This window comes from Planococcus citri, chromosome 2 (genome assembly GCF_950023065.1).
Source record: "Planococcus citri chromosome 2, ihPlaCitr1.1, whole genome shotgun sequence".
NCBI classification, from domain to species: Eukaryota; Metazoa; Arthropoda; class Insecta; order Hemiptera; family Pseudococcidae; genus Planococcus; species Planococcus citri.
In genome coordinates this window covers 14,263,384-14,385,279 of record NC_088678.1, presented here as the reverse complement: position 1 = coordinate 14,385,279, position 121,896 = coordinate 14,263,384, and the positions used below count along the sequence as shown (strand labels likewise).

Sequence of the window (121,896 nt, the reverse complement as noted above, 5' to 3'; positions counted from 1 at the left end):
TCGAAACAATTTCGTTACAGTTGAATTTAGGAATGATAATTTCTTATTTCGATGAAAAGATGACGTATAATAAGTATTTTATAGCATAGAAAATATTGCACTTTTTTTTAGAGAGAGTTGAAGACTAATTAATTAGATCTCATGTTGAATGCGATAAGAATACCTTGATTATAATATAATAAGAAATCAGCAAAATAATTTTTTTTTAGAAAAAAATATAATTTTTACGTTAAGAAAAAGATTTTGGGTTCGCTAAATTTGTAAGATGGGAAGGATGAGATATTTTATGTATTTCAAAAAAATAAAGAGCAAAAATGCACCTATGATGAATATTTTGTTATGAAAACATTCAATGTTCTCAATTTTTGCCAAATGAATTTCTCATTTAAACGAGTACCTACTCTACATAGAAGTAAATTTTTGTCGAAAGAGAGCAAAAAATTGAGTTTTATCTGACCTTACTTTCGAATGAAATACAGAGACAGAAATATGTACTTACACGAAAACGATTTTTTTTTTTTTTTTTTTGATTCTCTGACTTCAATTTTATTGTCGACTCGACTCTTTTTTAAGAAAAAAATTTTTCCCCACATTAGAATATTTTTTCCCTACAATCCACGATTCGCTTACCGAAAATTCTCATTTCATCATTTATGTAGTACCTAAATCTTCACATTAATTTCAAGATATCGCAATTTGAAAAATTTAGAAACCTAATTCACCCGAACCTACGAGCACTAGGGTGTCCCTTAAAAAAAAGTTTTGAATTTTTTGCGGGACCCCCCCTAGTTTGGTTCGTATACATGAGAAAATGATGCCCAAAAATTTTTAGCCCAATTGGATTATATTAACCTGCCCCGCATCGCCCCTCTTTGTTGAAAAAAGGAGCGCGCCGGAGCTCCGCATTACTCCACCATGGCGCGTGGCACACGAAACGTAACGTACGGAGGTTTATACGCGCCAACATCTTTCCACTTCCTATTGTATTTTTTGGTGCTTTTAGGCCTCCGAACTTTTGTTCATAATTCCACAGTGTCTCCCCATCACCTGTGCTTGTTCATTATGCACATTCTTGCATTTAATGCACTTTTTTGGAACTGATACTACTACATAATTATAATAAGTTGTGCCTTCATGTGATTTTGAAGAACGTGATGCATTTTGAAGAGTAATTTACGAAATTATTGAAGCCTTTTAGTGCCCATACGAGTAGATAGTTTGAATTTTTCCGCTTTCCTGCCCGCCGCCGCCCCCCCCCCCACTCCGCCCATCAGGAAAACAAAAATTGGAAGTCGCAATTTCAAGGAACTTTTTTTATACAATCAAGATTTTGTTATTCTCAATAATAATGATTACATTATGTACTTGGATAAAGAAGAAAGACCAAAATATTTCAACACAAAAAAATGGGTTTTGAAAAATTGTTCAATCGCAATTATTTTTCATGAAAATAAAAATAAAAGTTTTTAAAAATTGTTTTTTTTAATTTTTACATTTTCTTTTTGAAAAAAATTAGCAACTGGAAAAAGTATTTCTAAAAAAAAACGCAATAAAAGAAAAAAACGCGAAAAATAGTTTCCCTGAAATTATCTTGCCCAAAAATGTATTTCAGAATTATACATCAAAATAAAAGTGGTTTGTTCAGAACTGATTTTGGCCGTTTCCAATCTACTTATTTTCTTCTTTTTTGATGATACAAATATGAATTTTTTGATAAATTCAAAAATGTTTTGCTTCCCTCTTTAATTAAATCGTATTCATTTCATTTCTGTATGAAACTCTAATAATTACAGTCATGTTTAGGTTTCCAATTCATTTTTTATCAAAAAGTGCAAAATTTATTCATAAAACAGAAATCACGGGCGCTCCCTGTAGAAAATAAGTCATAGTTTTTACTGTAGAATGGTACATTGTTCATCAGAGACATGGAGGAGTTATCAACAAAAGTTCCAAAGCGTACAAGCACCAACAAAAACAATAAGAAGTAGAAAGATGTTGGTGCCTATCAACCCCCGTACGTTACGTTTCGTGTGCCACGCGCCGTGGCCGAGCAATGCGGAGCTCGGGCGCGCTCCTTTTTTCAACAAAGAGTGGCGATGCGGGGCAGGTTAATATAATCCAATTCTCTTTTTAACTTTATATTTTTTTTAGAGTTAATATTATAAAAATTAGTTTTTATTTAATTTTAATTTTAATTATAATTTGAGCTGAAAATTTTTGGGCATTATTTTCTCATGTATACGAACCAACTCAGGGGGGGTCCCGCAAAAAATTCGAATTTTTTTTTTTCACCAAGTATAAATAAGGGACACCCTAACGAGCACAAAATAACTCTCAAAAATTACGTACAAAACCAGTCACATAAAAACAACAAAACTTTATTTAAAAAAATTTCGAAGATGCCTTCATCGCATATCATTGAACTACTTCATAAAAATATACACAAAATCCTAACATAACGAAGAATTATCCGCCAAAATGCGCACTAATAGAAAATAATCTCAAAAAGCGTATTATAATACAAGAGCAAACACAACGCAACGCGTTCGCGTTGAAAATAATAATTTTAAATTATCAAAAACACAGAAAGAAAATTACGTTTTGGAATAGAGTAATTAATATACATCGAATGGAACTTGTTGTAGGCCAGGTAGTTTGAAACCGAGTAACTTATTCTTGTTTTGACTTTTCTCGTTTCTGTTTAGCAATTCCTTCGTATTTCGTTTTACTGGACCAGAATAAGATGAAAGGAATGACGATCGATGGCATAGTCATGATAGCGAATGCAGTCCAATCCAACTACGAGAAAAACCACAAATGATTAGTAGTGATCAATTCGTCGGAATATTGAAAGGTAAGTGAAACGTTTTGAGTGAAAAAAAAAAAAAAAAAAAAAAAAAAATAGGGATATCTTACCACATGAGGAGAGAATTTCTTATCGTAGTCTCTGAAGTTGATAATACGACCTTCGCCGGGCTCACTGGATACTGCATATTGAGGCTGTGTATACGTGTAATAATAAAATTAGGTCGATATTTTCGGCGATGAAATACGAAATCAGTTCTCAAATCGAGAGAAAAACTTACCTCGGTAGCGCTATCGGAAGGCTTGTACTGTACATTAGCCGAAGAAAAGTTAAAAGCTCCGAATTTCGTTGGTCTGACGACTACAATATGAGAAACGTTGGTTTGAGGTGGTATTCTGTCAATTCTCACGTTCAATTTACCTCCGGCGACGTTGAACGAATCTTCGGGGAAACTTTCATCGTTGATGACTACTTCTTGAGCTGGACCATTACCGACATTATAAATAGTGTACTGAAACCAATATTTAGAAGTGTTAGAGACCAATTTATCAGGGGAAATTGGGGAACCGTAGAGTGACTGATACGAAGCATCTTTTACTTTGATAACGATATCCATATCTTGAACTAAGTATTTATTTAGAATATGCTTAGAGATCAGTAGTCTGGCGGTGGTATCTTCTTCTTCGAGACTCGAACATGATACGAGGAACGTTGCGAAAGCGAAAATGACTAACTTTAAGGAATACATCTTAACAGTGATCTGGAACAGTTGGAAATTTGTGTTAGTGATACTGGTGTTTTACGAGTAATAATACAAAGTAGGATGATCTAGATGATGTAGAAAAGATTGTAGTACTTACTCGAATCGATATCTGGATTTATTTTATAACTATTTTACATACTTTGACGAGATTTAGAGGAAAATTACGACTTGTTCTGATTACATCAAACACATAACGTAGATTTTTTCTTCCAACAGTTTTTGACCAGATTCGGCGTTAGCTACACGTGTTTACTTTTTGACGTGGAAAAAAATCGAAAAACTGGCCGAAAAATAAGTAGGTAGAAAACCACTTTCGATTCGATTTTTTTCTTCGAATAAGAATTTTTGGGAATTTTTATTGTAAATTATACTTTTACAATGATAAAATAAGGGTTTAAAAAGCGTTAATTTAATTCTAAATTGAAAATTCGGTTCGAAAATTCGTTTTAATTAAATTTTTTCCAATCGACCTTCCGAGTGTTTGTTTTTTGACTTTGTGCTCGTGTTTGTTTTGATTCTGTGTTTTGTTTGTACAGTTTTGCCAACATACCCGGAGGCGAATAAAATTAGTTCTTTGTTTTTTATTATTTCTTAATTATTATTTTTAATTACGATCTAATCGAGTAATTAGTCGAATAAAATATTGGAAATCGATAATAAAATTCAAAACTTACCATTTTATAGCTGAAAAAGTTCCCATTCGCGTTAATTTCTTGCAACAGTGTTACCGTCGAAAGGTGCGTAAATCAGGCAACATCGCTCGGCAGCTTCAATGGCTACCATGTTTTGAATTAGCTAGTGTTGTGATAACTGGTTAATTTCTTGTTACTTTTTACCCAAAAATTGTAGATATAATTAGTTAATTAACGCGAATTTAGATAAATTTAGTTAATTTTTCGTTAGTAGAATCGCGTCTGATGTTAGTCGTCGAGTGTTTATTTCGTTTATCGTATTTTTACCATGTTTAGTGTTCGCTTGTAGTTCGAGAAGGTGTTTCCAGTAAGTGTTTTGATAATGGGAAATTGTTTTAGTCGCCAAAGATCTACTTCGAAGGATCCATCGGGACTATCGCCTCCTTTAGGAGCTAAAGAACCATCGGGACAGAATTCGACAAATGCTCCGCTGCAATTACCCCAGCACGAGAATGCGATCCGTAATGTACCTATGCCACCGATACCTGAACCCGAACTTCCAGGACCGAGTTTAGGCGGTGCGAAGATATTTGTAGCTTTATACGATTACGATGCCAGAACAGACGAAGACCTTAGTTTTCGAAAAGGCGAACATCTAGAAATATTAAACGATACTCAAGGAGATTGGTGGCTGGCCAGGAGTAAAGCTACGAAACAAGAGGGATATATTCCATCCAATTACGTAGCCAAGCTTAAATCAATCGAAGCCGAACCGTAAGTGTTGCTTTGAAAGCATAAGTAATTTTTGTATGTAGTTTACTCTGTTGACAATACCTATCGATACAGCAGCGACGACGACTCCACCAATTAATTATTTTAAAAAGTGATTCCAGACCGAAAATGTTATAAACGCACTGTACGCAGAGAAGTAATCAATTCGCGTTTATCTGTCGTAATCTTTATCGCGTTCATTGTCTCGAAACGCGATTCAAAATCAACATTCGACTGTACGAGAGTTTCACTTTCCATTATCTTCTTTACGTCCATAATAAAACCATAATACAAATAATAACGATGATAAAATGAAAGAAAGAAATAAAAAATATTGAACGGGGGTTTCAAGGTCGGCACGCAACTGAAATTTTGGAACCTGAACTAGGAAATTGTTGGGATTTAAATTGTCCAACGACTACGACGACGACGAATTTGTTGTATTAAAATTTTACCATCACCTTGATTCGCCTCGACCATACAGATTCAATGCCAATTAAGAATAGAATCCTAGTAACGCTCCTTTTATTGTATGTGCAGCTTGTTGTAACACCATCGACGACGAGGACACCTTCATCATCGACAAATTGATTGTAAATTATCGTGTTTTTATTTCTATTTCCAATCAATTCAATCCCTGTGTAATAAAATAGTCTAAAACGGAAGGACGCCCCTGTCGGAAGCTCTCATCTATTTTTTTTGTCATCATCGGAAGTGATGACCAACGCGTGATATTACACATTAGGAGTACTTATCGCCAGACTGGTCGTCGATTTGCATTTTTTAAAAATCATGTTACAACTCGTGTGGAGATCCTCGAAAAATCTACATGATGGTAACCGGACCTACGTGTTTTTCGTCCTGTGTACGACTCACAGTGGTCTGTAAAAAAATCTAGCACGCCAAAAATCTGAAAATTGGGATAGGGGGTATTTTTGGGTCGCTGAATCCATTTTTGGAGTCCATTTTTTCCAAAACCCTATAGAAGGCTGTGTGGAGGGGGGTAAACTTCAAAATTTTCAAAAAAATCTTGTGACATATCAAAAAGCATGTTTTTCAACCTCCTGAACACGTTTCTGAGGTTATTTTTACGAAATAGTTGAAGGGTCACCCGGGGGAGGGGGGTAAATTTCAAAATTTTCAAAAAAAATCGTGTGGGGTATCAAAATGCATGTTTTTAAACCTCCTGAACACGTTTCTGAGGTTATTTTTACGAAATAGTTGAAGGGTGACCCGGGAGAGGGGGTAAATTTCAAAATTTTCAAAAAAATCGTGTGGGGTATCAAAATGCATGTTTGTAAACCTCCTGAACACGTTTCTGGGGCTGATTTTACGAAATAGTTAAAGAGTACTCCGAGGAAGGGAGGTAAACTTGAAAATATTTTCAAAAAATCGCGGTGGGGTATCAAAATGCATGTTTTTAAACCCACTGAACACGCTTCTGAAGTTATTTTCATGAAATAGTCTAAGGGTAACCCAAGGGAGGATGAAATTCTAAAATTTTCAAAAAAAATTGTGTGGTGTACCAAATGCTTGTAACTTTAGACCTATTCAATCTCCACTTTTGAAAGAAAAGTAGGCAAAAGTTAGCATGAACTGATTTTTTTATGATAGGTATTGGTGTGCCTTTATTGCATTTCCTGCTGGAATACAGTGTGCTTACAACATGGACCCTTCATATGGTTTGATAGTACTTATTTTTAATGATGATTTTAAATCTGTATTCATTTTCAAGTTTTGATGTACCTCTACCTACTGGCGGTTGAGAATTGAACTATAAAAGTAAATATTTTTACTCAATTTTTTCACGCACCTTTTGGATTATGTTACGTTAATCAAGTCTGGTCAAAAAAAATTTCACGATTAGTAGGTACCACTGAAATGTGTGCCTCTACTCTCACATGCTATCTCCACTGCTGAAAAGTACATTTTTATTCTCAAGATGAATTTGATATTCATCATAAGAAGCACCAATTCATGAAATCATACCACTATCAGACATACTTTTACCCACAAAACCTTTTTTTCCGAAAAATTGGATGATTTACAGCAGTAATACATAAACTTTGGATGTATTTTTCATGTTACTGCCCAATGTTGCGAGTTGTAGCAAGAAATAATAAAAGCATGTGAAAATACACATTTCAGTGGTACTTTTCGTGGAAAAATTTTTCTGGCCCCACTTGGCCCAATGTAACATAACCCAATCTGTATACATAGAAAAATTGAGTAAAAGTACTTACATTTTTAGTTCAATTCTCGGCCACCAGTGCATCAAAACTTAAAAATGAATACAGATTTGAAATCAGCATTAAAAATGCTATCAAACTGTGTAAGCGGTTCACTTTTTAAGCATGATGTATTCCAGCAGGAAACGCGACAAAAGTACACACTATTATCACAAAACCGGTTATTTCAAACTCCGCCCACTTTGCCTAGCTCTGTAGCAATAATATTCATGATCAAGTCAACCAAACAAGCAAAATTGAATGCTTTGGACATTTCTACACATGTTCCCGATATCATTTTTTTATATTTTTGACTTTGGTTTTTTCGATTTTTGGCGCGCTAAATTTTTTTACAGACCACTGTGCGACTGTTGTACGTATGTGGGACAACGAGAGCATTTGCATTCGTTTTCTTTCGCGACCGAGTACAGTGTTCGACTGTTCGTATATACCATACCAATTAAAAACGAATAAATTACTCTCACAGAGTAGGCGCCTCGCTCGTGTACATATATTATACAACCTTAGGGCATCAATTACCAGATTCACTAGCGTTACACCATTCCACCACCATCACCATCAGTCGTACATATATTCGTATCTCATATGTACTGTACAGTGTACAAGTCATTGATCTTGGTGTAATATTTTTTTTTATGACCAATTAATTGTATTTTTATTTACAACTAGTATACCTATCTAGTATCTAGTATCTATCTATTGAACATCCGGACCCGAATGTTTATGAAATCACCGTGTGCAGGGATCATGCATCTGCTGAGAGTCTGATATTGAGCCAAAAATCTGCTTGTATGTACGATATGTGTTACATATTAATGGGTTCCTAGTCCTACTCGAGCTGCTAGACGGCGAATGATTGCATATTGAGAAAACTCACGTTGCCAAAAATACCTACTGGAGAGGTGGAAGAGAGGTGAGAGCAGGGGTGTGGGATGATGAGAAACGAGAGAAGGTCTCAATTTTAATCGACTCGAAGATTATGATTATGGTATGGTTTTATATGTTAACAAGTGCCTGCCTGTGTGTCTCTTATTTCTCGAGAATATTGGCTGTATAAATTGATGGAACTGTGTGCATTTTAATTTACATTACATGTAATGTAATTGTAATGTTATGTATGCGAGTATATAGGGAATGGCATCTGTATATAGAAATGAAACGTGAATTGAAATTTATTTGCGATTTTCGAGCATATTCGTTTTTTTATTTCCTGAAAAGGTGGAGGAAGGGATTTCAAGGAAACTTCGTAATTGGATGAAAAAAAAAACTACCTGTAGGATTTTGAAAAATCTCAAATCTGAAAAAAGTGACTAAAAGTCGTGCTCAGGAGCATATTTGGTTCTCTCTGGTATAATATCTGAAAGAGACGTGGAGTCACCTCTCCTCCATGCACTTTTCAACAAAGGCATCTCTGAAAAAATGCCCAAAAATTTGGAAAAATTGCCCAGAAAAATTGTAAAGGTGAAGGAAATCCCAGTTCTCAGTCAATGATCTCATATACTTATCCTTTGAAAATTTATTTTGAAAATTTTTTTTACCGTTTTTGTGATATTTTGAGGAATCCTTTGATTTTTTGTGATAATTTATTTTCATGTTTTGTTTCTCACAAGGGAACCTCTTGAGGTGTCACACTCCGATTTGAACGGGACCGTGATTTTTGGAAAGAGCATAGTCTAAAACCCCCAAAACCAAATTTTCAGCTGCCCAAGTTCATTTTTCGATTTTTGGCGAATTTTTGAAAATTCAAAATTGACTGTTTTTGGAGATTTATGTTTTTTTTTAAAAAGTACGTACTTGATCAATAAAAATGGTCAAAATAAGTCCCAAAACTAATATTTATCACCCAAATCCAAATTTCACAATTTCCAGCCATTCTGGAGCCTCCAGCGCGATTTTTCAATTTCTCCAGAATTTTGAATTTGCTCCAGAAGGCATGAATATGCAGTTGGGCAGCTAAAAATCGAGTCGTGTATTACACTCGACCAGTTTAACGAGTTTATCGACATTTCAACCGATTTTGAGAGTGTCACCTCAAGAGTGGTTTTTGGACCAGTTTTTTTTTCAAAATTGAAAAATCCAAAAAATCAAGTTTACTCCCAAAATTGGCTCAAATGTGGATAAACTCGTTGAACAGGTCGAGTATAATTCACAACTAGATTTTTAGCTGCCCAACTTCATATTCACGCCTTCTGAAGTAAATTCAAAATTCTGGAGAAATTGAAAAATCGCGCTGGAGGCTCCGAAACGGCTGGAAATGGTGAAATTGGGATTTGGGGGGTTAGTTTTGGACAAAATACAGCGGTTCACGCGAATTTCAAAAACTTCCACCCAAACGGGAAACTTTTGATTTTTTGGATTTTTCAATTTTGAAAAAAACTGGTCAAAAAATCACTCTTAAAGTGTCACTCTCAAAATCAGCTCAAATGTGGATAAACTCGTTAAACAGGTCGAGTGTAATATACAACTCGATTTTTAGCTGCCCAACTGCATATTCACGCCTTCTTTGGAGCAAATTCAAAATTCTGGAGAAATTGAAAAATTGCGCTGGAGGCTCCAGAATGGCTGGAAATAGTGAAATTTGGATTTGGGTAATTGATATTAGTTTTGGGATTTATTTTCACCATTTTTACAGGTCAAGTACGTACTTTTTAAAAAAATGTATAAATCGCCAAAAACAGTCATTTTGAATTTTCAAACAGTCGCCAAAAATCGAAAAATTAACTTGGGCAGCTGAAAATACGGTTTTGGGGGTTCTAGACTATGCTCTTTCCAAAAATCGCGGTCCCGTTCAAATCGGAGTGTGACACCTCAAGAGTTTCCCTTGTCAGATAAATTACGGGTCAAAAATGCTAACAAAAAAAACACTAGTTTTTTGCATATCACGATTTTGGGTCAAAAATCCTAACAAAAAAAAACAATAGTTTTTGCATAAAAAACATGTCAAGAAAGTCTTGCTTTTTACTTAATTTTTCAAAAGAAATGTTGCCTTTCATACCAAAAATATCCAGAAAAGTAGTTTTTTTTTTTTATTGAATTTATTAAAAAAAGTTTGCATTTAGCTATGTCTGCATTCCTAAAAAAAGTCGCTTTTTGGCCAAAGTTGCCTATTTCTATTTGCTAAAAATTGCCAACAATCTCAACTTTTTGTCAAATCAATTGAAAATTGATTTCTGTTTTTTTTTTTTTTTTTTTTTTTTTTTTTTTCTATTAAAATTGCAAAAAACTGCAGCTTTTTACCAATATTATTGAAAATTTCCATTTTTTAGAATCTAAATTGTTAAAAAAAAACCTGCTGCTTTTTACCAAATTCGTCAAAAACTCAGCCTTTTGGCCAAAATAGCCGAATTTGTGAAAAAAAAATCGAGAGTTTGTTGGAAAAATTGTCAAAAATTCTGATTTTCTATCAAATTTGCAAAAAGTTAAAAAGTTTTGATTTTCTGTCCAAGTGTTGTTCTCCCAACACGTTGACAAGATTTTTTTTTTGTGTGAAAATTATCAAGTATTCTAGACTATTTGTTGCCAGGTCTGCTTAGACTTTCATTGCCAAAATTTCAAAGGAAATTTTGATTCGCCCCCCCCCCCCCTCGCCACTTCATGAAAAATTACCCTAAAATACCAAACTGTTGAAAATACTGTTTTTTTTTTTTTTTTTTTTTTTGTTTGTTGTTGTTGTTGTTGTTGAATGTTTCAGAAAATATTGATCTAATTTGTCAAAAATTCTGGTTTCAGACAAAATTGCACAAAATTTTGCTTTTTTGTCAAAATTTTTCAAGAAATTCTGTTTTTTGCCAAAATTACTTAGGTATTGTTAAAGTCCTGATTTTTTTCTCTAAACATTGACAAAAAACCCTTATTATTGCTAAAACCTTAAAATCTGTTTTTTGCCGAAATTTCTGATTTTATCACAGAAATTGTCATAAAAACCCGTTTTTCTTCCAAATGTTGTCAAAAATTTTGCTTTTTTGCAAAAAAAATTAATTGTCAAACTTTTTTCGGAAACTTTTTTGAGGCTAAAATTACAATACAAAATTGATCGAGAAAATTCTCCAAAAAATTGTCAAAATACCCACTTTTTGCCTCATTATAGTCATTTTGCTTCTTTGTGGAAATGGTTTTTGCCAAAACTTTCAATAATTTTGTCTTTTTTTGATCAAAATTTTCCAAGAAATCCTGCTTTTTGCCAAAATTGCTCTAATCAAACATTTTGCTTAAAATTTTTCATTCTACGTATGATAAGATGCCAAAAAACGTTGCTTTTGTCAAAAATGTCAATACCTAGCAGTATTGTAATTTTTTGTCTTATTTTTTCAATTTATGTGTTTTTTTTTTTTTTTTAGCTGAAATTGCTTGTAAAATTCTAACCCCCTCCCCCCTTCCTTTAATCCTCATTCAAGGCAAAATTCTGAAAAAATCCTACTTTTCTCCCATTATCGTAGTAATTATTGTGCTGTCACCAAAATTTCCAGAAAAACCCTGCTTTTTTGACAACATATTATTACGTAGGAATTTTTGCTTTTTGTCAACGAATAATGCTGCTGGAGAAATCGTGATTTTTCTCTAAAAAATTTCCAAAAAGTCCTACATTTCTCAGAGCATTGTCAAAAGTTTCTCGCTTTTTGCCAAAAATTCCAGAATATCGTGTCTTTTCGCAACATTGTCCAAAATTTTGTTTTTTGGGTCAAAATTGCCATTTTTGTAAGAATTATCATACATACCTACGTGATCTGATTTTTTTAAACCAAAATTTCCAATAAAGATCCTTCTTTTTAACGAAATTGATAAAACTCTTCTTTATTGCCTGAATTGATGAAAAATTTTGTTTTTTTTTGGGGGGGGGGGGTGTTTTTGTGTGCCAAAACTGCGTCAATTCCAAAAAATCGTGTTTTTTGTCAAAATTTTAATAAAAAAATTCTGATTTTTTTCTCAATTCAACATTTTGATTTATTCTCCTTTTTTTTTGTTTTTTTAATTCATTTTTTCAATTCCCTGTTCTGATTAATAGAAAGTTGCATTATACGTCCTTCACCTTCAGAAAATGTTGGAAGTGTTTCAAAACAGATGAATCTGCCAAATTTTTCTTCTGTCTTGCTTCTTCTCCATCTTTTCCTGCTCTTTATAGACACCTTTAAGATAGTCCAAACTTGATCCAAAATACCACTCATTGAAAACTAATATATATGTTACACGATAACAGCATAATTCAACATTTCAACTAAACTAAAAATGAAATGACCAGGAAGGGAATCAACTACTCCAGAGTCTGTAGTCTGCACTCTCGAATCCACAAGGCGCCATCGCCATCCATCCACCTCTGACCCCCTCCCCTTCATCACCAAATGCATTTGCATTTGCATTTTTTTCATACATCCGCCCAGTCCGGAGACACTTTTGCGATTAAATAAATAATGCTAATTACTCGTACACGAAAACGAATTCCAGCACCTTGGACTTTGGAATGCGCTTCTCGATTCTTATCTGCTTTGAGAGTACACCGATGGCGATATAATATTGTGTTAGTAGTTCCTCGTTGGTCGTCAACCATCTCGAAAAGAGCTCGACATGAGGAGAGAAAAAAAAATTCACGGATTCTTATACATACATCGTATCTTCGGGCTATAGTATGTTGGGGAGTGAAAGTGTACCTACAACACATACTCTTTATACATACTTACTCTGCACTGCAATTTTCTATAATTATAACGAGATCGCGAGCTGCTCGAGTATTAAAAAAAAAAAGTAAATATATTTTTGAATAAATAACGCGGATTCGTCGTGGTTTCCGTTTGCGAAAGGATTAAAATTATCGTGCATATTTTTTTTCCAGCACATAGCGAAATAATTACCGAGTTAGAAAGAGAGAGATATCGAAGTGGACATGGTGTTGGCAAAAAAAAAAAAAAAAAAAAAACTGGAATTATCGGTATTAATAAGTGAAATTATTTATTTTTAGATAAAGCGGTAAAATACTCTATAGCTCGTTTCCCGTTTTATGTAGTTTGGTTTAGTTCAGCTGAGGTATTTTTTTTTTCTATATACTTCTCAGCCATCATCATTCCCGGAATCAGAATGGATAACTTGTCAACTAGAGCGACTTTTTATGATTGCGTGATAATACAGCTCGTACAAAAAGAAAAAAAAAACTAACGCTGAGCTCAGCGTTACACCATCGGTTAACAATATTCGGCGCCACATCGGGTGAAAATTACCAACCATACCAGTTACGTGTATTACACTGCATACATTTGAACTAGATATAGTCTAATATGTACTATACACTGCACACATAGTTACATACAAATTGTTATCCTTCTCCTCTGTCGTGTGATGTACGTACAGTAGGTACACTTTTTCGAAACCCATAAACACACGATGCATAAAGCGCAAGCACATTCGACGCTTATTATGGAAAATGTGCGATGGATATTGCAATGGCTCGAGGTACTTTATTGATTTTCTTTTTTACCAGCAACAGCGACAGGTATATGTACACGTTTTAACGTTTCAAAATGACCCTTTTTATAGGAGTATACCGCATGTCCAATTTATTTGCACCGATAACACACCCTTGGAGTAGGAAATGCGCTGTTTCGCGATTCATTTGCTGTAAGGAAACTCGGTCACGTGGTAACACTGCGGGTGTGAACTTTGGAGATGAGCTTTTTACGCGTGCAAGATTTTCATTTCTTTTTTTTCTTTCCGCAACTTCAATATTTTAGGTTATGTATTACAATTCAGAGTTTAGAGTCGTGTTTTGTGGAATTTTTTTTTTGATTCGATGAAAAATTGGGAATTTTTTGATCAATGATTTGTAATGGATTTAAATTATTGTGTGGTCAGGTCATTAAATTATTGTTCCTGGCATCCAATCTTATTAGAGCAGATTAAATTTAATGTTTGAAGTATTCAAGTCATTATTCGCCCCCTCCCCGTCTCCCCAAATCGAGCTTACTGATTTCTGCTCAGAATATCTGAATAATAGTCGGGGGGACCCGCATAAGGATCACTTGCACCCTCTGCCGATCTTCCGGGGCAACTTTTTTCTTAAAGGGGGAGTCCTAATGAACATTTCTAGCCCTTGTCCTATAAAAAAAGTGGCCCTACTTACAAAATGGCGGCCATTTTGATTGACAGGTCAGCCGAAATCGCAGCTTTTGCGATCCAACATAGAACTTGCACGAAATTTTTTAAACCGCACAAACGTAAATCGAAAGATCAGGCAAAAATTCATCACCTGTCAAAATTTCAAGTGCTAAAGTGCCTTTTTCGATTTTCGGTGAATTTTTGAAAATCAAATTCAAGCCAAAAATGAGGGAAAAAATCAAAATTTTACCAAATTGACCAAGAAAGCTGAAATTTAGGATATACTCTATTTTCGACGTAGCAAATCGATTGGAAACTGTTTCAACGCGTTTTGGGCAGTTCTGGAGCCTCCAGCAGATTTTTGAAACTCGAAATTCCCGCAAAATTTCATCAAACGGAGATGGAAAGCGAAATTTACTCTGCAAACTAATTTCAATTAGCCATGAAGTCAACTGAAGATGAATTTCAAGTCGTTATGAAGCCTGCAGCGATTCTTTTGAAAATTATTGGAGCCTCCAGTAGATTTTTGAAACTCGAAATTCCCACAAAATTTCATCAAATGGAGTTGGAAAGCCCAAATTAATTTTGCAAACTAATTTCAAGTCGTTTTGGAGCCTCCAACGATTTTTCGAAAATTACTGGAGCCTCCAGTAGATTTTTGAAACTTGAAATTTCCCAAAATTTCATCAAAAATGGAGTTAGCAAGCCGAAATTTACTCTGCTAACTAATTTCAATACGCTACGAAAGTCAACTGCAGGTGGATTTCAAGTCGTTTTGGAGCCTCCAGCGACTTTTTGTAAATTACTGGAGCCTCCAGTAGATTTTTGAAACTTGAACGGTGATGGAAAGCCGAAATTTACTCCGCACTCCAAGTTTGACACTCACTGAAGACGACTTCAGGTGGGTTAAGTCATTTCGGTGCTTCCAGCGACTTTTTTCAAAGTACTGGAATCTCCACCAGATTTTTGAAACTTGAAATTCCCACAACATTTCATGAAATGGAGTTGGGAAGCCGAAATTTAATCTGCAAACTGATTTCAATACGCTACGAAGCCAATTGCAGGTGGATTTTAAGTCGTTTTGGAGCCACCGGCGATTTTTTGAAAATTACTGGAGCCTCCAGTAGATTTTTGAAACTTGAAATCTCCCAAAATTCCATCAAATGGAGATGGAGAAACTAAATTCATTCTGCAAACTAATTTCAATACCCTACGAAGTCGACTGCTGGGGGATTTCAAGTCGTTTAGGAGCCTCCAGCGACTTTTTGAAATGTTGTATTGCTTTTGTTGGAAAATTGAAATTTAAAAAGTAGCCAGAAGCTTAGAAACTATTTGAAATCACCATGTAGTCGACTTCGTAGCGTATTGAAATTAGTTTGCAGAATGAATTTCGGCTTTCCATCTCCGTTTGAAGTTTCAAAAATCTACTGGAGGCTCCAATAATTTTCAAAAAGTTGCTGGAAGCTCCAAAACGACTTGAAATGCACCTGCAGATGACCTCGTAGCGTATCGAAATTAGTTTGCGGAATGAATTTCGGCTTTCCATCTCCAGTTGATGGAATTTTAAGAAATTTCAAGTACCAAAAATCTACTGGAGGCTCCAGAAATTTTTGAAAATTTTCTGGAGGCTCCAAAACGACTTAAAATCCACCTGCAGTTGACTTCGTAGCGTATTGAAATTAGTTTGCTGAGTGAATTTCGGCTTTCCATCTCCGTTTAATTGAAATTTTGTGGGAATTTCGAGTTTCAAAAATCTGCTGGAGGCTTCAGAACTGCTCAAAACTGGTTGAAACATTTTCCAATCGATTTGGAATGTCGAAAATAGGGTATGTCCCAAATTTCAGCTTTCTTGGTCAATTTGGTAAAATTTTGATTTTTCCCCTCATTTTTGGCCTAAATTTGATTTTCAAAAATTCGCCAAAAATCGAAAAAGGCTCTCAAAATTTTTATAGGTGATAAATTTTTGTCCGATCTTTCAATTTACGTTTGTGCGGTTTAAAAAAATTTCGTGCAAATCCTGTGTTGGAACTCAGAAATTTATGAAAAATGGACATAAAACGAAAATAATTAATGGAATGGCTTTGAAATTGGATAAAATGTACAGAAGAGTAATAAATCATCAGAAAACCCCATGAAATGTAATGAGAAATATCATGCAAAAAAAAACATTTTTCAACGTTCTGTCAATTTTTGTAAAACTATCCACGATGTTTCTATCAATCTTTCACCTTGCGTTCTTTTGAGAATTTTTACAATTTTTTAGTAAATTTTTGTCACATCTTAGATATTCAATTTTAATGATATTTTACTGACTTCATTATTTCAACGAAGTTTACTCATTTCCATCATTTCCACCTCATTTTGGGATAATTTTCATTGTACTTTTGGCTCGTTTACAACAAATCAACAGATAGTGTCTAACGGTCATGTCAGTTATGAAAAGTCATGAATCTTGCTCGAAACACACTTGAAAATTTTTTTTAAAAGCTCATACCTACAATCAAAAAAAAAAAATGATTCAAAAAACTAGAAAAATGAAAAAATTGATATATCTTATTTTTGATCCTGTAAAAAATGGCAACCCTGTTCGATTTCCTCGCAGTTTCAAGTCATTTTGTGGGGGGAGGGGGGTATTTTCATGTGGTAAAAATGTGAAAAATAGGTCATGAAAAAGTCATAATTTTTTGTCAGGGGGTTATGTTAGATACCCTGATTCAAATACTTTTGGAGCACCATTTTTTCAATTTTAATTGTATTTTAAAATTGGGGTTCCTTTTTTAATTTTCATTGATCAAAAATTGCATTTTTCTATTTTTCCAAGTTCTTGAGAAAAATTTAAAAAAAAAATGTTTTTTGCATGTTTTTATGCATATTTTGTGAAGTTTTTTCTCATTTAAATCTCAAATACCTCTACTCTACCGGTACTTTTAATCCTTGCACACGACATTCCGAGACTCCCAAAACTCAATAGGCAGTTAAGTAGGTACATCAGATAAAACCATCACATCGCGTCACCCAGCCATTCCACCTTCAGCCACGTGCCTTTCGAGTCTCCGTCTCGAGCTCGGGCAAACTCGAGTCTCGAGTACAATGGAAATTTTCATTCGGGCGCGTGGCAATGGCAACCCCATCCCAAAATAAAAAAACGTCCAAAATGAAAACCCAACAACTGTAGACATGTAGAATTTGAAAATTTTATAGAATAAATTGTACCTACTATCATACCTTTCAGCAGTATACATCTGAAAAATCGATTCTGTACTTTGGGGTGGATGGAAGGGGGTAGAAGGGGGCAACGTCGCGTCGTAACACGCGACGACGATGACGGCACCCTCCTGGCACCCTCTCACCTTACATATTCTGAGCTGTTATCGCTGGCGAGCTGACGTCTACGAAAATTTCATTTCGCTTTTCCACAGCACACGACGACTGAACTAATACATGAGCGAACGATCCCATTAGACCTTGAAATTCTCTTTTTAAAAACTCTTCTCTCGTATATACCTACCCAGTCACGGGTTGGCTTCGAACGCCTCCTCTTTTAATACACATTTCAAATTGTTGCCTACGTACGGTAAAAAGAAACCGTTACGTGGAAGGTCGACAAAGCAGATTCAGAATGCTGCTGATTTAATTTTCGATGACGACGAGATATGCACATCGAGTCGATTCAACCAGCAAGCCAGGCCAGCTTCGCGTTTTAATTTGTATGCATTATATACACATGTACGAGTATTTTATCGCCCCAGTGTGTACCTAGGTCGTAATACCCTATAAGCTCATTGTACTCGATGCACGATACATACAACAGGACTAGAAGGAGAAGCAAAGGGGGGAAAAATCATACTTACAGCTTACTCCTGTATGTATTGAATACGATCAGTAAATTCGCTCATCGAGAGCTCGACGATCATTGGCCGGAGGTAAATTCCCATTAACCTTTCTCCAATCGTACACCGAGAGTAAATTATAAACCTCTCGAGGACATTTTTTATTTCGCGAATTACCGCCATTATCGTACACATCTAAACGTATGTATGTACTATGTACCAGCGAAGACCCATAGCCTGAGGAGCTCGCTCGCGAAATTAAAATCAATTTTATAAGAATCGATTGGCAAAATGTACGTAGCTAGCGAACACCTGGTGGCTGCAGGTATGACTTCGAAGGGCGGCAACTCGTGTTTGAAAAAAAATCCTATACACTTGTGCGATATTAATTCATTATTAGTTCGCAACAGCATCGGTATTCGTACTGTACACTTCCCTTCCAGTGCTAAGTGTAGCAATGAAATATACGACAAAGAAACCACCAGATGATCGTATGATTGGAGATTTTTCTTCCAAGTCTCCCTTCCCTCCCTGCTCCTGTCTTCGCAGTCTTTTCATTCTTTATAGTTGCAATCTCGATGTGTGGACTGTTGATGTACGATAAGCACACGTGTTTGTTTAGAATACTTGAAAAAATTTATTATAGTGTTGTAAATTGAAAATAATGATGAAACTTGATTTCAACATCGCGCTGCAACCAATTTTATTTACGAAGCAAAAAGAAAATAAGAAGAAATCGAAAAGAAATCAAATTGAATTCGTATTTTATTGCGATATCGCGTATCGAGCTATCGAGCTCGCAATCCAAGCTAATTATTTACATGTTTGCATTCGTTTAAATCTGCAGCTATTGGTGTGACGAAGAATGACTTCTGATGAAAAAAAAAACAACAACAGCGAGTTCAGTTTTTTATGAAAACAAAAAAAAAATCAAATAATTTTTGATTCAGCAAAAAATTTGCATTAATGAAATAATATTTCAAGTCACAATAATTCATTTTGTTTCAAAAAATAAAAATGAAAAAATCGTCATAAAAATAGCTCTACTGAATTTTTTAATCAAAAATCCAAAAATAAACTTCAGCTCTAAAAATTTGTATTCTTTCTTGATTTTGTTCAAATTGAAGGGTTCCTTTCCAAGTCGGCCTAAGTCCATTTTTTTCGTTTCGAGAAAAACACAAATAAGTGTTTTTCTCGCCCTTCCGCTTCAATAATAAATGATGTGATTATATGGTTGTGAAGCTTGATCTTTCTGCTTTAAAGTACCGTATTGGTATTTTTTTAATTTTGCGTATTTTCAGCTCCAGAGCGCGTCAAACAGTCAGAAAAAGTGGACTTAGGCCCATTTGGAATTATCTGATGTTAAAAATTTCGAAAAAGAGCTGAAAAACGCGTTTTTTCAAAAAAAAAATTCACGAATCATTAATTTAATACATTTCTGAAACAATTTCATTCGAAGCACCTTCAAATTTCGTCTCTCGAAAATCGTTGAAAAACTTGAAAAAAAAACCGGCACAACCGCACTTGTATACAAATACTCGTAAAAAATGGATTTAGGCCACTTTGGAATAATCAGCTGTTTTTTCGAGCCGGCAAAACAGCGCTCCTGAGCGAAAACAGTAACGCCAGGTGTTGGGACAAGGTGATAAAGGTGTTAACCGACCTGTACCAGCAGATGGCGCTGCTAACTCAAAAATGATAAAAATGGACTTAGGCCGACTTGGAAAGGAACCCTTCAATTACAGGATGTTCGTTGAAAATATTCTATTGTGTGAACCATTGAACCAATTTCATAAAAAATGTTTTCCAGAAATTTTCAAAACATAAATCAAAATACACCTCCTTCATACACGGACGCCTTTCCAACAATTGACTTGGGAAATTTTATGAACACGTCGCAAATTTTTGTAGGTTATTTTAATTAAAAACATTTTCTGCGAACAAGAAAAAATGAGTCAATAAGTACAAATGTTTTTAAGAAATCAAACGCAAACAAACACGAATAATTTAACAAGTATGCATAAATTTTTAGGGAAATCCCTTTTACGTGCATACGTTTTTTTTTTTTAATTTTCTTTCCAACTCGTCAGATGATCAGAATTACTTAACGATCAATCCTCGCTATTAGAGGTTTCTTCGAAAGAGAGAGGGGGGGGGGAAAGACAATTCAGTATAATTTCTAATTTCATCAAAGTAAATTTTGTTCAAACAAGAAAATTTACAAGATAAGTAAAATTACTTTTTAAAAAACTTGAAAAAATTCAATTTTCAAGCAATGCAGAATACACACAAATCATTTTCATCATTTGAAAATTGACTTGGAAATTCCATAAACATGGTCTAAAATGATATTAAAATCAATAAAACTGAAATTACTTACCAACTTTTATTTGAAAAAGAAATCATTATGGTGAAAAAATTTAAAAAATGCAATTCTGGAGTAGTGTAAATTGAAAAATAAATTTCAAATTTCAACAAAAAGATGATCTAAATTGTTAACGTTGCCGCGAAATTCAATAAAAATAATTGTTAAAATTAAGAAAAAAGGTCATCAAAATTGAAATAACTTTTCCTTTTCTTCAAAATGTTGATAAAAAAAATTTGGAAAAATTCAATTTCAAGTTGTAATAAAAATGCGAGGAAATGCTGCTAAAAGTCACTGAACTGATAAAAATTGACCTCAAAAAAAAAAAAAAAGAATACTAATTTGTTCAAGTTTTTTTTTTTTCAACTTTGGTGGAGATCTCTTTGTAGGTAGTAAACAATGAAGCAGGGGGGGGGGGGTTGAGGAAAGATTTTCTTGAAAAAAGAATTAGCTAGAACTGTTCTGCTCAGTCAGAGATGAAAGATTTTCAAATAATTTTAAGAGGACCAAGGAAGGGTTTTTACGGAAAATGTGGTTATTCAATAAAGTACCTAGTTACCTACCTACTCCAACAAGAGAAAAATACAAAAAATTCACATTAAAAATGTCAGAAATTGTAATGTAATGAAATCAATAAAATTGAAAGTACTTTTTTGAAAAAAAAAATCATTATTTTGACAGAAAAAACTGAAAAAATCAATTTTTGAGCAATGCAACGCCTCACCTACTCCATCTCCAGCCAAAGAGCCACGCAAAAAATCGATCTTTTCACCTGTTTCATCTCCTATCACCTCGCCATTGCCAACACCATCACCAGCACCATCAACTTCCGATTTCAAACCAAAAAAATTTGAGATTATTAAGGAACCACAGCAGAAAAATATCCCAAAAAGATGGTTGGATGTAATGATCAAACAAAACAAAGAAATCGAAAATTTAAATAGCCAATTGGAGGAAAAATCAAAAACAATCAAAAATTTAAATCAAATTTTGGAGGACCAGGCTGCCAATATAAAAACGCTTAAAAATCGTCTTCACCGCGCCCACCTGCCCTATAGTTTAAAGAAACCAGGAAAAGATAAGCAGTAAGATGTAAATAATTGATAACTTTTAACTTTCGCATGGTTTTTCTTTTTTACTGGGCATATTCCTGACTTGGGTCAATTATTTTTTGGCATTTTTAAAACATTTTTTTAAGCTGTACATAATTTTTGCTTTCAATTTTTACATTAATTTTCCAATTTTGTTTCAAATTTGGATATTTTAAAGTTCTTTTCTCAATTATGACGTATTTTAATTTTAATTAATAATTTTTGCATGATTTTCACAGGTTTTTTACTCAATTTTGATAATTTTGTTCAATTTTTAGAATTTTAGAATTTTTTTTGTACATTTTTGAAATTTTGATATTTTTACATTTATTAGACTTGTTTTTACATATTTTATTCATTTTTTTTAGTCGGCTCCGCCTCTATGGGGGGAGTCTTGTAGGGGGAATGCGCGAGAAGGATGCTGAGAAAAGATACAAAAACCCTATGTACGTATATATGTACGTACGATTTTAGGCTCGCGATGACGATTTCTCTTTTCTCAGCAGGCATTCTCTCGCATTCTCCCTCTATTTCGTCAGATGTACATTTTCTACCCTGGACTGGCTCGGATATAAATACTCGGACAGTCCAGTGTAAAAATTAGTCTGTGTTTAGAACTTGACGAAATAAACTTCTTTAAAGTACTCTTGTTCTGTTCGCGACTCTGTCTCCCTTGTTGGCTATTTAGTTATCCGCCACAAGGACGTCCGTACGACCATTCAGTTGGTCACGATGGAAGATAGGTTTCTGCAGCCTGTGCTCGGCCATTCAGTTGACCACCGCACAGAAGTCCGTACGGCCATTTAGTTGGCCACAACGGAGATAGGGACGCAGCCTGCGTACGGCCATTAAGTTAGCCACGACGCGGAAGCCTGTAAGGCTCTTTAGTGAGCCACAACAGGGACAGGGGTACAAAACATCACGGCTGCGAATACCTACAATTTGCGACCCAATAGGTGTATACGTAGGTCTACATCGCTCTCCCCTCCGCGACCTTGTACCAAACCTACAAAAACTTGGTAAAAATTCAATTTTTCAATAACGAAAATTACAAAAATACCAAATGCAGCAAAAATTGAAAAAAAAGGGTGCCCTATAAGTTGCTAAATCGTTGAAAATTGGCTTGAAATTCACTAAAAACTGTCAAAAATGAGAAAAAAATTTACAAAATTGGTATAAAAACGAGAAAAATACTCGTAAAATTAAAATAATTGAAATTAAGTTTCCAGAAAAAAAATGTTATGATAAAAAAACTTGGAAAAATTTAATTTTTGAGCAATGCAGACGTAAAAATGAATTCCAAAAATTGCAACAAGTGTTGAGAAAAAGATATTGTACCGAAAGTTCCTGAATTGTTATAGGTACGTATTATATACATCAATTCTTCTCCCTAGTAGAAAACATCGGCCTCACAAACCAAATCTAGCCCCCCCCCCCTTACGGGTGTAATAATCTTGTAATTATAAACACCCAAAAAAAAAAAAAAAATTCTATAATGTGTGGGAATTGTCACATTCACATTACATGTTGTCACATTTTCTGAGGGATTTTTCAGTAAAAAGTGATCTGTTTGTCAATGCAGTATGTCTGATTTGAATTCTGGCCAGAATCACCTCGTCTCTTGTATTTGATCTGTAGGAGGTACATATTTTTAGTTGGTATAATAAATTGATACTGTTTATATGTAATAGCTTTCAATCTGAGGTACCTATGTTGAGTGGATCAAGTCCCAATGAAACTATTGACTCTTTTGTTATATCCAAATGGTTTGTATGTGTCATATTCAAGTTGAAGATGAGAGTGATATGTTTTGAAATGATCACGGGGTTCAAAGGGATAGGTTAAAAATGCTGGTTCCAAAATTTTCCAAAAATCAACCCCCCCCCTACCCATTTTAACCCCGAGGGTCGAAAATAAAAAAAAAATCACCTCCCATACCGTTTATTGGGTCCAAACAGATATTTTAAGCAAAAAAAGTTTTTGAAATTATACTCAGTGGTTCCTAAAATTATTTTCATTCACAACCTTTGGAACCCCTGGAGCCCAAAAAATAATTGTTAATTTGGGTTAATTAATCGCAGATTCGTATTTGGGACATATATTACAATATTTTAAGAGTGGTTGAGTCGATGACTGTCTGGGGCCAAAAAAATGGCCTTATTGTAACTCCAGCTCTTTAACAAAAATTGTCAATGTACATTATTTGGGAGACCGGGGGAAGGTTTTTCTTGAAAATATGTTTATTTAGAAAGATTTCAACCATAAATGAAAATGATAAGTGTTCAAATAATTTCTACAGGCAACACTTTTTTAATTTTGATTCATTTTCCTCAAATTTGGGGGCCTCCATATGAGAGAGCCAACATTATTAGGGGTCCAATGGCGGGGTTTCCTTAAAAGGGAAGTTACGTAGAACAATTCTAATAAAGAAATGAGATATTTTCAACAAAAAACAAAATCTTGATTTTTATTTATGTACTTACTTATTCTTTTTTGACTTTTCAACTTTAGGGGTCCAATATGGTTTGAAGAGCTGTAAAAAGTTTTTTCTTGAAAAGGTGTTTACATACCTATTTATAAAAATTCTGACGCAGAAACAAAGAATTTTGATGAACTAATTTTTTTTTTATTTTTTTCAATTGGGGGGGGGGGGGGTTATTGATACCACTTTTTCTGCAGTTAGAGCAAAAATAAAAAATAGGGGATTATTTTCTGACCCGCGGTAACAACTTGGCGTGGAGGGAGGTGGAATATTCCAAATTTGTGAAATAAGGTGCACCCTAGTGTATGTGTATGCGTTTGGTTTGCTGTCTAGTCTTAACTCGATGTTTATTTTTTAGATTCAAAAAATGAAATCATCATAATGATAATGATATTGTAATGAATCAAACACGAACTTCCGTTCGATTCTCGTTGAAAAAATTAGTCATTGGTATAACAACTGATAAGTTTAATTTAGAGTACTTTTATCAAAATATCGATGTTAAATTACCCGGTTGTTAATGTAGTACGTAACTACGTATCTTTCCAATAATTCAATTCAGTTTAAAAAACATGATTCAATATTATTAAATATCAATTTTTACGTCAAAAGTATTTTAAACCCTGCAGCTATCTACTTGTGTATTTTCAATCTCGAAAGTGGAAATATCCATAGCATGCTTATTCCTGGAATTCAGACAGACGTACTTGAACGCAATTTTGAAAATCCTGGTATTTCATAATGTACATACGAGTAATATTATATACATATTAGGTCCTAGAGTTGGGTTGTATTGTCGTGATCTTTTCGCTTTCATTTCACGTTGTCGAATATCACGCTCATCTATCATTCGTGCATCTGTGTGATGCGATTTGTTTCGAGGGCGTTGACTATAAATGTGTACGTACTGTGTACATTTACATTGTAACTAAAAAAGTACATAGTGGGTAATTAGGTGTACTTAACGTTAAACATGTATATAAAATACATTCTCTTTGTATACCTACGTACACATGTACTTCACCTTAGGTATAATTGACGGGGATTTTCCCAATCTTGAGTCTTACTATGCTGTGCTAGGTGTGCTCGCTGTGCTTCGTAATCGTATCCAAGAAAGCAAAATGCTGCAGATATGTTACGTTTGCAGACGTCATTTAACTTTATGTATGTGGATAGTCGCTTGTATCAGATACATATGTATGTAACTCCATATTCATCTCGTTAATTACTTATCACGTACTACATACGCACGTGTGTGTTCTTGTATAGCTATCTGCGTATTATACGAGTAACTCGCTTCTGCCGCGAAGTCGAAGAAGAGAACTCGATAATTATTAAAGCATTTCGCGTGTTGTACGTTTACGTACTCGTATTCTAGCTATTCGATTGCGAAACACACATATGTATAGCTATGAGAGAGAGAGAGGCGAGATCGGGTACCTCACCTCATGTATGTATATGCTCGCGTATTATGTATTGCAGATCGCGAACTAGTTCGCGAAAAGTGATAGGTGATCGAACAGTACGGTACCATGCGATGCTTAGTGCCTGTGTTCATTATTCACGGTGGCATCGGAGGCGACTCGTACTCGCTAATCACCGTACGAGTGAACATGCATATTGAACGAAAGGGAAAGAGAGGAGGAGGCAATGAAAAATGTGCATTCGATGCGCGAATGCGAATACGAATACACTTAGTTCATAAATTCGTTAATAATTGACAAGGTTAAATATTACTATATTACTTGTACACGTACAGCTGTATAGTAATACTCGTACATATGTCGCATACTTGCTGGTGGATTGTTTTTTACTTACAACAAGACGTGTGTGTGTGTGTGTTTGAGCTGCAGAGCTTTCTATCGTATATATACGAACGTGATTATTGATCTACGAAGGTACGAACGTACTACGACCACGATTTAAGGTGTACTTCGTACATACATATTACATATATCCAGTTTAATTATGCTGATGGATGGCGCATATATACCAGCACAATTGGCGCTGTAACATTGAAAACCTATAAGAAGAAGTCTAGCTGCTGTGCTTTATTGGCCGAATTTGCCAATTACTGACTTGGTGACTTCGTGGTGAAGCTTCAGATGTTTTTCTTATAGAGAAACCGTAATAAAAATGATGTGTGAGGAGAAAAAGGGTTTTAATAGTTCGCGAGATGTGCGGAGGAGGATGAAATTCACAAGAATCATATCCATTAGGGTGGATCGCCACCCCTCAAAAAAGAATCGTTGCATTTTGATTAAATTCTCAGCAGAGACTTTCATTCTGAGTTGAAAGTTACTTAAAAATTTTTTTAGCTCTGGAAGTATCCCTGGAGGAGATGAATGAGCTCTCAAAGAGGGGGAATTTTCGAAAAAATCGTGTTTTTTTTTTGCTCCTGTCTCTGCTCAACCGGTTTTTGGGGAAAATGGTCCAGTCCTAATTCATAATTGAAAGTATGTGAGATGCTGCGTCTTTCTATGCTATTACCATCAAAATCCAAGACCACTTTTAGGGTTCTACTGATCGGTTGAGAATTTGCTAATCAACTTATTTTTGAATAAACTCGTGTTTTGAAAATTTTTCTTCGCATTAATTTCGCAAAAATACTGAAAAATATAATTCTTGAAACCGGGGAAATATTTTGGAACGCAGGGGTGCCAATTTTTTAGTCATTATTACCAATTTCAAAAAAATCGAAAAAATTTCATATTTTGGTTATTTTTCTCAATTTATAATGTGTAAGTATTTAATGTTATGCGCTACTCGAGATTAGATCAACTTGAATTCGATTTGTGTATAGAATCTGAAATGTAGATGAGAGGAGGGAGGAAGGGAGCAATTTGCCCTTGATTTAATTTCCATGAGGATGAGGACTTGAAAAATGACGAACCTGAAATGAAAAAATAAACTTCATCATACAAGTGCTAGACTTTTAATTATCATGATAATTTTTTGATTTTTTCATGATGGATGGGAGAGGGGGTAAAATGGCTTTTGCTCTTGGTCTGTTTTTTGACTCGTGATGAAGCTGTGATTTCTATTTTATTTTTTTCTGTCTCTTAAAACGGTATCAGTTGATAAATTTTACACAATTTTTTTGTACTTCGCTATTTTTTTAAATTTTTTGAGTTTTTCTTTACGAGAGAGGGGGGGTTCAAAAATGCTAAAATTTTTCTATGTTTAGAATTTAGATGAACAAAATATTATTTTATTTTGTTGTGAAATGTCAATTTTTAAATTTTTAGTCCACTTTTTGTTTTTTCTCTTGGTAGTATTTCATTTGACTTCTTTCCAGTTTATTCTGTTTCAAAATATCTTTCAATTTTTCAAACCAAAAAAAAAAAAATAAAAATAACGCTAGAATAAGTTTAAGTATACTTAAGCTTTTTTATGATGATGATAAACGTTTATATACGTGTACATGTTTTTAAAAATTATTTTGAAAATCTGAACAAGTGATGAAAAGGAAAGAAATTTAAAGAATTGGTTTTACTCACATTTAATTTTGTTCAAAGAGGGTCTTATGTATTGGTTCAGTCAGTCAAGTCGAAGATCCTCCCCTCCGCCGACGCCAACTAGATCTAGGTCTACTGGTCGTGAAAAAAGTCATAAATTTTGAGAAAGTCATCTTGCCGATTGAATTTTTCAAATACATATTATAGACCAGTCGATCAAAAATCGATTGTGATCGGGAATCAATTAATCCCATCCTAAGAATCGATTTACCTATTTGTGATTTTCGATTCTATGCGATCAATCACGTTCACAACGAAAAATCAATTTTAGCCTCAACGGCAATCTTCTGTATCAAAAATCGATCAATCGTGAATTGCAAAAATCGATTCAGATGATTGAACAGGGTTGAATTTGAAAATCAGTGTCAATCTGGTATGCGTTCGATCGAAAATTCAGTAGGTAATCAAACTCAAAAATCGAACCATTTTCGATTTTTGATTTCGTATGATGGAACAATAAGTTTGGAATAAAAGAATCAATTTTAGCCTCAGTAATAAATCTCCCAAGAAAAAAGTTGACAAGTTGCAAAATGGATTAATTCGACTCTCAAAAATCGATTCATTTGTGATTTTTGATCAATCGTGTTCGAAATTGAAAATTAGTTTCGAAAATTCATCAATCGATTCTCAAAAATCGAATCATTTGCGATTTTCCATCTCATATTACGTAATTGAATAAGCTTGAAATGAAAACAAAATCAATTTTGGCCTCAAAACTCAACCTATCGATCAAAAATTAATCATGATCGAAAATCGATTACATAATTTCATCGATCGATCTTGTTCGAAGTTATCGTTTTGTTTTGTATTGTTTGGCTTAATCATTGTTTTCATTTTGTTAAAAATTGGCAAACAGTACGTTTTTCTTCTTGAAAAAAAAATCGTTTAAAAATCGATTTTTGATGTTCGATTTTGATCATAAGAGATCGATCTTTTCAAATTCATCTTTGTCTGGTTAAAGGAAACTGTCCAAAATGGTTGTTTTTTTTCAAACTTATTTTCAATTTCGACCATAAAGAGTGATCAATTTTTTCAAAGATGATCAGGAGTTTTAAAATATTCACTCCCCCCTCCCCCCCCGGTTGAGGGCTGCTAAGAATTGTTCGTTATTATTTTATTATTATTGTGTTATTTTTTCGAAAAAAAGGCATGAAACTTGAAATTAATGTCCTTGTGATTTCAAATGACAAAGGAAGGAGGTTGAACTGTGAGATGAAAAAATTATTATTTTTTTACCAGACATGCTTTTTCAGTTATGTCTTATCAAATTGATAAATTAATGCCCTAAACGATTTTGATTCTCCTGTTAAGTATATCAAGTATTTATATAGGATAGACAAGCATTATTTGTTGATTTCCAATTTACTAATCGACCTTTAATTTTGTTTCTTTGTTTCAGGTGAGTACACATTTTTACCTTAAGAGTAACTAAGAGAACATTGTAGTAAGTAAGACAATTGTTAATGATTTTATACAAGAATTTATTAATTGCTCATAAATTGAAACGTAATCATCGGATATTCTCTTAACCCATTGAAATTCGAAATCAGCACCGCTGAAAACCTAATCCGCGATCGGTCACTAAAATTTTTTGGGCCTTACACATTTTTTGATTTTTTTTTTTTTTTTTTGAAATTTGAGGACATATTTTGAAGCTTAAACTATGGGTCACTCGAATTTTTTGAAATTTAGGAGCATTTGGTGAAGTTTAGGGGGTTTGTATCAAAGCAAATTGAAATTCGAGATTAACTCTTTGAAAACCTAACGAACCATCAAACCATGGGTCACACTTTTTTTTTTAAAAATTGGCGGACATGTTGCGGGGCATAGAGAGCTTGTATCAAAAAAGTAAGTCATAATTTGAAATTAGCGGTATCAAAAATTCAATGTAGGACAGGTCACATGGTTTTTCATTTTTCTCCCAAAATTTGACCAAATCGAGAGGAGGGCAGGGTGGCGTATCGTTTAGGGTCCGAGATCCTTGACAAAATTTGTTCACTCATATTTAATGCGAAAAGTTGTGAGTGATGAATTTTTTTTGAATTTTCAAATGGTGCGTTGAGGTTCCCAAAATTGGGTTGAACTGTGAAATTTTTTAGAACTCCAAAAATTGAAGGTGTCCAAAAACACGAGACCCTCCTTCCTTAGTTCAGGAGGAGGAGGGGAAGGGGTGTCGGAAGAACGAAATCGGAATTTCATTGAACAGATATTTCCATTATTTGAACATAATTCTTTTTAGGGGAAAATTGCATTATTTTACAACCATCTCCCCCGCCCCCTTCAATGAAAAACATAGTTGCTTGATGATAGCCCAGTCAAAGTACGATTTGACCCGGACATATGTAATTGGGGTCAAAGGTTTTTTTTGCGAATATTGTCTAGGATGGTGCGGTGAACAACATACTAAAAGCCCCTGCCCCTACTCCTGGAGTTGATCCCCCCACAGTGGTTCAAAGCCCCCCCAATCAGTTTTTTGTCAGAAAATTCTGATATGCCAACTTTTGAGTAAAATGAGCACTGATCATTTAATCTCCTCTCAAATACCTATCAAATGAGCTATCAACCAACTCCCTAGCCCCAAGGGGGGGTGGCGCTACGACCCCTCAAAGTGATGTGATTTTAATAAGTTTAATACATTTCATGACTTTGGGACTTGGAACCTGTTCTAATCGATCAAATGAAGTCAAACTTGGGGAATGAGATTCTTTTGGGATCTAAAGTCGACCCCCAGAGTGAGGAGGGTCAAATTCGAAAATTACGGAAAGCTCATTTTTTGGAGGGGCATAATATGGTCCCAAATGGATAAAAATGGTCCAAAATCATATCATTGGTAAGTACTTCCGTTGTGATCAACATATCCAAATTTCAGCTTCCTAGGTCATCTCCACCCCATTTAAGACGGAATTAAGGTGGAAAACCCCTTCATTTTACCCCTATTTTCAGTTTTTTCCTCTTTAAAAGAAGTGGGGATGACCTAAGAAGCTGAAATTTGGATATGTTGATCACAACGGGAGTACTGACCAATGATATGATTTTGGACCATTTTCATCCATTTGGGACCATATTATGCCCCTCCAAAAAAATGAGCTTTCCGTAATTTTCAAATTTGACCCTCCCCACTCTAGGGGGTCGACTTTAGATTCCAAATGAATCTCATTCCCCAAGTTTGGGGCTATGACGTATAGACCGCGTAATAGTCGTATTCTCGAGCAGAAAATCCGCTTTAAACAGCGTTCCCAAGTCCGATCGAGTAATAGAAACGTAAGGTAAATTTTTAATGGCCAGTTCGCGATGGTGACAGAGAAGAATAGAAGGTGAAGTGAGGAACAAATGTAGAGGCCTGAAGCAAAAGTACACTACACGCAGCAAGTTGGTCAAAAACCAATAAATACATAGAAGAAAAAGAAGAAGAAGAAGACCCAGCAGCGTGATTAGAGCAGTAACCACAGAAAGCAAAGCCCTATGAAGACGGACGATGCGATGGGTGATCGCGACGACGACGATACGATGGTGATGGTGATGGCGAAATGAAAGTGCCAGTGCGATTAATGGGGCGCGGTGTCGAAGCGAATGCAATGCCGCCGGTGCCGGTACACGGTACGATGGCCGGCCCCTGCGGTATCTCGATAGTTAATGCTGCTCCTGCTGTAGTGCTACACGACGACAGTGGATAATAATTATCGATGCACATTTCTCGGATTCCGTTACGTCAGTCAGTGCGTTCGGTTCGCTTATCGAGCGACCTGCAGCAGAATCGGTTGACAGGTTAGACGTATCTGCAAATAAAGATAGAGAAGAACTGGTTACGATAATATATGGCGGACGGACGCCACGCGCGTCTAAAAATAGCATCCGACGATCGCAGATTCCAGCTACGTACATCATTGGAGACGCTGCGAACTCGTCCAGAGGACTCAGAGGAGCGTCGCTCGGTGCGATATTCTCAGTGTGGCGCCGACTGCAGTTGCATATATATTCGGTACACATTTTGCCAGTGCGCGGATGCGATATATAGAGGCTGATAGTGATAGAGAAGCGGTTATTTAATTTAGAACTCGTCTCTCGGGCTGTCTGACTTGAAATTTGGTAAATAACACCTCGAATTGGGCGACGACGACGATGGCTTTCACTGACGTGAGAGACTGTACGACGAGTGTGCATGATACGACTTGTATGTATGTACTTGGGATAAGAGACCACGATGGCCGATACGAGCCCGAATTAGGGTTGTATTTAACCTAAATTCCTCGCCATTTTATCCGGGTGCTCGCTGCTCGCCATTCCAGCCGGTCTGGTGTGCGATACATAACTCGATCCTGTACGAGTACCTACTCTTGATACTTGCTCAATGCTCACGCAGCGTGTGCGTGCAAAGCGGAAGTACCAATGATGATTTTTCGATCATCCGATTACTATGAAATATACTACCTATACCTGCAAGATCGAGGAATCTTATCAGCTGTACTGAGCGATCATCTCAGACGATTCTAATAGTGATATATTTCGTAATGCTCGTTGCTCATTGCTCGTGTGCGCCTGTACTTGCCAGCGTTTTGTTATTTATCGAAGATCACGCACACACTAGCCGAAGACACAATTAAAATATAAAATTAAAAAAAAAAGACAAACAAACAAACGAGTCGTATAATTAAACGCGATGATCGTTAAAATTTTACGATATGAGGCGTGTTAATTATTATGATGATGCGATGGTGATGCACACTGCACAGTGTACTTACATGTACGAGTCTTATCGAGTGTGAATTTTATTATAGATATAGGTATTCGAGACACCATGAAAGATACAATTTGAACACGTCACCTTGACCTTGTTCCCTTAAGTGTATGAGAATTGTGTAGGGGGCGAGAAAATAGCTCAATGTGACATTGACCCGGTTAAGGGGTTGGGTCAAATTTTTTTTGTTGTACGAGTAGCATCTTCATCGTGAGTTTGTAAATTTCGTGGACAAAATTGAAATATCTTCGGTTGTGCTGTGTAATGTAGTGTGTGATTAAAATACTCGTATGTGAGGTTCTGTTCCTCAAAAAAAAAATCAATGGAGTTGAGTTTTCTAAAATTTATGCTCTACAATTTCGTTTTTTCTCATCTTTTTTTTCGCTGGATCAGGCATGAAATTCGGTCACCTTTTTTTTGAAGATTTTGTCGTGTCAAAAAAAGTGCACAATTTTAGGAAATGATAAATATTTTTCATAAAAATCTTTCAGAATCATCATTTTAAAAAAAAATTAAAAATCAACTGTTCAACATTGAAAATGCAAGACGATGTGATTGGATAAAGCTGATATTTTCTAAACCGTGCAAAGGTAGATTGAAAGATCAGGCAAAAATTTATCACCTGTGAGAATTTCAAGTGCTAAAGTGCCTTTTTCGATTTTTGGTGAATTTTTGAAAACCAAATTCAGCCCAAAAAGGAGGGGAAAAATTAAAATTTTACCAAATTGATCAATAAAGCTGAAATTTAGGAGATACCCTATTTTCAACACGTCAAATCGATTGGAAACTGTTTCAACCCGTTTTGAGCAGTTCTGGAGCCTCCAGCAGATTTTTGAAACTCAAAATTTCCCAAAATTCTATCAAATGTGGTTGGAAAGCCGAAATTTATTCTGCAAACTAATTTCAATACGCTACGAAGTCAACTGCAGGTGGATTTCAAGTCGTTTTGGAACCTCCAGCGACTTTTTCGACTGAAAATTTACCGACTGATATAGACGGGAAAAATACCAATTTTGTCGCTTGATAACACATTTACTCGTATATGACTCAGAAAAATTTTAATTTTCTGTTTTGGATTTTTGGGGGCCGAAATGTCAATTTTTATATTTTGGAACAAGAAACAAATTGGCCAGAGCGAAGCTAGGGCAAACGTTTTTAAAAATTTTATTTCGAGGGGTCTAAATAAAATGTTGTTTCTTTTAGGAAGTTGATCTTGATATAAAAATGGGACATGGCTGAGCGAAGTGAGACCAAAATCTTTAGAAAACTTGTATTTTGAGAGAACTAAAAACAATGTTTTTTCATGCAAGGAGTTTATTTTTTGGCTTTCAAAACTTTAGAATTTGAAAGATATTTTTTTAAGATGTTAATTTTGAAAAAGAAAAGAGAACAAGCCCAAGTGAGGATGAAAGTTCTTGAAAATTTGTTTTTCGTGAGGCGTAAAAACAATACTTTTTATGTGAGAAATTTATTTTTTCACCTTCAAATTTTAAAAGTTGAATGATTTTTCTTTTCGAAATTTCAATTTTAAAAAATGAAAAAAAACAAGCCCCAACGAAGTGAGGGCAAAAGCTTTCGGAAATTTGTGTTTTGAGGGAAAATACGAGTTTTCTTTCATCACATCCCCTTTTTTTCGCGGGCTCGGGGTGAACCGCCCCCTTTGCCCCCTTCTGATGGCCCTGTTTTTTAAATATGTAGCTTAATCAACGCAACAGACGACAACTTTTGACAGAAGTGAAAAAGAAGGTATTTTTGGGCCCACCTTTTTTCAAAAAAATTCCCTGAAATCTCAAACTAATGGCAATTGAAGCAGCTACAACACTGTGAATCTTCTTTCTAGGTCACTACCGGCAAACTAAACCGCGATTTTTGGAAGCACTATGGGCTAAAACCCCCATAGCCAAAGTTTCAGCTGCCCTAATTGATTTTTCAATTTTTGACGAATTTTAAAAATTCAAAATTAACCATTTTTGGCGGATTTTTGTAAAAAATGTGCCCTAATTTTGGACTTTTTTTTGACGTTTTTCAAACATATCTTCGATTATCTTTTCTTTATGCAAAGTAGGTGAAAATTATGAGATGTAGTATACTTGAAGTTTTTTCACTGAAAAATATTTTGAAGCTAATTCGGAGTTCAAGTAAAAATGTTTAAAATATTGGGGCTTTTCGGTATATTGATAAATGTCAACTCGCCCTGCTCAACCATACAGCGGTCTTAGTGAAATTTTGGCTGACCAAAAATCTGAAAATTGTGGTATTGGTGCGAAAAATGGATTCATCTGGCTGAATTCTTTTTTTTTGGATTATTTTGATTTGAGACCTAAAAGGTAGTTTCAAAAAGCGGTAGAGAAAAAACTTGGAATTTTTGAAATTTTTATATGACGTATCAAAAATTGTGTTTTTCTGCCTTCTAAATTTGAATCTGAAGGAGATTTCGTCGAAAACCCAGAAAAAGCAGCAGTAAGGAAGGAGTAAAACTCAAAATTTTGGAAATTTTCGTGTAAGAAATTAAAAAGTGTGTTTTTTTTTAATATTTTGAATTCAAATCTGAAGCCACTTTTGTCGAACCCCTATAAAAAGTCTACATAGGGGAAGGGATGACATTCAGAATTTCGAAACCTTCGTGTGGGTATTAAAAATCATGTTTTCCTGACCCCTAAATTCTGATCTGAACCCAGTTTTGTCGAGAACTCCAATACAGCTACAAAAGGAAAAGGGCAAAACTCAAAATTTCGAAAGTTTTCGCTTGAGTTATCAAAAAAAAATTTTTACGCTTCTTGAATTCGAATCTGAAGCTCTTTTTTTCGAAAATTCAAAGGGAGCTTATGGGTGGAGTAGGCGGTAAGATTAGAGAAGCAACTAAAAAACAAATTTTTCAGAAGAGTTTTTGATAATTCTTCACACATCGATTAAGGCTGTTCAATCTAAATAAATTCTCTCGCTTCATAATCGCGCTCAGAAATTTCGAAGTGAGGGGGTTACGCATATCGATTCGATGAGTCGTACTGATTTTTTGAAACGATAACAACAGCGTCGCACCACATCTCACCACCGCGACCTTCTCAGGGGTAATTTTAACCGAATGAAATTGCAAATAATGCTGCTCGAATGAGGAAAACGCGTTACCGAATCGAGATGAGATAACGGTTCGTAATTAAGTTTCTCGACAGAAAGGAAACGCGAACGTGGCGCTAGCATGATTTGTTTTCATTGATCGTACAATGCTCAAAAGATCGATCGATAAAGATGTAATTAAAAAAAAATTTAATTTATACCTACCACCTATTACCATGCGTAATTGTTTTTTCCGAAAGAAATTTTTATTCTTGAATGGAATTGAAAAATAGAAATGAGAATGAATAAATGGGTTCGAAAAGAAATTCAAATACGTGATGATGGAATCTTCCTCCTTGGGTAATTTCTTTGGTTATAGATTTTCAATTTAAAAATAAAAACATAGTCAGATTCCAAAAATCATTACCATGTTTTTCTTTCAATTTTAAGGGGGGGGGGGGTGAGAAGGAGTAGATAAGGCAGATTATTCGTATTTTTCCTCGACAAGGGGATTCCTTTAATTGAACCAACTTCTTTCCCAGCAAAGGCTGCAGATAATTCATAACAAACTTTTTCACCTCTGACCTGTTCAACACAAGCCAATCTTATCAGATTATCATTTCGTTTTTTATTATCATTTCCACGAAAACTTCAAGTTTCAGCGAAGAACGCATTTTTTCGCTAATCGTTTCTCAAAATCTCAAATCTCGGTAAGAAAAAAAAAATTCCTACAGAAACGAGTAGGTAATTTCTTTCAATTAGCAAACTTGTTATATCGCTGATTTAGTCTCGCTAAATTCTAATTACATATGATTCATCGCTCGTTAATATAATTTCGAAGCATTTCGTTAATTGGTGTCTTTTGTAAGACGAATATCGTTCAAATGACATCTTCAATAACAATACCGCACGTAATGTAATTAAATACCAATTGTACGCGTATAAATATTTAGATATTGTGTTGACAGAAGGTTATAAAAAAAGAAAGAAGTAGGTATAATTTAACAGAACAAAACGAATGTAAAATTTTTCAGTTATCGATAAAGCACGTGGCATACTTGGCAGAGGATAGACGAATGTCGTTTAGACGTAATTTATATTCCATTTTTCGAGAAAAAAAAAAAGATATTTATGTGGGCAATTTTCCCGGCGAATTTTTCCACTATGAAATAGGAAGCACTCAATTGTCAGCGTTGCGGTTGATGTGTTGAAATCACGTTCAAGTACGACAAATATTGGATTGCGATCGGTACAGGAAGTTGAGATTCATATATTAATAAATAAATAAACAGTATGAATAAGCGCCAAAAATACTGATAGCAAAAAGCTCGTCAGGTTTCTTAGAATGCAGGCAATTTCAGCGAATTACGAGGATAGAAAAATTAATATTTACCTATGCGTGAATGGGAGCTAAGTTGAAGGTATTTGGAATTTTAAAAAGATAGGTATAAACAGAGGCGTGACGGAGTCTGAATGAATATTTTTTGGAAATGCCAATAGAGATGTTGGAATTTTGAATTTCAAATAAGTATTTAGAGTGGTGTTTTGTTTTATTCATATCTTCCTGGAAAATTAAGTAGGTGAAAAAAATATCATTTCACGATAGAAAAATTTAAGCTCACATTTTCAGATTTTTTTTTTTTTTTTTTTGAAAAAAATTCTTTAGCATTTTATTTTGCAATTATAAACACTCCAAAAAAATTCCATAATTTTTCTTCTCTAAAATTTCAATATTTTTCCAAAAGGCGTACAAATTAATTTGGGCAGCTAAAAATTGAATTGTGGCTTGTTCTCAACTTCTTTAAAAGATTTTTCACGCCATCTGGAAAAATTTCAAAAATTTGGAGGAATAAAAATCGCGCTGGAGGCTCCAAACTGGTTCGGAATGGTGAAATTTGGATTCAGAGGGTTGGTTATACACATCGGATACAGGCATTCGTGGAAATTTTGAAAAATTCTCTTAAAATATAAACTTTTTGAGTTTTTTTTTTCATGCTGGTTAAAAAAACAAACTCGAGATGTCGTCTGGTAATCGGTTCAAATGTAGATAAACTCTTTAAACAGGTCGAAAATAAACTTCAACTCAATTTTGAGCAGCCCAAATTAATTTCCATCACTTCTAGAGAAATCAAAAATCACGCTGGAGGCTCCAGAATGACTTGAAATGGTGTAATTTGAATTTGGGGGGGGGGGGGATGTTGGACAAGATACTGTCATTTGTGCAAACCTCAACAAAAATTTCCCTACGAATAGAAAAATCTTATTTTTAAACATTTTTTGCAAATAAAATGGTCAAAAAATGTACTTACTCGAGATGTACACCTGGAAATTGGCTCAATTTGTGGTTAAACCCTTTGAACAGCACAGAATAAGTCACAGCGATCAATTTTAACCTGCCCAAATTGATTTACACACCTTTTCTAGAGAAATTTGTAAATTCTGGAGAAATCAAAAATCACGCTGGAGGCTCCAGAACGACTAGAAGTGGGGGAATTTGGTTCCAGGAAGTTGATACTGTCTTAATTTCAGGACTAATTTCCATTATTTTACCTAAACAAGTACTTGAGCTCTGTAAACTGTCTTTATTTCAGACACCCAACAGTTTTTTTCAATTTTATTGATAGTGAAAGTCAAAACGAACACGTTTTTTGATAGCTTGGATTATGAGCTTAAAAGTTGTGTTTTGAGACCTACATAATTTTACTAGTGCGGAAATTTAAATTTGCCATTTTTCATTCTTTCCTTCCGAAATTTCGAAATTACGTTTTTTCCCCTTTTTTTTCTTACAAGGGAACCTCTTGAGATGTCCGCTTCCGATTTGAACGGGATCACGATTTTTGGAAAGAGCATGTTCTAAAACCTCCAAATCCAAATTTTCAGCTGCCCAAGTTCATTTTTCGATTTTTGGCGAATTTTTGAAAATCCAAAATTGACTATTTTGGTGATTTATGCTTTTTTTAAAAAAGTACGTACTTGATCAGTAAAAATGTTCAAAATAAGTCCTAAAACTGATATTGACCCCCTCAAATCCAAATTTTGCCATTTCTAGCCATTCTGGAGCCTCCAGTGCGATTTTTCAATTTCTCCAGAATTTTGAATTTGCTCCAGAAGGCGTGAATATGAAGTTGGGCAGCTAAAAATCGAGTTGAGTGTTATACTCGACCTGTTTAACGAATTTATCCACATTTTAGCCGATTCTGGAGCGGACACCTCAAGAGTGTTTTTTACCAGCTTTTTTCATAATAAGAAATCCAAAAAAATCAAAATTTTACCGTTTGCGAGGAAAATTTTGAAATTTGCGCGAATCGCTGTATTTCGAACCCAACAAACCCCCTGAGGCCGAGTTCCACCATTTCCAGCCATTCTGGAGCCTCCAGTGCGATTTTTCAATTTCTCCAGAATTTTCAGTTTGCTCCAGAAGGCCTGAATACGAAGTTGGGCAGCTAAAAATCGAGTTTTGTGTTATACTCGAACTGTTTAACGAATTTATTCACATTTGAGCCGATTCTGGAGCGGACACCTCGAGAGTGGGTTTTTGACCAGTTTTTTTTCATAATAAAAATATCCAAAAATTAAAGGGAGGCCCAAGAAAGGCTGGAAATGGTGAAATTCGCCCTCGTGGGGTTAGTTCATGACAAAATACTGCGATTCGCGCAAATTTCAAAAATTTTCTCGCAAACGAGAAATTTTTGATTTAATAGGTATTTTTATTTTGAAAAAAAGCTGGCCAAAAAAGCACTCTAGAGGTGTCCGCTCCAGAATCGGCTCAAATGTGGATAAATTCGTTAAACAGGTCGAGCATAGCACACAACTTGATTTTTAGCTGCCAAACTTCATATTCACGCCTTCTGGAGCAAATTGAAAATTCTGGAGAAATTGAAAAATCGCACTGGAAGCTCCAGAATGGCTAGAAATGGCGAAATTGGGATTTGAGGGGGTTAATCAATTTTTTTTTGAAACCATTTATTTTTCATCCAATAGTCCATTTTTTATCCCAACAAAGAGAGAATTCTCAAATTTTTCAGTTCTATTCCTTCCCTGCCCTTCAATTTTCAAATCTGAAATTCCAGTTTCCTCCTTCAATCCTTATTCTTCTCACATCTAAATCACAACTAATTATCGATATCACCTCGTCTTATTCTAATGAAGAAAAAAAAAGGAAAAGGAATTCCCATTACGGAAACGGTAGTTCACATTGAACTTAATAATAAGAGTATAAATGTATGTAGAAAATTACGCATAAAATGCTCGTAAAATCTATCGACAATGGGGTAACAAATGCCATAAAAAATTCTCCTATAAAGTGCATCGTAAAGAAGATTGGAAGAAGAGAAAAAAAAATCTAATTTAAAATTCAATATTTGCCCTTTCCACCTACACGTCGTCTTTCTGCGTAGTCTGTAATCATCACTCTCTGATGCGGCGAATAATGCAAAAACCACACCGTAGCATTAAAATATTCGGAACTCGGAAGAGCAACATGCAGCTTATATGAATTATCTTATGTAAGTACTCGTAATTCCTTGGAATGGCAACAAAACACCACGACCTAATTGAATTTTTATTACGCCGGAAACGCGACAGCGATATCGACACGAGTTGATAATGCATATCGCACACGCGGGTGGATGTCTTTTATGTCATTTTTTTTCTCGATCAAATAAATAGCATCGATAAAGACGAAGAAAAAAACTGCAGCGTGAAATTGGGAAATTAGTTTTTCGATGACAGCTCTAGCGATTGTCGTCGACTTCCTCGTAATGTTGCCAAACTTGAGGATACAAGGTACATCTTATCCCAGCGGGGAGAGCAAGGAGGCGAAATTATATACCCGAAACTCTGTGGTTGGTTATTCGATCGTTGCATAAGCCACGAGACGAATTAAATAACGCTCGAATTCTTCTAAAATATACTCGTAATGATCAACTGACCGACGAAAATTTCGCGAAATTGCCATCGAAGGGGAATACCACGACGAATGGTAATCAAGCTTTTAGTAAAATTCTCGGAGATGCGTTAAAAAATTAACGTCTGCGTTGGTTGGTTTTGAAAACGATGGGAAATTTCATCGGCTTATGTGCGAACGTCGATCTGGGTCAATGTTAACTCCTTGCAAGTACATATGTACGTACGATGATTCTCGCAGAGAGAAAATATCACTGTACTATAGTGTACTGCGAATTAACATGGCAAAAAAATTTCCCTAACGTGGTCATCGCATGCGGAGAGGCGAGTGGATTTCGTCACTCTCGTGTCTCGATGTCTCGTTTCAATTCTCAAACATGTGCGGTGAATATTTGGTTTAGAATTAAGACTTGGTGCAATGTACTTGTTGTACGAGCATCGAGTATACTCGTATCAGGAGGACTTGGGTATGGAGGAAAAGAGATGTAAAGATGGTTGACTCGTAAGAAGCCGCAAGGCGTCGGCTTTCGGTGAAAAGATGCAGTTCTCTATGACCTCCGAATACTGCATACAACATTCTGCTGTGGTGCTGGTGTTGTCGGCCTCTCTGCTCTGCCACTCGGGTTTGGTCTCTCTGAATGATCAGCGTTTGTGTACCTGTACTGCAAGCTAACGACCTATATACTCCATCGATAATAATTCTATCATACGATATACTACCTTCTTCGAAATCATACTCTGTTGACATTTCGATTCGGCGAATTTGAAACTCGAAATTGAGGGAATTTCCATATTTGAGATTTTCAACTATGTATCCTTCGCGAGATTTTTTTTCTGGGACGTGTCTTTTTTCGATTTGTGGATGGTTTACTTGGAAAATGGAAATCGTGTTGTGAGGTGTGGGTTTAGCAGCATCACTTCATTCTGATTCAAGTTTCCCAAACACAGATTGAGTAGGTAAATGATGGTGTTATTGAAAAATTGACAATATTATGTACCTTGTCGTAAAATTAATGCATGAAATGAAATAAAATTTAAAATTGCGACAAAACTTACGAAAAAGCTATTATAGAATCGATGTAATAAATAACAATTATAATCATCGATGGAAATTTGCATCTTTGGTGCAACGCTAAAAACATCCTACTCTTTGCAAACCATTTTGGTAATATTCGTCATTCATTATCACTGCAATTATCACATTTTGGTAGGTACCCATGATTCATTTGAAAAAAAATACACGTATGCAGCAAAAAAGCTATCTTGAGTTATTGAGATTTCACTATAGGGCTGTCAAAATATTTGCTGAAACATAAGGTTCGTGTGTTATGTTTTGAATTCGATGGTGAGGGCGAGGGAGAGGGGAGAGGTAATGAAAAGTGTCTCTCAACGTCAAATAGTGAGATGGAAATAAGTTTGAAAAGGTATTAGTTGAAATAATATTGATATAAGTCAGATGAAACGAAATTCTCAAAAAAATACCAAAATTATCTACAAATGTGTCATTCCGCAGGAAATGGGCCCATTTGGTCGATATTGAGTTATGGGGGGGGGGGGTGAAGTAAACCTCCGGAGCAATCATATGAGCTGGATATAAAAGCCCAAAAAGTGCAAAAAAAAACTCCAAAAAAATCCATAATTGAAGAGTGATATTCCAAAACTCGCTTTGTCCATTTTCGCAACTTTTCAGGAGGGACTAAAAACATTTCCCCTTCTAACGTGTTGAATGTGAGAAATCGGCGATGGTGTACTTCTCTAGTACACCATTCTCTGGAAGGAACCCCTTCATAAAAAAATTTTTTACCATACGTATTCGGTGTGAAACATAGCTGCAAACAGGAGTACCTGGATAAAGCGCGTTTTGGAACACGTCATTTTCACGATGTATAATTTACGCAAGTCCGTTTTCAAGCTTTATCATGATGAATAATACTGCACAAAGTCTGTTTTGGAACACTTTAATAAATATGCGAGTAACACATACAAATTACAAAATCAAACTGCATTTTGCAAAAAATTACAATAGTAGGATAAAAATTAAAAATTATGAGAAAATTATTAAAAAAATTAAAAATGAATTTCGCAAACAAGAAGTAAAACAAAAATTATCTTATCTTAAAAATCACAATTTTTTGGCTTTCCTAGTTTTGATTAACGAGTAACACATACAAATTACAAAATCAAACTGCATTTTGCAAAAAATTACAATAGTAAGATAAAAATTAGAAATTATGAGAAAATTATTAAAAAAATTAAAAATGAATTTCGCAAACAAGAAGTAAAACAAAAATTATCTTAGAAATCACAATTTTTTGGCTTTCCTAATTTTGATTAACGAGTAACACACACAAAATCGAACTACATTTTGCAAAAAATTACAATAGTACAACGAAAATTAGAAATTATAAGAATAAAAAAAATATGAAAAAATAACTTTCACAAAGAAGTACTTAGTACAACGAAAATTAAGAAAAATAACAATTTTTGGCCTTCCTAGTTTTAATTTGAGAGTAACACATACAAAATTGAACTACATTTTGCAAAAAATTACAATAGTACAACGAAAATTAGAAATTATAAGAATAAAAAAAAAATGAAAAAAAAGGTTTTTCAATTAAATCTTCTTTTGACGATCCACTGTTTACGATTTCAACAGTAGCATCTTTCTTGGGCCTTCCTCGTTTTGGTTTTTCAATTTCAGCTGATGTTGATGGTCCACTCATTACGTTTTCAACTACAGCATTTTTTTCGGCCTTCCCCTCCTCGGTTTTGGGAAAATATTTTCTCGCAAATTATCATCATCAGAATCGATTTTACGTTTTCTTGAAGTTCTGGATTTTGCCGGCTTTTCTTTTGCACGCTTCAAAACATCTTTCTTCGTAGAACATGGTTTGCTCAATTCGGTTTCGTAATACTGCTTTTTCATTTCTGACAAATCCATGAGAGCGATAAGTTTTCGAACATCATCTCGTTTACTCATGGAAATTCCTTTTGGGTTGGTTACAAGTTCCGGTTTACGAAGAAACAGTTTGGTTATAGCAGGTTTCAACATGGAGAACTCTTTGTAAGGTTCTGTATCGATTTTGTTGCATCTGTAACTGAGCTGTTGACTTCAGGGATGTTTCAGCCAGCGTTTTATAATCGTATACTCGCCAATCATAAGAAACTATTAAACCACGAGTATGAAATTTTAAAATTTTTACTGGATAAAGCCAGTTATGGAAGAACATTTTTTTTTTGAGTTTTTGGTGAAATGACGTTTTCGGCGTGTTTCACATCTTATTTCGGTAGGTAAATGATGTAGGATCGTGAGTTACTATGTCATCCACCAGATGGCGCAAAAAAACGCACTTCGCCAAAAATGGACAAAGCGAGTTTTGGAATATCACTCTTCAATTAATAATTTGAAAAGCTCAACTTTTGAGAAAATCGCCTTCAAAGTTTTTTTTTCTGAAAAAAGCTGAAATTTGATGTAATCCCAAAACCTTCATACCTAAAATTGAAGATTATTGTTTCTGATGACAAATATTACTACCCACCTGCAATAGCGATTTTTTTTTACTCAATCTTTTCATGTTTATGAGTATTTTAAGCCTGGAAAACAATGATTAATAAATTAAAATTTTGCATAAAAATCCATTATTCTGTTTAAAAGCAATAAAAATTATTAAATTACATTTTCTGTCAAAATTCAACTTGTAAAAATAAAAATCGTAAATTTTTTTTTTTTTAATTTCTTCCTGAGGTGCGCTTTGAACCCATACCTCCTGCTCCTCAATCCATTACCAGTGCCACACAGCTAGCTCTGGACCTAGGTAAAATGTGTTTTTGAATAGTATACTTGTACATGTTGCCACTGGTGACTAGGTGCAGTATAATTCGGAGGGTATTTTTTCGGAAGTATTCAGAAATGAATTTACCGTGAAAAAAAACAAAATCGACCAAATAGGCTCTTCTTGGAAAAACTTTAGTTCCATTTTTCTCCGCTTGGGGCTCACCTGCAACCTTGATACTTTAACACACAATAGTCGTATATGTTCTACATCAAAATCCATCAAAACCTAGATTATTGATTCTCTGAACTTTTTCACTAAAAACTTGATTATCTCAATGAATAGAAACAACCAAATGGGCCCATTACCTACAGAATGACACAAATTATAATGCCTGATTTTATGTAATTCTGAGGTATTGGTTGATTTCTCAAAATGTCAAACATGTGATTTCATTAGATTATTATTATCAACTGGTTAGTGAGCGATTTTAATTTTGTTTGTCTCCCCCTCTCCTCCTTCCACTGAATTTTTGAAAAATTCTTATCATGTGATCGTCTTTGAATCGTTTCTTAAAATTGAAACGTGATTTTTTTGAAATTGTCAACTTGGTTATTTGGATTTTGACAATTTTTGTTTTGCACCCTCTTCTCCCTTTTTTTCTATAATTTCCTCAATTCTGAGGCTTCCATTCGATGGGATAGTGAAAAAAATCCAAATGATGTCACTCCATGATTCCACTGATCATGTTTTTCTCAAATTTGGTCAGGGTTAAAGATGCTTCATTGCTTCATTAGCGGCAATCAGCTCAGATAAGCAACTTGATTCAGCTACATTGATCCACAATATCGCCGCATTAGCATATTCGATGGGTACGCCAGTTGTCGAGTGAAACATAGTCATACATCAGCGAAATCATCATAGCTGGAACATTTCAGCTGTCTATACATCCTACCAAACAAATGATGCATTGAGTGTTTCAGATAGCCAATGTCTTCGATGGTTAGATTTTCCAGAGATCTCATAACACATTGATCACATATGTCTAAGCGTGTTTCTCTGGCAACATACATACAGCAGCACGTCTGTTGCTGATCAATAGGAAATTTCAGACGAATCACAATGTCAGATGGCTTTCCCAGTGGTCTAGAACCTAGATCTGGCATGCCTTTAGCGGATATGGATTGAATCACAGTGTCCATAGTGTCTTTCGATTTGGAACAGTCTTGGCTTTGAACAGCTTCGTTGTACAAATTTGGTGAAGCTTCAAATTCAGCCAAGTAAATCTTGATTTCAACACAATTAGCGAGATCGTTGAGAATTGGAGATTTCGATTGATTTCGGTTGAGTAATATTCTTTATTTAGTCAAGTCTGTATCGCGCACAGAATTGTCTTGACTATTGTCATTGGAATTCTCATTACGGTCATCGAACAGGTCATTTCCAAACAAGGAACCATTTGATGATTTCAGAAAGTTTTTTGACGTTAATTTTGGCAAAGGTGCACTTTCTTTTGCGTTGGAGTGCTTTTAGTTTCCTTCATATCACTGCTACTTTTGGTTTTGGTATCAACTGGATCTAATCAATCTCAAGTGATCGGTGAATTACCAGTATTTACGACGAAATAAAGAATTACATATTGATACTTGATAATGTGAATTTTAAATTTATTTCAACAGCCCAAACCCTAAAAAAATCAAAAAATTGCCCTTGATGTGATTTTTTTGAAATTTTTGAATGTTTTTTCTAATGTTTTTTTTTTAAACTTCTGTACATTTTTTGAAAAACTGAGCTTTCATCCTTAAAGTTTAAATATTACTTTCATTCTAAAAGTTGAAAAATTCTTTGGCTAGAATGTTCTCTTCGAGAAATGTGTCGATTTTTTTTGAATCTTTCATATGTAGGGGTGAGGCTCAACTTGAGGCAGGGAATGTCGAGTAATTGCAATTAATTACAAAAATTTGTACTAAAAAAAAACAATCAAAAAGAGGAAAAGGGCCATATCAAAAGCGAAGCCGACCTCAGTTAAATTTCAAAATTTATGTAACACCATAGGGGTTGTAAAATCTTTTCTATTGTGCAATTTTCAAATTTATTTTTCAAAATTGAACAATGGAAAAGATTTTATCAAAAGCAAAGCCGATGTCTGTTAAATTTCAAAATTTATGTAACACCACAGGGGTTGTAATAGTATATTACGTGACAGGAGCAGAAAGTATACGATCAACCAGTGCAAAGTTTAAGGAGCGAGGCGAAGCCAAGCGACTTGAATCGCACCAGTTAATCGCGTTACTGTCCAATCCTGTCACATATACTATTTTAATTTCATATGAGAGGAAAATAAATGCTGAAATTTTAAAAAATGGCTAATTTCAAATTTGTAAACATGTGTGGAAAACAGTTACTTAGGGAGGAAAGTAACTGTTTTCCGCACATGTTTAGATAGATGCCCTAAAGACGTATTTTCCAACCACAAAACTGTCTAGGAAACTACTCATTTTCAGATCATATGAAATTAAAATCTTTATGACCCCTGTGGTGTTATATTTATAAAAGATGCCGATCGGTAAACACAATAGGCCAAAGAAATCTTTTACAAAAATTTCAAATTTGTTTATTTTCATTTTTCTGAAAGTTTAAATCAAAGTGATTTGCTGCCTATTGATTTTCAATGATCCATTGTATTTGCTTATCTGTCTCACTTATAAGGTGCACCGGGGGAAGTTGGAATTCGGGGTAAGTTAGAAAACTTGCTCTAGCGCCTAGAGGTTTATATCTGACGAAGTGCCACTAAAGGTGACTTGAGGGTACTACCCCTACTTCATCACGGCATAAAAATTTTCGCGATTCAGTTTCATTTTAGATGTCTTTGGTTCAATTGTATTTTGTTGTTGTTTTGAACTTATTTTGAATTTGGTCTAAAATACAGACTTTCTATTTCTTAGTTTTTCGCATATAGCGGACGAACCGTGCATCCTAGTGAAAATCTGATGAGAGTGATCTCAAAGAGAATTAAATTCTCTACAATTTTGTTTTTGAGCAATTTTTCTAGGATGCTCGGTTTGTGATCTACGCCTCTGCAAAGTTTAGCGTGTTCTGACTTCCCCCAATTGGGGTAAGTCAGGACAGTTTATATTTTATTCCACTGAGCGAAAGCTACTGTGTCAATCGCGCTCAAATTTTTACCATAGGTTAAGAACCCTTATGGGAACCTACATAATAAATTTGATCCATAATGGTTCATTAGAAGGGGAGTAACAGCTGGTCAAAGTTGAAATTGCGAAAAATCATTCTGACTTGCCCCGGTGCACCTTACCTAAATGTAACACCACAGGGGTTATAAAATTTTCTCCGTTGTTCTATTTTGAGAAAGGTTTTTAGAACTTCTGCAGGTGTTTCATTTACACAAATGCAGTACCTAGACAATGAATGTAGGTGGTTACCCTTTCTGAATCAAATCCCACCAGTCATTTGTGATTTTGCAGTGCTCCCAAGAGGTTCATTCAGAACTGTAGTGCTTTTGGAGTTGCATTATGTTTTTGAGATACATCGCGTTGTGCTTTGGAGCTTTCAGAATAGCATAGTAAATTCGGAACTGCGTTGTGCTTTTTTCAAAATCGTGTTGTGCTTTTTTTTCAAAATTGTGTTGTGCTTATTTTTTCAAAATCTTTCAATGTCTTTAGTGCTTGTACATATCACACCTCGAGAGTTATAAGGTCACATCTCAAAAAAGTGAAATTTTACAGGAGAGTGATTTTCTTTTTTTTAAAACTTGATTCATTATTTTTATCAACTAATAATTAATTGTGAGGAATGAATAGCACCTCATTTTAAACATCTGGTAACTATCCCACCTTCATTTAGCATAAGAACACTTTGAAAAATAAAATCTTAAAGAGGAAATATTTCAATGTTTGGAAAAGATTTTGAGTTAGAACCTTTCATTAAAGTTGATGTGGAGGCGAAAGGAAACGTCCAAAAAAATTTCATGATAACAAAGTTGTAGAGAATTAAATTTCCAATCGACATAATGTCGTTAGTTTTTTTTCTAGAGTGCTTAGTTTTTGAGTTTTCCTCAAAAAACTAAAATTTCATTATATGTGCAAATTCATTTTTCTGAAAAGTGATCGATTTAAAAATTTTTTTCCATTTGGTACAAACCAATAAAAAATGCACTCCTTGTGACTATTTCCAACTGACAAACATTCAAAACAATCAAAACTGTTTGTTAACACTTTGTATGTACGAAATTTGCTCAAAAAAGGTGGAGTTTTTTGAGATGTCACCTTATAACTCCAAACAACTTGCAATGTTGTTGGGATTTTGAGTTAGGCCATTTGGGTTTTTTACATGATCTAGATAATGTACCCAACTCAAAGTGTTATTTTTGGTTGAGGGGGGTCATACAAACCCCAAAAATGCAAAAACGTCAAAATCAATTTTTTTTGAGATGTGACCTTATTACTCCCGAGATGCGATATATCATCGCTTTTCGGCAGATAGAAAAGTTCAAAGTTCATTTTTGTCAAGTTCGTGAAGTCCCAAAATATATATATTTTTCTTTTAAAATAATTATGATAATTTTGTACCTAATTATCTCCTTGACATAATAAAATCAAAATTGAACAATTGATTTGAAAACAATCAATTTTTTTTCGAACACGGAAATTTTCCAATTTTTCAAATTCAGCACGAACTGGAGGGGGTCGGAGGGGCAAATTTTTCCTACATCTTCTTCTTAAGGTCATTTTGGCAGTATTTTTTGCTACGCTCCCGACTAAGTATTTACATTGGTAGTTCCAAATGTAAATTTTTTTTTTGCTTTACTTTAATAGTTCTGCATTTTTTCGCATCGCTAGCCCATAAGCAACATCCAGGCAGTGTACCACAGGTTCATAAAATGACTCGCCTAGTTATATGTAGTATGTAGGTACGATTGAAATACGTAAAAATATACTAAAATCTGGTTCGAAAGGGAATTCACAACACACGAACAGCAGCGTAGATCTGGCTTTGCGTGAAGAGAGAAGGAAAGAGCCAAGCTGGACCGAAATGAGCGACTGAGCGAGCAAGCAAGTAAGTCAACCAGCTGCAGTATGAGAGAGAAAGAGTGAGATGGATGCAAGATGAATCTTCTTGTGGTCTGGTCGTTAACACGACGACGACGACTACTACTACTACGGCAGCGTATGCTATGCACTGTATACACCACGGTGTGGTGTATACCTTAGAAACGATGAAATTAGTTAGCGATCTACCGTGTTATAGACACGTTCGCTTCTCTATCTCGATGTGCCATAAGCTAGTTCGCGAAACAACTCGAACTCGACTCGATGCAGCTCCATAGTGTTAAACGAAGACGGTGGTGTTAAGGTGACATTGCGTAAGTTTCATCGCGCGTATAAGTACCTAAATTTCGGACGTGCAGTGTTCTTATAATACATATACGAGTAATGAACCCATTTGCGAGATAACCTTTTTTTTTTTTTTGAAAAAATCCCCGAATTTTGGTAATTTTTCGTATTGATACCGGCGACTCGTTTGAAAAAAAATGAATTTGTTCTAGTGTTGATAGTGCTGTGTAAAAGCTCGACAAAATTCGAGTATAGTGCGACCCCTTCGTGAGGGTATTTTTTAAATAAGTTTATCAAATTGTGATCAATATCGCGGATATAGCTATAAATAATATGGGGGTTTCGGGGGCGTTGGTTTGGTGCGTGACCAACGACACTTGGATACCTTTTCGTCTAGATGCGGTGAAATTATCGGGTACGGTGACCAAAGCGCATTGGGAATCTGTAGCCGAACTGGTCCGACTATTGGCTACGAATCAACTCGTCCTAAAAGCTGGATCTTCGTTGGGAGCTCTGGATAGTCTGCAGAATACTTCGGTCCTGGCTGCTGGAAACGATAATCCAGCCACGACTATACTGAGGATAAACGATAATTCTGCTTCGTCGGATCGAATTGCCGAAGAAGAAGAAGATGATGAGGAGAAATCTCCCTGCGAAAGGACCTCATCGTCGGCTGTTACTTTCAACCTGGCTACCAATAGTTTACATAGCGTTTTGAATAATCTCGAGAATATTAAATACATCGCCGAGGAGGACAGCAGTTCGTCGTCGACCGCCTCGTGCTCTTCTTCTTCCGTCGGCGAAGACTTAGAAAGCGGACGACACCTATGCTTGGCTCGACTGGACGCCACCTCGGACTCGCTACCTATTGTCGAAACGACCGCGGCCGCCACTGATAACGACCGACACCAGATTAGAAATTATCGACGTCGTCGCGTTTCCTCGATATCGGTAGCCAGCTCTAACCTATTCGACGAGCGAACCGTTAAAAAAGAAATCGATCCGGAGAACGACGACGAAGAATTGGCTGAAACCACCACCTCGAAGACTAAATCGGTGGTCATCGATAAGAAACAATACGTACCCCAAGAGACGCCCAATTGGCTGAAATTACTGCAAAGGTATCACGACTCGAAACGACTAGAGAAACAGATCCAAAGACAGAGAGAAGCATGGGCCAGAAATAAACGTAATTTAAGAAGAGAATCTGTACCTAAATGTGTTTCCGGTTTGAGTAGGTATGTCTCACTTATACACACCTTTACCACCTCGATACTCATGTATCGCTTTATTGTTTATGTATGAAAAAAAAAAATTCTTCAACTTTTCACTCGTATGGTCGCGAGTAAAATGACAGATATTTTTAGAAAAGCGTTTTAGGACGATAGGTCGATCCGGAGATACGTAATGTATGATAATTTATGCGAAACGACAGCTCTTCTCGGGTACGATTCCACGCGAGATTTTATTTATTTATTTTTTTTGATCTATCTACCGTTTAATATATCTAGGTTTTGTTGTTACTCTCTGGCACATCGAGCTGGAAAATCCTCCTCAGTGAACTGGTTTTTCTATTTGGTCTCGTGTATGTATACTGCACGTTTTTACATATATTTTTACGACTGCAAGAGTTTTCCATTTCATATCTCGAGTACTTGTAAATTTTACTTGGGAGAATATGAAATGATTCGTACGTATGTGAAAAGAAGATCACATCCTCGTGCTGTGATAACTACAACTATAACAAGGAAGTATCAAGTCTACATAGTGTGAAATGAGGACGACTCCGATGACAATAGAGGGTGAAAAATAGAGACGTAGAAATTTGCATGTATTATCACGTAATATTCTATGTGGTAAAAATTACTGACTCAAGGTTTGACACTTTGCTGTTCAGTGTTCTTATTCCTATATTATGATGACCGATGCGATGGTCAAATATTTCGACACATCCGTTCCGAATTTAAAGCCTGGACATGTACGTACTGAGTAGTATCTCTTCTCATGTACTTACTGCCGAATTACTCGTCCTCGGATTTTATAGTGCTACGCGTGCAGATAGGCTGCGTAGTGTAATTTTTTCTTCTATACGTAACTTGGCTTGGCATGTTGTATGTATTTGCAAACCGCTGAATTACGAGTAGAATTAGAAAATGATACGGTTTGGTAAACGATTCGAGTCTGCGGGCGGTTGATTTAATTTTGAATTGCGATGTTGAGAGTGTTTCCTGATCCGGTCTCCGGGTCGTGGAACGAGGATTGAAGGAAAATGTCGGTTAGGTGAGAGATTTACACGAATGGATGATGATAAGAGAATCGTGGCTGCAGGTGGATATTTGATGGAGATTAGTGATTGTGATAAAAAGGGGTTGCCTTGAAAGAGGTTGAAGAGAGAAGGGGGGTGTTGAAAGTGAGATGACTCTTGATTTTGATGTGGAGGATTTTTCATGTGTATTGTGTTTTTTTACTTAGATGAAGTACCGTACCAAACAATGAACGCAAAAAGTATGAAATTGAAAGAAAAATTCCTCGAAGTCAGAGAGAAAACATAAAATATGAGAAAAAAGTCATAAAAGTCACAAGAAAGTGACGAAAGTCTTGAAAATTTGCAAATTATATCATGTATCATGTATAAGTTATAAAAAGGCTGAAAAATGTTGAAAAAGTCAGAAAAGTCAAAGGTACGAGTAAGATGTGTCAGTTTTAAAAAAAGTCATGCAAGTCATGGATAAATTATGAAATGAAGATGAAAATCATTAAGTCATGTCAGAGTTATTATTAAATATTTGAAAAATCATAATCATAATGGTCTTGAACTAGTTTGTAAAAAGTGCTTAAAAAGTTACAAAATGTAAAAATTTTTTTGAAAGTCATGAACAAATTATGAAATGTCAAAAAAAAGTCCTTGAAGTTGCAGAAAAGTCATGTCATAAAACATCTAAGAAGTCATAAAAGTCACGAACAAGTTATAAAAATCCTAAAAAGTCCCAAAATATTCATAAAATTATGAAAGTGATGTACCTAGAAAATGATAAAATATTGAAAAAAGTCACTAACGCGTTATAAAAATTTTAAAAAGTACCTAAATATTTAAAAAATTATAAAAACCACGAAAAAAATTACGAAATGTAAAAAAAAGTCATTAAAATAATGGAAAAAAGTAATTATTAAAACACGGAAAAAGTCTTCAAAGTAACGCATAAGGTAGGTGTATGTAAAAGTCTTGAAAAGTCACAAAATTCTATTGTGTAGGTAAGTCATAATGAAGTTCTAAAATGCTAAAAAGTCATATAAGTCAGGAACAAGGCATACACGCTTGATTTTAAAAATCCTAAAATATTTACAAAAAGTAATGAAACCTGCAAAAGAATTTTAAAATGAATAAAAAAAATTATTAAAGTCATTAAAAAGTTGTTACGCATCATTCTACGAAGTCATAAAAGCCATAAACAGTTCATTAAAATCTTGAAAAATCACAAAATATTCAAAAAATTACGACATTCGTGGGAAAATTATGATGAAGTGTAAGAAAGACATTCATTTCAAGGAAAAGTCGTAAAACATAAAAAAAAATTGAAAAATCACCTAATACAGATGAACAAAAATCATGAAACTTGAAAAAAGTCATGTAAGTAATTCTTAAAATATCAAAGAAGTCATGAAAGTAACCTGGAAAAATTGAAAAAAAATTCTGAAAAAATTCCAAGATATTTTATGAAATTACAGCTAAAACCTTGTGAGTCATGGAAGTTGTCCCAGTATTTTAATTTATGAAAAATCTGATTTTTTTTATTTTTTTAATTTTTGATCAGGATGAAAAAGTAACGTTTCAATATGTAATTAATTATGCATACCGCATACCTATGTACCTATGTACCTACATAATTTTAAATTCGATTTTTTCGTACTTTTTTTCATTTTTCCAAGCCATTTTTGCAGTTTCCATCGGTTGAAAAAAATCGTTTAAAATTCAAGAGTTCACCTTTTGAGGCCAAAAAAATGTGGAGAGAAAAGTACAAAATTTCCAAAAAAAAATCGACATTTTTTATTGCATTACAAATATTATATTTTTTTTGGAAATGTAAAAAACTTGAAAATTCCATTTTTAGAAAATATTCAAACTATTTTTTCGAGATTTTCCTTTATTTCAAAAATAATCGGGCTTCCTCAATTATTATTTTTGAAATTAATCCACCCTTCTCCCCTCCTCAAAAAAAATTCATTTTGAACAAAAGCAAAGCGAATTATCGAGTCTGTAAAAAATAAGTTTTCTATGAACTTTTCTTGATCCTGATCCTCTTTATGAATATATTTTTTTAGAACCATTTCAGAGATTTTACGAGTATAGGTTTGACCACATTGAAAAAAATCGGTTTAAAAATCAGCTAAAATAATACCTAATTGAAAACCGTTGTTGTAAACATTTTTCAGTAATCTAATCTCGTTTCATATTTCATCGCTGAAAGAAAGGAAAAGAAGAAGATAGATATTGAAAATTTGGAAAAATTAATGTACGTATTTTCGAGAAAAATTGAACATTTTTACCTTTTGAAATTCGATAGTAAGTACGTAATATTTACCTTGCAGATCTCTTAATTTTCCAAAATTGTGACAAATTCTTGAAAAATTTAAATAAATCAAAAAGTATTTTTTATATATTCTCAAGGTTTTTTTTTTATTTACAACTTCTCTTATACTTACTTGGAACTCTTATTTTTTTTCAGAGGAAACAATTTGTAGTAATCATAAGTTTTTCTTCTTCTGTTTTGTAATCGTAAATTTTTCCTCTTTTTTTTTTAATAAATAGCGTAACAGAAATTTGTTGAAATTTCAAAAAAAAAATAATTTTTCAGAAAAACATATTTTTTAGTTCTCCATGAAATGCGTTCAAGAAAATCTTCATAGATTCGTCGAAAACTTAATGGTATTTTTATAATTTTGTTTTTCTTGAAAAGGGTATAGGAGGATAAGGTACGGTTTTGGGCCCAGAAATGGATTTCGACGAAATTCACACCAAAGGTTACCCATGATGAGAAGATACGCTCAAAAAATTTTCAGACCCCCAGACCTTTTTTTCAGGGGGGGAGGGGCCAAAATGTGTTTTTTAAACTTTATTTTCCAGTGTTTCGCCAAAAGTAGATAAAAATTTCGCGTTTTTTTGTATCGATTCTTAAGGGTGAGGGGAAGCCCCTGAAATTTTTTCAAAATTTTTCGGACCATTTTTCACCAAATTGTGGCGTTTTGAAAATTTTGAGCGGCCATTTTGTAAAGAAGTTGCGGAGGTACAGTCACCATTTTTTTTCCTAAAATACGTTATTTAGTCAAGATTATACCATAAAAGTTTCAACGAGTTTGAGTTGGTGCAACATTGTCAAAAAAAATAAAAACTTACCACGCGTCATATTTGCCGGGGGTTGGGCATGATAGTCCACGGCGCTATTGTGGGAAGTTACGTAGCGTTCGCGCGCGTTACTGTCGTTCGTGGTTGTCTCATAGTCCAGTCAAATAAGGGGGAAAAATGGGTGAACCACATACTCGTTATTCCAATCAAATATTTTTTGGTGAATATTGTCAGAAATGTCAACCCCCTCCCTTCATATATACCCCTCGAAATGGCGTTTTTTCGTCTTATTTCATGTTTTTTAACAATGAAAATTGCGAGGAACAATTTTCTAAACATGTTTTTTGGATGTATTTACGACCCCTCAATATCATATATTTTTTCGAAATTTTTGTTTTGGCAGGTCCGTCATGGTGAAAATTTGAAAAAACGAGTCATAGAGGGGGTAAAATGAGTATTTTGGAAGAATTAACTATTAATGAGTGAGGTGTCGTTTCCGCATGATTCGATACCACTAAGCACGAATATGACGTCAGATTTTCTGCTGCACTCATCAAACCCCCCCCCAAGTGTCTTCACTCCTTCAGCCTCCTCCTCAATTTTTAATATTTTTGAAATATAGTTATTTTGATGATATTGGTGTTTTCATATGTTTCAAACCTACGGAGCACAAATTTTATGTCAGATTTTGTTTTGCACCTACCTGGCCTCTCCAGGGCCTCAGTCCCCTCCTCAATTTCTACTGTTTTTTAAACGGAACTACTTTTATAATATTGGTGTAGTTTTCAAGTGAACCGAACTACCCGAATGGAAATACAAACGTCAGATTTCGTTTTACTCGCACCCAGCCCCTCCGGAGCTTCTACAGGGGCCGGGTAAGTGTAAAACAAAATCTGACGCAACATTTGCGCTTGGGAGGTTCGAACGACACCAGTATCATAACGTCATTATGAGGGGGTAAATATGAAGGGAGGGGGTTGAAATTTCTTATGGGTACACCCCTTACAAATGTTTACAATGTACTTAAAAATGAGAAAAATCGGTTCACATGGGGCTGAGAAAATAATTTTTATTCCATTCCAGAAAAAGGGTGTTTTTCAAAAATGGGATGAGGGGGTCTGGAGATCTGAAACTTTCAATGCGGAAGTTCCTCGTTAAGTACCTTTACCTACCTAGTACCTACCTACCTAACATGCAAATATCAATCCAAAAGCTCACGGAGCCCATTTCTAAAAATTACGTCACTTCGAGGGATCGTAGCGCCACCCCCTTGGGGCTAGGGAGTTGGTTGATAGATCATTCGATAGGTATTTGAGAGGACATAAAATGATCACAAAGCTCATTCTACTCGAAAGTTGATATTTTAGAAGTTTTTAACGAAAATCTGATTTTGAAGGGGTGTGATCCACTGTGGAAGGGGTCGGGGGGATTTTAATATGTTGTTCACCACACTACTCTTGACAATATTCACCAAAAAATATTTGATCGGAATAACGAGTATGTGGTTCACCCATTTTTCCCCCCTATTTGACTGGACTATGAGACAACCACGAACGACAGTAACGCGCGCGAACGCTACGTAACTTCCCACGATAGCGCCGTGGACTATCATGCCCAACCCCCGGCAAATATGACGCGTGGTAAGTTTTTATTTTTTTTGACAATGTTGCACCAACTCAAACTCGTTGAAACTTTTATGGTATAATCTTGACTAAATAACGTATTTTAGGAAAAAAAATGGTGACTGTACCTCCGCAACTTCTTTACAAAATGGCCGCTCAAAATTTTCAAAACGCCACAATTTGGTGAAAAATGGTCCGAAAAATTTTGAAAAAATTTCAGGGGCTTCCCCTCACCCTTAAGAATCGATACAAAAAAACGCGAAATTTTTATCTACTTTTGGCGAAACACTGGAAAATAAAGTTTAAAAAACACATTTTGGCCCCTCCCCCCCCTGAAAAAAAGGTCTGGGGGTCTGAAAATTTTTTGAGCGTATCTTCTCATCATGGGTAACCTTTGGTGTGAATTTCGTCGAAATCCATTTCTGGGCCCAAAACCGTGCCTTATCTTCCTATACCCTTTACGTAGTATTAGGTAATTATATGCTTTGAATGTTCAAGATGGGAGGGGTAACTGGCTATGGAGGATTTTGAGAATTTCGATCTAAATGTTTTCCAACTTTTTACGACTTCTTCCAAAACTTACCCAATTTCAAGCGAATCCATCTCATTATTCTTACTTTCCACTCATTATTTCGTTGCTTGAATCCGACTAAGCAACTACGATACGTCGACAAATATTTCCAGCGTTAAATGAGTCGTATTGCCGCGAAATTCTCAATTTTTTTTTGGCAATTCGCGTAAATTAATGAAAAAGAAAAAACAAACAATTTAAGTGGATTAAATTTAAAGTCGATTAGTCATCTTTACGAGTAATTCGACAAAACTGAACGAACATATGAATATTGTAAGATAAATTGCCTATCGACGATTTCTTGGTACCTACAATTTGTACCTATACGAGTAGAAATTGATTCATAATTTATAAGGATTTGAAAATAATTTCGAATTCGATGACTCATATGTGGGTTATCAAATACACAAAAATCATAGTCGAACCTGAATCGAACACGCGAATGTTGAATTCTCTAGTATAAGTAGTGTTTTTTCTAAGAATACGTTCACATTTTGTGTTGTTTTTTCGCGTTTATTGGCCGCGGCTCGTGTACTCGTTCGTGTTAATCTTATCACCTGCTGCCACCGAAAATTCGTCAAATAGCTGTAAAAAAATTTTTTGAACCGAAAATATGTAATTTCTTTTATCTAAAGCGATATTGTAATGACGTACGATGTATTTATCTACATACAACATACTTATGTAATGTATATTCACCGCTTCGTGTCGTCATCGAACGCCATATTACTATACCGGGTAGTTGGAAAATTCCATTTTATAAGCTAAGAATTATTCAAATTCCACACGACCAGACCTGCTACGTATTAAAAATGATGTTTAATCGTGGCATTTAAACACAGATGACTATTTCTGTTCCTTTCTATGTACTATGTAGATGAAATGTTCAATTCGAAGATGCAAAATTCTTGGAAATGTTATTGGTGACTCCCATAATAATCTATAAAGAACCGGAGCTGATGCATGGTGTGCACTGTGCAATGTGCACTGTGCTGGAGAGAGAGAATGTCCCCTGTGCGAGGTAGATTTTGCTTTATGTTGGTGATTATCGCCGCTCAACGGATATTTATTGCAAGTGGAAGCTCGTAAATATGTAAACGATGGAATGCGCTGGTTGGGATTCGCTTATCATGTATACAGGTGGCTTAATTACGTTGGAGATTTTTTTACCTTTGGTTTATGCCTTTCTTTCTGTAGAAGTTTCGAGGCAAACTTTCAGCTTTTGGGATCAATTTAGTAAAATTTTAATATTTTTTTTCTTCTCATTTTTGGCTCCTTGAATTTCCAATAATTCGCCAAAAAATTGAAAAATGAATTTCAGTACCTGAAGTTTGTACTGCTAGTGTGTTTTGAGGCTCATTATCGATTCTCTTAAGTCTATTTCAGAATTTTTGTGTCTGTTGACTGGAGCCCAATTAATAACGCACTTGAAAATTGAGACTTCAAAAGAGAGTGAAGATTGAAAAATTTATGTTCAGAATAGTGTTATAATGTTCGTAGAATTTTTTTTTCATCGACACTGCGAGCGTGAATTCGAGTACAAATTTTATGATTAATTAAAATGGGAACACTTTTTGCTAGAATTCTTAAGGTAAGACTACATCTTCAATAATCGCTTCAAAAATTTCTTTGTAGTTCGTGTCGGTTACGGATACCTTCTCCAATTTTGCTACGTAAATATTGTATTGTTGTTCTTCAGATTTTTTTTGTGGCCCTTTAACCAAAAGAAAATTATCTCCGAGTATTGGTATCGGTAGCAATCCTACTTGATTGTGGCAGACAATAGCAGGAAATTTGTGCTCGTAATTCAAAATGGAATAAGGCTTGATGGATATTCGCAGTTCGGCTCTCATAAAGCCAATTTTCGCGGAAATGCTCTCGAATTGAGATAATATCACTTCTTTCGAATCAGCATTGGTTTCCTCTATGTCTCGATGTCTTTTGTGATAATACGCACACGTACATAATTCAATCGCTTGATCGTCTGTTAGCGAACGAGAAGCATTTTTGTGACCGAACTTTATTTTGAAAGTGTTCATCACTGAAATTTTTCGAATTTTTCATCAATTGTTTGGGAATTGGAAAATACGTATGTTAACTCACCGCTAGATATGAGGGAATATTCGTTCTTGAATCTCTGTCGTAGAACTTCGTCTGAGTTTCTTTCATACTTTCGCCTGCTGCATTGCATAGAAAAGTCCATCGTCCTGCACTTCCTGCAGCTGAGGCAATATGAAAGTAACATTAATATCGCCAGTACTAGTTTCATGCTTGAAAATTTTCAAACTTGTAGCGTTCGAACAACTAACGTAGATAAGTAGAACTTGAGAAATTACGATGTGGAGACCATAATATTGTGAGCGAATTTTATGTGCTTATGAAACAAAGAGCTTTGAACGTTTTACTGGTGCAATTTTTAATCAAGTTGAAGATTCCTGATGAGGGAAAATTATGTTCAGTTCATTGTTCACTGGCACATGTTCGCTTGAAATTAAGGATAATTTATTTTTTGGATTAGATGTTCAACAACAATGAATTTTAAACTCTTACGTTGACATTGACACCTCTCAATGTGTTGTGAAAAATGTGAATTTGTGTTGCAAGCGATTAGACGAGCGACATCGATATCGTTTCATATGCCTTGTTTCCATCATGAATGTTGGGTTTTTGTTTTTTTATTTTTTGGCCAAAGGTATTTATTTTATCAAGTTTTTATTTTTGTTAAATTTGTGAACTGCTGGACAACCTTTTTTCTATCGTTATTTCAATTTTTTTCCTTGTCAATTCTTAAAAAATATATTTTTCAAAAAGTGCTTTTGGGTAATGTTTTTTCTCATGTTGTTGAATTATTTTTGAAAAAAAAAATTCCAATTTATACTCATTTGTTTTGTTTGGAAATGAAAATGAAGGATTCGAGCTTTTTCAAAACTTTGATTTTCCAATTATATGATTTTTCTATGAAAGCTCAACATTTTTGTAATTTGGTCAGTCGGGCAGGGTACCTATTACACCATTTAAAGCAATTTGTTTCCCCAACATGGGAACCTAGAGAACCTCCACAGGGTTAGTTACATTTGAGATTTTTTCCTTTTGGTTTTTGTATTTCTTTCTATTAGAGTTTTGAGGTAAAACTTCAGCTTTGTTTATTTGAAATTATACTCACTTCAACCTTTTTGGTTATTTTGTGAGTTCATAAATACATAATAATTTACATTAAGTATAAATTTTATACAATTTTCTGTCTAAAAGATAATGTGCCAGATTTGAAAGATTTTTTAGAGAAAGAAGATTTGTTTTATATTTCCTTCTTTCACTGTCAAAGTTGGTACAGTGTAGAATGATGTGTTTGACATCAAATCCATTCTCACCACAAAAGGGACATGTCTAAAGTCTTGGTGTCTTCTTTGGGATGTGCTCATGTGTCAAGGCATGGACATGAGACGAGCGCAAGTGCAAGTGCTTTCAAGTTTTTCACGTTACAACCCAACTTGTTTGACGCTTGCGCTTTTGCTCGAATATCAAAATTATTTGATATTTTCAAGCGCTGAGCATCAGCACTCAGGAATATATTTTTATTTTCTCGTTAAAGTGGTCAAAGGCAATTTTAAATTTTGGCTTGCGCTCATCTCATGTCCATGCCTTCACTCTAGTATGTCTGATAAACACTCTTCTAATCGCTACATTGATGATTTTGTTTTCTTTGGATTCTTGTATACAAATAATAGTTTTAAAGCGTTTTGTGTCTTTTTTGAATGATGCTAGATGGTTGTTGGTTTGATTTCATTTGAATTTCTAGTGTTGTAAGATTGCATTCTTCCAGTAATTTTGGAGATCGTAACACGGTATTAATTCTTTGGTGATCAACATTTCTGTTGCTTGTTTTGCCAGTTCATCAGCCTGTTCATTGGAAGTTAGTCCCTTATGGCTGGGGATTCAGAGAAATGTGACAGTTTTTTGTCGAGATGTTAATATATGTATTACATATATGTATGTAGTAGATAATGAATTTGTGGTCAACAAGTGGATTGTTTTCATTTTCCATGTTGTCCATTGTCTGTATAGAGAACTAAGAGAGTCGACATGGATTAGGAAATATGATTGATGAATGTTGGCGATTAGTGATAATGCATGCTTGGATTCCAAATAGTTTGGCAGTAATATGAACATCGACATTTTAGTTAAACCTAGACCGCCACTCATATGCAAAATAACTCCACTGGTTTTGTCACCAACTCTGAGTAATAAACAAACGCAACAGAGCATGCGTCAACAACTGTTGATGTAAGTGTGTGTGTGTGTGTACATATGTGTATATTGCTGATAGTAGTTGAGTTATGCATGTGCTGTTGCCTTTGTTTATTACTCAGAATTGGTGACAAAACCAGTGGAGTTATTTTGCGTATGAGTAGTGGTCTAGGTTAAACTAAAATGTTGATGTGTATGAAGAACAGATTGAGTTAAGTGTTCCAGAGTATTGACAATTGTGGATTATACAGGCATAACCAGTTCCATTTTGTGTTTTCGAAATCCGAACCATCAGTAAACATTTTTGTGGAGTTTTTGTATTTTGTGTTAATAGTTTCAGCATAGATTCTTGAGAATGTTGTGTTGCCAATTTAGATAACTTTAGTGAAATTTTTACTTTTTTCTCATTTTTGGCCCCTTGAATTTTTGAAAATTCCCCAAAACTCGAAAAAAAGAATTCCAGTAAGTACTTGAAATTTGTACTGCAGGTGTGTTTTGAAGCTTTTTATGTATTCTCTTCTGTCCATTTCAAAACTTTTGTGTCACTTGACTGGAGTCCAATAGATAATGCACTTGTAAATCGAGACTTCAAGTGAAAGTGAATATTGAAAAATTTATGTTCAGAACAGTGTTATAATGTTTGTAGAATTTTATTTCATTAACGCTGTAAGCTTGAGAACCGGCGTACAAATTTTATGATTTATTTAAATTGTGAACCAATCAATTTTTGGATCTTGGGAACAGCTTTTGCTGGAATTCCTGAGGTAAGACTACATCATCGATAATCGCTTGAAAAATATTTTTGGAACCCATGTCGGATATTGTTGGCAATTTTGCTATGTAAAAATTGTACTGTTGTTCTTCAAATTTTTTCAAATCAAATAAATCAACTTTATTTTTTGCAACAGGCAGCATTGTTGCATTTACAAAGTCGACTTATTTACTATCAAAGATATATAAAAAAAATGAATAATAAAATGAAATAATATAAAATAAAATGAAATGAATGCACCATGTACAGCATTATAGAGGTATAGGAATAGCACAGATATTTAAATAAACGCCTTCAATAAAAGTAATAGAATAAAAAAAACAAAAAAAAAAAACAATTGCAATAAATCAGAAAAAAATACAATATTGAGATATTTGGTATATTAATAAAGATTCTTGGAATTATTTACAACATCACAAAATTATTGATCACACAAAAAAAAATTAAAAAGAAACAATGATGCTGTATAAATGATCATGACTATTGAAGATGATAAATCAAAAATACAAGAAGTCGCTGAAAGTTCAGTTTCAAATGCACTCAGTTATGTAACAGCGTCCATATACTCATCTATTGAATAGAATGCTTTTTTTAGCAGCCATTTTTTCAGAGTTTTAGAAAATAATTTTGTGCAATTGATAATTTTGATTTCATTTGGAATTTTGTTATACATTTTTGCAGCCATGAAGTCTATACTAACTTGGTAAAATTTAGTCCTGAATTGTGTGCTATGTAGTTGTTGGCTATTTCTAGTATAATGACTATGTTGAGGGGTATGTACATAATTTTACTATGCCCTTCTTCACAATTTAGACTATCAGAAGTATGCATAAGCTGGGTAAGGTTAAAATTTCATTTGAAAGAAAGACGTTCTTGCATGTGACTTGCATTTGATAGATGATTCTAATTGCTCGTTTTTTGTATTACAAAAATTCTCTGCATAAGACTGATATTAGCGCCCCAAAACACCAAGCCATATGCCCATATTAGACTGGAACAATCCATAATATGCCATTTTTAAAGTTTGCACATTGGTGACACCTTTTAATTGCCAAAGAAGATAATTTATTGATGATAATTTCCCAGCTAGATAGTCTATGTGATCAGTCCAAGTTAGACTGGAGTTGATGTATACTCCCAAAAATTTTAGACATTCAACTTTAGTAATAGGCAGTGCCAAATTTGAATTTTGTGCGCTGTGATCAAAATATATTAGGTTAAAATGCACGATGCTGGTGTGTTTTGAGGCTATTTATCAATTCTCCTATATGTTCATTTCAAAACTTTTGTGTCGGTTGATTGGAGCCCAATAGATAACGCACTTCTAAATCGAGACTTCAAGTGAAAGTGAATATTGAAAAATTTATATTGTTCAGAATAATGTTATAATGTTCATAGAAGTTTTTCTCATCAACGCTGTAGGCGTGAGAAATGAGAATTGGCGTACAAATTTTATGATTTATTAAAATTGCGAACCAATTAATTTTTGAATCTATGGAGACAGCTTTTGTTGGAATTCCGGAGGTAAGACTACATCTTCGATAATCGCTTCAAAAGTTGATTTGTAGCTCGTGTCGGATACCTTCTCCAATTTTGCTACGTAAAAATTGTATTGTTGTTCTTCTTCAGATTTTTTTTGTGGCCCTTTAACCAAAAGAAAATTGTCTGGTTTTGGTTTCGGTTCAAATCCTGCCTGATTGTGGCAAACAATAGCAGGAAACTTGTGCTCGTAATTCCAAATATAATAATGCTTGATGGATACTAGCAGTTCGCTTCTCTTAATGCCAGTTTGCGTGTAAATGCTGCCGAAATCAGTTGTTATCTTTTCATACGGATCAGTTTTGGTTTCCTGTATCTTTTGATTGCTTCTGTCTCTGAGATAATACGCACAAGTGCATAATTCTACCGCTTGTTCGTTTGTTACCGAACGAGAAACATTTTTGTGACCTAACTTCATTTTGAAACTGTTCATCACTGAAATTTTTCGAATTTTTCATTAAACTAAGTTCGTTCATAGTTATAGTTCATTGTTTGGGAATTGTAAAATACGTATAAATGTTGACTTACCGCTAGATATGAGGGAATATTCGTCCCTGAATCTCTGTCGTAGAACTTCGTCTGAGTTTGTTTCATACTTTCGCCTGCTGCAGTGGATGGAAAAGGATATCGTCCTGCAGTTGAGGCAATATGAAAGTAACATTAATATCGCCAGTGCTACTTTCATGCTTGAAAATTTTCAGACGAGTTACTAACGTAGGTAAGTAGAACTTGAGAAATGACGGTGTAAGCGATTTTTATGTGCTTACAAAACAAAGCGCTTGAACGTTTCACTGGTGCAATTTTTAATCAAATTGTAGATTCCTGATGAGGGAAAATTATGTTCATTGTTCACTGGTACCATGTTACAATGTAACATGTTCGCGTGAAATTAAGGATAATTCATTTTTGGGATTAGATGTTCAGCAACAATGAATTTTAAATTCTTACGTTGACACTTCTGATGTGTTGTGAAACATGTGAATTTGTGTTGCAAGCGACTAGACGAGCGACATCGATACCGTTTTCCATCATAAATTATTATTATTTTTTTTATTTGTGATAAATTATTATCATTCGCCTAAACATTAGGTGTACTGATTTTTTTCTCTTTGATGAATATCAGCTTTTTTTTTTTGAGAAGTTCAAAATGAAAATTTTGAAAATTGAACTATTCTAAACCGCTGTGACCACAATTAATTTTACCGATGCCCTAACTTTAAAGATTTTTTTGACAAAATGAGGAGGAGGCATAAAAATTTCCTAAAAATGTTTTTTAAAATGGGAGTGAAAAAGTGAAAAAGCAGTGATTTTTACTTTAAAAATCTAGACATGACTAGATATGCAATTACTCGTAAAAATGGACATTAAGGTGAACATTTATTAGCTGGTATGAGTCATTTTGAAAATTCTTTTTTCAGAAATTTTTCAGTCCTTGTTTTCTTTGAGGAATCCTTATCTCTGCATGTGCACAAAACCCTGTTTTAAAAAAATTCCTTTGATAAAAATCAAATGTTGCCAACTTACTAATCGTTTTTTATAAACTGAAAAATTCATAACTAAACCCCTTCCCCTCCTACTCTTCCGTAGTAATGCATTATCAAAAATATTTGTTCACCTAGAATTTTGAACAAATCCGAAATCCGGAGTTAGGTAATTTTATTTACCTAAATTGAAAACCTTTAATGTAGAATTTTGCCCTCTGATTACAAAAAATTGTAGTTCAAATTTTTTCGAGTAGGTATAGGTACCTCCTGAACTCGTGTCATTCTATGAAAAATCAATAAAAAAGCTTCACTCCTTCCACAGATGCTCGTAAACCCTGCATTTAACCTTTATTTTCAAAATATTTGTCTCGAGCCCGTCAGCACAGTATTTCCCACGATGCTTCCGTGGAATACGTGACGCAATCGTTCGCGGTCTTTAAGACTCGTCGTTATTGATCTGCCACTAGAATCACGATGCACAAAATTGAAAAGTTTTCCAAATATTTAAAGGACATTGTATTGAAACACTCTTCCAACCAAAATTTCTCGTTCTAGAATTAATATTAGTTGAGCGGGGGGAGGGGGAAGCTAAAAAGTTGGAATTTTGGTGATTTTTGATTTTCTTAAAATTGAAGAATTTGGATTTCAGTGACGGTAATTTTGCTTGTGTAGTTTTATTGGGATGTATTCTTCAGGTTTCAAAGAAGTTTTGTTCGGTTTGTGTATTTTTGTGGTTTGAGTGCTCTTTCGACAATTATTTAAATATTAGTATTTGGTGAACGTAACAGACTCCGAACGTTTGCGTTGCGATTTCCACGGGAACGTCGTGGGAAATATTATGTTACGGGCTAATTTCATTTCTGAAAGATGATCCATAAAAGTTGGGTAAATATTCATCGATTGGCTTAGAAATCATCATGCGTTATTTTTTCATGGTATTTGGCCAATTTTTGTGTGAGAGAAGGGGTGAGGGGTACTCTGGTCCTTTTTGTATTCCATGGTCAAATTTGAAACAATTGGAAAACATTTTTCTCAATTCGCGAGTGAGGGGGGGGGCAACAAAATGGTCGAATTGAAAAATGCAGAACTTTGAAGTCTTTTGGTCTGCAATTTTTATTGGGAAATTTTTTTGATGGAGCATGGAGTGTGAAGATGTAGATACTTCAGAAAAGGGTTGAATCCCAGGATACATAGAAGAGCCTCTGAATAAGATATATTGGCAGTTTATTGAGGCAGAATGACATCAAATCGTCTTCGAGATTTTAAATTTCGGCAACTAGTGAATTTTTGGATCAACTGCGGTTACTTTTTTTTCAGCTGCAATCTCTAAAATTTTACCATAATGTTGAAATGGCCCTGACGAAAATCGCACACAATCGAAGATCGAATTTCGCAAAGTATCGCTGCAGTCTATAAGGCAGACGGGTTGCGGGTGTTGTATTTATTTATTTTTTCATCGTCGTCGTCGGGTGTACAACGATCGTTGAAGATTTCGACACAATTGTTTACCATTCAGAAGAGAATGCTAAGAATTTGGTTACATTATCGGCGTATAATTTAAGAGAGGCGTGTATCGCGGTTGAAGAAATAATGGTACTGTACGTGTGCTGCGCGATGATACGAATACGTTTTGAAAATAATTAATCGTCGCGTCGGTTTTGTTCGGTTCGTCGATGTTGAGCAACGATAATAGTATTAATCTACGAGAAGGAGAAGATGATCCCAATCCTCGTATACGCGTAAGTTGGCGACTTGGCGATAAGAGCTAGGGCCATCATAGAGCTAGGATAAAAAATAAAGCTGAACTTTGACCCGGAGATAGACCATGGTGGAAAAGATATAGCTAAATTGTGTGTTAACGGAAGCGATGAGATGGCCAATGGTCTTGTTGTGTATGCGCATTGTTCAACGCTCTGGATTGCATAGGTATATATGTGACCTGTAATCGTCGTAACCAGTTTTTTTTCTTCATTTTTTTTCTTCTTCGCTTCGGTATCGATTATGTATGAACCGGCGTCTTGATCACATCGTGTGTTAGCAGATTATACCGATGATAGCTCACAATGCGGTATTCTGGTTGCCATTTCACCATACATACGCAATGGAACGGAAATAGGTTCGAGATTTATTTTTATACCGATCCGACGACGACCAAGAGACGACGACCTGAGCAGCGTGAAATATACACATACACTTGTACCTCTACCTACGAGTACATGTGCTTATGCAGCTTGAGAATCAGGCAAGATGAAAGATTCTGTGGCCAATATTACGACGAAGACGTCGTTGTCCGTCGAGTATATGTATTATCTACCCAGTTTCCGTAATTCTGTCGTTGTCGATGTGTCGACTCTTTGCTGATTTTTTATGACCGTATACGGTCGACTGGACGACGACGACGACGATGGTTTAGAGTAATGTGCTCGATCCGAGTCCGAACCAATGCTGTAATATGACCTACTAATTGATCACCACACTCGACGACGAACCTTTGCCAAAATGGCGAATGAATGTGCACTGTGCAGTGTGCAGGGTACCTCATCACATGGTACCTGTAGATGGATGTATTTATGTGCACGTACTTTCACCTGCTCGAAAGGCTCATTCGTATAATAACGGTGCATTGAGTTGTTGTCGCTATACGTATACGAGTACGTATTGCTGTGTAGACAACCTTGTAAACTGCGAAGAGCTCAAAACCAGCGATCCATTGCTCAGAAAATCCATTCGTGTGCGCGACCGTCTTCTTGATTTGATTGACCCTTGAGGACCTCGTCGTCATCGTCGTGCTGTACGAGATGTCTGTTTGAACACGTCGTCGTCGTCGCCGATAGGGTAATATAGGCTTCATTGTGTTAACCGAGGTCATGGTTATCGCACTGGTACCAAAAATATACATAGGTTCCTTTTTCGCATTGTTTGTTGTATGGGGAGGGGGAGGTTTTGTCTTTGAAATACGTGTATAAGGATTCACTTTGACGATTACCTACTACATTAGTCATTTGTGCATTTCCCTTGATGAAGCCTGAGGAGACTTTGGAATTCCGGTAGCTGTATGCGATAATTATTATCGACTGTGATTGTTGATGCGGGTCTTCGCGTTAATATGCATATATCGTTAGTTTGATTTGTATGGTTTTTGGAGATTCTTTAGTAGTTGAATGAAAGGCCGTATTGTTTTAGAGGATAGAGTGGATGTGATGGCTAAAATGGGTAAAGTTGTAAGGTCGATCGAGGAAGCTGATGGTGTTGTCGATGTTTTAGGATTAGTGTAGGTTTGTGTTTCGTGACTCAATAATTGTAGCTCGTACATTACTGATTATCAAATTGCTTGCAAAAATTACCTACTAGCGATGGTACAAAAAAATGAATACTTATTCGATTTTTAGAATGTAGGTAGGTTCTTGCGGAAAATATTGGAGCCTTCAAAAGAATTTTCTAAGGTTGAAAAAAAAAAAAAAAAAAAAGAGGCTGGAGTTGAAGATGAGGCACTTTGATGAAAAAATTGCTGACCCAGACAGAAAAATGTTTTTACTCGTGGTGAATTACTTTTTATTGAAAATTGTCTTAATTAGGTTATTTTTCATTTTCACACAATATTTTTAAAAAGTGTGTAAAAATATCTCCCTCAGCTGGTTTTTAAACCAATTGTTCGAAAAACATTTTTATCTCTGTTGCATTTCCCATGAATGAGTACTTTTTTAGTCTATTGATCTCAAAAAATAGTTTTTCACTTCTAATCACTCTCAGTGAGATGGGATCATGAAAAAACAGAAATTCCAAAAGTCCTTTTTTTTTCAATACGTACTATAGACTTTTGATATTCCAATTTCTTTATTCACTCCTTTGTATGTACAATTTTGAAAAAATTCAATTGTGAAGCCATCAACTTGACAACTTTTTAAAACTTTCTTTTTTTAGTAAATGGAAAATGACAAAAATTTACTCTTTTTACGCCTTTGCTTCGACAGAAGCATCGTCATTCTTCTCCTTTTTTCAAAAGTAATTTACAGAAAATTAATTTGCAATATATTTTTGAAAATCAAGACGTTGGAGAAGTGTATGATTGAAATGTTGAAAAACGAAAAATTAAAATGATTAAGATATTTTTTGACACAATTGTACTTCCCCCTCCCCCCACCAAAAAAATCCCGAAGTATCCAATGAAATTTTTTAAAAAAGAATTGATGCGTAGAATATCGACTACCCTTCCTTTACTCTCAGAAAAAAATTGTGAACGCAGTGAGTGTTTAAAAAATATTCTCTCAAAAGTGCTGTTTTTTTGTAGGTATTGAAGTTTTGTTGAACTTTTTGAAAAAAAAATTAAAATTCGTATCTGATGAGACTTCATGACTTCAATTTTTCTTCAAAATTGCTGGATAGAGTAGAGTTTGAAAATTGACTGGAAATTTGGATACTTTGCTTTGTTTTCAAATTGACCAAATTTTGGGCCACCGAAGTTGATTGTTCAATTTATGTAACGACTTCTAGAGTGATTTTGATTGAAAAAATTGAACTTTTGTTGAAGGCTCTAAATTGGTTCGAAATTTGTTGCAGTTAATCGGGTGAATGGGTTGACTCGTCACTTTAGATTTTTGATTAATCGCCATATTATACCTACCTATTTTACCTATTTACTTGGCTCATAATGTCTCAATTTTTTCCTGTTTTAGCTAAAATTGTAAAAAATTCTGCTCTTTTCTATTTTTTAAATCAAATTTTGAAAATTTTCAGCGGTTTTTGTTTCAAAATTTTGACTTTTCCCTTCATTTTTTTTAGTTCTTTTTCTTTATAAAAATCGAAAATTTTTGACTTAAATGCATTTTGACTCCCCCACCCCCCTTACCTATCAGTTGAAGCGTTTAGAAGAAACTTCCTGTCAAGATTGATTACTTTTTGCCAATGTTGTTAAAAAGGCGTACTTTTTGGTTGAAATATTCAAAAAAGTTTTACATTTTTACCAAAATTTCAAAAAAGTCCCTTTTTTGTTTATTTTTTGAATCAAACGTCAAACTTTTTTATTTATCCTTACTTTTTTTTCAAAATTTCAAATATTCTTATCGAGTGTGTTTTTTTTTGAAAATAGTGATAAAATTTCGGATTTCATAAATTTTGATCCTACTCCTCTCCCCTGATTTTTTTTGGGGTGTTTATAATTGCAGGATTATTACACCCGAGGAGAGAAGGATTTAGATTTGCTTTATTAGGTTGGTGTCTTTTAGTAGGGTTATAAATTTTTGAATTTCAGAATGGTTGTCTGGGATGGTCATTGAATTTGGGTCTATTTGGAGAGATAGTCTTTTTTGCTGTAATTTAGGACAGGTGAATAGTAAATTTAATGTTGGATGGATGTAGGTTCATTTTCACAGAATTGACAGGGGGGGTTTTGGATTGAAACATATTTTGAAAATGTTTTCTGCTATAAGTCTGCCTTTTTTGCCATAGTTGGCAAAAAGCTTTGATTTTTTACCAAATATAGTGATTTTTTTTTTAGATCACTATTTCCAAAAGTATTTATTTTTCTTTCAGAATTTTGGATTTTCTCTTATTTTTTAAGATTTTCTAAAAATGAAAAAAAAAATGAAAAAAAATGAAAAAATTGAACATTAAAAAAAATATTTGTCGAAAGACTGGTTTTCGCTCTATTTTCCCATGTCCTCTGTTCATTTGCAGGTCTTGTACATGGGTTAAATTTACAGGAACTTAAGTTGATTGCTTCAGGATGTCTAATAGTCTTGCTTATTTTGCAGCTGTCCTGCTTTTTTATCAGATTTATCAAAATGTCCTGCTATTTTCCGACCAGACTTTAAATTTTCTATTCATTTCCCTGTTTTGTGGAATTTTGAAAAAAATTGGCGTTCTTCCCAACTGACTGCTAATTTTTTTTTTTTAGAAAAATGCAAACATTTTCTGGAAATCTTTGCTTTGTTTTTTAAAGTAATTTTCATTGAATTAGTTTGCATTTTTTTTGTTTTGTTTTAGAACAATTACCTACAAATACGTTGAAAAAGTACCTATGATGAATAATTTTATTAAAAACGCTCCAAATAATATAAAAAATTGAGTTTGTAAAAATATTGTCATCTCCTCCTCCCCCCTCCCAATGAAAAATATTGGTAAATCCACAACACTGGAAAAGTGAAAAAATTAGGTGAAAATTGTTTCACCCCTCTCCTCCTCCTTCCCAAAAAAAGTTGTGAAATGTTTGCAGAATGCTTCGCCGATAAAAAATTGAGACGATAAAGGCATTTTAACACCCCCCCCCCTCCTTCCGAAAAAATCTCAAAAAGTCCAGACATCGAAAACACGAAAAATTGACATGTAAAACGTTGAACCTCCCTTCCCCTCCTCCGTCAAAAATTCGCCTTAAATTGAGAAATCAACTGTGTTATCTCAAAATTTGGTTCTGAAGTGTGAGTGGCATGTCTATCCATGTGCCAAATTTTCAGTTTGATCAGATTTGACGAATGGTAATTGGTAACTGAAGGCCCCTCCTACGTAAATCTACGCATATTTGTCCTCTCATTAAAAATATTTAATTTTCAGATATATTATTTTCATTAAAAATTAATGTTTTTGAAAACGTTTTGTGAGAATTTATGACCTCTGAGGGCTTGCATCATTTTTTTCTCGGTGAGGAGATGAAGTCATTACCCTCTATTCTGATCCTGATAAAGTTTATCGGGTTTCTTCGAATTTCACTCGTATTGCTTCAGTTCATGAAATTTCTTGAAAGCTTATCTCACAAACAGGCCAATAGATCGATATTAAATCGACCGATACCGAATTCTACTCGCCTATTAGCCTTACAGCTCAATCGATCTGTACATTTTACATTACGTCGAATAATCGCGAACATTGTCTGCTATCCACTGTCCAGTGTCCAATGTCCATTCGCTTCACCTGGCACAAGGTGTTTCTCGTTGACGTAAATCTGGCTCGTCGACCATTGATTCATCAAGCCACTGGTGGAGGGGGGGTGAGAGAGGTACAAGGAAGATCGCCGATCAGTGATCGGTGATCGGCTGCTTGTCATGTCGATGTCGGTGTAAGCGCAGCCAAAAGCCAGATACAAAAAAAAAATCATAACGTTCAGTTACGAGACCATCGTCGAGTAAAAGTTATTCTCTCATCGTCGGCTGACTAGAATTAATGAATCGATGGAATACGAGTATATACTAACACTAGTGTGGTCGATTGGAAGATACACGAGGGGAGTACGAATGTCGATATGTTAACCGTGTCATTGCCCTCGTGTAAGTGTATGTACGCTGCGTACGTACGTATACGTATACGTACATAATATCGTTGGATTGGATTGGGTAGGATAGGATGGGATGGATGGTTTCATTGTATGTCGAATCGGAAAAAGAATTAAGGAAAGAGAAAGAGAGACTGTGTTGAGCTTATGTACTCGTATAGTGCTGAAAAGGTACTTAGAAAAAGTAGCATCCATCGAGATGTATCACCTCGTTGGCTTCGTTGGTCATGTCTTATAATATTGCTCGTGTATGGCGAATATGACTTTTTTTTTTGCTGCTTTCGTCCAGACTGTTGATAATTTTCCCATAGAGAGAGAAAGAGAGAACCTTCGTCAGTTCGTCGTAATCGTTCGGTTATTATTACACGTCAACAATCTTCCTTCGTCTCGTAATCGATCCAAAGAGCGCCGTGGTGACTGGTGACTGGTGATTTAGATATCACCTCGACAGGGTATCGTGGAGACAGTGTCGTATAGTTTTATAGGCTTAGGCACAGGTACCCATGCTCACGATGTTTTTAAAGACATAGTTAAAGAGGTACCTACACTTACCAATGCGGAGAGTTTCTTAATCAGTGGGTCATAACTTCAGAGGGAGTCGTGACATTGTTTGTTGGGTTTTTTATTTTGGGTAATTCATTACGAGAGTCTCCTTATGCTCGCTGGATGGAATGTTTGGTGTGTTGCGCTGGTCCTATAAAGAAAAAAAATACACGGGTTGTTTTATTGTTTTGTTTATATTTTCGAGTCTGAAATAAAACCGAGTGTAACGTAAGGGATCACAGTGTTTCTTTCGTATTTTTTCCCTTCATTTGCTTATACGCTTGTTTGGGTATTCGAGTAAAAATAACTGGCTCGTTTTAACGAAAGTGTTGGTTTTAACTCGGTTTTGAAATAAGCCGATGTGTAAGTTATATCAATGTACATATGTATGTACTATAGTCGTGTTTATTTTACATGTTGACACAATTCGAAACGTTGAATGGGTATATACTTTCCTTTGTGGTCTGCTGGAATAAAACTCGTGGTTTTTTTTCCTGTTTACATATTTTCATGTTACGTGTAATGTAGGTACTTATACACTAAAGTTAGCTGGGATTATGTGATGGAATTTTGTATTCGAATAGAAAAGGATTCGTATTCAAGCTGTTCAGGTCTCTCTTTTGTACGCTGTTTTTATGTGTGTTTTTTTTTTTGTTCCATTGTCGAGAGGTATTTTTTATTTTTTGAAAGTGTGGTGGAAAAAATGAGTGGGAATGACAAAGAAAAAAAATGGCTCGGGGTGGGAAAAAAGAGTTGATGTGGAAGTGGGCGAGATTAAAATGCGAAAATGAGGTGAATGGGTTTGGAGGAAAATTGAAAATGTGACCCAAATTAACACCACCCACCGTTTTCCTGTTCCTCGAATGAAAATTAAGTTTTAAAAATCGATGATGCGGAATCGTTTTTTTGAAATGGTGCTCAGATGCAAAGTGATAGTGAAATTATGTAACGAAGAGAAATGAAGGAAATTAATTAGACATGGATTAACCTGTTTAAAAATTGATTTGATCTTTTTCGAAGTGATGAAAGAAATTTAATCAAAAAGGCAGTGAGATTCTCAAGGTTTACAAAATGTTGAAAAATTATCGAAACACGTCAAAAAAAAATTGAAATTTGTGTTAATGTGCAGTTTTTATTTTTAGGTACTAAAAAGTGACTGGATTTTGGTCAATATTCTATCACTACAAAAAAGTAAAATGTTCGATATCATCTCAAATAGACTTCTCAGAAATTAAAAATTCTTCAAAAAAATATTTTTTAAATGAAAGTGTCAACGAATTTTCCTTTTTTGTTCGCTGTTTGTCAGGGACTGCATACAAAATATAATTTCAATTTTTTCTCATTTTTCATGCCTGAGAAATTCTAAAAATCAGTCAATTGGAGCAAAAAACTGTACGAAATATCATTTTGATAGATATACATTCCTCCTCCTCCTCCTCCTTCTCTCCCTCCTCAAAACAAAGGTAAAAATGAGAAAATATCAAACATTTATTTAGGTAACACCATGAACATTTAATTCGTTGTTATTTTTTGGATACTTTGAAACTAAGCTATGATTGGGGGGGGGGGAGAGGTAAATATTGACTTGATGGAGCTCGTGTGCATTTTCATCAGAATTTTTTAAAGCTATTTTGTAACCATTTTTTTGTTCTTTTCGGAATTTGAAAAAACCAACCGAACAAAACATAATGATATTTTTATACTTTCCGCCCCTCCTTCCCTACTTGTGCTAAAAAAGTAAAAGAAAACGAATCGTTTTTGAATGAAAAGTATCCAAGTTGAATTCAATTGCTATTTTTTCGAAATTTTCAATTTCACATTCACCACCTCTCAAGTCGTATGGTTGAAAAGAGTCATCAATTTAGCTCGAAATTGATCTAAATTTGAGAATTGAGGGGTTAAATGGAAAAGGGGCCCTAGTCATTTTTTAAAACTGATTTTTACATGTTCAAATAGACTTAAAATTTTTTTCTACAAGCAAATTGTTTTCCAATTCGTTTTTTTTCATGGAAGAACACTTTAGTATCACTGAGTAAATATGGTGAAATTGATAACAAATTTTTTTTAAATACCTAGGCTTTTTTCAAAAATGTAAAAATTTAAAAAAAAAAGACAAGACCGGCCTTTTTTCATGGAACCCCTCAATTTTGTTCATCGAAACTGGCAGGACTGAATTTTTGTTTTGATTTTCCGAACTTTTCTTTATGAGGGGGATGGTGGTATTTTAAGGGAGGGGGGAGAGGAGGGATTCGTCTCCCAAAATTTTCCCTCATTGATCTTGTAAGTCTCAAAGTATCCAAATTAAAATTCTGAAAATTTTAAAAAGAAGAATTTTTGAAAAAAATCTCTCCTAAAATGGTCTTGATGGTCTTTTAATCCTGAAATATCATCGACGATGATTTTCTATTTCTGCTCCTACCTTTTTTTCTTGTTCGGAAAGGGGATTAAGAAAACATTTCTTTTTTGTTTTTTCATATTATTTGGCTCAAAAAAATATAATGAAATCATTATTGACAAAATTTTCATGGGAGGAGAAAGCATGTGATGATATTTTTCCTTTTTTCTGAAACATTGAGAAGAAAATACTTTTGAGGAATTCAATAATTTTAAAATATTATGGAACGTACGATTTTTTTCGCAACCCTCAAAAAGAGAAAAAAGTGAAGGAAATTAGAAACTTTTGTATTTGATATTTTTTGGCAAATGAACCATTCGAAGTATCCACCTCCAATTTAAACGAGAATCCAAATTTTGAAAAAAGCGTGGTCTGAAACTATTGTAACTAAAATTTCAGCTGCCCCTCCCCCCTCTAAATTGATTTTTTGACCTTTGGTGGATTTTTGAAAATTCCAATTTGGATGGTGATTTTTTGGAATTTTTCCCCAGGTTAAAAATGAATCCATTTCTTAAAAAAAAAAAAAAAAAAAAAAAAAAATGGCGAAAATCAGATTTGAAGCTCATTTTGACTCCTCTAGGGCATACTGGAGCCTGTAATATGATTTTCGATTTCTCCAGGATTTTTGAATTTCTTCAGAATGCAAAGGAAATTATTAAGGCTGCAAAAAATTAAGCTTCGAAGTTGAACATCCATTTTTTGATCTGTTTAGCAAGTTTATCCAAAATTATAACGATTTTCAGGTGGACAGCTCTAATGCGTTTCATTGACCATACTTAATCAAAAATTTCTGCCCATAAAAAATTAATACTAGAGGTGTTTGCCTGGAAATTTATCAGAGTGGAGGCTCCATAGAAAGGCTGGAAATGGTGGAATTTGATTTAGGGGAGGTGATATTGGCTTCGAAATTCATTTTCATAGTTTTTACTGAAAAAGTAAGCACATTTACCCAGGTATTAAAAAAGAATTTCTCAAATTGTCATTTTTAATTTTCAAGAATTCGCCAAAAAATCAAAAAAAATTTGGCGGTTGAAATTACAGTTTTAGGGATTTTTAGCTATTTCATTTTCAAAAAATTGAATTTAATTTCCATTTATAAGATGTATTTGTAAAATCTCATCATAATGTTTTCAAAATCAATACAGTCCACTTATAAAAGTTATATTTGAAGGGCGGTTTTCCAAAAAGCGAAAAGTCAAAAATCATGATTTCAAGATAAATGACGTTTTTAGTGCCCATTTGAAGCCATGGTGCACTTGAAGTATGCAACCTGTCCTGCATGTTGCATTAGCAACTCATACATGTTGGTTTCTCAGTGTAACTAGAGTTCGCAGCGCTTCTGCGGTAGAAAAAGTAAAACTGACTTATCGCCTTTTGGAAAAATGATTTTTCAGTTTTTCATTTGTATGATAAAACCAGTGGTGCAAATTGATGTAAGTCAACTGTAAATCGCAGTACAAAAGTAGAAGACAAAAAAAAATTGATTACAAAAAATTTAACCTGTATTTTTAACAAAAATTATCCACTTTGGTAATCAAATAAAAACAAAAAGTACCTTACCTATATTACAGTACTATCTAAGTATTAAAAAAAAAAAAAACAATTTTCACAGCTCTACTTCAACGAACACGAAGTATTACAGATTACAGTAGGTACAAAAAATTTAACCTATATTAACTCCAAATTCAAATGTTCACTGGATAAATCGTAACTTATCACGTTTTGGAAAAAACAATTGCAATCTGCAACTTACGGAAAAGCTGGATTGCGCGTAAATAAATAGGTATTTTGGGTAGGTTAGGCATTAAATTGGTGAGATACAACCTATAGAACACAATGGCGTGAAAAACTCAATTTTCAAAAAAATTGACTTATCCACTTTTGGAAAACCACCCTTCATTTTTATTCCTTGTTATCTAACAAATTGGTCCTTCAGGCCTGATGTCTTTACAGCCACCATCTGAAACTGGAGATCATCTCCAAGCAAATGAAATCAGCGACAATAGCGACGATGATACCAACACCAGTTTGACAAGGAGTAGTTCAGATGACAATGGGCGCCACTGTAAAATAATGTTTGATGGCTTAAAAAAAGATAAAAACCAACAATGAGCCCCTTTCTGAACTACCTGAAATTATCAACAGAGAATTGAAAGAATTGCAGAATTTAAAAGAGAAGTACTAAGCAAAATCAATCGACTGAGAATTGGATAACAACGTTGACCTGGAAGAATGAAATGAATTTCTGAAAATATACAAATATCTTTGTAATCGACTTATTGCCCGTCACACTTCTCTATAAAAGAATCAAAATCAACGGACTTCATCAATTAGACTTCCACAATCCGATCTGCCGAAGTTCAACAGTGTACAAGGCACATGGATTATAACTTCCGAAACATCTTCACAACAATGGTCTATAATAATGAAAATATGACCAATCTTGAGAAGAAAATTTCTCTGCACAATTCAGACTGGGCACTCAAGTATCGTCCATAAAAATTAAAATATGACCACTCTTGAGAAGAATATTTCTCTGCACAATTCGGACCAGGCACTTGCATAGAGGGCGCTAGTGAGCTGGCAAATGTTTACCTACATTTTTCAGAGGGGGCTTTTCTTATCAGCGTTCACGAAAGCATTAATTTCAATGGTTAAAACTGAAAAATTAATTCGATGTATGTACATTATTTTTACGATTATTATTGCATATTAATCATGACCGAATCATATTTTCATTTCTAACTTGTAAATCCAACATTTTGGTAAAATACCATTGATAAGAAAAACCCTCGTCTGAACTGTCTGAAGAAGCTGGAACAATGGGCACACTAGCACCCTCTATGTGAGAGACTGGTCCGAATTGCCTTGAAGGTGACGCAAAAGATCTCATAAAGAACATCAATATTGCTGAAAACAACTATCTCAGTACTTGGCGCATCATCGATAAACAAATACATCTTATACATGAGCTTATTTAACTTTGCCTAGAAATACAATATTTAGGTAGTATTTTACCACCATTTGATTCAAAGGCAGCCATCTAGATAATAATTTTCTAGAAAATTTTTTTGTCAAATTTTTTTTCTCCCATTTGGTCCAACATTTTTAACAATGACAGATATTAAGGCCAATAAATTGAGGAATAGGAGGGATGAGGGGATTTTTGTCACCTCGTTTCGAGATTCGCAATATTCAAGAGTCAAGTTTACCCCACACACAGATTTCGCATATCTATACTAGATTAGAATCTCGACACCCAGTTGAATTTCATCTCAGTCGATTCGATTATCACTATACTTATCGAATAATACAATCGCCGTGAATGTAGTTCATTTGCATATTATCTCTTCGCATTATTTATAAATACAAATACGTTGTATTTAGTCAGATAGAGAGATACATTATAATATGTATACGAATGTACCACACCACGATAGATTATTTTGCGCTAATACGCAATGTTCACGTATTATGATCGCGAGGTGCTCGTTATCGCGGTTATGAAACGCGATAAAGCGTACACTTTCTGCACCTACTACATATATACGATACATTTATAATATGGAATTATGCTCGTAATATGTATGATGTATTTGTATTTGTAGAATGAGGCATTCATTACGTAGGCAGGTCTAGGTGTAAGACTGTAGGTAGACGTAGAGGTACTCTAGAAGAAAAAAAATGCTATGTACGAAGTTTTATGCATTTAGAAGCGAATCTGTGTAAAGTTACAGTCACACATTGCGCGTGCTTCTCATATCGTTCTGTTCCCATAGCATCGTGCTCTACTGGTGACTCTGACTATACGCTGTTTACAATAATAATTTCACATGTAAATGAGCATGCTCTCTATGTTTATTGTGTGTAATAACTGGGGCGCGATATGATAAGGCGACAATCGCTCTAACGCTCAGCTGTTGTTGTTGATGTTATCTACGTAATGGAATCTCTTCGAAAGCCCACACACACTATACAGGGAGACAGAGAAAGATGAAGAGTTGGAGAACATATTACACATTTAACAATATGATAAAGAAGGATCCCCCATATACGTTTACGTACTCGTACGAGATTTGAAAGAGAATTAAAAAATGCATCTGCATGGTAGCTGAAGGCAGGGAATGAAGAATGGTGGACCGAAAACCTGTGCACTGGTAGTCGTATAAGTTCTTCCATGAAATAGCCTAAGGAACTACGTTAGGTGTACAGGAATGCTGCCGAATGCTGAAGAGCAGAGCGGTCTGTTTCGTTTTGTTCGTTTATAAAACGCGGCGACTATTAATTAAAGTTGATTAGAGAGATGAATTTGAAAAAGGGTATTTTACCTCCTCTTTGACCCCCATTTATTCATTGTGTGATGTGTGTGAGGAAGTTTTTTTGAATATAACCTGGAAATGATCGGATGCTTTGTTGCCATATTGTGCATGAGAACTGAGAAGACTGTATTTGTAGGTAGAGGTGTATAATGCACTATGTTGTTATGTCAAGAGAATGATTATGTAATCGAACTTGGGCACGGTGGGTATACTATTGGTGGAGCTCTGATACTCGCACAGAGAGAGAGAGAGATACCTTGTATTTAATGGTAATTGATTATGCGATTGTCGAATGTATGTATGTACTAGTTATAACTTATAAATGCAGCATTGGACCTTGAAATTATCTAAGTGCTAATATTACCGGTATATTGTTTTTTTTCTGCATTACAGATGGTATTTCGGTAAAATAAAACGTATCGAAGCCGAAAAGAAACTCTTGCTGCCAGAAAACGATCACGGAGCATTCCTTATCAGAGACTCGGAAAGTCGACATAATGATTATTCACTTTCAGGTAAGATACGTTCAGAAATTATGGACAATGATACGATTTTCATTTCATTCGAAATGGATACGAATCTTCTGGTGTATTTTGTGCGTATAAAATCGAGTAAAACCTGCAAGTCCGCGATGTTGTAGCATCCTGAGTGGCGATCGCGCCGATCGAGAAGCTGCTGCAAACGCATCAACTTCAACTGGTTCGAAAAAAACCGTTAATAATGCAGAACTGGTTGATGCTGATGACTTTTGCGCGACGATGACGACGCCTCGATTCCGCAATACGAGGAATAAAAATTAAGCTCGGCTTGATTATTACGAACGATGAATTGTCGATTGTTCGGATGCGATGATATTTTTTTGTAAAGAGAAAATACTCGTACGTATTCGTGTTCGTGTTGCGTAATCGATTCAGTTGGTGCATTGACACGACGACGACGATCGAGTTGGGTGGGTTTTTTAAGGGACTTATAATATGTAGATGTGTTCACGATGAATGGGTTTTGTGAATTTTTCAATGTTATTTGAAAATTGAGAATATAGAATCTTGATATATAATTTTTGCAAAAATGCACAGGTAGTTTATTAGGGTTTTTTGTGAGGGGAAGAGAGGGGGAGAGGAAAGAGAAGGATGTACAGAATTTGTTTCATGGTTCTATGTTGTCAGATTTGTGAGGAAAAAAATTCTCTACCCTATTTTTATTTTCTTCTAGGTTCAAAAAAGTGGTGCAAGAGGCTCTCCGAGTTGAAAAATATTTAAAAAATGTTATACAAATAAAAAAACATATTTTTGTATCGAAAATTCTCAATTTTTGCTGCAAAATTTTAGTGCTGTTTGTAAGGAAGAGCTCGCCCCAGTTCAGTACAGAGTAGAGACGTGCAGTCTGAAAAGTGAAAAGTATGTACTTTTCTTTCAATGAAAAGTTGAAAAGAAAAGTTCCTAGTTTTCATTTCACTTTTCACTAAAAAAAAGCAAGTGACCAATCAATTTACTCATCAAAGAACACTGACCTCATTGATGAAGTCAAATATCTAGTTTCACTCTCTCCACTTCTCCACCTTCGCAATTCAACACCCATATATCGCATTTTGATATTTTTCACAACATTTTTTTCAAAACATTTTTGTGAGTTTTAGATAGGTAAAAAATGCATCAATTTGAAGCTTTTACAGAGAGCTTTTAATTTGAGACTCGCACGATTTACTTTTCACACCTTTTCACACTTTTCAATGAACTTTTCACTTTTCATTTCACCAAAATTACTTTTCTGAAAAGTGCACATCTCTAGTACAGAGCCAACTATCTTGAAGAAATGAAAAAAATAAAGAAAAATTCGGTGAAAGTTTTTCGAAAATTTTCAACAAAAAAAAATTCTGATCCCTCGAGTTACAGTAGATTCCTTGCATGAAGCCCCATAAAAGTTGAAATAAACTGAAAAAATTGAATAAAAATTTTTAAAAAAAGGTTCATTTCTGTGTCAAAATTGCTCTGAATTATACCTACTTTTTGTTTTGCTACAAAAAACTTCCCTGTTTTCTTACTGAGTTGAATTAAGTTCTAAAGGTACTTTTTAAAAAAATCAAAAATTCAATTTTTCCTATCTTTGTTCTTCTATTTTTCTGACTAAGTACTTACAATTTGGCAGAAAAGTCTCGTTTTCTTACAAAAATTGAAAATATTCTTGGCTTTTGTCAAAATTTTCAAAAAGCGTTGTTTCTTGCCAAAAATTGCAAAGAACTGTCGCTTCTTTGCAAAAAATTCTAATTTATATGTTTCACTTTTTATTCCAAAAAATTTCCAAAAGTCTTGTTTTTTTTTTTTGCTAAAATTGTCTAAGTCTCGTTTTTTTGTTAATTAGCTCCCCCCCCCCTCCAAGAAGTCTCAGTTTTTCGACAAGTTGCATAAAAATACCAGCTTACCACTTTTTGATCAGTTATTTGCAAAAAGTTTTGCATTTTCGCAAAAATTGACAAAAATTCTAATTTTTTTCAAATCGTTAAAAGATCTTGATTTTTTCACCTGGACATTCCATGAAATTGCCAAAAAGCTTTATGTTGAAAATAGCTAAAAATTATCGTTGTTTTTTGCAGAAAATTCCAAAAGTTGTCAATAGTCACGCTTTTTTGACAAAAATTGCTAAAAAGAATTGTGCTTTCAGTTAAAATTAATTGTGAAAATCTTGTTTTTTTTTTTGCCTGAAGTTGTCAAAAATTCCAACTTCCATGTCGAAAATGTCAAAAAATCTTGGTTCATTAGTTATTTCTATAATGTTACGAATTTTTTTGTTACTTTTTGGACACTTTTTGATTTTTTTTTCTAACTTTTATAGTTACCAAAGTTGGGCTACTTTTTTTTGGGGGGGGGGGAGGGAATTGAACACGAAGCCCTGTCTTATTTTTTTAATGTGTTTTTTTTTTAATTTTTAAAATTGTTTGGGAGGAGGGGGAGGGTCTCATTCAATTAGGAGAACAATATTGTTTATGGGATCAATTGAGGTTTCTTAAGAAGACGAGGATTATTAGAGCAACTTTGACGAGGAAATGAAACTTTAAAGAAAAATTCTGTTGTTTATTTTTTCAGACTTTTAAGGCTCGATAAAGTTGCGAATTTTTTTGTTACTTTTTGGACACTTTTTGATTTTTTTTCAAACTTTTATAGTTACTAAAGTTGGGCTACTTTTGGAGGGGGGGGGGGGGGGATTGAGCACGAGCCTTGTCTTATTTCTTTAATGACAAAATTATTTCAATTTTTTTTTCAATTTTCAAAATTTTTTGAGAGGAGGGAGAGGGTCTCATTCAATTAGGAGAACAATATTGTTTATGGGATCCAATTGAGGTTTCTTAAGAAGACGAGGATTATTAGAGCAAGTTTGACGAGGAAATGAAACTTTAAAGTAAAATTCTATTCTTAATTTTTTCAGCCTTTTAGGACTCGATAAAGGGGGTCCAACATGATTTGAGGGACCGAAGTGTTTTTTCCCCTTTAAACAAGGATTTTTCAGTTTGATGAAAAAAAACAATTTTTTTATTGCAATGGATTTGATTTTTTGAAAAGGGACGGGGGGTTCTCGATACGGTTTAATTTTCAGTTGATGAGCTCGAATTACAATCATGGTTTTTTTGAAAATCAAATCCAACAATTTTATTATACTTTGAGGGTGGGGGTATAGAAAAACAATTTTTTCCATGATTACATTTTGTATAAACTTTTCGAATGTCCTTTATAGCTCCGAACCTAAATTCATGTAATTCAAATTCCGAGGGGAAATAGTTAGAAGGGGGAGGAGGGGCCAAAGGAAGAGTAAGGGGTGAAAAATGTGAAAAAAATTGAAACGAAGTCAATAATTGCTAAAATTTTTAAAAATCAGTCGTCTCTTTTTTACAAGAAGTTGCGAAATACGAGTAGTTTTACTTTTTTGACAAGAATTGCGAAAAAATATCATTTTCTTTTCTCAATAATTGCCAAAAAATCCTACTTATTGCTTTTTTTCCAAAAGTTTAAATAATTCTTGTTTTTTACCATGAAATGCTAAAAATTGCATTTTTATTTTCAGTTATTAAAATTTAATTGAAACGTTTTTTTCTGCATTGGAATATTTTGCTCACGTTTTGGTAACTTTTTTGGTCAGTTTTTGGGTATTTTTTCGCTACTTTTTCAAAATTTTTCAGCTACCAAAGTTACATTTTTTGAAAAACAAAAAAATAATAACTAATATGTAATAAAATAATAAGGAGGTCTCAGCTTGGAGAAAGTGGATTTTTGCAGCTTTTTTTAGTATGTTTGTGTTACATCTTTTTGGAAATTTATGTGATTATTTGTTCATTCTTTTCTCCCCCCTCCTAGTCCTAGCTTCGAATAAGCGATTTCTTATAATTTTTTGTGGGTTTTATTTTTATTTAATCACTGGAGTCCTCTATTGATTGAACCGAGGGGACTGAAATTTTGCAAGTGATTTATAAAAATACTCGAAGAGTATAGTTTAGAAGGATTTGAAGTCTTTAGCCCCTGTCCACCCCTTGCAGAATGGTGAGAATGATTCTTCGTGTCTTTTTTTATTGTGGTGGGGGGGGGGGGGTAATTTTGATGTCGTTACTGGAGCCCAAACAAATTGACCCAGAAGACTGAAACTTACCATTGTAATAGGTAATTCAAAAGGTGCTTCGAATATGTCTTTAGAAGGTTTGTACCCATTCAAACGTCCAACTTCTTTTCAGCATTGAAAAAACGAATATGTCACCGCTAAAGTCCCTTTTTCGCTCGATTTATCAAAAAAGGAAAATATCGTACTAAAAATAATTTTCCAATTTCTACGAAATTGTGGTATTTTCAACGCTTTTGCTTTTTGTGATATTCGTCTGAATTTTTTTATTTTTCAACGATGTTTGAGATGATGTTGAAATAAAATTAAGATGAAAAATTGTCATAATTTCACTTCCAACTTTTCATCCCCATCGAATGTTTGACTAAATCTGTGCCTGATTGACTTACTATGATAGATGCAGACGTGAATTTTATAATGATCAATTTTTAGGATTTTCAGCTGTGAACATACGTATTTTGAAAACAGTCAGTTTTTCAATATTACGAGTCTAATGATCGTTGAATCAATTTTTTAGATTTCTCAAAACAACCGATTAATTATTTTTCGCGATTCTTCGAATTCATTATTGCGATATTCCCATTATAATCGAGATGTTATGCTTACAAATATCATACGAAATTTACGAAACGATAACTCGATATGTTTGTTTTGATTTCAGTCCGAGACGGTGATACAGTAAAACACTATAGAATTAGACAATTAGACGAGGGCGGATTCTTCATCGCCAGAAGGACCACATTCAGAACTTTACAAGAATTAGTCGAACATTATAGTAAAGATGCAGATGGCCTTTGCGTTAACCTAAGAAAGCCTTGTGTTCAGGTAAATACTCGTACTCGTAATTGGAATTCGTGTTAATCCAGAATTTGCATCCGAACCATCGATCACAGTGATGAGATGGAGTTCGTAATTCGTCTAATCTGCCTTTTCTACTCGTATTTATAGATTGAGAAACCAGTAACGGGAGGATTATCGCACAGTACCAGAGATCAATGGGAAATTGATCGATCGTCGTTGAAATTCGTTCGTAAACTCGGCCACGGCCAATTCGGTGAAGTATGGGAAGGATTATGGAACAATACAACGCCGGTCGCTATCAAAACTTTGAAACCTGGTAAGCGAACTTTTGAAATATTTTTTCAAAATACTCGTAAAGGGAAAAGGGTTATCAGCTCTTCACCTTGTTCGCGCCGCGAGTTGAACTCGACTCAAGTTGGCAAATTATCCTTTTTTAGTATGGTTAGGTTAGCGTCGAGAGGAAGTTTTCTACTCGTATATTGGCGAATTTATGGCTCGTAGCGGTATTGAAATTTACATTTTTATCGGCAATTTTTTATGTATCGTATGTACGAGTATAGAACGGACTGGTTTCGTGATAATGGTCGCCTGCGAGCTACATTTATGGCTTTGGCTATGTACGCAAGTGTTGAAATTCTGTTAACAACAATACACAAGTGTATGCCGATGTTGTACATACGTAGATGTATGTAGATGAACTATGTCTTATTTGATTAGCTTTTTACGTGTTGTGTAACGAATCGCGACCGGTTAACAATGATCTTTACCATCTGCGATATCGATACACGATACTCGTATAGATGGTTGCGCGAATTCTAATCGAACGAGATCTTGAACTTGTACATGTAATTATGGAGCATGAAGGTGGAGTTACCGGACGGAAATAAAATACGTGGTGCTGGAATGAGTCCGTCTGCAGTTGTTCAGCATGGAATTGGTGAAATTTGGTCGAATGAATGGAAATGTAATTTTATGTGAAAGAATAAATTTCTGCGTTTTTATCAAAATAGAAAAATATTCGAAATAATCCAATAAAAATATTAAAAATCCAAGAAGAGGGGAAGTTAGGTAGGTGAAATACTGCTTGGTTTTTAAAATTTCCTATTTCTGGAAAAAAAATCTCCTCAAGAGACTACATGAGGTTTTTTGGAAGAAAATCACATTAGAGTCGAGAAATGCGCACTATTGGTCAAAATTTCAGCGAAATTGAACTTTTTAATTGAAGGGTCAGCTTTCAAAATGGGACTAAAGATTCAAATTTCGAGTGAAATACATAAATCGAGTATTGTTTACTATCAGAAGAAATCCAACCTCCTATCTCAAGGCGAAAAAATATCACAATTTATAAAAAGAAATCAGCAAGAACACGATGAAAAAAATTAATCAAGCATCAAAGACTGAAATTTTGCAAGCATTGAAAAATTGTGCAAAATGATGACAATAATTTTGTAAATTTTTAGAAAATTAGCAAAATCAACAGAATTCATTTCTAATTGAGGCAAAATTTGGAAAAATATCAAGAATGTATGGAATAATGCAAAAGTTTGTACAAACGGGGGGGGGGGGGCTTGAAATTATGAAAAATGAAATATAAGCAAAAAATGGGAGTATTCTTTGTAAACCTGAAATAATACATATTATCAAAAAAAGAGCATGCATGATTCAAAAATGAGAATGAAAAGTCAAGAAACCGGTCAAAATTGAACAGAAGTATAGTGCAAGTGTAAATGGACGTGAAAAAATTGATTAAAAATTGACGAAGTTTTGTAATAATTGAAATTTAAAAAAAAATTAGGTATCAGAAAATCAGCAAAAAAGACAACATCGGGTATTCGAATAAAATAGGAACAATTCCATCGAAATTATGTACTTGATGTAAAATAATACAAAAATAATAATTGTTCAAAAAGTTACAAAATCCTTTCATAACCATATGAAATGAACAAAAAATAATGAAAATGTGGAAAAAAAACTGAAGAAATTTTGCGCAAACCTTGAAATTATCGGAAAATTGCACAAAATATTAATGATATTTTTTGAAATCGTCAGAAAAGCACTATTCTTTACACTTTTAAACGAAGTGCAATGGTCCGAAAATTAGCCAATTGGTCAAAAAACTGTTAAAATTTAACGGAAATCCTATAAAATTACTACCGAAAAAACTGTAAAAATTATGAAAAAATTGATCGAATGAATATCAATTATCTACCTATTGAAATTTTATAAAAAGTTGAAAAATTGTGTGAATGTGACAGGACGGAAACTTGAAAAAATTGAGAGACTTTGATTCATCGTAAATTAAAGTAAAATCTGGAACGAAATTACAAAATTTGTACGATGAAGTGATGCGATACTTTGTTGAAAATTGGGGGAAAAAGAGGATAAAACTTAATAAAATTTCATCGAAGTAAATCAGAAAATCATTGAAAATTGTATTAAAAAAATTGATGGTATGTTTGAGTTGAAATTTGTAAAATATTGAACAATAATTGCTTATTGACAAAATGTTTCAATAGAGGCAAAAATGAGACAATGTTTACAAAATGAAGTGAAATTTTAAAAGAATTGAAGAATTTTAGCTTTTGACAAAGTATTAAAAAGTCATTTTCAATACTTGGGTATAATTATTATAATTATTCACTATCATTTTTTTTTTCATTTGGTTCTTACACAGTCAGCCTTGATTCTTGGCCTGGCTAAAGTCGACTTGAAAAGTAAAACTTTCAAAAATTGGTGATTTTTTTTCAAAGTTCCTGAAAGACTGACATTGATTTAAAAATTGGTTGGAGAGTCGAAAAAACAAAATTTAATTTATGTTTAATTATTATGCGTTTATTAATTTTTACTATCACGAGAAATCAAGGAAAATGGCGAAGAAATTTACCTAATTTTATTTTTATTTTTTAAAATTATTGACATTTCTTGAAATTACACGAAAATTAATTAGCAAAAATTACTGCATTTATCTTATATTGAAAATAAAAATGAAAAAATGTTTTGAAAACAATGTGAAATAATTCAAAAATTATTTGAAAAGTAGATAAAATAGCCAAAATTTGACAGAAACATTATCCATGAGAAATCAACTAACAAGTTTTAAAACATTTTTGATGATGGCAGGCTGGCAGCAATGCTGCCGCATGTATCTCAAATAAAGAATTGAATTGAAAGTTGACAACATTTTGTCAATATTTTGTAAACATGTTGAAAAGTTGTTTAAAAATTAGCAAAAGTGGAAGTACTTCGTACAAATTGAAATAAAATTGAAAAAAAAAAACTGTGTAAAATGACGTAAAAATTGATTGAAAAATTTATTGAAGAATTGAAGAATTGAAAAAACTGTATAAACTGTTGAAATTTAACGAAATTTTATAGACGTAAAACTTGATAGAACGTTGAAAACATTTCACAAGAACAAGGCAAAACTGCTACCTATCAATTTTCAGAAACTATGCATTCAAAATCACACAAAAAATGACAAATTGAAACATCTTCAAACATTGGCAAAAATTGAACAAAATTGTTAAAATAAATTTCAAAGAATCCTACAGTATTGAAAAAACATCATTCAAACAAAATAGAGCTAAATAATGCAATTTTGATCAAAATGTACTAAAAATTTATGAAATTGAGGAGCTAGTTTTTGGAGAGAGCGCTTCTTAAAACAACCAAAATTTCAGCTACGTATACCCAAAATTAATTTGCTCAATTTTTGGTGAATTTTTGAAAATCTAAAAATCAATATTTCTCATTTATTTGCCTGGAATACCTACGAGTAGACAATTCCAGCGGATTTGTGATATTTTAAAAAATAGATATTTTTCTCTTTTTTTCATAAAATCTTGTACCCCTCCCCCCCCCCCAAAAAAAGAAAAAATTGAAATGATAAAATTGGCTAATCGTCTGTTAACACCTAGCAGAAAATAATTCCTTCCTCACCTAATATCATATTCGATTCCCGAAACGAATATTCAATTTCACGATTTTCATCATCATCACTCATCAGGTAAGTACTAGGTATAATACATATTTTAGTTTTTTCGAAAACTGTAATTTGGTCAAAAAATGTGAGGAGGACAAGGGAAATCTTTTGGAAACTACTTGAAGTGGGTAATTCAAAAATCTTTAATTCGCCCATTGAATCAAAATGCTCTGATTTAAGGTATCTGAAATTTGGAATGAGCTGGAGAAAAGTTTTGTTTGAATTGCTTTCAAATTTTTCCCCATGTCACACTCACAGTTACCTAATTCTTTTTGAGCCGAAAAATTCAAGCAAAAACAGATTCTTTGAGATTGAATCAAGAATTCTAATTTTCCAATTTTTGGACATTTCGAATCCCCCTCCCTCTCTTTTTCCTGTTCACTATACATAGGTCCTAAATGTCCTTCTCTCAACTTTGCCCAGATTATTCATTTTCAGTTTTTCAGTCTGAAAAATTGTCGAGTCAGGCAAATGTGGTCATCGCGAGACCAAAATTGTTCTCCGAGGCTTGTTTTTTCATGTATTTTTTTAGTGCGAAAGAGGGGGGGGGGGTCAAAAAATGTCAAAATATCCAAAAATGAACGAAATACTTGGGTTTAAATTAATTCAACTTCTCTCCCTATTTATATGTATATTTTTGTGTAGGGCAATAATATACCTAGTAGTTGAAAAAAAACGGAGATTTTCTGAAATTCAAGATTCAATTTTTCCAAAAGGCGTGGAAATTGAATGAGCGACCTATAAAAATCTAGTTCACCCTTATTTTCGACCTTATCGACGAATTTATTCGAATCTGATGAGGTGATCTTCAGCACACCTGGAGGGGTTTTTTAACGAACATATTTTTGAGGCGAAAAATACATTTCTTGCTCGCAAAATAATTTTTATAGCTTGCACGAATGGGAATTTCTCATCTCCTCCCCCCCCACCATTCCTGGGCAGTCTGGAGTCTCCAGCAAGGTGTTAGATTGTTCCAGAAATTTTGAATTTCTCTAAAACTCGGATTTTCAATAGACCGAGTTAATTTTCTCGTCTTTCGAAAAAAATCAGAAACTCTGAAAAAATCCAAAATTATACTATGAGGTTCAAGAATGACTAAAAATGGTGGAATTTGGTTTGGGAAGATTGATATTACTCGTAGCTTGAAAAAATCAGCTGATCTGAACTGTGAAGTGTGAACTCCCTGCAATGCGTTTTGTAAACATTCGTGGAATGCATCGATGCATTTCTCCGGTATTATAAATGACTCTCCTCTCTTCCCTCCCTTTTCCACCAGATCCATGCAATTGCACGCGTCGTACATCTCGATGAAAATGAAAAGAAAAATGATCGATCAATCAAATCGCTTTCAATTTCATTTCACACTGGTCGTATTAATGTTTCGGCGTCGTTCACTTTTTTTTTTATTATTATTCTCTCGATTGGTGTGAAATGAAACACAACCGCTTCGCGAGCCGGAATCAGTCTTTATGACACTGACAGAGATTCTACTAATATTGCGAGCAAGATATTGGAAAGAAAGCTTTTCGAAACGAAACGTTGGCATATGCGTATTCTACTATAGGTGTAGGTACATTACAATCATAGGTAGTACACACTCGTACAAGTGCATAAAAACTAATAGGACCGCATTGCGGGCCCGATTTTGTGGTATTTAGCCAGGTTTTAACGGAGGTAATTAACATAACGAAGACTCGTGTGCTTGGTGCTCTGATACATAATTATACGTAGAAAAATATTCGATTTTATGGAAGAAAGCTTCACGAGTATATTCGCGAAGAACTTTCGGTATCTATGGGGATCTCGTATAGATTGTGTAGACCGATATATACGTACAAGGTATGCGAACCGCGATATTATTCGGCTCGCCGTGTCTTATATGAGCTATAATAAAAAGTGAATTCTCGTATTAAGTATATAAGAAAGTGTGTTAAAAGTAAACGAGCGATTAATTTTTACTCTCGCGTATATGGGGTAAGAGGTAGAGGTACAAAGGTGGCCTAAGTGTACGAGAGAATACATAATTCGTGCATACGCCGGTGCGGTATAATAATGGAAATTAAATTAATATACGTACGAGTCGATATCGATTAAACAGCATACCGATGCTAATCGATGGCTGGGTGCATACGGCATACTTCGATCGAGAAAATTAGATCGACCAATAGAAGAGAAACAAGACGGGGGGGGGAGGGGCAGGGAAAAAAACCACGTGAGATGATTTACATTCTGACGAGTTTTAAGGAAGTTCCATTCCTCGTTTATGGCGCGTAGCACCTTTTACCTTGAATATTATCCTATGTGTAGTCGCATTTCCTCGAGTAAGTTGTAGGTATATGTAGTTGGGTACTCGACCATAATATTATTTTTTTTTTCAAGTGATTTTTAAATCGGCATTTCGGACCATTGGGTAGTGGTTTTTTTTCGCTATATAAATGGTCGCAAGATGAGGCGAAATTTTGCCTCGTGGCCTTGAAACGAAGGCGGGAGAAAACGGGAGGAACTTTCGCTATAAACTTGGCTATGCAAATGGCTCGAAGGTCCGTCAATCTCGAGCGCGAAGAAGAGTAGTACTCTTGTAGATCGATTATAATTACACGAGTTTATAATATTGATACGATTCGGTATGTGTACGTCTTGTTAATGTATTGCGTTTTTTTTCTTCTTTTACAGGAACTATGGATCCTAAAGATTTCTTAGCTGAAGCTCAAATCATGAAGAAATTAAGGCATACGAAATTAATCCAGTTGTACGCGGTTTGTACGATGGAAGAACCTATTTACATTATTACCGAGTTGATGAAGAATGGAAGTTTATTAGAGTTCTTACAAGGTGAGTACTGGCCGAGCTATGAGGGAAAAATTCTTCGATGTGTAAGGTAGAAAGCTGAACAGGCTAAAAATTAATTGATGTGGATTCATAGATACTCAACACAATATTGTGTTTGGAATGGGTCATTCCATGCCAAATCGGCGGATTTTTGCACGATGGGATGGTCTTCAATTTTTTTCAAAATCAGATCATGTTTAGAGGCCATCAAATGATGACTAATGACGCAAACCGTACATTTTTTCGATTTTTTTGGCGTAGCTGTGGGGTTTCAAAGTTCTCAAAAATGGCTGAAAATGGAAAGTTTCAGTTGCAAATTGCTCCGGCATAGAATTTTGAACTTTTTTTCAAATTGCAGTACCTTGAGATTAATCGACGAATGATGTCAAAATCAGTGTTGCCACTTTCAAAAACCTAAAAAAATCGATTTAAAAACTTATAATTTAAATATAACTGTGATGTCCTCCAGTGAAAATGCTGAAAATTCTCAGTTTTAGTCCTTTTCATGTAGAATCATCATCATCATCAACGTGATAGTCGCAAGCGACTGGTGTGCCCCTAATAACAACCGCCTTTCATCTCTGTCTTGACTCTTGAGCTAGTGTGGCCGCAGTTGCAACTATGCCAACTATTTTCCAGGCTGTATCAGTCCACCTTATTGGAGATCTTGCCAAAGAGAATCCCTTTTTTGATGTTTTCCGGTCCTCTTCTGGCTATGTGTCCAAAATAACTCATTATCCTGCTTTCACATATTTTATTTAGCCTGGTTGGTTCTTGCAGTTGTTCAACAATTGATGTACAGGGTGCCCAGAAATATCGAGTACCCCTAAAAAAGTTTTCTACTAAAATACATTGGTTGGTCACAGTGAATGATAATAATTATAGCACATGATTGGTTGTTGGACTGGAGAGATAACATTCCACCAATTATATGCATCTATTTTTAATGAAAAACTTTCTTTGAGGTACTCAATATTTCTGGGCACCCTGTATATGTTTGGTGCACAGTGTATGGTATCTTCAACATCCAACACAGTGTTGTGGAGCGGAATGAATTTCATTCCGGGTTCAGGGTTCAGCTCCAGCATGAAAAATAATTCTGTTCTAGTTTTTTGTATCGTTCCGCTCCGCTTAAAAATATTATTCCATTATGGTTTAGCGTTCCATTTCGCTCCGACTTTTCTTTTTTGTTTTAGAGGAGATTGCATTCAAAGTACGTCAGTATTTTTGTGTCCTGAGCAAAAATTGAAGTTGAAATACCCAAAATTTTGAAAAATGGTTGAATTTAGAGTGTTTTAACGAAATTTAAAGTCCATCTCACATAAAAGAAGCATCAAAAACACCCAATGAAATTTGGAAGGTTTTACTCGGTGTTTTGACTGTTCTGGATTTAAATTTTGATGAGCTGAAAATGGTCTATTTCATGTCATTTACCATGTCTCGTAATAATTTTCTGGTTTATTGAGGTAAAATTTCAGCAAAAACACGTGTGGTTCACACTACAATCACGCAAAACGTTCACAGGGTGTCTAACAGGTACTGCAGGTACTGCAAGTACTGTAAAAGTACTGCATTGAAATCCTCAGTACTGCAAAGTACTGCATTTTGCCTGAAAAGTACTGTATTTTTTCTCAGAATCATTGATTTAAAATTTTTTAAAAACCTCAAAATGAATTAATTGGTGAAAATTTAAAAAAAAATATTTTGTACCTCAAAAGATGGCAACACTTGTTAAATTAATACTTGTAAAAATCTTATGGACAAATTCCAACCAGTTCAAAAAAATATTTTTTTTTCTGCAGGGGGGGGGTCGGTGTAAGTTGGATAAAAAAATAAGGTAATGCAAAAGGTACTGTAAAAGTACTGCGTTTCTTCGGAAAAATTTTGTTAGACACCCTCTCCCTCATTCATTAAAGGTCAAAAAATTTTGTGTGATTGAGCGTTAAAAACCCATATTTTTATTCCAGTGTGGTTCTGGTTTCGCTCCAGTTAATTTTTTGTAAGTTGCTCCAGGTTTGGTTCCGCTCCTCAAAAATTCTCCCAAAAGTAGGGGTTTAGCATTCCGGTTTGTTCCAGTTCGGTTCCGCTCTACAACACTGATCCTGCTCCATACCAACATTTCAAAGGCATCAATAACTTCTTCAATCATCTTGCTTTAATGTCAAAATCTCTGCTGCATATACGAAAACTGAAAAAAAAGCATCCTGCATAGTCTCTTCCTCGTTTTTATGGAGATTTTCCTAGTTGGTGGTGACTTTTCTCAACCGAGACATCTCACTGCTTTTCCAAGAGCTATTCTTCTTTTAATTTCCTTGGCTGATCCTGCATCAGCATCCACAAGTGAACCCAAATAAATAAATGAGTTCACTTTTTCAAATTCATTCATGGCTTCGGATTCATGACGTTGGTTTTCCTCACATTTATGAGGAGTCCCATGTCCTCACCAAATACTATCAACTGACAATACTGGCAACTCCATTTAAAATACATTGAGCGTTTTTGTCACAAGCGCGATCTGAACAGCCTGGTTTGAAACCAACTCTTATCAAAAATGCTCTGATTGGTTAGTTTATAACTGAACGTGTCACTTCAAAAAGGACATAAGAGAAAAATGGCGATTTTGGGAAATCGCGTTTGAAGTTTTAAGTGCAATTTATTTCGTATTTACGTTGGGAATTCAGCCGGAAACGTTTTGTATTCTAAAAATTTCATGTCTTCGCTACAAGAAAACACCTCGCTCATCACACAAAATAAATTTCTCTTTTCTCCAGAGCAATTTTAAAACTCAAAGTTATATGTCCTTTTTGAAGTGACTTTCTGTATTTTTGACATGTTCGCATTAATGACGTCAGAACTTCTGTGTATAGAAGGTAAATTTGAAAATTTTTATACGAAAATGTTCGTTGTTTCATCCTCTACAATTTTCGTCATGGTTATTTTTTTCGATACCCGCCCTGTGATGAAAAAATCACACGCCAAAAAATGACAAAATTTTTTCTCAAAAATTAAAAAAAATATCTACGGTGCCGATGTGGTGATGTCAAAATGGTCGAACATCGTGATTTTTAGGGACTTCGTGGTTTTAAAACGTCATTACTCTACGAGAAAATCATTTTGGAAAGTGGGCGGGGTCTCATTATGTTGCCAAGGCTTCAGGGAACACGAATCCGTTGTCGCACCAAAAAGGACATAAGTGAACTTATGCCTCTCTTGAAGTGACACGTTCAACTGGTTTGAATCTCGCATATCCGCAAGATTCGAATCAGCGAATCAGATGCTTGTGGTAAATTTTAGTTTCACTGCAGGCTGCTAGGAGAATAAAACACCATTTTTCGATGGAGTTGCCAGTATTGTCCTCACTGACCATCCTGACCCACCTGATCAATTCTGCCAGTTCGTTGCCTAAGTTGCAAAGTAGCGTATGTCCATCTGTTCACTTGATACCTCGTGTAAAAGTGCCTTCAATCTGGAGCACTATCTATTGGGTTTTAGTGTTCAACCAATACGTAGAATAGCTACCCATTGGTTGAATACTAAAACCCAATAGATGACGCTCCAGATTGAAGGCACTTTTACACGAGGTATCAAGTGAACAGATGGACATACGCTACTTTGCAACTTAGGCAACGAGTTCCTCTTCATTTGTCGCTATTAAGGTGGTATCATTAGCGTAACAGAGATTGGTGATTCTTCTTCCTTCTATCTTGATACCGCCTTCCAGGTTTTCCAAGGCTTTTTGCATGATGTACTCGCCATAGATGTTAAACAGCAGAGGAGAGAGTATGCAGCCCTGTTTTACTCCCCATTCTGGCTGAAAAGGGTTAGACTCTTCTCCACCTACTCTCACCATCATCTCATTCTTGTCATACAGCGATTTGATCAGCTCAATTAGGTGCTCTAGAACTCCCATCTCGCGTAGTATCTCATATAGCTTTGTCCAATTGACACAGTCAAAGGCCTTTGCATAGTCAATGAAGCATAGTACTGCAGGGATGTTGAATTCGCGGAATTATTCGATTATTTGTCTGATGTTCAAACCCTGCTTTTTTGTACCTCTTCCATGCATAACCTGCCTTGCCTATGCAAGTATGCCTTGATCCTATTTTTGATTATTTGGAGCATCACTTTACTGGCATGCGGAATCCAGGCTATTGTGCAATAGCATAATTTTTCATATCACCTTTCTTATGTAGCGGAATTAACAATGATTGGCACTGATCCTCGGGCCATTCTCTTTTGTGCCATATGTTGTTGGTTGTTGTATATCTTTCAGATCACCTTCTCTGCTTTCTTACCCATCAGGGTGTCTACAGCACGAAAAAAGTACGAATTTACGAAAAAAGCACGAAATTTGAAAATGACCTAAAAAAGTATGAAAAAACGTCAAAAATGTACGAAATTTACGAAATTTGTACGAAATTTTGAAAGGATTCCATTGTTAATTTTCCGACAAAGTCACCAATATACTCGTATCATCAAAATTCTTATTTTTTCAAAAATTTTCGCCCTCGCTTCGCTCGGGCCAATTTAGTGCCTTTTCCCCGCACACAATTTCAAAAAACATTGATAAAATTAAAAAAAATTGAGATGAAAAACAATGTTTCTTACATTAAAATTGATATTGTTCTACTTTTCGAACTACAATTTTCTAAAGCTTTTGCCATCGCTTCGCTTGGGATTCTTTTCTTTTCTTTTTCAAAATTGAAATTCTTCAAAAAAATATATCAATTTAAGTATTCAATTTTTATAGTTTCAAAATGAAGAAATAAAATTCTCGCATACTTCTCGAAATACATTTTTTCAATAGTTTTCACTTTCACTGGGGCCTGTTCTCTGACTTTTTAAACAAAATCAAAATTCACATCCTAAAAAAATCTTTCCAGTTCAAAAATTTTAAAAACCAAAAAACGAACTCTTTGCATTAAGTATAAAACATTGTTTTTTTATAGCTCTTTCAAAATACGAATTTTCCAAAGTTTTTGCCCTCGCTTCGCTCGGGCCTTTAATTTTTTTTTTCAAGTTTTTTGAAATCAAATTTTCAAAAACTTTCGCCCTTGCTTCGCTCGGGCAATTTTTTTTCTTTTAAAATTGGAAAAAAATCACATTTGAGCCCCCAAAAATTCAAAACAGAAAGTGAAAATTTTTGTAAGTCTTATGATTATGAGTGACATCAATCAGCAAAATGGGTATTTTTTCCCTATTTCTGTTGACCAATTTTCAATTAAACCCCCTCCCCCTCTCAAAAGACCTCTATGGGCAAATTATATTCGTTCCGGTCTCGTATTGGCTCTTGACGGTCCAGACCACACTGCTCAGCACGTTCAAATTTTGATTTTTGTGGCCGAAATGACATGACACACCCCCTCCCCTCCATGTAGATTCAAAGTATGACTATTAATACGAGTAATATATTGTACGAAAAAAATACGATAAAAGTACGAAAAAGGTACGAAATTTTGTTTTCTGGATTTAGTAGACACCCTGCCCATGGTCTGTAGTATCTCAGCCTCAACATATCAAAAAATTGGACTGGCATTTTTTTTGGCACTTACTGCAAAAATACTTACCTACCATCAGAAACCTAAAAAAGTAAATTATCTCAAAAATACAAAAATTTTTATTTTTTAGGTTCCTGATGGTATTTTTGCAATAAGTGCCAAACTTGTAATTTTTTTCTCAAAAATGAAAAAAAATGCCAGTCCAATTCTTTGATATGCTATTCTACGTGAAAAGTACTAAAACTGAGAATTTTTTCAGCATTTTCACTGGAGGACATTATGGTTATATTTAAATTATAAGTTTTTAAATAGATTTTTTAGATCAAAAAAAAATGACCGGTTTGGGTCATTCGTCATCGTCTGATTGTCTTTAAACATGATCTGATTTTGAAAAAAATCGAAGACCACTCGTGCAAAAATCTGCCGATTTGGCGTGGAATGGCCCAATATTATTTTGAATAAAAATTCGTTATTTTTTTCGAAATTTTAATAATGGTTGATAAATTAAACTTTTGATAAAATTGATATTTCTTCTATTTTTTAACTGCGAACTATCTATTGTAAAAATTGTTTAATTTGAATAATTATGTACTGAAGTATTGATTGATGGGTTTCATTTTCTAGGCAAAGGACGTAACATCAAGCTTCCCCAATTGATCGACATGGCTGCCCAGATTGCCGCTGGTATGGCGTATCTAGAAGCACAAAATTACATTCATAGAGATTTAGCTGCCCGAAACGTGCTGGTCGGTGAAAATAATATAGTCAAAATTGCCGACTTTGGATTAGCTCGATTAATCAAAGTAAGTTTGGAAATTTATTAAATTAATGGTTGAGTGGGTTGACTGGATTCGGATTCTAATGTTTTTGTGTGTTTTTTTTTTTGTGGTGTTATAATAGGAGGATGAATACGAAGCGAGAATAGGAGCAAGGTTCCCGATCAAGTGGACAGCCCCAGAAGCGGCCAACTTCAGTAAATTTTCCATCAAGTCAGACGTGTGGTCGTTTGGTATCCTGTTGACTGAACTAATCACTTATGGACGTATTCCATATCCAGGTATGTGTTTTGAATATTGATGTGTCGATTAATAAGTTTGGTATTGAGTCAGGGTTGTGTTTATAATGTCAATATCTTGGTTTAAACGTTACAGAACTGTACTTTAAACGTACTGTAAAAGCTTTAACTGAATAACTTTGATTGTAACTTTTTTTTAATGAACTCTCAACTTTAAGATGAGTAGGGGAAAGAGTGGATAGTCTGAGACTTTTTTTTTGATTACCGAACTGTGCTCTGAAAATTGACGAATTTTTCTCTTCAGGGAGGGCTTTGAAAGTACTACCTAAACCCTACATTTTGAAAAAAGATTCAGTAGGCCCTTCACAGCGACTTTTTTTTGTTGGAAATTTGCCAATTTTGTTCAAATTATCTCGCAATAGAATGGTCCAGACACAACAACTTAGGAAAAAAAAAAACACAACTAAAACAGGCATCACAAGTGGTCCTTTATAAAGACCTTGTCATTTTTTCAATCTTGGTCCTTAGAAGTTCTTTTTCCCCTGAAAGTCCTTTTTAGGTCCTTATTTTTGTGATTTTCCCTCGACTTAGAATAAATGATAATTTTACCTATAAAAAAGAGAAAAAAGTAACCATTGATATAACAGAGTGTCTAACAGTTCTTCCGATCCAGAAGGTCAGGAAAAGTTTGTCTTTTTGCCTATATGGGTCTTTCTGCTCAAAAATGTCAGGAACAAGCCCTTCTTTTTGTCCGAAGGGCCTTCTTTTTTCCGAATTTTCAAATACGAGTAATTCTGTCATTTAATCAAAATCTAGTAAAAAAATAAGAACTCAATTTTTCAGAATTAAACATCAAAATAATGAAACATATAATAGCAAAAAATAGAATATTTTGTTTACAAAAACTAATTGATCATTTCCATTGTTTGTTGTACGTATTTTCTTGGTCATTTTTTTTCTTTTGAAGATTACAAATTTTTGAAGTTTTTTTTTGGTAATTTTGTGAAAATTATTTAGAGAGGGAGGGTATTAGTATGTACGTTTCCAGTTTTGAGAATGTCGTTCCAAAAGGTCTTTCCTAGGTCCTTCTGTTTAGTTTTCAGATTTTGTTAGACACCCCGTAAAAGTTGAAAATAAAATGCAGTAAAATGGGACTAGTGGGACTACTCATAAGAGTAAGAACAGGGGATTTTTTCCAACTTTTGCTATTTTATGTTTTGTTTTTTGTACCTTTACCTTTAACCATTGGTTATCCAAGTACCTAATTTAGAGTTTTTGTTTCTAATTCCAGTGTAGTTGTTCTCCTTTGTATCATTTTTTTTTTATTTCATAATCTAATCGGAATTGATGGTTTAGTTGTTAGTTTCATAAAAATAATTTCAAAGTTTTTTTTTCAATTTTATATAGCAAATAAAATAATTGTGTTGATAAACACCTAGAAATTGATAATATTATTAAGGTTTTTTTTGTGTGTGAAAAATAGTCCTTAAATTCCCTTTTTTTTCAAAATTCAATTATGCTGCCTGCTAAAATGAAAACAATTAACGCAAAAAGACCTTCAAAACAAATGAAGAGTGATATTCCAAAACTCGCTTTGTCCATTTTCACAACTTTTCAGGAGAGAGGAAAAACAGTTTCCCTTTAAACGGGTAAATTGGCTTTTTAGGCGAGTTTAGCACTTTATTTGGGTTGATTTATGATGTAGGAGTGTAGGTATACATTTCATCCACTAAATACTGCTGAAAAAAATTTCAATAAAAATGAACAAAGCGCGTTTTGGAACATTATTTTTTCAAAAATTTTTATTGAATTGGCTATTTAGGTGAGTTTAACACCTCATTTTGGTAGGTTGATGATGTAGGAATGTGAGTTAATACTTCATCTACCAGGTACCACTGAAAACCCAACTTTGATAAAAATGGACAAAGCGAGTTTTGGAATATCACTCTTCAAATAGATTAAATGCAGTTTTTCCACATTTTTAAAATTTTTTTAATAAAAACTAAAGAATTAATAACTAAATTAGAGAGGAATAATATGAAAACAAAAAAAAAAAAAAAAAAATTACTAAAACAAAAGGTTTCATCCAATGAAAGTAAAACATTTAAAAAAAAATAAAAAAAAATAAATACCTACAATATAACTAAAACAAAGAAGATTAAAATGAAAAATACTGAAACAAAAGATCTCATAAAAAAATGAACATATATTTCTGTTTTTTGGGGGGGGGGGGGATGAAAACCACCAAATGTACCAAAATGAAGGAGGCTAATTTATACCCAAAGGACTGGCTAATCAATTAAAATAAACAGGTACCTAAGTCTAAAAGGAACAAAGATTATGACTATAAAACGATTATGAAGATGACTATAATGATCAAAACTAAAAATATAAAATGAAAAAATGAAAGCAAAAATAAAAAACGTCTGAAATAAAATCAAAAAAGCTTGAAAAACGAAACCTTTGGAAGAATTGAAACCTAAAAATGAAATCGAAATCCGAAAATAACCTTTTGCTTCTCTCTCTCTCTCTCTTTCACTAATTTTACGAATAATTCATTGGATTCGTAATTACATTTAATTTCTTACGTTTTGAACAAAAATTCTGAATTTCAAAACCTGTTCAAAAATGAAAAAATTGAAAACTTCATCAATTTTTGGATAAAAGTTTTTTTTGTTTTTTTTTTTTTGGTGTGAAAAAAAAATCTAAATAAACATTCCAAAATGCAAGTACATATTTTTGAAAGTTTAAAACTTTATTGAAATTATTAAAAATTGACATGTTGGCTCATAAATCCATTTTTTTTTTTTTTTTTTTTTTTACAAATTTTAGAGATTTGGGAATCTCTAGTGATATAAAATCAGTTTTTATTCAGGAAATTTGATATCTCCAGAACGGTTGGATATTGAAATTGACTTTGGCTGCTTAAGTTTTAGTTGCTCTCACTCTCGACCATTTTTTCGAATCAAAAATTGAACATCTACATTCCGCCTGTTCTGAAGATATTTGAAACTCCTGAAAAAAAACTGATTTTACACAACGATTTTTTTTTTTTAAATTATAATTATGTGAATTTAAATTCTTTTTTTTTAAATTAAAATTTTATTTAATAATTTCAAATATTTTTAAAAATTAAAATCCAATTATTAAATTAATAAAAATTTCATTTTTAGACTTGATAATCGTAAACAGCCTTTCGACTTGAGTAATTTAATCAACTTTTTTGCCTAAATTTTGAAAATTTCATTTTTTTTGTGAATTTTTAATGTGTTTTTACGTTTGAAATAATATTGAGGAATCAAGGGAACGAACAGTAATATGGAATTATATTTTTTTCTTGTTTGAAAAAGATTAGAAATTCAACGAATGAACACAAAACACTTTTTTACTTTTTCAAAATAAATTTTTCCAATTTTTTTTCTTTTCTTTACTTGAAAAAAAAATTCAAAACAATAAAAAGTTCACTGTGATTAAATTCAATTTTTCTAAGTTTTGATTTTAAAAAATCAAAAATTTTCTTACTGAAAAAAAAGTATACGTACGTAGCTTATTTTAATACCTCGAAGAATTCAACTCGAATTAACCAAAAAAACATTAAAATTCAGAATTTTTAATTTAAAAAAAAAAAAAAAAAAATAGTAGTGGTGTGTCATTTTTGGAATTATTTTTTCTTGTTTGAAAAAAGATTAAAAATTCAACGAATGAACACAAAACACTTTTTTACTTTTTCAAAATAAATTTTTCCAATTTTTTTTCTTTTCTTTACTTAAAAAAAAATCAAAACAAAAAGTTCACTGTGATTAAATTCAATTTTTCTAAGTTTTGATTTTAAAAAATCAAAAATTTTCTTACTGAAAAAAAAGTATACGTACGTAGCTTATTTTAATACCTCAAAGAATTCAACTCTGATCAAAATTAACCAAAAAAACATTAAAATTCAGAATTTTTATTAAAAAAAAAAAAAAAAAAAAAAAAAAAAAATAGTAATGGTGTGTCATCTTTGGAACTTGTTTGAAAAAAGATTAAAAATTCAACGAATGAACACAAAACTCTTTTTTACTTTTCCAAAATACAACTAAATTTTTCCAATTTTTTTTCTTTTCTTTACCTAAAAAAAAATCAAAACAACAAAAAGTTCACTGTGATTAAATTCAATTTTTCTAAGTTTTGATTTTAAAAAATCAAAAAATTTTCTTTCAAATGGTCTCGAAAATATCAAAAACATAACTTCAGCTTGAGATGATCGAACAATTTCAAAACGCCTCCATTCTAACTATTGCCTTATTAACTTTAACTGAACGACATTAAATTCAATGATATCTTCAATTTTCAAATAATATTGAAGAACAGCGTTATAGCTGTAATTTCTTCAATTTCGACCTAAACTGAACTTAATCAAATAATTCAATTATTTTCCTACCCTGTGCTCAATTTCTACCAATTTTTCGTACATTTATAACGAATATTTTAATTTCAATTTTCAACTTCGCTAATTCGATTCCATTTTTATTTACAGGAATGACCAACGCCGAAGTATTACAACAAGTCGAACACGGTTACAGAATGCCAGCTCCTCCAAATTGTCCTCAAGCTTTATACGAGATAATGCTCGAATGCTGGCACAAAGATCCGATGAAACGACCGACATTCGAAACACTGCAATGGAAATTGGAAGATTTTTTTACACTGGAGGGATCTGATTATAAGGAAGCTTCGGCTTACTGAGATCACGCCTGCCTCTCGGGTCGCCTATATGGCGAACGTTTACCTAAAGGTACCGTTTTTTTGCGTAGAGTTTAAACCACCACCACCCATCTCTATGCCCCAAAAATATCAAATATCGTCATCGATAAATTTCATCTTAAAACGAGCCGTCGTCATGCCGCAACCGCATCACCGTCTTTGTAGTTGAATTTTCATTTTTTTTTTTCATTTTTGATTTTCGAAGCTTCGTTTCCCTTCTTCTATAGCGAGTGTATTATTTCTTTCGTGATATCTCGAGCTTTTTTTTTTTTTTTTTTAATTTAAATGTATTATGTCGAGATGAACATTGTGTTCGGTTGTGTAACGATTGATTTAGGTTTGGATTCGTTACCTGAGAGGAAATTATTCCTTAGTTTATTTTGTTTTCTTTTTTAATTTAATTTAATTTAGAAAGCGTGATAACGCAGGCGCATATTACGACGAAACAAAATTTTATATACTTGAGAAAAACAACAAACAATCTCGAACGATTCATTTCGATGATCGTATCATTTTGTACAAATGAGAAAAAATTTTTATTTCGTCTTAATTATGTTAATGCATTTATTATTTAGTGGTTTCCTTAGCCCTTCCAATCTCTTCCCTTCTTTACTTATTCGTCTTTTTTTTCATTATTTATCAAACGCTTATTATGTTTTTAATTTTACTTGTTTAAGATTCTTTTTTTTTTCATTTCGTAAATCGTAGATTTCTCTCGTATGCTCCTAGCTTCTTATTTTGTTGTATTTTTTTTTTCTTTTTCGTTTTTTTAATTTATTATTTTTCTTTTTTTTATTTTATCTTTATGACGAGGTTTTAAACGAACGAACGGTATATTCCCCCCTCCCCCCTCCTCCCCTCCCGAGAGGCAGAAATATTTAAGTCATTGCGTACGTGTTGTAACGTGTATATAGGATAATATTTTACTACTACGTGAGTTTTATTTTTTTTTTCGTGTACATTTATATATTGATTTTTACGACAAATACGAGAAGAAATTAATTAATATGTGTTCATGTCGGCAAAAATTTTATATTTTTGTACAATTTTTTGTTCCCCCGACTAAACAGGTAATAATAACCGATGAATTTTATATTCCAATTTTATACGCGGATGCAATTTTATATAAACATTTTGAAAATTGTATAAAGTACGTAGCGAGTTCGCTTTTATATATTTTTTCCTTTTTACATATTTTTACTTATTTATTCGCATTGGAGATGCTGAAAAAAAATCACATTAAAAAAAAAATTAATTTAAATATTCTAACATTAACGAAAAGCAGCGCTTTTATGTTTTGTAATTTAATCACGATTAAAAAAGGTTTCTCGTACAAAGACTGAAGAAAAAGAAAAGAAATTCGATAAATATCTTACGAGCTTTTACCCTCCTAAGTAAGATTATTATGGAATATCAGTATTTAAATCGAATACGAAAGTTAATTACCTACGTATGTATTTCCAATGCAATAATTAGTGTGCATCTTGATGACGTAATAGCAATATTCGAATAAATAATATTTTTTGACGAGAGTTGAAATAAAAATGCTCTCTCTGAAATGCATTTTTTTCTTTTTTTTTTTTTTGAATTAATCAGTATTGGTTACGAGATTTTTTGCTCTTTGTGTTTTTATTAAGATTAATGTGTTTCTTATACCTATATTTTTTCTTTTCTTTGTTTAAATGTCCGAAACCGTCTGGGAACGGTTATTTTTAAAAAGCTGAACAAATTTTCGTGTTTACCAAGCATTATGATATTATGTTTATAATTTATATGCTACCAAGTTACATTTCATATCTTTTTTTTAATATAATTTGATGTTTAATTAGTCGCATGTATGCTTTTTAAATGTTCTTTTTTTTTTTATTATTTTATTTATGTAAACTTAATTTTACTATAACGTGTAAATTTGATATCGCATTCTGCTACTTGTATGTTTTTTTCTCTCTTTTTTTCCTTTATAATAAAGAAAAATTCGAAAATGGTGGTTTTTTATTGCTGGAAAATTTTTCCATGGTTAATTTGCCCATCGAGTGTACTATTTTTCGTTAAAAATGACGATTTTCGCGTTAAATACGAATCCAGTGGTAAAATGGACATCGCCATTTAATTCCTCGTGTCTGAAAACCCCCATGTTGATTCACGTACGGTCAATTTGGCTTCAAAACGGTGAAATCATTAAAAATTCAATGACCATTGGGTCTAGTTCGAATTTTCAACAGATGCGCAGCGCCATCTATCAGAATAAAACAGAAACTTTGTTCTATTTTGTAAAAATCCGGTTCGATGAATCGATGAGAGCTAGATATGCGCGTGGCGCTATCTCTCGGAATATTCCGGAACTACAATACAGAGAACACCGAAAACACCATTTCTATTGCTCTTTTTGACGTAGTTCTGAAGTATTCCGATAGATAGCGCCACCAGGGGTGCTAACCGTAACCGCAAAAAACCGAAAACCGTAACCGAAACCCAAACAAGAACCTAATTTTAGCCATTTTCAAACCCTAACTGAAAACAAAAACCGAAATTTCATAAGTTTTTTAAAAACCCTAAAAAACCATAACAATAATAATGAAGCAGAGTGAGTGAAACCGAAACCTAAACCGATATAATTTATTTCGGTTTTTTTTCGGTTTTCGGTTTGGGTTTTTTCAATTTTTTAGGGGGTATGTTTTCACATTTTCGACTTTTGAGACTCAAAATCCGGGGAAATTTATAAATTTAATGAACCTATCAAATTGGGTCCTTGGCTGTTGTTGTTGACTTGTTGCTTTTTGGGTTGTTAAATCGCTTTGTGTTTTGAGATTGAGAAATTTTGAAGAAATTTTTAAAAAATACGTAAACCAAAAAAAACCGAAAACCGAAACCGAAACCGAAATTTTTGTAAATAAAACCGAAACCCAAACCGAAACTGAAATTTTGAATTTTAAAACCAAAACCGAAACAAAAACCGAAAAATGTCAACGAAAAAATTGGAGTGAAACCGTAACCTTAATAAAAATAATTAAGGTTAGCACCCCTGAGCGCCACGCGCATAACTAGCTCTCGTTTCATAACTTTTTCAACCAGGATTTTTTTAAAAACCGGATAAAAGTTCCGTTTTATTCCGATAGATGGCGATGCGTGCCCGTTCGACCAGGGGTGCTAACCTTAATTATTTTAATTACGATTACGGTTTCACTCCAGTCCAATTTTTCCTTGAAATTTTTCAGTTTTCGGTTCGGTTTGGGTTTTGAAATTCAAAATTCCGGTTTTCGGTTTCAGTTTTGATCTTATATACAAAAATTTCAGTTTCAGTTTCGGTTTTCGGTTTTTTTCGGTTTTACATATTTTTTTAAAATTTCTTCAAAATGTCTCAATCTCAGAAAACAAACTGCAGTCATGTCATAATAATTCTAAAAAAAGTATATCTATATGTTTTTCAAGAATACTGAATACTAATTAGTAAATTTACCAATTTCCCTGGATTTTGAGTCTCAAAAGTCAAAAATGTGAAAAAAATCCCCCCAAAAAAGTTGAAAAAACTGAAAAAACCCAAACTGAAAACCGAAAAAAACCGAAATAAATTATATCGGTTTAGGTTTTGGTTTCACTCACTCTGCTTCATTATCAATGTTATGGTTTTTTACGGTTTTTAAAAAAGCTATGAAATTTCGGTTTTTGTTTTCAGTTAGGGTTTGAAAATGGCTAAAATTATGGTTCTTGTTTGGGTTTCGGTTACGGTTAGCACCCCTGCGTTCGACCTTCAATCACCTACTGGTGGTTCAATGCAGCATTATGAGCTAATCGTAATCTTTGAAATATGTGTTATTTGAGTTGCCTATGAAGTATTTTTGCAGGGGCATTCATTATAATCGAAAAATTACCGTGTTTTGGCTTCGATCCGTTATTTAAGTTGCCTATCGAGTATTTCAATGGCGTTTTTGAGCTATGCGAATTACTTACCAGTTACCATTGTCCAAATTTCAAGTGCTCAAGTGCGTTTTTCGATTTTTGGTGAATTTTTGAAAAATTGAATTTAGGCCAAAAATGAGGGAAAAAATCTAAATTTTACCAAATTGACCCAGAAAGCTGAAATTTGGGATACACCCTATTTTCGACATGCCAAATCGATTGGAAACGGTTTCAACCCGTTTTGATCAGTTCTGGAGCCTCCAGCAGATTTTTTGAAACTCGAAATTCCCACAAAATTCCATCAAATTGGAGTTGGAAAGCTGAAATTTATTCTAAAAACTAATTTCAATACGCTACGAAGTACTGCGCAGGTGAATTTCAAGTCGTTTTGGAGCCTCCAGCGTTTTTTTGAAAATTCCTGAAGCCTCCAGCAGATTTTCGAAACTTTAAATTTTTACAAAATTTCATCAAATGGAGATGGAAAGCTGAGATTTACTCTACACTCCAATTTTAACACCCTCTGAAGACGACTTCAGGTGGATTCAAGTCGTTTTAGAGCCTGCAGTGACTTTTTTGAAAATTACTGAAGCCTCTAGTAGATTTATTTCATAAAGTTGAGATGGAGAGTCGAAATTCATTCTGCCAACTAATTTCAATATACGCTACGAAGTTGACTGCTGATGGATTTCAAGTCGTTTTGGAGCCTCCAGCGACTTTTTGAAAGGTTGTATGACGTTTTTTTGGAAAATTGAAATTTCCTAAAAGTAGCTGGAAGCTTCAAAACCATTTGAAACCACCATGTAGTCTGCAAAGTAAATTTCAGCTTGCCATCTCCATTTGATAAATTAATGTTGGGGAAATTTCAACTTTCAAAAACATACTGGAGGCTCAAGTAATTTTCAAAAAAAATCGCTGGAAGCTCCAAAACGACTTGAAATCCACCACCCGTCAACTTCGTAGCGTATTGAAATTAGTTTGCAGAATGAATTTCGACTCTCCATCTCAGTTTGATGAAATTTTGGGGAAATTTTAAGTTTCAAAAATCTACTGGAGGCTCCAGTAATTTTCAAAAAAATCGCTGGAGGCTCTAAAATAGCTTGAACCCACCGGAAGTCGTCTTCAGAGCGTGTTAAAATAGGAGTGTAGAGTAAATTCAGCTTTCCATCTCCATTTGATGAAATTTTTTGAAAATTTAAAGTTTCAAAAATCTCCTGGAGGCTCTAGTAATTTTCAAAAAAGTCGCTAGAGGCCCTAAAATGACTTGAACCCACCTGAAGTCGTCTTCAGATGGTGTTAAAATTGGAGTGTAGAGTAAATTTCAGCTTTCCATCTTCATTTGATGAAATTTTGTCAAAATTTAAAGTTTCGAAAATCTGCTGGAGGCTTCAGGAATTTTCAAAAAAACGCTGGAGGCTCCAAAACGACTTGAAATTCACCTGCGCAGTACTTCGTAGCGTATTGAAATTAGTTTTTAGAATAAATTTCAGCTTTCCAACTCCAATTTGATGGAATTTTGTGGGAATTTCGAGTTTCAAAAAATCTGCTGGAGGCTCCAGAACTGATCAAAACGGGTTGAAACCGTTTCCAATCGATTTGGCATGTCGAAAATAGGGTGTATCCCAAATTTCAGCTTTCTGGGTCAATTTGGTAAAATTTAGATTTTTTCCCTCATTTTTGGCCTAAATTCGATTTTCAAAAATTCACCAAAAATCGAAAAACGCACTTTAGCACTTGAAATTTTGACAGGTGATAAATTTTTGCATGATCTTTCGATCTACCTTTGTAAAGTTTGAAAAATCTTGTGCAAGTCCTATCGCACCTCGGGAGTAATAGGGTGACATCTCAAAAAAGTGAAATTTTACAGGAGAGTGATTTTCTTTTTTTTTAAAACTTGATTCATCATTTTTATCAACTTATAATTAATTGTGAGGAATGAATAGCACCTCATTTTAAAGATCTGGTATCCTACCTTCATTTAGCATAAGAACACTTTGAAAAATAAAATCTTAGAGAGGAAATATTTCAATGTTTGGAAAACATTTTGAGTTAGAACCTTTCATTAAAGTTGATGTGGAGGCGAAAGGAAGCGTCCAAAAAAAATTTCATGGAATCGAAGTTGTAGAGAATTAAATTTCCAATCGACACAATGTCGTTAGTTTTTTTTCCAGAGTCCTTAGTTTTTGAGTTTTTCTCAAAAAACTAAAATTTCATTATATGTGCAAATTCATTTTTCTGAAAAGTGATCAATTTGAAAAAATTCTTCCATTTGGTACAAACCCATAAAAAATGCACTCCTTGTGACTATTTCTAAAAACTGTTTGTTAACACTTTGTATATACGAAATTTGCTCAAAAAAGGTGGAGTTTTTTGAGATGTCACCTTATAACTCCAAACAACTTGCAATGTTGTTGGGATTTTGAGTTAGGCCATTTGGGTTTTTTACATGATCTAGATAATGTACCCAACTCAAAGTGTTATTTTTGGTTGAGGGGGGTCATACAAGCCCCAAAAATGCAAAAACATCAAAATCAATTTTTTTTGAGATGTCACGTCTTATTACTCCCGAGGTGCGCTATGTTGAAACGCAAAATCTGCGATTTCGACTAACCTGTCAATCAAAATGCCCGCCATTTTGTAAGTAAGGCCAACTTTTTTTTTGGCAAGTTTGCTTTAAAATGTTCCTTAGGATGTCCCCTTTAAGGAAAAAGTTGTCCCGATACGTGTTCATCGCAGAAAATTTGAATAAGTAAAAAAATATACAGACAATACAATTGCAATATACTACTCGTAGTGTAAAACTTTGTAATATGATTATTACAATTAATATTATACCTAAAGTAAATACAATGTATTAAAATGACGGCGATCAGCTGTGATTGTTTTTGAGAACTAAACACAATTAGTGTACCATTTCTGACCATTTCAATGTTTCTCACAATACAGATACAAATTTTTTTTGAAGACTTGACGTACCTATGGTCAAAATTTTTGAATTTTATCCTTGGCGATGTTGTTCTGAAAATCAAAATTTGAAATTAAGTATTTTTGGAATTTGAGGAGTTTGCATAGTTACAAAATTTAAAAGTGATTTTTCGAGCCTCCAAACTATGAAATCTTAAATAATTTTGCGAAGTTTGCATTGCTTCAAAATTACTAAATCTCGAATCAATTTTCAGAATACGTTCAGAATTCGCATTACTTTCTAACTAGGATTAAAATTTGAGTTTTTTTGTATTTGGCATTTGCTCTAAAGTACAAAATCTCAAATCAATTTCGGAATTTTCATTGCACCCAAACTAAGCAAGTACAAAATTTCAAAATTCAAATCAAAGTTCGGGATTTGAATAGCTTCTAAACGTTGCAATTTGAAATCATAACTATGTTCAGAATTTGCATCGCTTCCAAATTACGAAATTTGGAATAAACTGGAGTCTCAATATAAGCTCCTCTTTTCAAATGCTTACTTTTTTTGTGTTTAATTTTCCCACGCGTGATTTTTTTTTTCGAGAAGGAGTAATGCTGTTGCTGTTAGGGGTCCTTAATCCGCCTGAAAGTGTCAAGTCATTCATCAACATTAGTTACCTAGGTAGTTCTGTAGTCTGTACCTATTTCATTTGCGCTCTAGAGATAAAAATTTTTTAAAATCTGAATAGTGAATAGATACGTATAGTAATTATGCAAGTGAATCAGATACTTACGAACAGCGCCAGATCGGTAGAATTTAAAAATCAGAAAGATCATGGAAGAGATTAGAGCAATACCAAGTATAGTTTGAACAACGAGCTCAACGACTGAAGATGTTGTTGGTTGATACCTGCTTACGCAATCGTTGTACATCTTTTCTGCTTGCGAACTAGAAACTGGTTCACATTGTTCCACTGGAAATAATACGAACATGGAATAATTTCAAGTAGGTATCCAGCAATTCCCACTTGAAAGAAAATCAACGCATTCATGCAAAGATGAACCAAGCGAGCGGGTGCGTGGGAGAATTCGTATTGAAAAATTGTATCTATCCCACCAGTAAATTTTCGAAAAGAAAATCAATAAAGATTTAAAAAATCAGAAGGAATTCATTCTTGAGTTGTGGTTAAAACTGAAAAAAGTGTAAGTATAGGTATAAGTAGCCCAGGCAAATAGCAGAAAAAAATGGGCGAACCCAAACATAATTCCAAACAAAGGTTTTTTTGGTGAATATTGTATAGGGTGGTGTGCTGAACAACATACTAAAAGTCCCCGCCCCTACCTCACGAGCTAACCCCCCCCCCCCACAGTGGATCAAAGCCCCCCAAAATCAGTTTTTCATCAAGAACTCCTGAAATATTGAATTTTGAGTAAAATGAGCCCAGTGATCATTTCATCTCCTCCCCAATACCTATCAAATGAGCTATCGACCAACACCCTAGCCGCAAGAGGGTGGCGCTACAACCCCTCAAAGTGATGTGATTTCAATAATTTTACATTTTATGATTTGGGTCTTGTAACCTGTTCTAATTGATAAAATGAAGTCAAACTTAGGGAATGGGATTCTTTTGGGAGCTAGAGTTGATCTCTGGAGTGGGGAGGGTCAAAGTTGAAAATTACAGAAAGGTTATTTTTTTGGAGGAGCATAACATGACCCCAAATAGATGAAAAGGGTCCAAAATCATACCATCGGACAGTACCCTATCTGTGATCAACATATCCAAATTTCAGCTTCCTAGGTCATCCCCACCCCATTTAAAGCGGAATTAAGCTAAAAATCCCCTTATTTTGCCCCTATTTTCGGGGTTTTCCATCTTAAAAGGAGTGGGGATGACCTAGGAAGCTGAAATTTGGATATGTTGATCACAGATAGGGTACTGTCCGATGGTATGATTTTGGACTCTTTTCATGCATTTGGGGTCATGTTATGCCCCTCCAAAAAAATGACCTTTCTGTAATTTTCAACTTTGACCCTCCCCACTCCAGAGGTCAACTCTAGCTCCCAAAAGAATCCCATTTCCCAAGTTTTACTTCATTTTATCAATTAGAACAGGTTACAAGTCCCAAATCATAAAATGTAAAATTATTGAAATCACATCACTTTGAGGGGTCGTAGCGCCACCCCCTTACGGCTAGGGTGTTGGTCGATAGCTCATTTGGTAGGTATTGGGGAGGAGATGAAATGATCACTGGGCTCATTTTACTCAAAATTCAATATTTCAGGAGTTCTTGATGAAAAACTGATTTTGGGGGGCTTTGATCCACTGGGGGGGGGGGGTTAGCTCGTGGGGTAGGAGCGGGGACTTTTAGTATGTTATTCAGCACACCACCCTAGACAATATTCACCAAAAAAACCTTTGTTTGTAATTATGTTTGGGTCAAATTGCATATTGACTGGGCTAAAGTAGTTAATTTAATTAGAAAAATCTAGGCACTGAAAAAGTTATTCAAACTCTTCACACGTTACAAAAGTTTTACTAGTTCATTTTTGCATCTGCATTCAAAAAGAAATTTCATGTACCTGCTTTTAACGCGCATGTAAAATTATACTTTGCACCCATATCCGTCAACCAACTTGCTATTTCACAGCATTCCTTGACCAAATCAGACTGTTCGATTTTCGTACCAGATAGTTCTACGTGTTTTAAAAGACAATATGGTGCTATGTTCAGTAACGTTACACGCAAGTTGGAATTCTCACTTAAATCTATTGTAGCTAGAGGAGCTACTTTAGAAAGGGAAGGGAACCTTTCCACATCATTGTTACGAAAATGAAGATGTTCCAAGTTGTTCAACGATGACATTTTGAGTACTGGTGTCTTTGTGTTATCTGCCTTCAAAGTTGTAATCGAAGATGGTAATATTGAGTTGGGGTCTAACTTCGATTCGCTTACATCCAGTAGTTTGAGGCCTTTTGCTGGTACAAAAAATTTTTTCGGTAAGTTAAGAAATGATAAGTTTCTCGCATGAAATTCGACTAGATGGGTATATCTTTTCAATTCGTTGCCATTAAAGCGAACACTGTGAGGATAGTCCGATACGTCCAAGATCTGTTGTCAATCATTCATAGAGAAATTTTAAAATAATTTAATAAGTGTACATATTGGTAAGTAGGTACTTGAAATCATTTGCATAGGTACCTCAATATTTTCATTCAAATCTTCAGGAATACTTAATTCTAGCATGATCGTGATGTTGGGCGTAAGGGCGTCAGGATGAATTGCTAGAAATGAACAGTTTGCCACTGATTTTCCTTCACTGTTGTTTGACATCTTACATTCATGTGCTGTGCATGTTCTTTCTCTCTGTATCAGTAGAAATGATAAACCTGTAAGAGGAAAAGAAATAATTCACATTATCACTACGTATAATACCTAGGTAGGTATACCTTTAGGTAGTTAGATAGGCTGCAGATATCAATAGAACGTTGTCATTTCAGAAAATACCACATTTGTTAAGTACTTGACTCGGATTCATTGAATTATTGAGTGTTGGATTGCACTTTCTGTTGCGAGAAAAATATTTAAAATTCAAAATTTCAGTTCGAAAGCATAAAGCTTTTAGACGAGTTTATCTCAGAAGTCTGAAGGCTAGTCCAGAATTTTAGTGACTATAATGGCAACCGGTGAGCATACAAATTACGAACACGACACAAATTCAAGTTTAAAGTACTCGCATTATCTAATTTACCTGAGAACCATATGTAAAACATCACGTAAAGGAGTACTCATTGTATCATAATATTCTATAATAAATTCTGCTTTTTGGCAAAACAGTATAAATCACTCAACAAAATTACCTATAATCAAAATTTCAACATCCATAGGTACCTATGTAACTATGTAGGTCTAGGCACCTAACACCTATGAACCAAATGATAAGAAGCTAGAAATTGTAAAACAATATTAGAATAATGCTTCAGGCCATCATAGCAGCCATTAATTGTTTTTAAACGGTTCATTCGAACGTTCCAAAAAAATGTCGAATCTCCAAAATCAAAACATTTTGAAGTCCTTTTTTGCATAAAATTGTCATTATATAGGTAAGTCCTTTTTACTCATTTTTTTTTCAAACAAATGCTCCCAAGAACTATTTTTTTCTTTGCTATAAAATTGTCTCGAAAATCCGGTTTTTTATTTGGCAATCTACAGTATGACACAAAAGTGGTGCTCGGTGGCTTTTATTTCTAAGTAAGTGGCGTTGAGTAGGGAAAACTAGGGCTTTCTAAAGCGACCTTGAAAATTTCTGGCCCATGCACAGGGTGTCTACAAATTGAAAAACCGGTTTGGTCAAAAAATTCAAACTGGTTTTCATTGGCGCAATGTACTCTACACACTAGGGCGACAAAAACGTGATATGAATTTTTTGAAACCGGTTCATCAATTTGCAACCAGTTAACAAAAAATGTCCAAAAATTGTAGATAGAGAAAAAAGCTTGAAACAAAAGTTGCACAGCATGAAATATTACACAATTCTGTCTGATCACATTTTGAAACAGGTTCATTGGTTTGAATTTCATTTAGCAAGCAGTTTTTGACAATCACCTAAAAATTAGATATAGAGAAAAAAGCTTGAAACAAAAGGTGTAGAGCGTGAAAAATTGAAGCATTTTCGCTGATCAAATTTTGAAACCGGTTCATCAATTTGCAACCAGATATCAAAAATTACCTAAAAATTGGAGTTCGAGAAAAAAGCTTGAAACAAAAGTTGTAGGGGGTGAAAAATTACACAATTTTGTTCAACCATATTTTGAAACCGGTTCATTGGTTCGCATTTAGCAACCAGTTTTTGACATTCACCAAAAAATTGATGATAGAGAAAAAAACTTGGAACAAAAGTTGTAGAGCATGAAACATTGAACCATTTTTGTTGATCAGATTTTGAATCCGGTTCATTAATTTTTGCAACCAGTTATATTACTTTGCGGAGTTCTGATAGTGAAGCGTAACGAGAAGGTTGTATGTTTCACGCGTTCTAGTGCGATTTTGTAGTGTATTATCTCCGACCGGTTGTACTGTGAAGAAGATTTTATCTACGTTTCCGTCCGTTATCTCGATACTACCTATTTGCATGCTGTATATCGTTTATACACTGAAATTTACGAAGCATGTCGTCTCAAGATATTGCTAAAGTTCTCTCCAAATTGGATGCTATTGAAAAAAAGGTAACAAATACAAATTCGAAAATGGATAACCTGGATAAAAAATTCGACGAGTTGAATAACCAGGTAAAAAAGAATAAAGAAGAATTACAAGAACAGATTGACGATCTGAACCAGATTAATATCAAGATTCAGCGTTCAGTGAATGCATTAGAGGTGTATAGTCGTAAAAACAACTTAATTATCAATGGTATCCCTTTCTCGGAGGAGGAAGATGTCCGTAAAACTGTACTCGACCTTGCAAAGAAGCTCAACGTAAATCTAAAAGATTATAATATCTGTGCTGCCCATAGATTACCAAGCGGTTCAAATCCCAGCGATCCGGCTATAATTGTAAAATTAAATTGTAACGAATACAAGGTACAGCTTATCCGAGAGGCTAAAAAACAAAAACTATCAGCAGAAGTTCTTGGTTTCCCAAACAATAGCAAAATATTTATCAACGATCACCTGTCAAGGGAGGCTGCTGGTATATTCAAGAAAGCCAAAGTACTGCGAAATGAAGGCAAACTGCTAGCCACATGGACTTTCAATGGCTACGTATTCATTCGTAAAACGGAGGAGGATCGTGCAACAAAAATCACAGAGACTAACCAGCTGGATCAATACGTCGAAGTTATTCATCTAAATACATACGAGTCCAACACGGTGCAGAGAAAGCTACGTAGTAATCGGCACACGTCAAAGAAATAGAAATTCGCTTCTCTCTCAGCTCACTGCCCAGTACAGACTGGTCACCTAGGGCAGTTTAGACCATCCTCTCAGCCAAAAATCAGCAAATCAAACCACATATGGATAGGTAGTTTGAACGTAAGGACTTTGAAAGATGAAATCAAATTGTGGGAACTAGAAGATGCTTTTATAAACTCAAATATCCACATACTGGGCTTGTCTGAAATTAGAAGAGATGGCGAAAGGATTTTAGAGACAAAAAACCATAATTTATTTTGTTACAAAGGGGATGCATCGGGTCAAAAGGGTGTGGGTTTTTTAATTTCAAAAAATATGAAGCAAACGCTTGTTGAATTCAAAGGTGTCTCGGATAGAATAGCAGTGGCAAAATTCTGGTCAAAAGGAAACTCTACACTAACCCTTATTCAAGTCTATGCTCCAACTGCTCAGGCAGAAGAAGATCAGATGGATTTATTTTATAATGAGCTAGCAGACACAATAAACGACTACAAATTAACAGCCAAAAACCGGCTAATTATTCTTGGGGATTTTAATAGTCAAATTGGTGATCGTCTGTCTGAAGAGGAAGCAATTATAGGCCCATATACGTACGGAAAAAGAAATCAAAGGGGGGAAAGATTAATTGAATTTTGTAATGAGTTTTGTTTTAAGATAGTAAATACATTTTTCAAAAAAAGAATAAATAGAAGATGGACATGGGTTTCTCCCAATCAGGAGGTTAAAAATCAGATTGACTTCATCTTGGCTCCTCAAGCCTCTGAAATCATTCTAAACTTTGATATTCAAAATAACTTTAACTTTCACTCCGACCACAGACTGATAAAATGCAAAATTAATATTGAAAAATGGAGATACAAAAAAGCAATTTTAACTAAATCAAACAAAAGAATACCAGAAAATGCAAAAAACCAATACAGAACATCTTTAGATAAAGTTTTCGAAACTAATTTTAACAGCTATCAACATTCGGATGCGGATAGCATTAACAAATCAATCATTAAAATTATTTCCGAAACGACCCAAAAAGTAATGGTAAACTCCAAAAATCCTTCTCCTGTCTCCTCTTCTAGGGAAATACCCCCAGAAATCTCCAAACTTAGAAATTTAAGAGTTAAGCTTAGGAATATTAGACATAAGTCCCTGGCAGATAAAATAGAGCTATCCCTGGTGTGTAAATTAATAAAGCAGAGATTGTGTCAGGTAAAGGCCAGTAGAGAAAATGACTTTATTCAGAATATTCTAGATACATCAAGAAGTACAAAAAAAATCAATAGGAACAGATTAGTGGGCAGAGACTGGTCTAGCTACCTCATAAACAAAGATGGTGAAAAAATTTACTCTAGGAAGGGAATTAATGATCATGCTTCCTCCTTTTACAAAGCATTGTACTCTGCAAGGATGGATCTAAGCTGCCCCCAGTCAAATACTCTTCTCAGGGTGTCTATTTTGCCTGACAACACCCCTGACATAGAGCTAAATGAGCCTAGTTTTTTGATGGATGAAATAGAATGGGTACCGTACCTTGGGGTAACTTTAGCTCCGGGGGGTAACTTTGTCCCACCCATTGGGAAAAAGATGTTTTGCTTCGTAGGTACAACTGAATCGGTGTCTAAGGTGTTGGTTGGGGGTTCAATCGATAGAGCGCGCTTCATACTTTCATTCAAGACCGCGAACGCATTTTTTGCATCGGATGTGTGGCAACAGTGATTTTTTGTTTGTTGATGAAATTTTTCCATGATTTTTTTAGCTCCGAAAAATCTATATCAGGCAGACACTAATACTGAAGAATACATCATAATCAAGGTGAGTTCCTATGTAAAATTTAATGCCGTTCACGAATTTGCTATCAGATTTTCAATTAGACTGCACAATTTTGAGTGAGAGCAACATTACTGACCAAAAACATGTTTTAGAAAATTTTGGGGTAACTTTGACCCACTTTGTTATCAAACAAGAATCACGTATTTTTTGAGTTCTGATCGAAATTTATGCATTTTAATAAATTAAGCTGACATGAAACCTAATATATATGATTTTTTCTAGGTTTTTTTCAAGCTTTGGGCACTATCAGATATCAGTATGCCGCGAAATCCTAAAAGAAAATTGGGTTCTCGGAGGTATGCCGATTATTCACAGGAAAACTTATCAGCCTGTTTGAGAGATGTTAAAGCAGGAGTTCTATCTCAAAGAGTAGCATCTGTAGCTTATGGTATACCAGTGAGTACAATCAAAAACAAACTTAAATCAAAGCATACTAGATCTGTGGGTCGTCCAACAGTATTTGACCCTGAGGAAGAAAAATGTTTTGTCCAACATCTGCATAAATTATCGGATTACGGTTTCCCTGTTGGTGTTATTGATTTACAAATGTTTGTTAAAGCTTATCTCGATGAGAAAGGCCGAACAGAGAGAAGATTTCAGAATAATATTCCTGGTGTAGAGTTTGTTGGTGGATTTTTAAAGCGTCATCCTACTCTGACCCAACGCTTCAGTACAAATATAGCCAGAGCTCGATCAAAAATTGATGAACGTTGTTGGATGAATACATTGATAATTTACGCTCTGAACTTGGTGATATACCTCCATCTCAAATTTGGAATTACGATGAAACGAATCTGACTGATGACCCTGGGAAAAAAAGAGTGATCTGTCGAAGAGGTTCAAAATATATTGAGCAAATTTGTAATCATAGCAAAACGTCAACTTCGGTAATGTTTTGTGGCAATGCTGATGGATCAGTTTTCCTTCCACCTTATGTGGTTTACAAATCAGACCATCTGTGGACATCTTGGCAAACAAATGGTCCGCCTGGTACGAGATATAACAGAGGCAAGGGTATAACGCCTGATGATTTATCTTCTGAGAATGAAAGTAACATTGATGATCCGCAGGCCATTCAAAACAATTCGTCATCCGAAGATCAGTCCTCATCTGAAGCACTGTCTTCAGATGATGAAGAGTCGCCTGAAGAAACTGAGGAAAATGAACAGCCCTTCAGTGGTTACCTATTGGACGATTACGTAATTGTTATTTACCCCGGTGATGGGAGGCAGTATCCTGGAAAAATAATGCAAATCAATGATGATTCTGCAATTGTCAAATGCATGGAAAAGAATGGTAAGCGTGGGTGACGGTGGCCCAATGTGGCTGATGAATTTGAGTATGAATGGAAATTTATATACTCGAAAATAGAGCCACCAAAACCTATTAACAAACGTGACAATGCTTTCACTGTTCCAGAATTAGCTGATTATGTTTAAAATATTCGATTTTAGTTTTGATTTACTATATTGATCGATGTTATGTTTAAAATATTTGATTTTGTTTCAATTTACTGTATTGATCAAAAATTTCAATTGAAAAACGATTTTTTAAAAAAAATTTTGTTGATTTTTTCAATAACTTTCAATTTTACAGGTGCTACATACTTCTCCAAACACTCTGGAGTGGTCTAATTTTGTCTCAAAACGCTTAAAACATGATTTAAAATTGAAAAAAAGTGATGGGTCAAAGTTACCCCAAGGCCGGGTAACTTTGACCCAGCACTTTGACCTCAAATTAGGGGGGGAGGGTGACGAGGAAAAAAATTTTTTATATACCAATGCATTCTGCACATCCTTACGTATCTTTTGGTATATTGGAAAGTACTGTAACTCAAATATTCAATCCTGCATAATAAATTTAAAAAAAAAAAGGCGAAAAATTGAGCCAATGTTGCCCCAAGGTACGGTAATAAAAGGTTTAAAAAATAACAAAGCAGTTGGCACAGATGGTTTATGTAATGAGCAATTGAAAAAAGGAGGGTATCAGATGTTTAAGGTTCTAACCATACTATTTAATAAATGCTTGATGGAAAGGAGAGTCCCCTTAGATTGGAAATCTTCAAATATTTTACTATTATTTAAAAAGGGAGATCGCCACAAAATTGAAAACTACCGACCCATAAGTCTGTCCTCAACACTAGCAAAAATTTTTTCGAAGTTAATTGAAAATAGAATTAGAAATGTCCTAATGAGTAACCAATCTTGTGATCAGGCAGGTTTCCGGAGGGGTTTTTCAACTGTTGACCACTTATTCTCAGTGAACTTGTTGATTGAAAAGAGTAGTGAGTATCAATTAGATCTCCACCTTGCCTTTGTTGATTTTAAGAAAGCTTTTGACTCAGTGGACCATGCCTTTATGATAAATGCACTGATGGAACAAGGTGTCCCTCTACAATTCATAATGGTCATCATGGATTTATACTCTAATCTAAAAGCTAAAATTATGACTGAAATAGAAGGAGACGAGTTTGGAATAGGAAGGGGGGTAAAACAAGGGGATCCTCTATCGCCAATTATTTTCATAGCAATCTTGGAAAAAATCTTCAGACATCTAAACTGGGAAAATAAGGGGGTAAAAATCAATGGAAAAATTCTAAACAACTTAAGGTTTGCAGATGATGTAGTATTAATTGCGGAAAATTTAGAAACCCTGATAGAAATGATTAAGGATTTGTGTAAAGAATGTACTAAAGCAGGTTTGGAACTAAATTACGATAAAACAAAAATTCTTTCAAAAAAAACAGGAAAAATAAATGTAGAGGGAAACTATCTGGAAATGGTCCAGGAAACTGTTTACCTAGGCCAGCTCCTGTCTCTTGACAATAAAACTGGGAAGGAAGTTAGCAGGAGAATATCCTTAGGTTGGAGGAAATTTTGGTCGTTAAAATCTATATTGAAAGGCCCTTTTAGTTTAAAACACAAAAGCCTAATTTTCAATAGCTGCATTCTCCCCACCATAACATATGGGGCCCAAACTTGGACAACATCAAAGACCATAGAAAATAAATTGAGGGTTACACAAAATTCAATGGAACGTTCGATGATGGGCATAAAAATTAGGGATAAAATCAAACTTTCAATAATCAAAAGATCTTTTATAAACAATCTAGATTTTGTAAAAGAAGTAAGAAGAAAAATTTGGAATTGGGCAGGCCATGTGTCCAGGCTTAGAGATGGTTGATGGACAGGGGAAATAGCACTGTGGACCCCCAACAAAACAAGAAAAAAAGGTAGACAGAAGGCAAGGTGGAGAGACTCTATTGTCAGTTTCTTGGGGAATAGACAGTTTGAGAGAGTAGCTCAAGACCGCTGTGAGTGGAGTAGGCTGAGAGAGACCTTTGCCCTTGGGCAATAGTTGAATGGACATGTACTTTCTAGTCTAAGTAAAAAAAAAAAAAAAAAAAAAAAAATGGTGTTAAAATAATTTGTTTTAATATTGACTAATGTTTGTACTGTCAATTCGCTAATAAAGGTTTGTTACTATATTACTTTGCAACTATATAGGTAACTTTTGATGGCTTATTGCTGCAAATCAATAAACTGGTTTCAAAATCTGATTAGCGAAAAGGAGTTCAATCTTTCACACTCCACAATTTATACTTATTTCTAGCTTCTATTTTCTATCTCCAATTTTAAGGTGATTGTCAACAACATGGTTGCTAAATGCGAACCAATGAACTGGTTTCAAAATGATTATTGAACAGAATCGGGTAATTTTTCACACCCTACAACTTTTGTTTCAAGATTTTTTCTCGACCTTCAATTTTTAGGTGATTTTTTATAACTGGTTGCAAATTAATGAACTGGTTTCAACCGGTTTCAAAATATGATCAGACAGAATTGTGTAATTTTTCATGCTCTACAACTTTTGTTTCAGCTTTTTTCTCTATCTACAATTTTTGGGCATTTTTTGTCAACTGGTTGCAAATTAATGAACTGGTTTCAAAACATTCATTGTACCAACTATCACACAATAGCCCTAATTCCACATGCTAGTAAAGTGACGCTCCGAATAATCAATAACAGAGTCAAGGCATACTTACATAGGCAGATTCCACCTGAATAAGCAGGATTTATGCCTGGAAGAGGCACAAGAGAGCAGATCTTGAACATCAGACAAATAATCGAAAAGTTCCGCGAATTCAACATCCCTGCAGTACTATGCTTCATTGATTATGCAAAGGCCTTTGACTGTGTCAACTGGATAAAACTATATGACATACTACGCAAGATGGGAGTTCCAGAGCACCTAATTGAGCCAATCTAATCGCTGTATGACAAGAACGAGATGATGGTGAGAGTAGGTGGAGAGGAGTCAAACACATTTCTATCAGAACGATGAGTAAGGCAGGGCTGCATACTCTCGCGTCTGTTGTTCAATATCTATGGCA

General features: G+C 34.3%; 2 protein-coding genes across 3 annotated transcripts; one reads left to right on the top strand and one right to left on the bottom strand.

Annotated features, from left to right (window-relative positions):
* Window positions 1-2,357: 2,357 nt before the first annotated feature.
* SsRbeta (signal sequence receptor beta) lies at window positions 2,358-3,828 on the bottom strand. The gene is made up of 5 exons (XM_065348741.1): window positions 3,667-3,828; window positions 3,405-3,566; window positions 3,087-3,317; window positions 2,917-3,000; window positions 2,358-2,799 (listed from the first exon to the last, which is right to left on the bottom strand). The coding sequence occupies exons 2-5, from the start codon at window positions 3,552-3,554 to the stop codon at window positions 2,671-2,673; spliced, it is 594 nt and encodes a 197-aa protein (XP_065204813.1). The 5' UTR covers window positions 3,555-3,566; window positions 3,667-3,828; the 3' UTR covers window positions 2,358-2,670.
* A 427-nt stretch (window positions 3,829-4,255) lies between these two features.
* Src42A (Tyrosine-protein kinase Src42A) lies at window positions 4,256-104,949 on the top strand. Of its 2 annotated transcripts, none has more exons than XM_065348740.1 (8): window positions 4,256-4,975; window positions 79,894-80,015; window positions 84,761-84,924; window positions 85,048-85,216; window positions 91,556-91,714; window positions 97,834-98,012; window positions 98,110-98,266; window positions 102,741-104,949. In XM_065348740.1, exons 1-8 carry the CDS (start codon window positions 4,584-4,586, stop codon window positions 102,947-102,949), a joined length of 1,551 nt encoding a protein of 516 aa, XP_065204812.1. In that variant the 5' UTR covers window positions 4,256-4,583; the 3' UTR covers window positions 102,950-104,949. The 2 variants fall into 2 exon arrangements, with proteins under 2 accessions (XP_065204812.1, XP_065204811.1); XM_065348739.1 differs by lacking the exon at window positions 4,256-4,975 and adding an exon at window positions 49,594-50,646.
* The last annotated feature ends 16,947 nt before the right edge of the window (window positions 104,950-121,896 follow it).

Bases quoted from the DNA above. Each gene is read 5' to 3' on its own strand.
- Src42A (XM_065348739.1), top strand. From the start codon at position 49,742: ATGGGGGTTTCGGGGGCGTTGGTTTGGTGCGTGACCAACGACACTTGG. The intron at 84,925-85,047 runs GTAAATACTCGT...TCGTATTTATAG, and splicing joins TAAGAAAGCCTTGTGTTCAG to ATTGAGAAACCAGTAACGGG. The intron at 98,267-102,740 runs GTATGTGTTTTG...TTTTATTTACAG, and splicing joins TGGACGTATTCCATATCCAG to GAATGACCAACGCCGAAGTA.
- SsRbeta (XM_065348741.1), bottom strand. From the start codon at position 3,554: ATGTATTCCTTAAAGTTAGTCATTTTCGCTTTCGCAACGTTCCTCGTA. The intron at 3,001-3,086 runs GTAAGTTTTTCT...ACGTATACACAG, and splicing joins CTTCCGATAGCGCTACCGAG to CCTCAATATGCAGTATCCAG. The intron at 2,800-2,916 runs GTAAGATATCCC...TTTTTCTCGTAG, and splicing joins AGAAATTCTCTCCTCATGTG to TTGGATTGGACTGCATTCGC.